Consider the following 144,179-nt stretch of genomic DNA (forward strand, 5'->3'; position numbering starts at 1 on the left):
CGGGAGGCGGTTTGCCTCCTTCTTCCGCTTCTGTACTGGTGGTGAGGACGCCTCCTCCTCTAGCCCATTGACTGGCAATGGAGAAATAACTGCTTCAAAGTAGGACATTGAAGAAGTGCTGCCCTTGTATGTGTCCTCCTCCTCTTCATCTTCCTGGGTGATGAAAAGGGCAGGGGATTACTGACCCTTTTATATCTATGGTCAGAGTTTTGTATTCTAATCCCAAAACATCAGTCTTTGTAAATGGACAAAAAGAATACGTGTGGTGGAGACTGGAGGTAAGGCTCATTTACAGAGCCAAGGCCACACACAAGGTAGCCAATATCGTCACACTATTTTGTGTATGCTTGGGTTTCATGTGCACAAGATAGATGTACATTTCTTAGCACATAACCAGGGTCAGACTGGGCCATACAATTGTCTTGGGCACCAATGAAAAAGTGGCCCACCGTTGCAAACGGCTATTCATTCCTTTTGTGACAGACTGTTTGAAAAGTACCAAAGGGGGAGTTTTTTTAATACAATGGGATGCAAATTGTGCATTTTAAAGTATATTTATTCACCAACACTGGTCAAAACTATTAGCCACATGAGGAAATAAGGGCTCCAGGCAGCAGTGATGAAGAAACAGTAATTTATTTCATTACAGCGACAGCGGCCTATGAGAGCCGAGTGCCAACATGGCTCTCTCCCTGCAGTCTCTCTTGTCTCTCATCCACATTCTTAGAATAACATTCTTTGAACTTAATGAGCTCATAGTGCAGCTCAATGTTTAACTAGGATCTGGTAATACATTTTTATGAACTTGTTTTAACTTACACTTACATCATAACACATCTCATCCCTTATGTGCATACAGCTGTTTACTCCACATAATAATCCTTAAACCAGCCGGGTTTGTTCTTGACTCTATTTGAATGTGTCTCTGCTGCAGACCTTGAATTGTTGTCATCCTTGGAGCACTTATCGATGACACTAGAGTCTCTGATACTGTTATTAGCAAATTCACCATTGTCATGTTCACCATTGTCATGTTTATCATGTGCATTGTCCTTCATGCATTCTGGACATTTCACAATTCTGGACATTGACCAACACTCCCCCCCTTCTACAATTACTACATTGTTTCTTACCGCAGATATTTTCTTGGGACCAATGTATTTGCTTTCTACACATTTGGGAGTGAATCTAGGGTTCTTTATGAGAATACAATCTCCCACTTTCCAGGTATTACTTTTGACACTCTTGTCCTCATCAAATCTTTCTTTGTACACATCCTGTGCTTCTTTGATGAGAGTCATAATTCTCTCGCGATCAATGTTGGAACTCTTGGCTAAGTCCATCCACCCTGGACATAGTTTTGTTCCAGGTTGTCTCCCTTTCAATGACATGAACGGAGATACATTTGTAACTGAGTGTGGTGTGGTTCAGTAGTTCCATATAATTTCTCTTACTACACCAAACCATCTTAGATTAGAAGCCATGGCCAATTGCAAACCACCCTTTATGAACCTATTGGTTCTCTCAACGAGGCCGTTGGCCCTTGGATTTTATAAAGCAATTCTAGTGTGTTTGATGCAAAATTTCTTCAAGAAAGTTAACATCCTTTCAGAACAGAATTGTACTCCGTTATCAGTGATTAATTCTGTCGGGAAACCCTCCCTGTAAAACACTTCCTCGAAGAATAACACCATCTCTGCAGTGGTTGCCTCACGCAAAGCCTTCCATTCAATCCATTTGGAATGGTAGTCTAATAACACAACAATGTATTTATACCCATTGTCAAGGTTTTGTAATGGTCCCATCAAACCAACTGCAACTTTTTGCCATGGTTCACTCGGTACTTTGACAGGATTTATTGGTACTTCTCTAACCATCTTGGTCTTGTCACTCTTACCACACTCTCTACAACCCCTAACACATTTCTCTGCATCGCTGTCAATCCCGGGCCACCAGAAATATTGCCGCAAATATCTCTTTGTTCCTCCCATGCCCAGGTGACCTTGATGTGCTATATTCACTAAATGAGATCTGACTCCACTGGGGGGTATTATCCTATTTCCTTTTCTAAGTTTACATCCGTCCTCAGACATACTTAATTTGTCCTTCACACCAAAACATCTGTCAAACTCTTTTCCCACAATATTCTTGTGAGGCCATCCTTCTCTGGTCCAAATCATAACTTGATTCAATATTAAATCCTCCTCACCAGCTCTTATCCACATCTCTTTATCAATGGCATCATGCTCAATTTCTGCAACGCTCACATCTTGAAATTCAGGTGCTCCCTCCAATTCACCATCACACACAGTTAATCTGAATAAACAATCTGGTACCACATTCTCCCTCCCGGGAATGTGACACACCTTGAAATTATAACCCAAGAGTACTACCATCCACCTCGAAACTCTTGGAGACCCTTTGGCCCACTCAGAACCGTTCATCAATTGAACCAAAGGCTTGTGATCTGATCTGACAATAAAAGGTCGACCCCATAGAAAGAACTTGAAGTGCGTGACTGCCCAAAATACTGCTAGTGCCTCTCTTTCAATGACCGAGTAATTTTTTTCTGCTCCTCTAAGTGGCCTGGATGCAAATGCAATTGTGTATTCAGTTTTACCTGAGTCAAACTGAGTCAAAACTGCTCCTAAACCAAGGGTACTAGCATCAACTGAAAGCAACGTTTTCCTGCCAAACATGAATCCACTTAAGGATGGGGCCTTGACTATACAATCTTTGATTTGCAAGAATGCTTCCTGACACTCTTTGGACCATGTGTACTTCACGTTCTTTTTTAGTAACTCCCTCAATGGAGATGAGATGGATGCAAAGCCATTCACAAATGTATGGTAATATTCCGCTAGTCCCATGAAAGAACGTAGTTGGTCCTTGTCTTGGGGCTGAGGAGTATTACTAATGCTTTCTATGAGTGACTTTTTGGGAGAAATACCTTCTTTTGAAACTTTGTGTCCCAGATACTCCACTTCCTCAACACTTATTTTACATTTGCTTCTTTGGACCGTTAACCCAGCCTCTTTCAGTCTGCATAGTACTGCCCTAAGTACTCTGTCATGCTCATGCTTATTACTTGCAAAAATCAGAATGTCATCTTGAAACACCGTAACATTTTCCAACCCTTTTAACACTTCCTCCATCACCTTTTGGAACACAGATGCGGCCGAGGCCAACCCAAATGGCATGCGATTGTATTTATAAGTGCCTTCAGGTGTGATAAAGGCAGTGAGATGTTGCGATTCTCGGGAAAGGGGAACTTGGTGATAGGCAGCAGAGAGATCAATGACAGAGAACAATTTGGGTTCGCCAAGAGTGGAGAGTGTCTCGGAAATGTTGGGTAGGGGATGTCTCTCCACCAGAATATTGTGATTAAGACTGCGCAAATCTACACACACTCTTAATTTACCATTATTTTTGGCCACTAAAACAATGGGGGACAACCACTCTGTGGCCTCAACAGGTTCAATGACACCCTTATCTACTAAGTTATTGAGTTCACTGCGTAGTTGCGCTCTCATGTTTAACGGCACATGTCTCACTTTATGAACAATAGGCTGAGATTCTTTCTTTAGTCTAATATGGTGTTCGAAGTTCTTGAGTCTGCCCAGACCTTCGGTGAAGACCTCTGGGAACTCTCTTGACCACATATCATCAATCTCGGCAATGGTGACAAGCTCAGTGGCGCTAGCTTGCACCCTGACTCTCAACTTCATTTGTTCCTCCCAACCTAAAAGGGAGGCTCCCTTTCTTGCAACCAAAATGTCAGCTATGCATTCTCCACCTCTGTATTGCACACTTGCAGTAAACTGTCCCAGCATCTCAATAGGGGATTCCGCATAGCCGCAGGGCCGAATTCTTGGTGGATCCAGCATTGATTCATCTTTTTTTAGAACATCTTTAAATGTCTCTTTAGAAATGATGGTCCATGGGGAACATGTGTCAACTTTCATGAGTATTTCTTGACCATCAATTACAAAAACATCTGTTGGACCTTTGCTGTCTCCTCCTCCAATGGTCGAAATCTCGAAGACATGTCTGGGGTTGTCTTGCGAGGAGTACACCTCCTGTATGTTGTAAGCTGAGTGAGCACCTTCTTCTTGGTTGTCTCTGGTTTCTAAGAGATTTATTGATGACCTCTTGCATACATTAGCAAAATGTCCTCTGGTCCTTCACTTGAAGCATTCAGCATTCCTTGCTGGGCACGATGGGTAATTCGGACCATGCTTGACACTGCCACATCTGGTACACTTCGCACCCCATGTTCCTTTCCTGCTTGTATTGATATTAAGTCTCTTCCTGTGATCAACTGCGCAAACAGCTTGGGTACTCTGTTTGTCAGACTTCAGTTCTTTGACATATTGTGAGGTTTGTTCTATGCTTCTGGCTAGGTCCACTGCTTCATCCAACTTCATGTCTTTTGCCAACAATCTCTCCTGTATCCTAATATTATTTGTGCACTTCACTAACTGATCTCTAATTAACGAGTCAGATAGATGTTCGAATTCACAGGAGTGGCTTAATGTTCTTAATGAGGCTATGTACGATTCCACGGATTCTGAGGACTCCTGCGTAAGCTGAAAGAACTTGTGCCTCTCGAATGTAACATTTTTCTTAGGCTCAAAATGATCCTTGAGTTGTTTAATCGCAAGGGCATATTCATCTGTGTCCTCCGCTTCACCAGCTTGTGCACTGCCTAACCCATCAAACACTGCACGGCCTTCCACACCAAGATTGTGAAGTAATAATGCCTTTTTGAGAGTTGAGCTGAATCTCTCTCCTCCCATTGCCACCAGGTAGTTTTCAAACATGTCTTTCCACCTGTCCCACCTAACTTGGGGGCGTCCAGGTTCATTCAAAAATGACATTGGCGGAGGTATTGAAGCTGCCACGTCTTAAGCGGTAAAAAGGTGGTAAAGAGTGGGCTTGCAGGATGCAACCAATAGACTCTGGATCAGTTCAAGTATGCCCAGTGGATGCACAGACTGAGCAGTGACAGTGCTGTGCTATGCAGACAAAGGGATCAGTCTTGTATGAGTACAATCCCTTGTGTATGATGTCACAATCCTCCTTACATCAGTCGTTACTGTTTCCTCATCACTGCTGCCTGGAGCCCTTATTTCCTCATTGGCGACGAGGATGGCTCTCAGCAGTGTCTCCCTACTCCTTTGAAGTCTCGTCATAGCGCGGCCTGCATTATTCCACACTCCCGTGCGACAGCGGACGCTGCAGGAAGGTCAGGAGGAGCGGAACAACAGGTCAGCAGGCGCGTCCCCTGGGGGACAATCTTGCCTTCCCCATTACTGTATTGACTCTGTCTCAGAGCAACAGTGTTTACTTTCAAGGATCCCATCCTCGTCGCCAATGAGGAAATAAGGGCTCCAGGCAGCAGTGATGAAGAAACAGTAAATTATTTCATTACAGCGACAGCGGCCTATGAGAGACGAGTGCCAACATGGCTCTCTCCCTGCAGTCTCTCTTGTCTCTCATCCACATTCTTAGAATAACATTCTTAGAACTTAATGAGCTCATAGTGCAGCTCAATGTTTAACTAGGATCTGGTAATACATTTTTATGAACTTGTTTTAACTTACACTTACATCATAACACCACATATTGAAGGAACTCATCAAACTGATCAATATTGGCCACGATAGTGGCGCACTTTCACCAAAAAGACTAGCCCACATCAGCATTTAGCATTTTTGGTTCGCCCATGAGTCTATTGCCCTATAGGCTAGTCCGAGCATGCACCCAACACGAATCGTGGTACGTGGCATGCGCGAGAAGGTAAAATGCACGGTTCATGTCACCCAGCGCAGCATGTGACAAAGGAACATGGGCACAAAAGAGAAACATACAGCTCATGTCACGAGGAGCGATGCGTGACATAATGAGCATGTGTGCAAAAGAGAAACCTTTGTTTCTCATGAAGCGAAACCGAATTGAGCGGTTGCATGCATGCGCATAGTAACTTTGCATGAAGCAAACTAAAGCAACATGCTTGCAAAAATCGAAGCAATAATAATCCCCATACTAAAGCCTGGTAAAGATGGGACAGATTGCGGGTCGTATAGACCTCTCTCTATGTTAAACGTAGACAGCAAAATACTGTCAGCTCTGCTTGCCAATAGACTACGCAGAGTGATTCCCCTTCTAATCCATCAGGACCAGACGGGCTACGTGCCCGGGCGTTCTATCACTGAAAACCTACGTAGATTACACCACATCATATATAGTACCGAGGGGAAATCCCAGAAATACGCCGTAGCATCACTTGACGCCACCAAGGCCTTCGATTCGGTTAGATGGGAATGGTTGTATGCCACCATGACCAGGATGGGGATCGGACCCGCCTTCCTTAAATGGACTCAATTGATCTACACCAATCCCACTGCCAGGGTGCGCACCAACAGGACTTATTCTGACAAATGGCGCCTTCACAGAGGCACACGACAGGGATGCCCCCTATCCCCCATGCTCTATATCATAGCTGCAGAGCCGGTGGCCGCATATCTCCGACAGGAATATGGCGACGGAGGCATTGAGCTAGATGGGGTGTCACATCTTATCTCCATGTATGCAGACGACATGCTGCTCTACCTACATGACCCCGAGCTCTGTCTGCCCTACATCCTGGAGACATTGGATTGCTTCCACACACACACAGGCATACAGATTAATAGGGATAAGTCCTGCCTCTACCCCCTCGCTGCACTGCATAGCGGGGAGTACGGATCCCTGCCTCCTCTAGACCTCCAGTGGCAAGTAACATCCTTTAAATACCTTGGCGTTACCATACACCATAACCCGAGCACCGAACACATTCTTAACACGGTTAGGGCAAAGGACGCTCTCGCAAAATCCATGGAATTTTGGGGGAAGCTCCCTCTCTCTGTAGCTGGGCGGGCGGGACTCCTCAAAATGGTAGCGCTTCCACGCCTACTACACTGCTTTACTAACGTCCCCTTCAACATCCCCCCCGCTTTTTTTAGAGACCTAAACAAGCTCTGTAGAGGATTCCTGTGGCAGGGGGGCAGGCACAGAGTGGCACTAGACATTCTCCAAAGACCCTATGAGAAGGGGGGATTGAAAGTCCCCAATTTCGAACTGTATTATCTGGCTAGTCAACTGAGGCACGTAACGCATTGGATGGCGGATGAAGCCACCACTGATACCCGACTCCTCCAACCGGCCCTGCCGCGATTGCTACTTCGAGACCTCCTTTGGGTCGAGAAAGGGGCCCTACAACATCACCCTTATCTAGCCAAACTTGGAACTCAGCTCTGGAGGCGAGCCTGCAAGGCAGTGGGGGTAACAGACCCATATTCCCCGCAGATCCCCATTGCGGCCGTCATGGTGAAAACTTCATGGGGTCATGTAGACACGCGCACTCAGTGGGAACCCTATGGGGTGGCGGTACTCGGAGACCTCACCCACGAACAGGAGCTCATGACGTTTACTGACCTCAGCGAGTCCACGGGCCTGCCCACGAGCCAGTTCTTGCTCCACAGAGCAGTAATGAAGGCCCTGATGAAGAGATGGCCGGAGGCCGTCAACCAACTCACGCAGAACGAAGCCATCGAATCATTACTGGACACTGCCGAAGGAGGCCATGAAACCTCCAGAATATATGAAGCCCTGCTGCAGAGCACGACAAAGGACACACTGAAATGCAAAAGCAGATGGGAGAGTGAAATGGGCCTCGAATTTGAGGACAAAGCATGGGAGGAAATAACCCATTACCATAAAAGAGTCTCCAGAAATGCTCGCCTCCAACTTATTCAATTGTACATCACCAACAGAGCCTACCTCACGCCCCAAGCCATATCAAAGTTCAAGGGAGCCACGATTCAGACTTGTCCCAAATGCCACGAGCCAGGGGCGGGTATGACCCACATGTTCTGGAGCTGCCCGATAGTCCAGAGGTTCTGGGCCCGAGTACAAGAAAAAGTAGCGACTGCTGAAATTGAGGTGATGATCCATGAACCAGCAGCCTGCATATTGGGGAGTTACAAGCGAAACAGCAAGAATAAGCCCCTAAACAGACTCACTGACTTGATATGCATAACAGCAAAAAGGCGCATAGCCATGGGTTGGAAGAGTGCAGGAGGGCCAAGCGAAGCCCTTTGGTGGGACGACCTCAAGAGATGGATAGCTGCTGAGACTGCGGCTTGGGAAACGGCGATCCAAACACAAAGGCTGGACTCCAGCGCAGACTTACTCCGATGGGTGGCGCTAACGGTGCCACTTCTCCACCCAGTAACGCAGGACGGCGCCTCGAACAGCACTGCCAGTCCCGGCCCGGCTCGTGCCTAAGGATATCTGAGGACTTCACTGCGGTCTCGGTGGGAGGGGGGTGGGACGGGAAGGTTGGGTACGTTAAGACATGTTGTTTTTGATCCACACATATTGCATTGTCTAACCACTGTTTATATGTGTTGAAAACCAATAAAGAAATTTTAAAAAAAAAATGCTTGCAAAAATCGATTCGGGCATCCAGCATAGCACAAAGCGAAAGCAGGACATCGGAAACATGCATGCGAAAGAGAATAGCGAAGCGATACAAGCCAAATGAAAGCCAGACTTTGCTTGGGCAGTGACAGAAAAGTCTGCATTTCGTCCAAAAGAAAGAAATGACCAGGCACTGCTCAAAAGCGAAATCCAAACTCGCATTACCTGTAAAATCTTGGAGTTCCACCGAACATTAAGCCATATTCCACAACGGGTGTGGAACATCAGAACACAGCGAAATCAAACAGAATGTGTGACATTCTAACGCCCACAAAGGGGATGCAAAATAATGTGCCTAGCCCTGCCCAGCAATAGCGTCTGCAGGTGACAGTCCTGTTTCCATGCTGATGCAGTGTTGTTTTGTCGATTTATCGGTTTAGCTCTTGTGGTAAACTAACACTGATTTAAAGGTCTGACAGTCACCTTCAACAGAAAGTTTATGGGCATGAGGGATCTTAATAGTTATATTCTGTTGGGTTTGTATTGCCTCAGCATGGCACCAGTGCCTTATAGGAGCGGTAGACCGCTGTAACATTTGAAGGAGTAAGTGGGCTAAAAGAGATTACAGGGTAAACAGGGGCAGTCACATAATATATGTTTTCTTTTACAACAGTAGAGTTAAAAATAAATGTGATTGGGGTGTGGCTAAGTGCCGGTGCTGATGGCTGCTTGATCCAGTGCTCCCGCTTCGGCGAGCATAAATATCTTTATATTGCTGTTTATAACGAAGTAAAACATTGCGGAAAACTTGCCTGCACTTCCTTGGGTGAACGTGAGAGGTGGCTTGTTTTGCAGTGCCTGAATCCCACCTAGAGGTGAGGACGAGGGAGTCATATAAAGTTGTGGGCACACCTGCAGCAGTGAGGTCACGTAACGCAGTTCCTGTCAGCTGATGCGGCAGACGCGAAGGAGACATACCACTGTGTATATGGAAGCGTGGTTTCTCCGCAACAAAGTTTAGTCAATGGGTTACATAGCACAGCATTACAAAAAAGGTACTTTTAACACACGGCTGTATGGAATGTCAATGAAAATTAAGAATTTAAGATGCTGATGCTTTTCACAACAGGTTACATAGTGGCTGGTCTGCTTTCTGGGCAAATGTATTATTACATTTCTGGAGCAAGCTATTAGACTATGGGCCTCATTACACGGAAGGCGGTAAGGGTTAACTGTCACCGGTAACTGTTAACCCTTACCGCCTTACTACGAGGTCCCTTTGCGGGTTGGTACTTTAACGCCTGCTTTTTAGTAGGCGTTAAAAACCAACCGGCAAAGGGACCAGGGTGCTAATTACGGTACCGCAATTTGCGGTTCCCCATTCCCATTATGCCCTATGGGGCAAAAATGGGAATGGGGAAGGGCAATGGGGCAAGGGGGAATTACCGCCCCGCCAACCTTGGAATAGGGCGGTAATTCCCCTTTCCTCCAAGGCGGTGCCGGTATTTTACCGGCATGGACCAAGGTGCTAACAGCACCTTGGTCCACCGCCTACCGTGTAATGAGGCCCTATGGCTTTTATGGGGCTTTCCACTCATTAATAAGGCACAGTATTTATGTGGCTTCCCCACCATTGATTGAATCTTGGGGCAGAATCTATGTGTTAATTTACTAACACAATTTATCAACAAGTTTTGAAGCTGTGGGCTATATGGTAATTCATATTCATCAACATGATGCACTATTTATGTGGCTTCCTTGCTACTGTCTGAATTTTGGGGCTGTATTTTTGCAGAAGTGTTTTACCGCAATCTCATAAGAAACTTCCAAGTTCCTGGCTCATATAGACCTTTTCTCTCAATAATAGGGCGCACTATTTTTGTGGTCTTCTCATCATTGACTGCATTTTGGAGCAGATATTCTATGCAAGTTTATGACCACAACTTCATTAAAAGCTACTAGGCGGCTTGCGTATACGACATTCGTCACTACATAATAAAACACAACTTTTTGATTGCACCCTCACTATTAACTGAATTTTGGATCAAAACTTTTGCGTACACTGAGTGCCAGTTTTCCTGCAAGGTATGGCTTCCAAGAAAGGGCAACCTAAGGATCTGCCCTTAAGTTCAACCAACAGTGACCCTAAAAGATAGAAAAGTGATTCCCCCACACTCAAGGATGACCTACAAGATCTGGTCATGCAAGCTATTCTAACAGAGATTAAAGCCCTTAAACCATGTATGGAGGCATCAACTGCCAAATTGAAAATGTTAGATTATAAATGGTCCACGTTCAAAGCAAGGATAAATGAAGTAGAAAGAAGAGTTAGCGATGCTGAAGATGTGACAGGAAGAGTGGCAATACTAGAAAACTCATTCAACTCTGTGCAGAAGCAAGCTGAACATTTGGAAAATAGGAATAGGAAGAACATTTTACAAATTGTGGGTCTTCCAGAGAATATTGAAAAAGACAATCCTATTCAATTCCTATATTACATGCTTCCTCTACTCCTGGATATTCCTACGCCCTTGCAGCTGAACATTCATAGTTCACATCGTGTTGGGTCAATAACATTGTCTTGAAATGCTCCAAGAACTCTAATCTTTGTCTTACTTGACTATACTCACGTCTTGCTCATCGTGGACAAAGCAAAGCAAAAAAGGCAACTTACATGGGAGGGCACCAAAATCTTTTTTTCTCAAGATGTATGTAATGCCACTGTGGCAAGAAAAAAAGAACTGTTAACGTTCAGGCCTGCTCTAAGGCAATTAATAGCTGGATATGGAATCATTCATACAGCCATTGTAAAGGTTACTCTCAATGGTCATACTTTCACCTTCCAAAATCCAATTGGTCTGCACAACTTCATTCAGAGCCAGAGAAGAAATGGATATATCCAGACTACCATTATGAACTTAAATGTGCAGCATGAAGTTTTAATTCTTTTGTGACGTCCTTGCTGGAGCGGGGTACTGGGTGAGCCCTTCGGGGTCCGGCTCGCCATCCCTACTATTCTTTGTTCCAATCCCAACATGGTTTGGAGTGGCCGTTTCCTCTTAGCCACGACAGTTTCCAACATTATCTGGTTTACTTTGAAATTACAGAATTCCATGTTCTTACGTTTGTCTTCCCTTCTTCCTTATGTTTCTCTCCCATTAGGCCTGTAATGCAACTGTTCAATGCTGTAACACCACTTCTTAAGCGGCTACTATTTATTTTGCCTCTCATAAAAGAATATGCCATTCTTTATTGTGATTTAAATTTGGGTGTACATTAGTACATTAGTCCCACTGTCATTTACGTCATTTAACATAACTTCATGGAATGTTAAAGGGTTGCATAATCCAATCAAAAGACAGAAAGTTCTTTCCCATCTTAATAGAGCTAAATCATGCATTACTTGCCTACAGAAGCGGCTAAACCTAAATATTCATGGGTGTTTTCTGGTGTGGCGAATGGGAAAGGAAATGGGTCATTACCCTCATCAACAAACATTTCCAGTGTAAGGTTATATCCACAGAATCAGATGATGTGGAAAGATGGGTTCTGCTTAATTCACTTATTGATTCTACTGAATATTCGATTTTAAATGTATATGGTCCTATAAATTCTGATCCCATTTTTTGGATTCAGTTAAGAAATCATATCCTCAGCTCCAGACCTAATAACCTCATTGTGTGTGGTGATTGTAACAAGATTATGTATCCCTTTCTCAATAGGAAATCAAATGTACATTTCAAAAAAACGAAATCCCACCTGCAATTTCCCAACTTCGCCTCCGAATTAGGCATTGCTGATGCATGGCGCTTAACTCATCCCTTTGACTTAGAATATACCTTTTTGTCCCACCCCCCCCTCACAAGGCAGTCTCAAGAATTGACTATGTCTTCATCTCAAAATCCCTTACTAATTGTCTGCTTGATGCCGAGATAGAATGTATAACTTAATCAGACCATGCACCTGTTCATGTTGAATTATCCAATCCACAGAATACAGTTAATCATAATAGATGGAGATTGTATTCAGCACTCCTGAAAGATGGACAATTTACTCCAGGAGCATCACACCAACTTTTTCTCAGTGTTAATACCTCCATTGTAAAAAACTGGGATTGCTATAAAGCCGTTCTCAGAGGGCATATCCTATGCCACACGGCTATTAAAAAGAAAAAGCTTAAAAAAGAAGTGGATGATATTCTTAAAACAATTAAATCTCTAGAATCTCAGTATGTACACTCTAAATCCACTTCAATTCTTCAAAAACTCACTAGACTCAGAATACAGTATAACCATATGGCTACACGTTACTCAAGTACTAATCTTCTAAAATACAAATCTAAAATGTATCACTTCTCTAATAAATCCAGTAAATGTTTGGCATCTTATCTTAAAATGGAAAGGGAAAAAGCTAAAGTTAAAGTTACTAAGGATCAGAACGGCAATAGACTCTTCTCTGATAAAGGAGTTACAAGCATTCTGAACTTTCTACCAAAAATTATATCCTTCTGAAACCTTTCCTCTCTTTCCCCCAGAAGCTAATTGTCTCCCAAGCTGTTTCTCTCCAGGTTGGGCTATTTTAACAGCCTCTTTCTAAATCTCCATGCCTCTACTCTCTGCCCTTCACAACTAATCCAGAACAGGACTGCAAGACTTGTCCTTGGTCTCAAGCCCTCGGATCATATCTCTCCATCTCTGAAATCCCTTCATTGGCTCCCAGTAGATGCAAGGATTACATTTGAAACCCTCTGCATTGTCCACAAGGCTTTCTTAGTCCTGAGTCCAAAATACCTTCAACTATCCCTCCGTAAATACCTCCCCTCTCGAGCTCTTTGCTCCTCTACCTCCAACTCCTTCAGGGTCAGTTGGTCAAAGAAACAAGCTGCTGGTAGATCTGTCTTCGGCTGGTGCCTCCCTTTGGAACAGCCTCCCTGCCACTCTGAAACTTGAGGAGAACCATCTCCGGTTCCGGAAGCACCTCATGACCTTCCTCTTTGCTTCTGCCTTTGCCCCCCTCTACCTGCTGATCTGCTTATCTCTTGGCACTGTGCACCTGACCACCCTCTGTCCTCCTGGCCCAGGTACCTGCTCACCCTGCCACCATCCTGCTTTGCCTCCGGGCCACCCCTTGTACTGGGGTCTGTATCTGTCCCCCACCCCCTTTCTTTTCTTTCTGCACTTATCAAACATACCCTGTCTGCTGTCTTAAACACAGCACTTGCCACTTTCTGGCTACACTAATTAATATCGTTTATTGCCTTTATTATTATTATTATTATTTTTGTATTTATTATTATTAATCTGTTTCTTCTGCTCCACACTTTCCACTTCTCCACCCTTCCATGCACTTTCCCCCTTTCACTTTCCCAAGCACTTGTGCATTCGCAATGTCACTGGGCCTAGTAAGATTGTTGTTTTATTCTCCCCTGTTCCCCTCCCTTGCCTTGTCATGCTCTGAAACAATTGTGTACGAGGGCAATAGAAATAAAATATCATATCATTTCATAACCCTGCCCAATGGTACCCATGCTCATGATTTTCTTAGACATATACACCACAACTCATATTCAAACACACATTTCCAGATGATAAATGCTCCCATTTCCCCCAGTGAAATAAGCAAAGCTATTAAAAACCTTAAAAAAGGCAAGGCTCCAGGCCCAGACGGCTTCCCGATAGACTTCTTTGCCCACTTCAATGATCTGTTAGTTCCCAAACGCAATCAACATTACACTTCGTTCATTGCTAACGGAAAAGATTTAGGAACCTTTCCAGAAGCAATGCTTATCGTGTTCCCTAAACCCAACAAAGATCCTGAAATATCCTAGAATAACAGACCTATTTCACTTATCAACACGGATTGTAACATTTCTGCCAAGATACTAGCTAATAGACTTATCCCATATCTTCCAAATTTAATATAAAATGAGCTGGTGGGCTACGTTAAAGAGCGATTATCCTCAGCCTTTATCAGACTCTTTATTGATATTCTTAACATCATCCAGAAATCTATGAATCCTTAAGAGGCAATAGCAATCGATGCTTGAAAAAACCTTTGATAGGGTTGAGTTGAATTACATGTTCGAGGCTCTTAAATGGCATGGGATTACTGACCCTTTTGTATCTATGGTCAAAGTTTTGTATTCTAATCCCAAAACATCAGTCTTTTTAAACAGACAAATGTCCTCTTTTTTCCCACTTCACAGAGGTACTCGCCAAGGTTGTCCCCTCTCCCAACTCCTATTTATTCTCGCGCTAGAACCCTTCCTCGAGGTGATGAGACAGGATGATAATAGAACTGGTATTTTTTATGATGGTATTCCAATTAAGACTGCTGCATATGCTGATGATGTATTACTGCTCCTCAATATAACAGACACGTGTTTGCATCATCTACTTCACATTATTGCAAAATTCTCTCTGGCATCAGTATACAAGCTGAATCTGGACAAGTCAGAGATTCTACCACTTAACATACATTGTACCAAAAATCATATATTTACTCTCTTGTATGAAATGGTGTTCTGCAGGTATTAAATACATAGGCATTCACATATCATCCTCTACAATATGGTGGGGTAGGCTAGAATCTGTCAAAATGATGATTTCCCCAATTATACTTTACTTTCTATACATGCTCCCAATCTCCTTTCCCGCTTCATTCTTTAAATCACTGGATTTCTGCATTATCAAGTTTATCTGGGGTAAAAAGAAACAAAGAATCTCCCTATGTAAACTTAAGAAGTCTCGAGCTGGTGGTGGAGTTGGCTTCCCTGATTTAAAAAAATATAATTTGGCATTTGTGTTACGAAGGTTTATTCCTATTGTTCCTAACATGCCCACTGGCTTGGTCAAGAGAGAGCGATGGTCTCTGTCACACCCCTACGTATTCACAACTCCTTCCTTGCCACGGAAGCCAAATGTAGTGCCCCCTCCCTCCTCGGTTGACACAGGCTCCTGATTGTAGAAACACAGGTACCCTGAGGCAGCCTAAGGGGGAAGAGGGCTAGGGAGGGATTATGAATAGGAAAGGGGTGTTTAGGGTAACCGGAAAAGGGGAAGTGGAACACATACAAACAAGCACAAAACCATACCAGGCTTGCCTCAATCTACCTACTGTCAGTATCCTTCTTAATTAGAATACTAACTCACCACACTGTATTTGCGATTCCTTCAAGATGCCACAAACATAAGCACATAAAGCATGAATGGAACATACACACGAATGGAACATAGCACTGAACACTTGTATACTCTTAGTCGTGGAGGCAGTACTTCTTGATTAGCAATGCGCCTCAAACGTAGGTTTCAACACACCACTCATGATACCTGAACTCACTGAACACATGGAACACGACTTTGAACAGGGTTAATGATTCAACATGAAATGAGACAAAATGCCACCACAAACAACATAGCATTACTACATGATATGCCTTGCCCCTTGTTTTCCCCCTGCCCAGTGTCTTCTCAGTCCTGAAACACTCATGTTGCCTTCACACGTGTATTTGTAATCACTGACCAAACAAATATGTGTGTTTCCCAAACACGCCGCACAGTTGTGCAATGTTCATAACAAAACGCTCACAAACATTTCAAATGATGACCAAACAAATATGTGCGTTTTCTAAACGCCCGCACGGTTGTGCAAGGTTCATAACAAGCGTTCACAAACGTAACAAATAACTCTGCCTGAAAATGCTGAGTCGCTAACACCAATTACATTCAATGTAAGCATTTATCAGAGGCCTGGCCGGGCTCAATGGTACCACGGCAGGCAGGAAATATCCTGCTTTTAACAGCATCCTGCCGTGAGCAGCTCCGCTCTTCCCAACGAGCTACAAGTTCACCGCCGGGCACGGAACTGAAAGAGATCACCGCTGGCCCTGATCCGCATACCAGAATCTCCACATGCTCTGACTGAACACCCTGCTTCCTCCAGCCCGTGTCAAACCATCAATCACCAGCAGGCAGCACAGGCCAGGGAAGTCCTTAAATAGCCGTTGGCTGCACCTGCTCTTCCAGCCAACTGCCAAGCAAAGGACCATGGGAAATGTAGTTTCCCAACCCCCTGCACACACAAGCCCTATAAACAGCGTTTCTTTACAGGCAACAGTCCCTTTTTTCCCCACAGTCTCCCCTCACACTCTCATAGATTGCCCTAACATTAAGGGAAATACTTAATATCTTACTTCTCCTCGTTTTAATATTTCTGTCATATATCTTCAAGCCTATTTATTGCCATCCATCACAAAAACATCTCAGTTTGTTTCACAATACATCTGGATGATTCCCCTGATAATGGTTAACAAATAATGATATGCTGGAGACCTTGGCTTTCTCTAGGTATTACATTTGTTGGACAACTCTTTTTTCAAGGTACTCCACTCACCTTTAGGGAGATGGTTACCAGATACCATATGACGATAACATTTATACAGCAATATTTAAGTTTGATTGATGCAATTATGGAAAATTATGATGTATTAATATGTAATCCCAATGTCTACCAGGTTGAAAGAAACAATACTTGTCTAACTCAAATTTGACAGCCTCCATATTTTATAAGACACAATTATTGGATTCAACTAATGAAAACCTGTGGAATTGTCTAGTGGCATGGAAGCAAGACTGCTCACTAACAGATTTTCAACTATTATGGCCATCTGTGTGGAAGAATTTATCTAAAGCTACAGTTTCAGCTAGCTTACTCCAAACCATGTACTTCTTTCATTATAGGGCTTTCGTCACCCCACTAATTCTCTTTAAGGGTGGACCTACACAAAAGGATAGTTGCTGAACTTGTCTTCATGCTCAAGGCTCCTTCAAACCTGTTGTCTTTGAATGTATCTATGTTAAGGTATTTTGGGAAAATGTATGGAAAACTCTCAAGCTTGTGCAACAAGATTTCTGTTTTAGCTTCCTTTTTATTGGTAGTACAATGATTCAATCAGCAATTGACAAAAATAAGTGCAAGTTGTTCGATCTTTTAATGGGGATAGCAATTCAAACCATCACCTCTGGAAATATTTTAAGTGTTTGCATGTTAAAATATGGTGGAACTCTGTGTGTAACATCTATAGAAAGGAAAAATGTAATGCTATGTCCCCTTCTTCACAGCTCAAACATGAATTGAAATGGCAGTTGTTCATATAATTTTTACATAACACAACTTCAAATCAATGGAAAGGTTAATACTCTGTTGTCACTGTATAATTTGGTATACACCTCTCCCTGCTTCCTCTTGTTCATGTTTGTCGTGTGCGTCTTTCGTCAGTTTAAGTTTAAGAAACATATTTTACACAACTATGAGTTTATCTTAAATTGCATGTTATGCATTAGGTTATAGAATGCATACATTACCATATGAGACTCTCTTATTGTTGTATCTACTCTAGATGATTGGTTTGTTATATCATCTGGCTGTAGCCCGCCTGCTCATTAACCTACCTCCCAGAGAACACATCAGCCCTACACTGGGAGTCCACCATTGGCTCCCTATTGGCTGACGCACTACATTTAAAGCAATGTTCATCACATACTGGGCAATCCACAACACAGGGCTGCAATTCCTTCAAAACAAAGTCACCCACTTCCACCCCTCAAGGACTTCCAGATCTACCACAGCATCTCTCCTAGTAGTCCCACAGTACAACTCCTCCAGACTGGGCGAATCTTCTTTCTACGTCCAAGTGCTGATCACCTGGAACTCCCTAAGCCTGCACTTTTGCAATATTGACAATCATCTGGTATACAGAAAGGGTCGCAAAACCTGGCTTTTCCATCCCTCTTCCACACCCTCCCCGACTCTACACTCTCGATAGGCACACAGAAATGTTGACCGAAACACAACAACACTCCCATCCATAAATTCCCCACAGATGCCAGCAGCATTCACAGTGGCACACCGTGACAAACTCTTCTTTCCCAAACACAACAAAACTCCTTGCCACCAATACCCCATGGATTCCAACAACTCTCGCAGAGGCACAACGTAGCAATCTATCATCCTCCTCAAACACAACAAAACTCCTACACACCAATACCACAAAGATGCCGGCAGTGCTCACAGAGGCACACCGTAGCAAACTATCATCCTCCTCAAGACAACAACACTCCTAGCCACCAATACCCCACAGATTCCAGCAGCCCTCTCAGAGGCAAACCATAGCAAACTATCATCCTCCTCAAACACAGCAACACTCCTACACACCAAAACCCCACAGATGCTGGCAGTGCTCACAACAGAGGAACACAGTAACAAACCATCATCCTCCCTCACTTCCGCCCTGCCATCCCTCTGGGCCCTCTTCCATTGCTCAAACTTTTGTTCCAGGGAGACCACAAACAGCGACCAACCAATCGCATCAGACCAAGAAAAATAACATTGCAGTTGAACTCCAGCCAAGCCTACGGTAGGTATACCATGCACCACGTTTGTGGACACGAGCCACAGGCACGGCCGCCCATCCATGCACTATAGACTACATTTATTGCTATAGCATTCCGGTCTAGCAGCACACATAGCCATCCACTTTGAAACCCCTGATGTACCTCAACACCTGCCATCAGTATACAGTGATAACCAACGAAAAATAAATTTGGTCTAGCTGGGCACACATTGAACCTTCAGTACTAGAACTCTATCCTAAACCACAAAGAGCACCCACCCTTATGCCTGACCACCGGGCTAACTGGAGCCTAGCCAGCCCACCTAAGTCCTAACCTGGCAGAAATGCACACCAACATCTTTAACTTAATCTAATAGAACCTCCTGCACATGGACTGCAGTCACTGAGGGTGTTGCAACCACAAAGCGCATTGAGGCCATACAAATGGGGAAAGGGCAGTATATACATTACAAATACAATACAATTGGCACCGCCAACAGTTTTTCCCTGTGTATAGGTATTAGGCATTTGCCAGGCACTGCTATTAGATGTGGAGGTCCTCAACCAGTTTCCAGCTGCTACCATCAAAGTTGAGTTAATATCATTATGGCAGTACCAGGCAAGTGCCTTTCCCATGCCTGAATAAAAGCCCAAACTGTTGCCATTTCCAATGCTTGTTTTATTTTATTTCTTGGTAGATAGATGATGGTAAGTGCAAAAGAAGGGGTGGGACAGGTGAGAAAGAGGGAGAGGCATTCCCTGTGCTACTACATCAGTAAGATACCTAAAACAGGTTTTAAAAGAAAAGACCTATATTGCTAAAGAATTTCCTTTTTTTAGAAAAAGCAAGTGTTTCTTTTTTTTTATTTTTAACTAGTCAGTCTACAGTTAGTTGGGCTTGATATCGGAAGGCCTAAAAATGTGCCATCTGCGACTACAAAGAAGCAAAAATGTTCTTCGCCATTACTTCAAGAATTGAAGAAAAATAGCAACAAAGTGAAAAACACAAACATTCAGCAAATAAGTGCCTTAGAATGGAAAACCATACAGAGTATGCCATTTTGGTTACAAATACCAGTGAACCTCGATGACTACATCAGGAAAGCTCCATAAATGGTCAACACACTGCAACAAGATGACTTCTGCCAGCCTAAGCATACAGCGTGGCGGAAAACCAAACAAAGAAAACAGACTATGCAAGTGCAAATCAAGACATTCCATTTCAAGACAAACACAGTGATTGCCACACTCCTAAACATACAGGGAAAGTCACCTGCCATTCCAAAGGTTACAGGCACATATAAGCACACAATCTATGCAGTTCCAATAAACAAGGGAATGCGATGCAACCACAAAAAATGGAGCTTTCACAAAGCCATGTGCTGACACCACTTCCTGGAATTACCATTTGAAGACTATAAATACATTCTAAATGTACAAGAAGGCTGCGTTCAACACACAAGGGCATGTCTCACACACGACTGTGATTAAGACAAAAGTGTTTGTGAATTCCCCAGTCAACAAATGCACATGTCCAGCAAACACAAAAGAGACATGGTAACATACTGTAGATATGCTGCCATATCCAGTCGACCCATTACTCGAGTTCTTTTAGAGTCCTAGCGATGTCCAACACCTGCCCATGACGGTGTACTCCTGATGGGTTTTCCAGATATCCCTCATTAATATTCATGAGGGAAAATGTGTATACATTTAGAATCATTGAATGCAAATATATATCTCATGTATATTAATGAGGGGCATCCTGAAAATCCAACATGTTTTCGACCCTTGATGCCTGTAGGAGGATAACCCTGATTCTAGACACATCATCTACTGGTCTTTTGACAACCAGGCTAGGGGCTCACAATACAGGTGGAACCCGTGCACATTGCAACTAAGCTTTCAGCCACAACCACCATGGCAGGCTCACAAGGAATGCTCTCTGAAAGACATACACACTTTTCATATCCCTCGCAGTTGCATCTGCCCTGTTTGAGCAAGCCTAGCAAACCAGGAGGGATTACCTGCCTGAACCATCCAAGTACACAGAATTATTGTCAGACAACACATTGGCTGTGCCATGTTAGCCAAGTCACCATTGAAACTATGCATCACCGGAAATGCTGCAAGGGATACAAAGCACTTTTATCTACCAATCAGCAAAGCGGCCCTTATAGGAGAAAACACCCTGGTGCATGGATACGCTCCACCACTGATGGGTCTGCCTGCAATGCCCAATCACACCCAAATGACCTGCATACTCGCACCAACCCTCCATCTACCCAACTATGTGTAGTCACACCACCTACCTGCAACACCAGCAACCAATCCCAATCACAAGTAGGGCAAAATACATGTCCCCAAACAGACAAATTCAGACCAGAAGGAGCAGAACCAGTCCATCCATGGCAGTAGTTAATGCAGGATGAAGAGACACTGAAAAGCCTTGAGGAAAATACACCACACCATATCCCAAATGGGCCAGAGGAAGCAGAGCAAGGTATACTATGTGTTTCTCGAACAACTATGGAGGGTGGCACCCTTATGACCCCCAACTGTGTTGCCAAAGACACCCAAAAAGTCACTGTGTCAGCTGTTCCAATTCAAACCACAGTAGACTGGACTAACTACACCCAAAACTGACACGGACAACAGCACCATAAAGGCCAGCCGACAAGCAACATCAGCGGTAACCTGTCTCATAGAGGGTCAGAAAAATGCTTAACTACAGTAAAGCGGAAATGCTGATACTGGCCAAAGAAGTATAACCACATGTGACATTGCTGTTTCATGGCAGTAAAATAAGGAGACAGCAACAGAACAAGGCCTGGGAACACATATTTAAGTGCTTTGTCATATAGACTCAGCTTGATAGCATTGTTATGTAATTGAATTTTTAAAATAACTTTATTTTAGTAATTTATTGAATTCTAAACTTTTTTCATTTATAACTTTATATCGATGATTAACCATAAAAATCAAAGACAAAAATCAACTTACAAGTTAAAATATGAATAAATTACAATTTATCCAAATTGATTCACAGTAGTTAGTTAACTAAATACAATCTTGCAGATATACACATATATTATGAAAATGTAACATTACATGTTAATTATAGCTAATTTTCATCGGAAATTGTTTTCTGTTAAAAATGACACGTCACATATATTGCATAAGTGCACAAGTGAGTTATATATATAGCAGTAGCACTGATCAGATACAATAGTGCTGGCCAAGGTTGCCCATAATTTAAATGTCTTAAAAGAGTTAAAAAAACAACTTAATCTCAATATTATTTGATGGGCAAAAAAGAGAAAATGTTTATTTGTTTACATTGCAATATCACAAAAACAGGCAAGAGAGTTATGCAATGCTATCTTTGAATCATTTATTAAGGTGTATAGAAGTATTCAAAAAGAACATGAACACAAATGGTTATTACAGTGCCATACCCACAGGTGCTATATAGTTCCTAGGTTATAGTTCTAACTAGACTTCTTGGTAGTGTAAAAAAAAAAAAAGACCAACATGTGTTTCGCAATATCGAGATTGCATATCTGTGCGTAAAGGAGATTTGATTCTTCAGGGTAAAACTCAAAGTAGGGGATTTCCTTCTTCAGGGCCAAATGTAATATAATATTGAATGTATTCTACTTAATAGATTCTAGTGTTTTGAGCAGCACATATGTGGTTGAAGGCTTAGTTTCCAAATTGTAATCATATTCTGCATTCATCTATCATAGTTTAGGCCTAATGATGGTTTTCTAAACAGAGAAACTATGCAGTATTTATATCTCAGAGAGGGGGTATTTGGTCACCCAACAATTTGAGTTGCAGGATAATAGTCATGCACTTCATACATTACAGTCCATGTGAGCTGACAGAACATTTTGCCATGCTCTTGCAATACTTTACATTTCTGTGAGATTGTGGAGAATCGTGTGTAGACTCCGTGTTTTCAGCATTTGCAATCCCTATAGGAGAAGGTATTTTTTCTGGACCTACACTATGTGCTGCCACTCTATCTATTTTTATTGTGTAACACCAAATCACGTCCAAATAGACCACCAGTGCAGAGACTACCCTTAGTTGAAACCTAATCTCCAGAGTTATAATCTTCAATAAAGTCAAGACCAAGCTCCCTATACATGCATAATTAAGCACATGGCATGGGAGAGAAAGTCATCTTTTGCTAAAAAGCATGTTGGTGCATAGTAGGACCACCGGATTCCTAGTAAAGCCAAAGGTTTCGGCTCCACACATATCTGCAGATTCGGATTTGACCTTTTAAACCCGGTAATATAAAGAATTGATTGCATTTTAAGGGGCTGGGCGAAGTTAGAACTCGCATGGATGGTTTGTCTTATGTGACTATTCTGCTTAGTAAAGTGCTTGACATAAGATAATCATACAGGAAATCATACGTCTAAATAGTCTTATTGTTACTTTTGAAATCTTGTCCTTCAATTTCATAAATCTGAACCTTAACAGAGAAGATCACGAGTGACGACTTGCTGCCATTGATTTTGGGACCTTTTCCAGTCATAGGGGGTCATTACGACCCTGGCGCTAAGTGGATAACGGCGCCGTAAAAGGCTGCGGTGCCGTTAACCACTTAGCGTCTTACTACGAGGTCCCTTTGCGGGACCTGACCTGAACGGCTGGTCTGGACCAGCCGTTAAAGTAGGGACCCGCAAAGGGATTTCGCAGGCAATTACGGTACCGCAATGTGCGGTACCATAATTGCCGCATTCCCCATTCCCATTGAGCCCTATGGGGCAAAAATGGGGAAGGGCCATGGGGAAATGGGGAAATACCACCCCGCCAACCTTGGAATGGGCTGGTATTTCCCCATTTCACCATGGCGGACTTGTTACAACACCGGCACCAACCATGGTGCTAATAGCGCCATGATTTAGCGCCGGTGTTGTAATGAGGGCCATATAGTCAGTATATTCGCTCACTAAAATCTGCAGCGATTTGTGAGTATGCGCTAAAAGTACACTCGCATCAGCATAACCAAAAATTGGTAGCTACAATCAAACCCTCAAATGCTCTGCCTTTCCCGATCTGAGTACACCATTTATAATGTCCCCATAGGCATGCTATGGGTGAGACGTAGTGCTGCTGGTATAGATGAAGCTCTGCTTAAAGAAATCATTCTATTACACACCAATACGTCTGTACAGGTAAGGTTGACAAGAGACAGACAATTCACAGTGGAGACCATGGTAAACTGAGTCCAAGGCTGCATTTAAATGCCAGGTCCTATGCACCTGGATACAGAAAGCTTAAGGATGCCTTTGAATGGGCAGGGTATTTTTCAGGCAAAGCTCGGCCAAGCTCATTTACCCCTGATGCCCTTTGCAGATGCTATGCTGCTGTTTGATGTTACCCCAATTGGCCTACATTGTTCACTTAACGAAGTATTGGGGGCGATCTGTCTTTTCTTCACATACATTCTGATAAATGGGATCTGTGCACATATTAAATAGCATTGGTGCTAATTTGAAGCCTTTAAGAAACCCCTTTAGTGACTGCAAAAGTCCTGGTAAACTGTCCATTCGTGCAGTATCTAATCAGGGCAGAATAATTTATATTTAGAGAAACTAAAATATTTAAAACAACCACAAGAAAGCGTTCGCCAAATAATGTGGTTGAAAGCCATGTTCTATCAACCAAATCAAAGGCTCTACTCAAATCCATGCACTCAACATACATAGGCTACTGTTAAGAGTGTACAGACTTAGCAAACTGGAGATACAGATTCAGCTCTATCTTAATTCCAGGAAGCATTGTAGAGCTGAAGATCAAAGTACAACAAGATGCACTTACACATCAAGCATTGCATGGTGAGGAAGAATACATTTATGTCCACAAACTAGTGCTCGTGCACAGCCCTCAAGCAAATACATGGAATGGGAAGACATTGTCACCTGCAGACTGACCCAAGAACAGTTCTCTGGAGTGGCACACACCAACACAGATTAATAGAGTAAGGAGCATCTCATGGCACCGCAAAGGGGTAGCATGTCAACAAAATGGAACGCTGAAACACGTGTATGGGGTTGCTGGTGGTACTCTTGTTCAGAGAGGAATTGCCATAGCATTTCGGTGCTGGACTGCCCATGTGGGTGGGACAAAGACTGATATGCAAATGGATATTTCCCATCTGTGAAAGGTACAGTGAGCAAAAATCAGATGGCTGCAAATGCTCAATATGGTTAACAACCACTGAACAGATTATCATGCCTTGTTCTTCCGAGAGAGGGGCGCCTGCTACCTTTGTTGAATTCTTTATAGGAACTTGGGGTTGGTCACCCTAGGTTACCTGGGGGCAACCAGACATGGACTCCCTGCTCACTGTGCTTAGAGAGGCTTAGCTTCACCTCACTGATGATGCCCAACAAGGCTGAAACACGTGTATGGGGTTGCTGGTGGTACTCTTGTTCAGAGAGGAATTGCCATAGCATTTCGGTGCTGGACTGCCCATGTGGGCGGGACAAAGACTGATATGCAAATGGGTATTTCCCATCTGTGAAAGGTACAGTGAGCAAAAAGCAGATGGCTGCAAACTCTCAATGTGGTCAACAATCACTGAACAGGTTATCATGCCTTGTTCTGAGAGAGGGGCGCCTGCTACCTTTGTTGAAAATGGAAGTGTGGTTGATAGATTTCAGTAGCGAGATACAGTGTTCATCGTGCACTTCATGAATCACTGTGGAAAACCCACCCTGCAAAGTCAATGCCGTCATTTTCCATTCTAAAGTCTGCTATGTTAGGTGAAGAGGAAGCTGTTATAGAGTTAACTAACGCATCGACATGGACAGGTACTGCAGATAGTGTTCTTCATGGAAACCCCTTACCATCATTTTACAAGCTGCAAATTACAGTCATAAACAAACAATAGCAAAGCCAATAGTTTTGGCGTGTGCAGTGGTTTATTGCATCTAAATATAGGAATGGTGGTGTGGAGTGGAGGTGTGGTGGTGTGTGTGGGATGGAGTGGAATGCTGTCAAGAAGTGGTGTAGAGGTGTGGTGGTGTGGAATGGTGTTGAGTGGTGGCAATATGGAGGGGTTGTGTGAAGATGTGTTAGTGGTGTGGTAGTGTGGAGTGCTTTGGTGTTGTTGCATGGGGGTGTAGACGTGTGGCGGTCTGGAGTGGTGGTGTGAAGTGGAGGTGAGATGGTGGTTTGAAGGTGGTGTGGTGGTTTGGTGGTATGTAGTGGAGAGTTTGGGTGGAGTGATGTGGTGGTGTGACTCATGTCTGTAAAAGATGAATTGTATGTGTTGACGACATTTACCCCAACTTACCAGTATTCTTAGATTTGCGTTTACTTATACATTAGTAGGCCAGTATTTCTACGAGGAGGCATTTTGCTTGATAGCTGCAGCTTAATGTCTACAATTATAATATTAGTAGAGTATACATAGAGACATACATGTCTCTATGTATTTCTTCCATGCTGGTGTATCCATCTTGCATGCATTCTCGCATAACTGAGATGATAGGAATGGTGCCAATTCAAAAAAAGGTTATCTGGAAATAGACTCTGTGAAAGAGCCACTGTTTGGTTTATATGTTCAGCAGAAGGGTTTTGGTTTCCTTTTCAAAACATCCAAACAACAAATGTTCTTTGCATGTTTAATATGGTGGTTTTATTTGTACCATTTCCTTGTCGCTTTGCGATGTAATGATAATAGATGAAAAACAGTGGCTGTGACATGTTTCATGCAAATTGGCACATTTCCAAGGATGGGGTGGTGTTTTAAAAACTTCCACAGCAATCTGTGTGGGATCAAAAATTGCCAATGTTATGTACCAGTGTGGCATCTAGGATGTTTGGTTTAGATTCTTGTATTCAAAGAGGGGTGTACCAAACTGTTATATATTGATCTGAGGATGTTTGTGTGAGATGGGGAGAATGTGCAATATGGAATGTAGCTCTGTAATATGGAAGGTTCCTTTCATCGTATGTTGATTTGTTATGTGGTAAAACGATTCAGTTGGAGATTGGGGACTGTGGTGTCCAGATGCTGGGGGCTGCTACCATTGATCCTATGCCAATAAAAGGATCTGAACTTACCTAAATGTGTACTGTGACTTCCTGATATTGGCGAGGAGTTGCCATACAGCTGCATCCCGGCATTTGCTGATCGACAGGGTGCACTTGTCGGATCTTCACGGTTTCCTGCATCAAATCCCACCCCGTGTAGTTGGCGTGCGTGGTCCTGAGAGGCCTCCTCAGATTACCAGTGTGAGCGGTATTTGCAGAGCCGAGAGGTGAGAGAACCAACGGAGAGCATGCACGCAGCGAAATCCTCCATGGCAACGGTGACCGCCAAAAGAGCATGACGCTCTGCCACTGTGACGCGTGTTGGAACAGGTTGCAGAGGCAATGACTACAAACCGCACAGAGCTGTTGCTACAGTGTTTACATTTTTAGAAAAAGGAAAATTGTGCGATTGTATTGATGATGGATCAGATGCAGACAGCATAGTTGTGCACTGCTGAGAAGTTAGAAAGCATCCCCTGTGCTATTGGGAAATTGGAGTGGTGTGTGTGTCGTGCATGGACGTTCTCAGCAGCAATGGCTGTGCAGAGTACGCCCGGACCTCCCATTTTTATGGCCTCCCCTGGTCCATGCAGAATAGAATGGGTGCAATGAAAACAACGTTTCCTACTCTATGTCAGAGCTGCGTGTGGGAATACCTTCACCACTGATTGAAAGGTTTCACTTTTAATGCATTTCATGGGGTACGAGGGTCAGCAAATAGTTGAAATGCTGCCCAACCTACCGGGTTGGGGTGAAAACAACTCAATGAATGAGTTAGAAATTGCCATACCGATGTGCACTTCAATCCAAAGACCAGCACAATCCTGGAGAGGTATAATGTTGGCATTTGTTTGCAGGAGAATGGGGAGATTGTTGAAGAGTATATCACTGCTCTGCATTATTTGGGTTTGGCTTGCAACTTTGCATGTACTTTAGACAAGCACATTAGGGACCAATTTATGATTCATTGTAATAATAATAGGATCCATGAAGAGTTGTAGTTAAAGGCTGACCCCAGTTTGGAGGAAGTAATAAACATTGCAAAAAGGCTCGTACATTTAATGGCTTGTGTGGCAAAGTTGACAACAGTTAAAAGCAAAGAGGTAGTGCCAGAAATATTAAAGATTGGTCCATATCAGAAAAGGAGAAAGAAGAGTAAGGGCAGCCTGACTTGCCAAAAAGGGTCTAATGAGACAAAGGGTGAGAGTTCAGGTCCAAAGGGAGCTAAGAGGGAAGAGCAGTTGTGTTTCCGTTGTGGGAGCAAGAATCAATTGGCTGTGGCACCGATTTGCCCAGGAAAAAAGTAAACTGTTCCAAGTGCAAAAGATGGCGACGTTTTGCTAATTGTTGCCAAAAGGGGCAATGTTTAAGAAAATAGTGTTTCATATATCTGCTGAAGGATATGAATCATCAGATGACGATAGTGAAGAAAACATCGACATGACATGACATGATGTGTGAGCCCAGAAGTGGAGATGGATGGAACGATGGAGAAATTTTTGCAACAGCAATCAGACCAGAGGGGTATAACATGGATAAAATAGAGCTATTTATTTATTTTAAATGTTTTTATTGGCATTTGTGTATTAGCAGTGATACATACATCAAACATTCCAGTGTCCGTTTTGTTTCATGTTGCAATTTAGATCCCTTTTATATTTAACAAAGAACAAAACAATCAACATAAACAGTCTTCACTTCAAGAGTAAACCTTCCATTCAAGCTCATTCCTTAAGGTGCAGATGTTCCGGGGCACAACCTGAAACCCCCAATTCCCTTTGACCTGGCGTCCCAACTAGACACCTTTCCATAGTGGATGTGCAAGCTCTCATGGGGGTTTGTCGTCTGAGGGATGGAACATGTCCCAGGTCAGCGTTTTCCAGGATTCATAGGTGGCACTAGTGTCCGCCTCCAATTTATCCACCATGTTGCCCCACACTCTTGTTTCCACCTCCACCCAGCGTTCAAATTCCTTATGCCAGTATGCATATTGCTGGCCTTTAGTTGATTTCCATTCCACTGCGATACATCTTTTGGCCAGTAAGCATGCCAGGTCCATACATTTTGTGACATGCTTGGACTTGCCATCTCTAGGATACGCACCTAGCAAACATTCCTTCGGGTTCCAGGCGTACCTTGCAATCCCTGCTCTTCTGCAAGCATTTTTTATCTGCTCCCAGAATCCCCATATGTGCACGCATTCAAAGAACATGTGCATTAGATCTGCTCCATCCACGCCACACCAGGGACACTTTGTTTGTGTAGTGCTGTTAAAGTTAGCCACCCTGTGTGGTGTCATGTAGGTGTGGTACAGTACGTTCAACAGAATTAATCTAAAGAGGGAGTTTCTAGACACTTTCCGTGGGTGTGATAATATGCGTTCCCATTCCTTTTCACCTACATCTTCCCCCAGATCTGCCTCCCAGCGTTCCTTCAGCACCATACTCTTAGGGTTGGGTATATCCACAAAGAGTGCATATATCCTAATTATCGGCTTCCATCCATCACCCAGGTTATGCATTAGGGCCAGCATGGGGGCTTATTGCTGGTTCTTCCGGCCAATCCACTCTCTTCCCTTTTGCAACCCCCTCACCTTTTGATACCACAAAAACTGCCCATGAAGCAGCCCCTCCCGTTTCATTCACGACCCAAACTCCCTCAATACCAACTCCTCATAGATATCTCCCCATGTGTATATACTCCAGTTGTCCCAGCATCTCATCACCACCAGATCCTCCCTGTTCCTGCAGATATCCGCAGCTATTGGGGTCTCAGATGACATGGGGCTTTTCAGTTTCAGCAGTGCCAGGGTCCTATGCCACAACCTGCGTCCCAGTGTTACCAACATAGGTGTGCTGCCCAGGCAGCTCAGATGCAACTACTGAATTTCTTTCAGGTGTGCTGGGGCTACCAGGCTGCCGAACGGACCAACTCAGATGTGACTTTGTCTGAGAGCCATCTGGTTACGTGGCTGCGCTGCGCCGTCAGGTCATACCTTTACAAATAGGGTAGCTGTGCCCCTCCGTCCTTGTGGGGAGGCAGAGTGTTGTAAGTGCGAATTTGTGACAGGCCGTGCCCCACAGGAATCCCTGTAACAGCACATCTAGCAAGCGGAAGAAGGAGGCCGTGATGTAGTAATGGACATTGTTAAAGAAGCACAAAAACCTTGGCAAATATATAGCTATTCTGCCCATCAGTGACAATGGTAGTTTGGACAAAATATCATGGATTTCCTTAAGCCCTTCACCACAGTTACTGTGTTACTCTCATGTATCCCCTCAGTGGTATGCCTTATGTGCACCCCCAAATACCGCAATAATCCCAGCTGCCAAGGTAGCCCCACTTCTGGTAGTTCCCCTATTTCCACTCCTCTAAGGCTAGCCAATGGGAATATACAGGACTTCTTTTTGCTGAAACAAATCCCGGACACCATTGCGTACCTATCCAGTACCTCCATTATCAATGGCACATTCTGGGATTGATTCTGCAAGTATAGCAACACATCATCTGCATACAGCGAAATCAAGTGACTTACCCCGCTCACCCTTATACCCGCCTCCAGATACTGCTTTTGCAAGTAAATCGCTATGGGCTCCAACCCTGATAATGGGCACCTCTGTCTTGTTCACCTTTGTATGTCCCAAACAGATCACACTAGCCTCCCAGATTTGACCCTCACCACCGGTGTGGTATATAAGCTCTGTACCCGTTTGATTAACCGCCTACCAAACCCAAACTCTTTCAATGCAGCAAGTAACCATTCCCAGTATATCGAATCATAAGCCTTTATCACATCAAGCAAGAGTATTGCACACTGCTCTTGGGAATCTCCAGTTTGTGCAACGACGTGTTGTAGCCAGCGTAGGTTCATAACTGTGCTGCGACCCGGGATGAAGCCATGTTGATTCCCATGTATCAAACCCCCGATCAACCTGCTGAGCCGCCCGCCAGAATGGTAGTCAAAATTTTCAAGTCATAGTTTAGCATTGCCAGAGGCCTATAGGAGTTGCATTCATCTGTGGGTTTCCCTGGCTTGGGTATCGGGACCACTAGTGTTTCTCTTATGCTCGCTAGGAGCACCCCCTTAGCATAAGCTTCCGTGTACACCTCATGCAACACCGGCATCACCACAGAGGTTTAGGCTTTATAGAACTTCGGGGGGAGTCCATCGCTGCCTGGGTACTTACAAGTAGCCAATGATTTGATCCCCTCAGCTATTTCCTCAGCCGTGATGTCCTATTCTACTGCCTCACACTGTGACGCGCCAGATTTGGTAGCCCTATTTCCTCCAGTTTGCCCAATACGTCCTCCTAAGGGACCAAAGTGTCATGTTTATATAGTTGGGAGTACAATTTGGTGAACATGTCATTAATTTCTTACTGAGTCCTATGTGTGGTGCTTCCCTCGTCCTTAAATTCTGTAGTTAGCTGTCTCGGGTGTTCCCTCTTACAGAGCCATGACAACAGCCTGCTCAGCTTGTCCCCCTCTGCATGCATCCTGGTGCTTTTAACCATGTAGTCAAATTTAGCTGATCTCCCCCAGGCTTCTTTACAGCTTCTCCTGGCTTCAGCCAGTTACAGCTCCCCCACCCAATGTCCCTGCTTTTGGTTCTTCATTTGACAGATTCCATCATCTAACTTCCCCAATTCCGCTCTAAGCGTTTTACGGATGCTGCCCACACTAGCAATGACCTCCCCTCTAACCACTATTTTCATTGCCTCCCACACTGTACTCCAATCCTGTACACTCCCCACATTTCTCTCTATTCTTCAAGTTTTCCTTTCATCCCATCCCTGAAAATCTGGTCCATGAGGGTGTCGATGGGCATGCGCCACAGCGGTATGGGAGGTCTCGGCCCCCTCATCTTCCACTCTAGCAAGAGCGGTGAGTGGTCCGATATAGCCCTACCAAGATATTGCGCCAACACTATTTCCGCCAACTGGGATCTGTCTACAAAAATAATAGGAATAGCACCTATCCGCAGGGTGAAGTTCCCTCCATGCATCTGCCAGATCTAGGTTTTGCAGTGCAGCGCCAAGCGTTAGAGGGTGCCGGACCTATGCTGTTCGGGAGTGGGAGAGATCTGTCTAGTCCTGGGTCTCTAACACAATTGAAGTCTCCTCCCCATATAAAACAACATTCTCGATGTAGTGCCATCTTTGCACATATCATATTGAGCTGTGATTGAATTCCATGGTTAGGAAAGTAGGAGTTGACTATACACACCTCCACATGTTCTATGTGGCCCCGTACAATTAGATATCTCCCATCCATGCCAGACTCCACTTCCTGCAACTGGAAAGGCACAGCAGCGTTTATCTACGTGAACACCCCACGAGCATACTTAAAGTATACCACCCCATGTCCCTGCCCCCCAGCGCTCTTTCACCTTCTCCAGCTCGCCTTCCGTAATAGTGCAATAGCCCCCTTTTTCCTGTTGAGGAAAGATTTAATGTGGTTTCTGCGCAAGTACGTGCCCATCCCTCTCACGTTCCACGTCAATACCTTAATATTAACCGCCATACTTGTTCACAGCACATCCCTCCCAGCATCCCAGGTCCACCACCCAGCCAGACACTGCCACCCCGTCCTCCCCCATCTGTCACCCTGGCCTCCTTGTTTTCCCCCTCACATCCGCCCTCCTAAATAGACATTCAGTTACCCGATTTCGTGAAGAACAAAAAAAGAGCAACCGAACAACAAATAGAACACAACATTTGCACCTAGTGGCTGGTTCCAACTCGCAGCGCTCAGACACCACTGCTCTGTAGTAGCCCATCCAGGCCAGTGTGTGCGAGAAAGTAGGTGTCAGCAACAGGCCAACACCAATATGTATACGGGGTAGTCCTTCAAACCCAATGCAGGTGGCTAAACATCGCCCCCGTCCAGGCTACAGACAGTTGCAACAGTTTCGTCCACCATCTATCCAACACATCCACCGGTGAATACAACTGTTCAATAGTGGGGAGCCCTAACTCCCTCAACCCTCTTGCGGTAACAGTCTTGTCACTTGGCAGGCTCTTCTCTGTCCAGGTTGTTATGTTCCATCCACATCATGGCCGTGGCCACGGACTCCAAAAAGATCACTCTACCTTTGTAAATCACCTTAAGTCTTGACGGATACATGAGCATATATTTAATGTTGAGTTGTCGTAGTTTGGCTTTGACCGGCACAAATCAATTTCTGTCTCTCTGGACTGCCGGTGTGTAATCCGGGTATATCGCAATGTTGGAGTTGTCCCTTTGTATTGACCCTTCTTCTCGTGAGAATTTCAGTATTACTTCTCTGTCCTGGAAGTTCAGGATCTTAGCTATCACTGGGTGGGGGTGAGACCCCGGCGGTAGTCTTTTCTGCAAGGACCGGTGTGCCCTTTCCACCATAAACCCTTGTGAGAGCTTGTCAGCCCATACTTCTTGCAGTAGAAAGTTCTCACCATATCTTGTGGGGTCCTGGGCCCTCCAGTCCCTCAGGAAGTCCCAGTAACCGGACATTGTTTCGCCGAGCGCGCCCTTCCGCGTCCTCGGCACGGAGTTCCAGCATAGCATTTCTTCTCTCAAGTTCCGTCACTCACACCTCCAAATCCTTTGTGTATTCACTGATTTCCTTCAGGGTTGTCTCCACAGCCATTACTCTCTCCGCCAGATTGCGTGCGTCCTGCCGTATCAACTGCATATTAGTTTTGACCTCAACTATCTTTGTTTCAAGAGACGACCTTAATGCTGCTATTGCTGCCAGTACTCGGTCATCCTAGTTGCCAGGTTCCGGCTTCCCCTCCGCCTTCTGCATCATTGCATTGCTTTGGGCTGATTCTTGGGCCTTGGCTGATCCCCCAAAAGAGTCCATGATTGTGTTCTTATTCTTCCCTTTGGTTGGGGACATGACACTGACTGCTGACGTGGGGGCAGGCTCTCAATGTCTGCCCAGCGCCTTAGTCATGTGCCGCTGCGCAGCGTATGCTCCTCTCTGTTCACTTCGCCAGTAAGATCTATGACCTCGGATGTTTGGGTGTGTCCCCTATATGTCAGACCACCACACTGTGCTGTTCGTGGATCTCCAAAGCGTTGCTTTTCCTTTACCACAGAGTTCTCCCAGTACGTACCTTGAAATGTCAATCTACTTGCACCCCCCGGCACACCAGGTTGAGGAGTGCCTGTTAGTGGTGCATACTCCACTCCAGGAGATGGGGTTCCTGTTTGCCCACTTTAGTCTTAGCATGCCCAGCTGGTGTTAACCGGGCTCTACCAGAGGCATGCTGCTTCGTTGCTGAACCCGAGCTTGCCCGCCTCACACCATGTGTTCTTTGCTAGGCCTTCACCCCGTGTGGAGCACAGCCGTGACAGCCACTCCAGAGTGAACTTGGTGCACAGGGCGGCTGTCTCCATGCACACCGCTCCGGTACCCCCAAACCGTCACTCCTTGTGTGTATATTGCTGCGCGGTGAGGCCAAACACACAAGATTTAGTAGCCCCAATGCAGATCTCTGGTTGCAGTCCAGAATGTGCACTCCCGGCACCACCAACCCCCATTGAAAGAGTCAAAAGAGGCACAGGTTGTTCGTTTGGCAGTGAACGAGTAGTTTAATCTGCTCACGATGTGTCACCATCAACGCCGCTTTGGTGCGTGGTGCGCTGGGTTTTGTCTCACCACCAGGTTCTTCCAAGGCAGCAGGGACATAACCCCCACTTTCAATCCCAGTAGGAACCTTCTCTGTGGTTGGCGTAATTGCCACGATTGCAGTCACTGCGACTTCACATACCTTTGTGCATGCCACCAGCCCTGTTGTGGACTTGTGGTCGCCGTCTTAAGGATTGTGCTTCTCCTACATGTATGGCTCTGGGTACATTACCACCTTGTCGGGGTGATTCTCCCGGGGCCGGCAGAGCCGTCCACAGGCCTCCGGCCTGGGGAGGCCCCAACTCCCCCCGTGTACCCAAAAGGAGTCTGAGACAAACACAAGAAGCAAGGTGGTTCTGCTGTTTACTATAACAACGGCAGGGATGGCTCTCGGATCGTACGTGTCCGATGAGACTCTCAATCTTAGTGGGGCTCGTAGGCCCTTTTTACGGCAGTATGACGCACTACTCGCGTCACCTGGGAAAGTTAGCACAAAACCTATCGCCACTCTGGATTGGTTCCCCGAGTGGTAGGGTTAGTATAGGTAACATATGGAAAGAAATATTAGTGGATGAGGATGGGTCAGGTGGTACACTTGGGTTGACCCTTGCAGTTGTTACTTTAGAATTGTTACATGGGGACCCTTGGTGATTGTTTAATGGTAATGGTGTCAGTAATAAGCCCCCCTAGATTCTGATTGGTTCTCCCGCGAGCCCCCAAGCCTGGGACCATCGTCGTTCCCAGCTCGCGGTGTACCTGTCATTAGCAACAATATGCAACTATGTGTTTGTGCAGGCAACGGACAGGTCTGCTCATGGCTTGTGAGCGGGTCTTTCCCATCGCTGTAGATGTCCATCTTGCCGCTTCGTTGTTGCAACCTGTGTCCCAGACTTTGGACCCTGATGACTTTCTGTATCGTGAGCTTGGCACTTTGTCAGTTCGGCTTGGTCATGTGTGGAGAGACCGTAGCTGGAGCAAAATTATGAGCATTAGATTTATATTTCATTTCTGTTGGCTTGGCATTTTACAGGTATAACCTTGGCGCTGGGCTTATGACATGCGGGTTGCAACATTGTGGCCTTGGCTGTGAGCTCTCACCGGGACTTGTTCTGCATGGTCAGCACTTGTACTCTTGTTCTGGGAGGATTTTCATTGCTAGGATCCTGCCTGGGCACTCTTGCTTGTGGTCTACTCGGGCCTAGTTCATGGGTGCCGGTACATAATCCATAGTATGGAGGTCGCGGGTTGACAGGGTGTCACAAGCAGCATTAGATATACCTGATGGTGTCGTCATAGGGGTGGGTTTCGGGAGAAGCGTCAGCAAGCATATACACAAGCTCTTCAGGCGTCTTGCATTTCTGCGGTGCTGTAAAAAGGCCTATGTGAAAAATAACAACGATGCACGTCAGTGAGTGTGTCAGTCACCTACGTAATAGCACTGTGTATGTTCTTAGTGTAGATTGGTGTGTGAGTGACCAGTGTGCATGATGGGACGTGTGTTCTTGGCAGTTGGCAGTTGGCCATAGAGAGGCTATGGCATCTCTAACGATGTGGATACTTGTGGCTGTTGCTCTAGTCGAGCTCATCCATGTCGCAGGCATCGGCTTGAGCCGGGCGGGCTGGTGCCGGGCGTGCTGGTGGGCATACTCATCTTATGTGTACGTTTCTGAACCAGGGTATTTTGTCATCTGGCAAGTAGACAAACTCGTCTCGTGAGGGGTGTCTGGGTCGTTATCCTCTAGGCCATGGTCTGGATGAGATTGGGGGAGGGTATTGTCCCATTCTCCCACGTCAGTCCCCCCTCTGGTTGATTTGTCAACCACAAACTCATCCTTTTCCTTATCTCCTTTCACTCTCAATACTTTAGTTATTCCTGCCAAGTGCCCATAATGGTTGACATGATCTTCAAATGATCAGTACATATACTGGGTTTGCAGTATACCCATCTTCCGATATAGCTCCTCGGGTTTCTTGGGTTCTCCACCTTCACAGATGGTGGATCCATGTGGTTGTCAAGAATCTGTTTGCGCAACCTCTCTCTTTCCTGTATTATCATGTCGGTGTGCTTGCCATCATCGGCCGGCAGTAAGGCGTGCATGCCGACCATCTCCATCATTTTGTCCGTTGTGCGTGCTTTTCTAGCTTTCCAGAACTTTATTACAATCAACACAGCTGCAGCTAATATTATACATCCTACTATTAGCTTCAGCCCATCTGACAGGCATGATGGCAACCATGACCATATGAACGAGAACCACCTGGCATCTTTCTTTACTCCTTTACTTTCTTCTACCATTTTGGAGTGCATCAGGGCCAGTTGTGATACTGCTTCAGTAAGTGTTCCATTGTCTGCGTCGTTAGCAAAGGTAAATGTGCAACATGATTGTCCTATTTTGGCACACACTCCCCCTTCCATCGCTGTGAGGAGGTCTAGCACAACCTGTTTTGTAGTGCTACCATTCTTACCACTCTTAGTTCTTCTTTTGTTGTGTTGAATCCATTTACTGTCGAATTTATTGTCATCATCAGCTCCCATCTGGTGATCTGTAACCATTTTGCATTTGCATATGCATGTAGTCCTGGGTGTATTGTGGATGAGAAGAACATTGCTGCTCTGCTGAATAGTCTGTGTTCTGGTGGGATTGAGGTGAGGGCTGTTTCTGAACTTCCCCACAGGTAGTTTCCTGTCAGTGGTTCCCCTTGTCTTTTCACTCTTGGCAAAACGTTATTGTTGTTATTCTTGTCTCCTTCTTGTGATTGTGCAGATCCTTTCCTCCTCCTGTTCCCTTCGTCCATCTTGGGGAAGTTGGCTATGTTGACATGTTGCTGAGGCACAACCAGGGATGGCACATTGATGTGTACCATAGTGCATATTCCATTCCATGATGGAGTCAAGGTATGGTACGCCTTATCGCCGCAGGCCCAATAGTGGTCCATTAGAACTGCTGTGCCAGCACCCACCTCAGGTATCTCTACCGTGCTTCCACAGTTGGTGTTGTATCCCACATCCACATCACCTTTGTGTTGATAGCACTGTGTGGGTGCAGTTAGTGGTAGTATGCTTATTGGATCTTCGTCCTTCTCCATCCACGTCAACATCGGTACATATTTACCCCACGTCGTCCAGCTCCTGTCATTGTGCTCTTTTATGGTGGTAATATTTTCTCTTGTTATCATGTTGCTCCCAACCACTCCTATTTCCCATTCATTGTTCATATATATTTTCCCAGTTATTGTTATTAGTGGTCTTTCCCAGCACCCTTGTTCACCAGCAACTTCAGTTGCATACCAATCGCACGGCAGGTATTCGAGCATTACTTTCTTTGTTTCTCCTTTGTCGGGGCCATCCATTATGTATCTGAAAGCTTCAGCATGTAGGCTTCTTTTATGGTAGCTCAAATATGTTTTGAGGAAATTGTTTTTGTATGGATATGTGTCCCTTGTTTTCCATTGAAGTGTCACCACCGTCCCTTGGAATTGTTCTTTTGTTTGGAATAGCGCCAAATATATCAGAAATTGCAGTGTTTTTGCTGGCACTTCAGTAGCTACAAATGTTCTTGATGCGCTCATAGCGTACAGGATCAACGAGCACACATAGCAGTTGTCCTCAGTTGTCTGCTTACCAATTTTGGTCATGTGCTGATACCACATGTTGTTCGAGACGTGTGCTGAATCTGTGAGATATGTGTCAATTCCCTTCTCGTCTCCATATGTGCTGCGTTTAACCCTATGTCCCTTACCTCTAGGGTTGGTTGTACCACCTGACATCATACCTGTTGCAGCTGTGGGGGGAGGTAAGTTAGTTTTGGGTGCAGCCATAATCTTTAAAGAATAGTTTTTCTGCCAGACAGAGGCAGCCAATAGACCAGTGATAACCAACACGCCTATGATCTTTATTACAGTAGCTAATCTCACTGGAATTTTTGCTCTTACCTCTGCTGCGGTCCTGCAGCTTATTCTTGTGATGATAAAGATGCCCGCCTGAAAATTCTGAAGGTATGCGTTATTTCGGTTAGTGTTTTTAGCTCTGCCTATCAGATAGTCGTTTAGTGCCCAGGCGAAAAGCTGTTCCCACGCTAATCTCAGTGACCTATCCCTCAGAGCTGGCAAGTGCTCGTGGAGATGGGGAACTGATTGTTCTATGGCCAACACAAACGTGGTGTAGTACACGCATATCCTTCTCCTTTTCAGATACTTTGGCCTCTTTATATGGTATACAAATTGGTGTGATAGGGCCTCAGGGGTGTTATCATCTGTGGGTAGCATTTACTTCTGGGCAGAACACGACCTTAGTTACTTCACCTTCTAAACAACACAGTAATATGCTGTACCTGCATGTGCGAGACAAAAAGAAAAAAGAACATACAAGTGTTTATATGTGTGTGTATCATTCAAGTTTTTTATACAATGTCCTTTATTCGGTGATGGCAGGTATGGGGTTGAGCGGGGCTGAGGTTTGTTTGCTTTGGGATCTCGTGACCATGGGGTGAGCTACGGGCGATTGTCCAAAGTCTATGGTGGTGTTTGTGGCTGGGGAGGGGTCAGGGGCAGTGTTACAGTCGTCCTTTTTTGCAGTTGCTGTGTCTTTATCTGTCGCTGGCGTTGCTCATGCTGTTGTTTTTACGGTGGCCCTGCCGTCAACGCTAGGGTGGGTCTGGCCTTTGTAGGGCTTGACGTCATGCAGATGATTCCAAGCTTGTTTGTCTTGTAATTTAACGGCTCTAGGAGCCACTGCTTCTACCAGGTGGGGCCCCGTAAATCTGGGGTTGTTCCACTCTTTTTGCTGCTCTAGTTGTTCATTTGTATCTTCTGGTTGGGTGATCTTCGACCCGCCCCGCGTGCGCTCGAGCTGTTGGGGGATAAAGGCAACACTAGTAATCAAGGAAGACACATATTGATACATTTCATCACCAAAGCCATTTGCAGTACTTTCATAATCTGTGAGGGCTCTTGATGTTGGTGTTAGTGGAAGGCGGATCTGGCGTCCAGTCACCACCTCGTGGGGAGTGAGGTGGTGATCAGAACCTGGCCTATTCCTCAGCTTAAATAGAGCCAAGGGAAGGCAGTACAACCAGCTTTTCTTAGTTGTCTGCTGTATTTTGGCTATCTCCTCCTTTAGCAGGCCATTCAGACGTTCACAGAGGCCGTTAGCCTGTGGAAGATATGCACATGCAAACTTGTGCTTGATGCCCAGCAGATCTGTGATGTGCTCAAACATTTTGTTTGCAAAGTGCGGGCCATTATCTGACCGCAGCACTTCGCAAACACCCCACCTGGGGAAGACCTCCCTCACTAAAAATGTAGCTGCTCAGAAAGCATCCACGTGTGAGCAGGGTCCAGCCTCAATCCACCTTGAAAATGGGCACACCACTACAATCATGTATCTTTGTCCTTGACATACGTTGATCATGTCAACGTAGTCAATATGTAAGTGTAGGAATGGTCCTTCCGGCCGGGGTATAGTACCTTTTATCACTTGCAGCGTGTGACCGGCTGTAAACTGTTGGCACGTTAGACAATTGCTGATAAAGTTTGCAACATGGGAATTTAACTCGGGACAGAACCATTCTTCTTTAATTTGTGCTGCAATCACTTCCTTCCCTCTATGTGCCGGATGGCGTAGCTGAGCCAGAGCTGTATTCAACAGTGCCAGTGGCATAACCACCTTTCCTGTATTATTTTGATGCCACAGTGCATCTGTGGGAGACATTGTACACCCTCTTTTTACCCATAGCTCCTTTTCTGCCATTGGTGCAGCTGCCTGCAACTCTATTATCTGGGTTACAGGGAGATGGGTGTACCCATCCTTCATCAACATCTGTCTTGCTATCAACCTCCCTCTGCCTCTCTCGGATTCTGCGGGGATCCACATTTCGCCAAAATATGCAGCATGTTTGGCATGTGCGTCTGCTGTTTCATTACCTTTCGAGATAGGGTCATCTCCATTAGTGTGGGCCTGACACTTAACCAAAGCTATTTTTTGAGGATCGTTAATTACTTCAATCAATTCAGCCAGTAAAAGGGAATTGTGCACCGGTGTGCCATCAGCTCTTCTAAATCCCCTTCTTTGCCATTTTATTAATCCTGAGTGCACCGTTGATGTTACATATGCACTGTCACAGTATATAGTCACTCTCTTGTCAAAGCTTTCTTTTAGTTGCAAAATCAGTGCTACCAATTCTGCTGCCTGAGCCGAATAATGCTGTGGTAGTTGGACACACTTCACTGGGACATACATCAAATCCTCCGTCATTCTAACCACTACTGCTCCCGTTCTCCTTATCCCATCACTCTGATCAATAGTTGATGAACCATCAATGTACATTATCTGACCCCCTTTTAGGGCATCCTCCTCAACCTTCCTTGTGCTGGAATACATTTCAATAGCCTGTGTGCAATCATGTATAAAGTCACCTTCCTCAACTACTTCTGCTATGAACCTAGCTGGGTTTACATTACTGAAACTTACAATTGTCAACTCCGGTATGGATAGGATGATCTCATAACCCGATGCCCTCTGTTTGGTCAGGGTGGACTTGGGCTTGTTCAAAATTGCGAACAGTGCATGTTCCACAAATAGTGTGGTGGGGCACCCCTTTGTTATTGATGATGATTTTTCCACTGCAAATGCTGCGGGTGCGAGACTCTGTTCGCAAGGGAAGTGACCTAACATTACAGGGTCCAAGTGGCCGCTGTAGAAAGCTATTGGCTTGTGGCCCATGCTTGTTTTCTGAGTCAGTACTGCCTTCATCACTGCTGAGTCGCAATGTGAAAAAATGAAAAATTGGTGCTCATAGTTTGGAGTGGCTAGCATGGGCGCAGTGGATATGGCGTGTTTCAACTCATCAAACGCCTCTTTCATTTCTCTTGTCCACCCCAACCTTTTGTCCTCTTTTTGTGCTTCTCTTAGTGCTTCGAGCAGGAGTCCTATGTATGAACTGTAATCAAAACCCATGCTCTGCAGTAGTTGCATAGGCCCAGGAACTGCTGCAGTTCCCACACTGTTTGTGGTTGTGGTGTGTTAGTTATTGCTTGTGCTCTCTGTGGGGCAATGTTTCTTCCATGCTGGGAAATGAGTTGGCCAATGTATAGTACCTGTTCCTGACAGTACTGTAACCTTTCCTTGTCCACCTTCTACCCCTTCTCAGCCAACACTGTCAGCATCTTTACTGAGTCTTCCCTGCACCTTTCTTCAGAGGTGCTGCAAATTATTATGTCATCAACATATTGCAGCACTATACTCTCCATTTCAATGTTTCCCAAATCCATCTGTATTACTCTGTTGAAGATGGAGGGTGACTCACAGTACCCTTGAGGCAACCTTGTGTGCTTCCATTTTGTGTTCCTGAATGTGAAGCTTGTGAGGTCTTGTGAATCTGGGAGGTATTGAGAAAAAGGCGTTTTTGAGGTCAATTACGGTAAACCCTGATGCCTCTGCTGGTATTCCACACAGTATTGTGGCTGGGTTTGCGGCTATGAGGTACTCTGCCTCTACAATGTAGTTCAAGGGCCTAAGGTCCTGGATGAAACGTAAAGACCCTCCCTTCGCTTTGCGCACCAGGGTACACGGCGTATTGCATGTTGATTCTGATGATACCAATATGCCATTGTTTATCAGGGCTGTTATTGTTTCGTATACGCCCTCATCTGCCTCTTTTGATAGTGGGTACTGCTTCACCCTAGGTAATATTGCTCCCTTTTTCAACTTTATTTTTACTCCTCCAATGCTCTTTATGCAGCCAACGTCGTATGGACTGGTGGTCCAGAGTGATGCTGGAACCTTTGCCATGTCTTCCTCATAAAATGGTATTGGGGTAGGGGCAGGTGCTTCTAGTGCCACTGCCATGTTTAGGGCCACTTGCTTGTATGTCACTCTTAACCAGATGTCAACACTCATCATAAACACCATCTCCCCTCCTTCTTTATCTTCTCAGAAGAGCTCCTCATCTGTTACCTGTGTGAGCCTGTACCCCTCAGCCAGTGCTATTACTGCTCTCCATGCCCTCCCCTCCCTGTCTTGGGCATGAACTGAGATGTAATCTGCAGTTGCCATAATGCTCTCAATGCTCACTGAAATCACCTTCCCCTCTGGTTCATTTGCTGGTGTCTCTGGCCTGAACAAATATGCTGCTGGCCTCCTCCAAATCTTGCCCTCAATCCCTGGCATCCATGCGAATGCCATGTCTGTTCCATATTGGAACATTTCTCGAGCTACTGGCTCAGCCCGAGCTACTGTTAGGCCACAGTAAGCTTGCAGTATTTGTCGTGCTGTGAGCATGTTTATTCCTGGTGTGGAGCAAATTATGCCATTCTCCGTGAAGGAGATTGTCATGTTTAACCTGCTCATTTAACCAAGATCTCTTTCCACTGCAGGGGCCTCCCGCTGGAACAGCCTTCCTACCTCCCTGAAACTTGAGGAGAACCACCTCCGGTTCCGGAAGCACCTCAAAACCTTCCTCTTTGCCTCAGCTTTCTCTCCCCCTCTCCCCTGCTAATACTACTGAAACTGCACTGAATCTGCAACTGGGCCATTCACCATTCTCGGCCCAGCCACTCTCCCCTGCACTGCCTCCACGGCAACCCCTGCACTACGGGACTGTGTCTGTATCCAAACAGCCCCCCTTCCCAGCACTTGTCTGCACTTACCTCGCACTTGCCACCAGCTGGCCCTTGTTATTTATCCTGTATGCTGTATGCTAATAACCCTGTACTGCACTTCCCCTCTCCCTTTCCCCCATGCACTTTTCCCTTCCCCTCTACCCTTGCACTTGCGCGATCTGAATGACACCTGGCCTAGTAAGATCGTTGTCTGTCTCCCCTTGTTCCCCCCCTGCCTCGTCGCGCCTTAAAACACTTGTGTATAGGCGCGTTACAAATGCCTTATCATATCATATCATATCATGTCCCTCCCAAGTCTGTTTACTGGCGACTCCTTCGAGTACAGGAGCGGGACAGACATGTCATTATCTCCTATAGATAAGGAGATGTTATTAGTAAAGGAAACCAACCCTCGAGCCCCAGAGAATCCTTGAGTGTGCATGGCCTCGCCTGACATCTTAAAATTACCCTCCCTAATGCAGGACCTAGTGGCCCCGGTGTCAACAAGAAAGGAACATTTTTTGTCACCTATGGCTACCTGTATGCATGGTTCCTCCGCACTATTAGGTGTTACCGATAGGATGGGACACATCTAGGACATCTGTGGGCTGTCCTATTGTGGGTACAGTGACTGGCCACCCCCTGTATAAGGGTTGTGCCCCAATATTGTCACCTTCCCCAATTGTGTCTGTTGTAGGGGTGCACCAGTTGTTGATACTGCATTGTCCTGTATCTGTGTGAGCTGCTGGACTGGTTGCACTTGATGTTGTTGTGTTGTTATCGCTTGTTGTTGTGGTAGTGCGTATGTTTGTGCCTGTGTTGCTTGTTGCTGTGGTGGTACGTACAGTTTTATCTGTTGCTACTGTGGCGAGGGTGTTTGCAATTGTATCTGCGGCTGCAGTTGTTGCAGTGGCACTTGTTGTTGTGGGGTGCACTGTTGTGTTCCTTGCTGTTGCTGGTATACTTGTTGCTCCCCCATATGCCCTTGTTGCCCCTGTTCCTCCCAAGCTGGTGGGGTGGGTCTCATCCTACATGTGCGCGACATGTGTCCCACCATTCCACAAACCCAACATGTTGGTGGTTCTCTTGCCTGTCATGGAAAGTTCCCTGTGTTATCCTGATACCCTTGTTGCCCGTTTGAGCAGTAGCCCCGGAACCCTCCCCCTTGTTGTGCATGCTGGCCATACCCTCTCCCTCTCATCACCCCCCCTTCCTCAGTAGCTGTTATAATATCCATTTCCCATTGGCATATATCCCCCCTGCGGTTGCCGTGTATGGTGGGGGTGGGGGCATTTGCTGTGTTATCATTTGTGCTGGCTGCTGAAGTTTTGCTACATGTTGTTGTGCCGTGCCTTGTGCAACTATGGCCTGAGCAGGTGCTGGTGTTGCTACCACGGGCGCTGTCAATAATGCTCCTTCCATGGCGTATTTGGATAGTTTTCTCTGTACCAATTTTGCCTCCTCTGCCTTCCTATCTTCCTCGTTTTGCTTCATCTTTTCCTGCCACATCCTACAGTGATGTACTATAGTTAGTTGTATTTCTGGCCAAGGCTTTACCTCCATCCCCACAATTTTCTTCAGCTGTCTCTGCACTGGTTCGGGGAGACCTTGTATGTGGTAGAAGATGGCTAGTGTTTTATCCCACGTTTCCCTAGTTTCCAAGCACCACTTCTCCTGAATCTCCTGGATGTAATCGACAGGATCTTCATTCTCACGCATTTTGCGTGACGTAATTGCACCTATGTCTGACATGTCTGGGTACTGGACCCTTAATGCCTGCCATAGTGCGTGCCTGCAGTTGGAAAATGGCGCCCCGTCATGTGACATGTCTGTTATTGTGACCCCTGGGAAGCCTGCCCTTTTCCAGATGTCATCTGCAGCATCCCCTAGTATTGATATTAGAAGCCCTTTCACATCCCCTACCGCTAGTCTTTGTCTTGCATTATGTTTCTCCATCTCATATATCAATTTCCCAGCTCCACCACTTAGAAATGGGAGCCTGCACTTTATGTTTTCTTTATCGGCATGCTTCCATGGGACGTATTGTGGTCTGACCCCTCCCCTTTCTAGAAGTGGCATTAAGTTCCCCTCCTTCAATTCCCCTAATGTTCGTGGGGCTATGTCAGTGTATTCGTCCTCTTCCTCCGTGTCATGTGATCCTATCATTATATCATTACAGTTATCTGTTCTGTTGTCCCCTTCACTCCTCCTCCCTCTTATGTTACCCTCATGTTTCACCGCAGGCGTGCTCGTCCTGTCCTCCTGTCTGCGCCCCGGGAGATCTCTAAGTCTGTCGACATATGGAGTGTGTGCAGGGGTGGGTGTCTGAGGGCGTGGTGTTGGTGTCACTGGTTGTGGCGCTCTCCCTGCTACTTCTCTTACCTGTTCTTCGCTCGTCTTTTCCCCGTCCCTTTTCCTGCATGCCCAGGGTGATTCACAATTTACTCGTGTAATGTACAGTTTGTCTAAGCTTTCCCTGTTGTCATCTCCTCCATTCCTTACCGAACATCCTTCCTCCTCGCTACAAAATTCATCAAGGAAAGACAATCTCCAGTCTGTTAGTTTTCCCCCCACTGTAACTGTCTTCAAATGGATCAAGTTTGCCTCCTTGCGTTCTCCTCCTTTAATGGTTGCCCCCGAGGTTGTAGGCACCTTTGAGTCCTGGTGAGTGTATGTTCTTACTTCATTCTCCATTCTCCTATCCCCCCTCTTGTTTCCCTCATTTCCCAATATTTCACCCCCTATTCCCTCTCTCCTTTTGCATAATTCTTCCATTACTTCGGCACTTACCTTCGCCAGTATCCTTTCGTCTTCTTCCCATCTTCCCCATTTTGCCCCTCCTCTTTTCAATATGCTCTCTATTACTTTACCTTCTTCATACTTCCGTGTGCTTTCAGACAATATTTTCTTTTTCCACATTTCCATTTCTTTTTCCTTTTCCTCCTCCTTCCTTTTCATTTCCTGCTGCTCCATACGTGACACTCTCTCTGCTATCGCTTTCCTTCTTTCCGCTTCTTTCTTTCTCTCCTCCAGTCTCTCCCTCATCCTCTCCTGCTCCTCCCTACTCTCCTTTCTTTCCTTCTTTCTCCCCCGTGTTTCTTGCACGTACTGTCTAATCAGGTCGTTTCGTACTTCTCTTAGTTCAGCCAACCTTTCCTCCAGCATCTCTTCCTCCACCTGTGACAGCCGTCCTTCCTCTGTGTTACTCACCTCAGTCCCTGTCAGTGTGTTTTCCATTCCCTCCTCTTTCGCTCTCCGCGCTGCATCCTCTTCTTCCTCTGTTAGTGTCCCTCAGAGTTTTAGGAGTACCTGTGCTGCTATCCACTCATCTGGTCCTATGCTTGCAACTAGTTCTCCACTTTTCTTCCCTCCCCCCGTACCGGCCTCTGTTGTGTTGAACTCTGGCACGCCCGTTGCTGCCGCCGCCCCCCCTCTGGTAGCTATCCTTAGGGGCGTAGGGTGGAGGGCTGTACGTGGGGTTTGACTACCCCTCAGCAGCTGTTAATTGTGGCATAGCGGCTTCTCTTAATTCCGTCACTGGGTAAAATCCTCCCTCATCTTTTTTTACTAGCTTTGCTAGAGGCATATCGTCTGTCCCTTCCTTCTCCATCTTTACTTCTGGTACTGCAACCGGTCCTCCTTCCTCCTTCGTGTCCTCCTCCATATGTGGGGCATTGCTGCTCGCCGTGATCATGTCCCCATCTTCTTCCTTCACCTCCTTACCCTCCTTTGTTTCTCCTCTGTTGCCCCTTCCATAGTAAACATCCCTGTTGCTCCTGACCTGGATCCCTGGAACATCCTCCACAAGTTGAATATCTCTACATGATGAGCTAATTTCTTCCCTTTGTATGTGTTATGTATGTACGTCAACAGCGAGTGTTGAACGTATGGGTCGAAGCTGCCGTTAGGCAGCCATGGTGTCGTCATTTTGTTGTCTGTTCCTTGTGTCCAATCTATACTATACTTGATATGTTTCTCCTTGTGGGGTGATAGTGTCTTACAGATGTGTTGGAGGGGGGTAGTTAGAGTGTTTCCCCACCCTCCGGATCCTGACCCGTGAGACATTGCTATGTTATATTTCAACTTCTTCAGTAACCACCTTCTTTACCTGGCCCCGTAATTCAGGACTTCCGACCGTCCGCTGAAAGGTAAGGCAGTGCAAATGTACAGTTCTTTTCCTCTATTTGTTTTTCCTCGTGTTTTTTTTTCTTTGATATCACTCGTATGCCCCCCTGCGGCCGCGGCACATGGAGCCCCCTTTGGCTGCGTGCCCTGTGTGACGTGCTAGTACAGTGCCCCACCTTTCCTCTCCCCTTTTCAAACCTCTCCCTCCCCTTTTCAACCACCTTGCTCACGTGACCGGCGTTCTCTGTGCACAGCCACCTTTCCCCTTTTTGCCCTCCCTGTATCGAGGGGTGCCGGCGTTCTCCGTGCGCGGCCTCCCCACCTCTTCTACGCCTCCACCTCCCCGATACTTATTCTCTGGCCACCCCTTTTATCAACATGGTGTGGCCGCGGTGTCCAATGTAAGCCCTACAGGTGACGTCACCAACTTCTTCAACCTACTACCAGTAATAACCTTTTATAACACTAGTGGAGCGTGCAATATGTTTTACTCTCTGTCCCCCTCAACTCCACAGATGTCCTCTCGCTTCGCCCGGAGCAAGGTATTCAACAAAAATTCTTATAATCGAACTGCACAAGCTGCGTCGCCTCGCGTGTGATACGCCCCTCGCCAGGGGAGCTTAACCAGCCAATTATCTTCCGCACTTGCCAACAATCTGGCTACCTCCTACGGGAAAACGTCATCTACCTAACGAGCTTCAACACTCAATTAGTAGGGATCCTCATCTACTCATTGATCTGAAACGCCAATTCATAGGAAAGCCACACCCCTTCCCAACAGGTGCTCACGATCTAGACAAATCAGTGCTTTCGAGCAACCGCACGTGTTGCCTTCTGGCTCCACCCACCCTGCTTCTTTGATGCGGTAGAAGAGGGCCCTCGTGCCTGTCCCGCTACCGCTCACTCGTCTGTCAACACTTGTTAATCAAATCTTTGCAACACACTGTAAAAACACATCCCGCTGCCCTTATTACAATTCCTCCCCCCTCCCTCACAAGGTCACATTGCTTGTTGGGTGTGTCATATTCACCAAGTTCCCTTGATGCGGGGCCGCTCGACTGCGTGCACCCCTCCAAGCGGCTCACCACCTTCCCTTGTCTGGACCACGTCTGGACACTCGCCAACCGCAGACGGGATACTTCTCAATCGGCTCCCGAGGGCCAATATCCGGATTGCGCTGTCCGGTCTTCTCGCAGTTCCGCAATGGTCCTGTAGTCCTCAAAGGGGGCAACGGCAGAGGGGGCCGCGCTGCCGGGTCACCTCGCTGTAAGGGCCTTGGAATGAAGTTCCCAGGAGATAGACCTCAAACAGATCTCAGTGTTGCCTCCAACTTGTCGGGGTGATTCTCCCGGGGGCCGGCAGAGCCGTCCACAGGCCTCCGGGCTGGGGAAGCCCCAACTCCCCCCGTGTACCCAAAAGGAGTATGAGACACACACAAGAAGCAAGGTGGTTCTGCTGTTTATTATAACAACGGCAGGGATGGGTCTCGGATCGTACGCGTCCGATGAGACTCTCAATCTTAGTGGGGCTCGCAGGCCCTTTTTACGGCAGTATGACGTGCTACTCACGTCACCGGGGAAAGTTAGCACAAAACCTATCGCCACTCTGGATTGGTTCCCCGAGTGGTAGGGTTAGTATAGGTAACATATGGAATGAAATATTAGTGGATGAGGATGGGTCAGGTGGTACACTTGGGTTGTCCCTTGCAGTTGTTACTTTAGAATTGTTACAGGGGGACCCTTGGTGATTGGTTAAGGGTAATGGCATCAGTAATAAGCCCCCCTGGATTCTGATTGGTTCTCCCGTGAGCCCCCAAGCCTGGGACCATCGTCATTTCCAGCTTGCGGTGTACCTGTCATTAGAAACAATGTGCAACTATGTGTTTGTGCAGGCAACGGACAGGTCTGCTCATGGCTTGTGAGCGGGTCTTTCCCATCGCTGTAGGTTTCCAGCTTGCCGCTTTGTTGTTGCAACCTGTGTTCCAGACGTGGGACCCTGGCGACTTTTTGACTCGTAAGCTTGGCACTTTGTCAGTTCGGCTTGGTCACGTGTGGAGAGACTGTAGCAGGGTGTCACAAGCAGCATTAGATATACATGATGGTGTCGCCATAGGGGTGGGCGGCAGGAGAAGCGTCAGCAAGCATATACACAAGCTCTTCTACGGTGCTGTAAAAAGGCCTATGTGAAAAATAACAACGATGCACGTTAGTGGGTGTGTCAGTCACCTATGTCATAGCACTGTGTATGTTCTTCTGTGTGTGAGTGACCAGTGTGCATGGTGGCACGTGTGTTCTTGGCAGTTGGTTATGTCGTTATGGCATCTCTAATGATGTGGATACTTCTGGCTGTTGTTCTAGTCGGGCTCATCCATGTCACAGGCGTCCGCTTGAGCCGGGCGTGCTGGTGCCGGGCGTGCTGGTGGGCATACTCCTCTTATGTTTAAGTTTCTGAACCAGGGTATTTTGTCATCTGGTAAGTAGACGAACTCGTCTCGTGGAGGGTGTCTCGGTTGTGATCCTCTAGGCCATGGTCTGGATGAGATTGGGGGGAGGGTATTGTCCCATTCTGCCACTTCAGCCTCCACGTACCTTTCAGTGCGAGCTCTCCCGCACCACTCTGTGGCCCCCGCTGATGTATGCTGGGGTTCCGTGCAGTCCGCTCACCTTGCCGTGCAGCCACCGATAGTCTGCTCTGGTTCTGGGCCTAGCAGCGCACTTGACCTCACGTGCTTGCCCCTCCAGATGCACTCCCGCTTTTGGTCGGAGAGTCACTCCGGCACTGTAGGTGCCACTGGTTCCTCGTTTTGCTGGCGTCTCCGTCTCCGCATTGCACGCAGGTTCTCCTTCAGTTCTCCGTCACTCCTTGCAGTGTTGGGGCTCCAGAGCAGCTCACATGTCCTTCGGCTCCCTACCGCATCTGCTCCTTACAGTTGCCCCTGCCCTTCGGGGTCCTGCTGATCACCAGGGCGCCAGGCAATGAGCCGCTCCTTCTGCAGTAATGCCGTTCACGGCCCCTCCTCTACCTCAGCTCCGAGTCGGAGCTCTGACCGCCATCTTTGTTTTCCAGCTTCCACACTTTCGGATGTTTGATCTCCTCGATAACCTCACCAATTTCACCCGGCAGGGCTTACAAAAGCTGGGGAAATTCTTCAGGTTAGCACAGTTCACTTCAGACCGCTGCATTACAGGATCAATGTAAGGTTCATGACGGGAGCTTAGCTTCTGCAGTGCCTTACTCCATTGGCTCAGGCCACGTCCCCATGGATAAAATAGAGTTATTATGTTGTCTTAGGAGGATAGCTCAGCAGCAACGTGCTCGCCTTGGAAGCAAGACGACAAAGAGCAACACAGGTTCAATCCTGGGATCCGTGCTTAGAAACCTCTGGGTATTAAGCGCGTTATATATAAACTCTCATATCATATCATTTTGTGGGATATTTGGAGTTTAAAAGGGAGGAAAGCTGTGGGAAAGATTTATGTGACTAAGAAGGGAGTGTCATTATTGGGATGGTGTGAGCAAAAGAGACCATAAATACGTTTAGATCCTAACACGTTTGAACAAGTTCTTCCTGTAGGACAGAATGATGTCACGAGAGATGTAGAGCTATCAAAGGGTGTTTGTACAAGGTGATGGGCAAATAAATGGAAATTAGGAGTTGTTGAGGAAGGAGAAGGAGTTTGTGTGGAACAGTAGATTTGAAAAATAGTTCCAAACAATAAAGAGTGAGATTGATATGGCAAAAGTGCTAGAACAGTTTAACACATGTAGAAAATCCGTCATAACGGTTGATGCTAGCGATGCAGGTTTAGGCTGTTTTGACACAGATAGTAAAGGAAGGTGAAGAAAAGGTAATCGCTCATGCCTCCAGAGTATTGCATGGCCCAGAAAAGAGATATTGGGTATTAGAGAAGGAAGCACTAGGTTGTCATTGGGCTGTGGACAATTTTCAGGATTTTGTGTGGGGTCAGAATTGCATATTGCGGAATGAATACAGACTGTTAAAGGCAATATTTGAGTCAAAGGTTTTGGATAAAGTGTCCTGTCCAGTTGCCAGTTGGGTAGCAATAATGCAGAGTCATGTTTTTTCAACATGGAATTAATTCCAGGATGAGAACATGCACTGGCAGACCAGACTAGATTGAGTGGTCAAGAAGAAAGGGTCAGAGAAGACACTTCAGAAATGGTGTATGTGATGCATGTTGGCCTCATTGGCACAGCCGAATTGGAAGTTGCTATGTAGGAAGAAATAAAAATATTGCTAGATGCTCACAGTGCGGAATCGGAACGGCCGGAAAAGTGTAGATTAAAGTGTGGGAGAGGGCTTATTAGGAAATGAGGGAGATGTTAAGCATGGTAGGAGGGTTATTGTACCAGTGGGATAGGATTGTGAATCCCACATCTTTGAGAGATAAGTTGATGGATATGGCTCATGTTGGGCACATAAGTGTGACCAGACCTAAGGCTGTGCTGAGAGAATGGTACTGGTTGCCTGGATTTGACAAAGTGATTGAGAGAAGGCTGGAGAATTGTGTTGGATGTGTGAAGGCAGGTAAGGGTGTAAAGGTGTGTGCACAACCTGTGATCAATGTGGAGATGCCAAAAGATAAAGATATAGACCATATCTTTTGGCGATTCACCCATCAAATGCCTGTCTTAGGTCTATAAAGGCTAGGTGCAGTTTTTCTTTCGCCCTCATTGCATTCAGCTTTAACATTGATAATATGAATAAGTTGTGATCTGTTCCAGTCCCCGTCGTGAAGCCGGTTTGTCCTGGGTCTATGATTTCTGCATTTTTTGCACGTTCTGAAAGATGTTTCAGCAAGATCAATGTATATAGTTTAACAATTACATCAATTACCGCTATTGGCCAATAGTTGGAAGGATCTTCTCTTTGGCTGGCCTTTTTTATAGATAGGGACTATTATGCTTGATCGCCAATTTGGTGGAATTTCCTTAGTTTCCTCAATTTGACGAAAGATCTTATTTATGAATATATGAATATTGCCCAACCGGCTGTTTTTTTTTTTTAGTTCCAGGTTTGTTAGGCCATCGGGTCCTGCTGCCACTGAATTCTTTAGTCTTTTTATCATGTTTTCTATTTGTACTTTTTCTATTTCTAAACTCCAATGATGTCTGCTCAATGTTCCTATCTCTTTTAAGACTATGTCAGTACTACCGAACCCTTTGGAATAATTAGCTATCCACTTTGCTTCTGTTACTCCGTTGTTTAGTCTACTTTGTTGATTCAGAGTCTGATTGTTTATCAATATCCACATATCTCTTGCGGTTGCTTTACCCATGGCTTTTACCATAAATTCTCCTTGTTCCGATCTCATTGGCTCCTGAATCCCTTCAACCAATTTTTATACTTTTGCTTCTTAAGCTTAATTTGCTTTATTCGTATAGGGCCGTTCTCACAGTTTTCTTTATTTGTGCAATTTCCTGTTTTAATTGCTTTTTTCTTTTAACTACCAACTCACTGTATTTGTGTTTAGGCTCTAGCAAAGGGAGCTTTGTTCCTGTTTTCTTTATTCGACATGTCGTTAGGAGTGACTTGTACGAGGTATCGTCTCTCTCGTCTTTTATTTGTTTACTAAGTTCAGCTGTTATTGTTGCAATTTCAATTTGTTTCAACCTGACTCGATTACCTCCATGATTTATCTCAAGTTGCTCATCAGATTCACTTCAGTCAAGTTATTTCCTACTCGTCCATGTTAGTTTTATGATATTATGGTCACTTACATGTTGGACAAGAACGTCTAGTTGTTTGACTTCATGTAGCTGTTGCTTCGATATCCGGATATAATCTATTGTCGTTTTTTGATTCCCATTTTGCCAGGTAGCTCTACCTGGCGTGTTTCCCGTAGTTTGCCTATTTAGCATAAATATATTGTGGGTGTTTGCCAACTGTACCCACTTGGCATCATTTGTGTCACCATTCATTAGTTGTTCAAGTCGTGATATGCCTTGCTTACTAAGGCACTTTATGTTTAGGTCTCCGCACACGGTAACTGTTGGATGAGTCTCCAGTATCTGTGCCGCTCTTATTATTTCAGTTATTGTACTTAATAGTTTTGTTGTATTTATTTTTGCCGGATTTCAATATATGTTTATTAACATTAAGTGTTTGTCGTTTGTTTGTATTAATGCCCATTGTACATAGGAGTTTGGATATCCATGGTCGATCACCTTTACTCTAGTTGATCTTTTTATCAAAATCATCAGACCTGCATATGGTCTTCTGTTTACTCCTTTTAATGCCGGGTTAAATAGAACTTTGTGACTCTCACACGTTGGAATTTCCAGCATCCACGTTTCTTGTAGACAAATTGTTATGGGGGTCACCAAGTTCCTATTTTGTTGATTCATTAAATGACTGAAGCCTCCAGTGTTCCAGGAGAAGTGTCTATTTTCCTCTCGATCTTCCTCTTTTGTTTGTTAATCCCTATCTGATTTAGCCAGAGCTTTTGCTACCCATGACCATTCTTTTTCTCTTTTTTAATGTTTTGGAGTGGCAATCGAGTGGGTATGGCCTTTGATCTCTTTTCCTCTTTTACTGAATGTCACTTTTATTGGATATCTTTTTATTAGGTCCATGTTCTTTTTTTGTCACACTTATTTTCTATTTTCGTGGCTCCTTTTATTTTCGTCAACTGATGCAATTTATCTTTTTGTATGTCTTCTTCCATTACATCTGGGTCACCTACTGCATAGCCTAGACGTTTTATCTCTGAGTTTCCCCTCAGTGTTTGCTTTTTCCACTTGGTGATTGCAGATGAGGAATCATTTTGTCCATTCTTTCTTCATCCATATATTCAACAATTAAAATGTCCTTTGATGAAATATGCCTTAGAATTGTTGTTTTATTCAGAATTTGTATGACATTATTACAGTTTAAGTTGTTGTTGCTCCTTTCTTTTTGTATACTCTCAATTTTCACTTTTGATGATTTCGCCATGTTGTCTGTCCTTCGCTTGTTATCATTTGTTTTGAATTGATCATCTTTCAGTCTTTCTGCTGGACCCTTTGCATTCCACCTAGATGGCTTTGGAGTGGTCTCTTTTCTTATTTTGTTTCGCTCGTTCTCTTTTTTATTACCATCTTTTCATTTTTGTGACATGGTCCAAAAGTAGGCTTTTTCAGTAAAATTTTCCCTAGATATTTTCGGTTCTTCACTGTCTCAGATTGATACACTTGTTTCTCCTTTTCAACCTCTGATTGTACGTAATCCACCTCTATATCTTCCTTATCTGACCTTGATTCATTTATCCCTTTATAATAGGATGCATCATCAATCAGTTTGTGTGACTCATTTAGCTCGTCTTCATCTCTGACTGTCTCACTTTCTTCTATTGTTGACTTTGTTTATTCCTCTTCTCGTCTCACTCTTTCTTTTCTTTCCTTTTGTTTCCTTGGTTCTTTGTGTTGATTACTCTTGGCCAAATGTTCTCGAGGAGGCGTTTGAAGATTTTGTAAACATGCTCAGGAACCATGGACTTTCTTTTTCGGTAGATTTTTTTTTTCTTTTTTTTTTCTTTTGTTGTTTCTTCTCTTAAGCTTTTACTTCTTTGCAGTGTGTCCATTATCTTTTCTTGATCTTGGTGTTTCTTTTTATAATTTTCTCCTTGACCTTGAAAAACCGGGTATAGATCTTCTTTGTTGCTTCACTCTTCTTTCTCGTTCATTATGCGTTGGCTGTTGTTCTTCAGCGTGTTTTTTCTTGGTATGTTATGTTCCTTTATATTTTCTCTCTGCACCCCCTCCTTGTGCGGGTCTATCCCACTTCTATGACTTCCAATGGTTCCTTGATTATTCCTCTCTCCTGTTTGTTTTTGGCTTTTTTTTTATTTATGTTCTAATTCCACTTGCTCCTTTTGAAATTGTTGGACAAAGATGTTCACTATCGTCGGTCCCACAATTTTTGATTTGGTTTGACTTAGACTTTGGTATTTTTGTTTCCCTCGTCTGTGAGTCATCATCTACCTCTTCATCGTAACAGCCCAATTTCTCCATGTGACAATTACATACTATGTTGTTATTCATCTTGCTTGCTTCTTTATCCTTTTGTTCAAGTTGTTTCCTCATCCATTTTATGGAGTCCATTAGAGGAATCATGATGAGATTTTCTTCCCCTTGGTCACTGCTGGCCAGATCGCTTAATCTCTGTTGCCCATCTGGGATTTGAACTAAAGATCTTCCGGCGCCAGGACCATTGAGATCTCTCAATTTGTCACTTTTTGCCACTTCCCCAAACAATTCTCTCCCCGAACACTCTGGCTGCTTCGTTGCAGGCTGTTCGCTAAAGGAGTCTAACTCCAGCATCTCCAGATCGGTTATGTCCATTCTACTGTGTTGATCTGTGAGTCTACGAATGTCCTGGCCAGCCCAGACTCTCGGCATGGTAAGCTTTTCTCTCATCACTTTCACAAGCATTCAGAAGACTTACTTGTTCTGCCGGAGTCTGTATTGAAGCGCGAGTGGCCTGCTGGCTGGCCTTTGCTCTACGGTAGTTGACTGTAAGATCAGCTGTAACCGCTTCCACTTAGACGTTGTCTTCACTACGGGGGTTCGCTCTCGTACTTGGACGGCAGGCCGTGTCCATACTGACCGTCACTCCATTCACTACTGGACTATGACTGGAGTAAGACTGAACTCCTGCTCGAACTCACATGCCGCGCTGGCGCCTGTGTAGACTATACATGGGAGGTCTCGTAGAGTTAAAAGAGCAGTCTCACAATTGCTGAAAACACGGGTCTGACTTCACAAAAGGTCCTTACAACTCAATCACTGGAGTAAGACTGAACTCCTGCCCAAACTAATTGCAATTTAGCACTTGTGAATCTGTTTTTTTCTGGTTTGTATGATTTAAATCAGGATGTTACATTGATTAAAATGAATAAAGAGAAATACATGACACCTGGCAGCACATTTAAAAGCGTACTTTAATGTGTTTTAGAAATGTGTGTTTTTCAAGTTTGGAACATGATTTATTAAATAAAACAACCATTTGGAATCAGCTGAATACTTGACAAACCATTTGGTATTCCACCAAATACGCTAATTTGGTCCGTTCCTACTTTCAAACATAAGGACACAGTATGCATGCAGCCTTAAAAACATACCTGATTTAAGTGAAACACAATTTTCATTTATGTATATATTACTGCTAGGGGATGGAGGGTGGTTATCTGGAATGGGCCACCATGTGTGTGTAACACAGGCACAGTTAAGTGATACAACTCCATCGCCTTTTGTGGGACCATGGTCAGAGACAAGGCTATACTCTCAAGAGGGGTGTTAGTGTGATCCAGTAGCAACCCAAACAGCAAATTACAACAGTAAAAAAATAAAAATAATGTCCAATCAAGGTTCTATAACAATATGCATGCTTTAATTAAACATAGCATCTGCAAAAATAACTACATAGAAACGCACTGCACAAAACCCACTCCAGAGGAAAGAACACAGAATATGCAAAGATAGTGAGAATCCACTCTCTGGGTAGAGAATAAGGAGTTGAAAGGCAAGTAATAACCACAATGTTCACAAAAGGAAATGTGCTTAAGTGCAAAAAGGGATTTAAGTGATGTAATCAATCTCTAGAACACAAAGAAGGACCAAGGGGGAAGCTATTGATCAATAATACCTTCTGCAGTGCTTAGTAGTTCGATGATGGTGAACAAGGCTTCTCTGTATTATTCCTGTGGTTAAAAACAGGCTTGAATGTGTTGGTCGCGTTCTTCCAGATGGGGAGCTGATGTTGTGCTGGGGTCGAGCTGAAGTTTGTTCAAGAGGTGCAGAGTTTGTGGGCCACCAAAGTAGTTCAACAGTTGGCGTGACAGTGAAGATGTTGCTGACTGTATGCGCAGTTCTACACCAGGGGTCTGATGTAGCGTTGAAGGTCGCAGTTTGATGAGGCCACTGGGGTCCTTTCAACTGGCCATGAAGATTGGCAGCAAAGATGCTAGTGGTTGGACCCTTAGTAGAGCTGTAAGAATAGTGGGACATTGCTCACACATGAATTGATTACTATCAGATGTAATCGTAAGTTCTACAAAAGTAATTGAATATTGTTGATGCTGTGGGACAACTTTGACTCTTCAATTGAAGTAGAGTCGGAATACTACTGAGACATTGTTCTCAAATTCATAAATTACCACCATGATGGAATTGGATGCTTCTTCGGGAAAGAAATACATTTGTTGAAGCCATTTAGTAGCATTCCTTTTGTAGGAATTTTGTGATTTTTAGTGAATTTCTATGCTTATTGTTAATTCTTTTTTTCCTTTTGCTTTGTTTGTTGATATTAATTATCATTGTTGGATTTTGTTTAACCATGATGTTCTTCCTTTTTTTTTATATGTGTAAATCTGAGTTTGTAAAAAATGGACATGTTTTGTAATAAATTGTGAAAATTACTTTTGTGTTCATTGTTAGGTTTTATGTCCAATGAAGTTGATAAATTGAAAAAATGGTTAAGCTAAATGTATAACTTTTAGTTTACATGTATGTGATGTTACATTGAGCAAATAGTGTAGATCAGGACACCATCTGAGAAAAGTGATTAGAACATCCAGTTAGGAGTGATGCGTTATTGTCCATTCTCGTCTTTTCTTTTTGGAGTAAGTGAGGTTGCAGGTAATTCATAAACCACATTATCTCTAGACCATTTCCTGTGGGGACAATTTTTGCTGGTTCTTTGAAGTGGTTGGAAGAGTGACTCTGGGTGCCTTCAGTAATTGTGGATCATGGTGGCCATCAGGGTCAGTTCGGCAGTCGAAGATACTAGTGACTGGATGCACAGTTCGAGTTGGGTGGCTACGGTACAGCGTTCGAAGGTTGCGGGTCGTATGATCTGCCAGGAACTGGTTGACTGTTGACTGACGGTTGATGAAGATCGGTAACGAAGATGCTGGCGATCCAAAAAGTGGTTAGAACATGGTGGGTGCAAAGAAGAACTTCAAGTTCAAGCTGGGGAAGCAACACGAACAGCTGACATGGTGCAGATGTGAAGTGGTTTGAGAGTGCAGAACGGCAGCTGAAAGATAAGTAGAGTGCCAAAGCTCTAGGTGGTCCTGTTGGTTCGAACAGGATCGAATGGCTCGAATCACATCTCGCAGCGATTCAAAGGTGAAAACACAGGTATCATGGCCATCGTGATTCTCAGGTTGCTGTGAGTCCTGTTGCAGGGACTCAAGGATAAGATTTGTCCTTGTTCCTGGGCTTCCAGTCTGGGGAAGGCTATAACATGTTTTCAGAGTTCCTTCAACAAGTTGAGGTCCTGGGCAGCAGTGTGGGTGGCAGAGATGCAAGTCTTGCTACAGCAACAGGTCACTTCAATGTGCCCTAGGTGCGGTTAGGGAGCAGAGCATTCCTCACCCTTGGACACTCAGTCTTCACTTCAGGCGGAAGGCTTTGAAAAGTCTATTGTCCCAACAGAGGTTCAATAGATTCTTCCTTAGGTGTTTGTTCCAAAGAGTGGGAGACACCTTCTTTTAAAGGCAATAGTCTATAGGTGATTGGGCAAAAGGAAGCCTGCTTTAAGGGTCCAATCCCTTCTCTTGGAACACGTGGAGATCTCTGACACTGGGAGGGTGTTATCTGACCTCACAAAGGATCAAGGAGAGGCAATCCTGAGGGCTACAGTCTTGCCGGGAACAGGAGAGACAACCTGGCTGTGAGGAATACACATAACTCTTCCACAGCTCAAAGGGCAGACATAGGTGTGATATCAAAATGATGTGACATGGATAATCATGAGAGATGCCAGCCACTGTACCTCAAATTCAGTTATGGCTTACATGTAAAGTTTAATGTGTCTCCAGAAAAGCAACTCTCATAGTTATGTGGTTTTTGGAATAGGGGTGCATATCTTAAATGCAGCCCTTGTGCCGCAGTGACTTGGCTGTCACAGCAGCTGTCAAATAGGCACACATGTTCCCTGAACCTGCTCTGTGCCACTGGAGAGCAGGCGCTGCAGCCCAGGATACTGATCAAGCAGGGCACAGATGTACACTATACATTTGGCATGTAGCTTATGAAAGAGAGATGTGATTAGAAGATGTCCCTTCTCGAGACAGAATTACCATTATCATCTTATTAATTCAATAAAAATAAAAACAGCCAGGGTTTCTACGCCCTCGCCAGATGGGAATCTGTCACATGGTGCCTTTACAGCGCTGAGATAAGACGAGCAAGACGCCCCACCAAACAATATTCAACTTCTACGGTTGCTTACAAAAGCAATGTGTTGATACATTGGGGCTGGTGTTGCCAATCCTTGCTCGAGTTTTGGGAATGTCTGTTAAGGTTTCCATTGAGTAATGGCCCGTTACTTGATGTAATAATACCCGTAGCATATAGCAATGTACACAATAGATTATATTAACAGTCATTCGTCTGCCAGCAAGAATGCATTGTACTGGCCGTGGCAGACGTCGATTTGCATAGACTGCGATCCCAATACTACCCTACCCCGGCCCAAGCATGTCCACATAAATCCATAATTAGCATGGTTGATTGAGTGGTGCATGCATGAATACACTCAATCCGTCGCACATGAAACCTGTAGCAGACTGGAGGAAAACACACACATAACCCTTTTGTGTGAATTTGGCCACCAGGGCATAACGGGATTCGTTCTGATTGATTGGCAACTTTAGAGAAGCGCCATTTGAAAAGCATGCAGTATTTTATAATTGAATGTCTCTCTCTCCCTGTCACGCCCCACCCAATAGTCTCGTATGATCAGTTTCCGTCTAGAGGGCTGCTCTACGGGCCTGCCCAGCTGATTCTGCCTGTGTGATGTGAAGCCTGTTACTCTCTGGCCGAATTAAAATCAGTCACGGGGTGCAGGGCGTTCTCATCCGACCCAACCGCTTGGCCACAGTTCAATAGTCGGTTCTCATTCAGGAAGAGCCGTGCAGCAGTTAAGAGCTCAGACAGGCAGTAACTCACCCCCATGGCAGACAACAGCACTAACAGGTGAAAAACAACATGTCGTCCATGGCATCGCAGAATGTGCTATCCATCAGATGGGAGTGCATGGCAACAGAGTTACATGAAACATTGCTGCAGTTTTGTGACTGGCAAAAAATGTGTTATTTGTTGGTACTTTCCTTTATTAAGTTTCTACTCTCTTACTTTTCGCATCTTGCGGATAAGAATGAAAAGTAATTTCTTTTAAATCTGAAAAGGTCACAGAGCAACACATTTTTGGAATCCTGTGAAAGAGCGGGCATAGCTATCAAAAATGTAAAGCTGATGGTGATGCAGAAAAACTATACCTGTCACATGCCGCACTTGTGCACTTTTTTTGATAAAATTGACGCTAGGGACAACATCATCTGGCATATAAAAATGGTAGGCACTGAAAAGAAACACGTTTATTTTTATGTTGATCAATTCAAATTGATTCAAAGGCTGAACAAAGTGCATGTAATGATTACCAGTACTTCATGTGAGCACTGGAAAGAGAGGTGGCCAAGATGGGGAAGAGCTCCTAATCCCCAACCCTGTTTTCATGCCAGTAGTCAGAGGTCGAAGTGGGCAGGAACTAAAGGGTACACTGCTCCTCTACTTTTCGGTAAAGCTGGCCATTGTTCCCTTACTTTTTGCCACCCGGAGCACCATCCATGGACATCAAGAAAGGGAACAGTTTTTGCTTCTCCCACAACGAGGATTTGAACCTGAGCCCCACCAATGTCACTCTAGTGTCTTATCTTGCTGGGATATCTCACAGGTGCCGGTTTGGCGTCTTTTGTTTGACACAGGTAGTATAAGTGGCAACGCGCTCGTCAGATGCAGAGCCATACACGTTTGAGTCCCGGATCTGTCCGGTATTAAGTGTTATAAATAACCAATTATAAAAATTATAATTATTACCTGCTCTGGACATAATCCCATTCTCGAGCCACCGCCTAGCCCTGCTCAATTGAAGAAAACAAATGCTGAAATGCTGATCACTATGGTGCGTGCATTGATCAGAGTTTGTTCTCTTCAATTAAGCGTTAATAACCCGAAATTGCTGCAGGCACTGCTGTGTGTGCATGTGCCGGCAATGGGTGGGGTGGAAGGTGTCTAAATTCCTAGGCACGTCCCTTCAGAGGTGCAAAAGGTGGGTGATTGGAAAGAGGAGGGTGTGTAAAGCTGCATGTTGTGGGGAACAATGAAAGTAATGGTGGTCATTTTCGTTCAATGTGTTTCTTCCAGTGTTGATAATACATTTTTCAAACACAATGTTGCGGGATGGAGTTGAGGAAGGGCAGTATGGGGTTTGTATTGAGGGGGTTAGGGTGGGTACGGGTCAGTTGAAGGCGTCAGCTGGGAGGCATAGAGGAACATGGTTCCACTACTATGTTGTGTACATTTCGAGCACTGCATGCTTGGCTCCCAAAGCATAGGGGACCGGTATGGAGCCATTGTGAAGATACTGGCCGATGCTGTTGAGGTGCAACCTTCAAAATGGCGGAGAGGCTTGTTGAGCCCTCAGCCACTGCAGTAGCTTGGAAGAGGTGAATGCAATCAGGACCTCTCCAGCTCGTTGGTCGCTGCAAACAAATGTACTTAGTATGCCTCCTCCGGCCCTCTGCCTTTTGGACAGCATACATGTACCAGAATGCATCTGCTGGTTTATCCCAAAACCCGGAATGGAACAAGAAATTAGATTGGTCCAAACCTGCAGTGGAAAAGCAAGTAAATTAATGCAGAGGCAGTTTGCAGGTTTTAATTATGCAGGTATGCCATACACTGAGTGTCTGAATGTGTGCATGTAGCGGTGCTGGGCGGCAGTTGAGTAGGATTGTGACAAATATATAGCCGTCAATTCACTAAACACTTTAAATACAACATTAAAAAAATGAGAGCAGCAATACATGATGACAATTTGTGTGAGTTCAAAATACAGTGCCAGAAATAATCCAAATCCACAGTCAATTCATTATTAATATTTACATAAAAGTTCATGTCTTAACAGTGCTACAGGAATACACTCAATCATTACATGTTTTAGACTTTTGATACATTGATTACTGTGTCTAGAGAGTCTCTCAGACCTGGGTAGCACAGATCTTGCCCCAACAGCTTCTTTAGTTAAAACCATACTCTTAAAATGCCAGCTCTAAAAAACAAGAAGGAGGTTTAAAAATATAGTCAGGTAACATATTAAAACCTCAAACATAAAAATTAAAATGATCCGATACCCGACATCCCAGTCATTTTAAAGGATTTTCCATCCAATATTGTTCAAACTATTTCTTTTGTACTTTACAGGGTGTAATAGTTAAATCCTCATTTGATAGCCCCAGTTTAGTTAATAGGTCATTGCATCCGCAACCCATTTCAACAGCACCGTACACTTACTTGTTGAAATTGAGGCAAAAGCTAAAAGCACCCATTCCTTGCCATCTCCACTTTCAGGCGATGATGCCAGTGACTGCCTCTGGATTCCTGCAGGCCCTGTTAAAAGGAAGATGTAAGCATTGCTGATGCATACGTTTATTATAACAGAACTGCTGTTGGTACTTTGAGCCCACACAGCAGCACATATCCCGGCAGTATTCAAAGCCAACATTTTGGGATGAGTTAAACCAAAAGCATTGATTATTAGTTTAGCTGTCAGTGATGTAGTAACACTGTGCATGCCATAATGCAATGGCAGATAGGAACTATTACTGTATACCCTGTTTTGTAAAATGCCTAAACCTCATAGTAAAGGACTACCTGAAACAAACAGTGGATGCCAAATCAACAGCCATTTGTCGCAAAATATGGCAATTTCTGTAAAAGTTCAGAAGTTGCTGACAAGATTGACAACTGCAAATGGCCCTTCACAGCTTGGCCTCATTCAAGATGTTTCTACATAATGGAATTTAACCCAATATTTTCTTCAACACCTATTTAAACATCACAAAACTTTCAACAAACGTGTGCAATGCAATGGCAACTGGGTCTCGTGGAATGGCTCATCCAGCGCTATTTGAATATGCTACACAACCTGTCAGCAATGAAAGCACAAGCATCAGTGGTCTGATCCCTCTAGTTCATATGCTCAAAGACCAGATCAAGATCATTGGCCAGGAAATTATGGAAGAGGAGGATTTTAAAGCTCTGGGTTTGACCAATTGTATAAGCCAGTGCTTAAAAACAAATATCTAGGTAAACGTTCTTGGCTCTGGCTAGTTCATCTGTGCCACAATTGTAGACCTTTCTACATATTTCTATTTTATGATTTTTTCACATCCTGTTATGCCAAGATACAAGACATGGATCAAGAAATTAATTGCTGCACAGGCAGAGCTTTAAGTGGGCCGGGACCAGCCAGGGCCGGGCCCCAGCAAGCTCTGAAATCTCATTTTGAGGTGGGGCCGTGCCGGGGCCCACTAATCCGCCCTGGCAGCCCTGGCTACTACACGAAAAGGCTTTTTTTCTAAAGCCTGAAACTCTCGCTCGTGTGCGAAATCTTCAGGCTTCAGAAAAAAATGCCATAATGGTGTCGCCGCACCTGCGAGGCAGCTCTTCAAGCAAGAAATACCTGTGGGTCGGCGCCACCATTATGGAGAAAACGTGAGGCCACTGGAAGCAGAGGCCTTGTTTTCTAAATCCTGAAGCTCCCGCGCATTTGCCGGAGTGTCAGTCTTCAGGAAACGGCCTCTGCTTGCAGTGGCCTCACCCTTTCAGCCTTAATGGTGACGCTGCCCCTTCCCAGCTGGCGAGGGGCAGAGCCACCATTAAGGCTGAATAGGCGAGGTGCCGTCCCCTGCCAGGCAAGCATTCTCTACAAAAGGCTGCCTGGCAGGGGTGCCAGTGGCCCATTGAGCTGGGGCTCGTTGAGGGGGCGTGGCCTAATGCGCCAGCAGGCGACACCCACCGTTAGGCCACGCCCCCTTGATGAGCCCCGGCTCATTTTGTAGTGCCACTTAAGGCACTGGGCACAAGAGAGGGAGAGGGAGAGGGCTCACTTGCAACTTCCTAGGAAAAGAAACTGGAGAAATGCCATTTTCTTGCACCTCCAAACGGAGCAATCCCAAAGGAACAGCCACCAACATACCCAGTTGCCACCAGACTCCCAGGACAATGGTTATGAAAGGGCTCTCCAGCGTCTCCTCCATCGGTTTCCAGTGAGAATAGCAGCACAGGTTCAAGTCTTTCTTTTTCTTCCACAGTAGCTTGCTAAAATGAGTCCAATATGGAGAACAATGTTTGGAAAGGGACAGCCAAGTTTGGATTCAAGCCACAGCCAACAGAACAATTGTCTGTATGAAAAAAGACAGCTGAGTAAATGCATGGGTAGTTTCTCGCAGATAAGGCCTCATTACAAATTGGGCGGTGCTTGTTTAATGTGGCAGTATTATCGTATACCGCCGCATTACTGCACCCCCCAACTATGAGTTGGGGCAGCAAGATCGAGGATTCAACTCCAGCTATGAGCTGGAGGTAAATTCGCCAAATTTCCACCCATTCCATTGAAAATGCGCCATTGAACAACAAACTGCACTACCACCACCACTTGTAATCCAGCAGTAATACTGCCGGACGACGGGGCTGTAAGGGTAATACAGTTTGGTGGTATCTGGGCAAATTTACCACCCTGATACCACCAAACTCGTAATAATGAGCTGTTCAAAATCATGACAAGTCTCTGCTTTAATGGCACATCAGCTAAATGGAGTAGTGGCCAGCACCAAGCAGGCTGGCAATGGAATACCTGGTGTACCTTGCCGACAGTGTCAACTCTGAACATGTTTTCAGTGCTGTAGGGGCCAACATCAGAGACAGAAGGACCTGTCTGTCAGCCAAAAATGTGGAAAACCTGATGATGCTAAAGATGAACCAGTACTACCACACATTTATTCTGTTCCAGTAGATGAGAATTTGGAGCCACCAGGTCTTGGTGACTATGTTCCTGCTCCTGCTGACTCCAATGATCATGCAGAGGATGGCACCATGATCCACCAATGCTACTTGGCTCTGTTGCAGCACTCTGTACCAGAGAGATTAAAGTTTGGCAAATATGGTAGACATTTTCAACATCTATAGAGATTCAGCCCAGATGTGTGAGATATTCTATCTGCAAAAATCTCTTAGCTGTTAGACATAGATAATTAACTTTTTAGGAAAAGCTTGATCCATGCATGGGAGGCAATACAGACATTGACCTTGTCTGTAATGCAGAAACCTATATCAATGCTAATATAAGCATTAAGCCCTGAATAACTTCCTCCCTGTATCTGCAAACTCATTTCCTGCTCGTTCACCCTCTTGCTTCACCCTTGTTCATGCTATTCTTCTCCACAGACTATGATGTGGTGACAACATGCAGGGGTCCACTATGCCTCAGACAAGGATTCAGTGCTCTGAACCTATCATGGGGATGATTGGACGCAGTATAAATGCATAGTAACACAACATACCCCATATCACACAGCACGGCAAGAACAGAAGGACAACACCATGAGGCTGAGTGTATGTCCACGTGGAAGGCAAGATCCTTTTCAAAGGAAGACAAACACTCAAGATACACTTTCAGCTGGAATGCTATAGTAGATAATTTATCTCTATATTTTTGATTTGTTTTATTTTCTGATTGCCTACTGTATTTCACTGCAAAGTGTGTACGTAATGTAATGTTCTGAGTGACATTGTGCGGAAATGGATATACAGTGTAAGTAATAACCTAAATAATGAAACATATCAGCCTTTAAGAGTGTTGAAGAAGAAACCAGCCCACAGAACTACTATAGCTCAGTAACTCACATGACGTAGCCCCTACATCACCCATACATTCTGCCACTGTGCACTCTGCCACAGTGGCATCCGTTAAGTGGCACCAGTGAGTCGAACTACATATTACCACAAATTCCTTAAAGTGGTCCTGTCAGGAAAGATTGTCTGTTTGCTGCTATCCTCTCATAGACTGAATTGGGAGATCCTATCATTTGGCTACTTGAAAGATTAAAGGAATATCGAGGCTTAATACCACATGATAGAAATACTCCAGTCACGAGTACTAAGGTATAAGTACACATTATTTTAGCAGAACAGCTCTCTGGCTCTCAACACCCCACAATGTGTGCAAGCAGACACCATGAGATGAGAGAGTGCTGGACATTTCAAACACATGAGTATTTATACATGTCTCTCACAATCCTGGACACATCGTCCAGCCCCTCTTCGTGTAACACATTAACCTAGGGTACATTGGACACAAAGGTAACAGTCCTTATTTCATTTACTTATATTTGTCTACCATTTGTTCTTAAGTTTAAAGTCAGCTTAGTTTCAAGGAGCGAAAACAAAGATTTCTGCAAAAGCACATGTTCAGCTATACATCATTCTGTTTCACTATTTGAACGGGGAAGACACTGTTGGTACAGATGGCATCTAAATTACTGATTAGCACGGCTTTTGTTTAACTCCAGGGTTTCCTTACTGCAGGACAAACAATCCACCCTAGAAGCTTCAGCATGTTTATCTACGTTGACACAGTACAAAGTTCATTTTGCTCTGCTGGAGCCGAAAACACGATTTCTCACATGGTGCAGAAAGCAGGAGTTAATGAAAATGACGGATAACTTAAAATGGTGGCTCAGTCAGCCTATTTCAGGTTAATTCCAATGCGATTTACAATGCGATGCGAATGTGCTTAGGCCAATGTTTACTATCAGACGGTATTCAGCCAAAATATACTTTTACAAACCCTCCTTTTGGCCTAAGCCAAGAGCATTACTCAAACATTAGCATCATCCGAAAACCATGTATCACCGTCAGAACATCCTGACTCGCTATTGTCAAAAACATTGATCGCCATTAACTCCTTTATAGCAATGTCCTGCATTACCAAGGCATTAGTAATCTTTACGGGCATATGTGTCTTAAGTTCTAGTTTTCGCAACCGCTTGTGCACAACTTCCCCATATCATAGAACAAATGACAGGAACACACTGTATGCAACAGCAGTTAAACAGTACAATGCCAAGGATTTATTTTAGCAGAACAGCTGTCTGGCTTTCAACACCCCGCAATGTGTGCAAGCAGACACCGTGAGATGAGAGAGTGCTGGACATTTCAAAAACATGAGTATTAATACATTTCTCCCACAATCCTGGACACATCGTCTAGCCCCTCTTTGTGTAACACATTAACCTAGGGTACATAGCCTTTCCACAAAACTAATGCATGTTAAAACATTCTTGAATAGCTGGTTGTTTTCTGTTAAACACTTCATATGTTTTTCAAACATTGGACACAAAGGTAACAGTCCTTATTTCATTTACTTATATTTGTCTACCATTTGTTCTTAAGTTTAAAGTCAGCTTAGTTTCATGGAGCAAAAACAAAGATTTCTGCAAAAGCACATGTTCAGCTATTCGTCATTCTGTTTCGCTATTTGAACGGGGAAGACACTGTTGGTACAGATGGCATCTAAATTAGCACTAGCAATCCACCTTAACAGGAGTTAATCAAAATGGCGGCGCAGTCAGCCTATTTCAGGTTCATTCCAATGTGATTTACAGATCGATGCGAATGTGCTTAGGCCAATGTTTACTATTTAGTATTAGAACTGCAAAGATTTTCCAGCCCCAATTGTAACAATTCCCAGAACCATGGGCCAATATCCCAGTTTCCCTCTTGAACATGTATTTCAGTACTTAAGGTGTGCAATTTCTTAATTGCCTTAAATATGGTGTGGGAGAAATAAGGTACAAAAACACAACACGCAGATCCCACCATTTTGCACACCCCACCATGCTCAGCTAGAATGATGTCTAGCAACATCCTATTTTGAAGAGCCACTAATCTAATAGCCTTTTGCTCTAGTGTCATGTTGTATAGGATGTCAGTGGTTTCATTGATAGTTTTCTCTAAAACCCTCACCAATTTTCTAATATCTTGGGAGTTTATTATCTGTCCCCAAAACGGCACAAAGGATTTAGCAGCATCACCCAGAATCTGTGAGGGAGTGTCGCCATCCTCATCCTGCCTGGATCGAGTTCTACGAACTTCAGCAGTGGTGGCAACATATACGCCTAGTAATAGTACACCTAAATAACAAGTACCCTCCCAATCTCTTGGCAACCAAGGATATGCCTCATTACCGCAAACAAAGTAAACAGGATCTCCTACATTTAGAGGTCTATCTTCACTAGTTAGCACAGCAACGTTTGTACATCCCTCAAATGTATCCATTGGTTGGGAACCCTCTCTTTGTATGCAAAATGGAACAGAGTTTGGACTATGGTTACCAGTATAGGAAGGAGGCACGGCATCCCTATTACCTATGGGAGCCATTTTAAAGGCAATCATTGACTGGAAAAGTCTGAAAAGTCTATCAGAAGGCCTAATAGAAGCACCATTTAGCTTGCTCCTGTTTGCAAACAGAGAACATCCTAAATGTGCTAAAACTCATTTTTCAAACTCAGTGAGATTAGTCCCATCAAAATATCCCAAAGAATAATGCCCTAAGTGAATCATAACATGCAGTAGTTTTTGTGTTTTGTATTTATTTTTGTTTATATAGCGCTTTACACCTAAGCGCTGCACACTTTAACAACAGGATACATACAGCAAAAAAATTATAACAGTAACAGTAGAAGCAATTTACAATTGAGAATCAGATCAACAAAACAATACGTAGAGCAATTAAATGGGGGAGAGAAGGAGAATAGTACAGTAGAACTGAGAGGGAGGGGAGGGGAAGAGGGGGAGGAGGGAAACGGATGGGGTTAAGGGTGAGAATGGGGGGGGAGATGATCAAGTAGATAAGGCAAGGAGGGAGGGGAGCAGGAAGGGGGAGGGTTTCATGGTGGGGAATGGAGAAGGAGAGATTTGAGGGAAGTTCGGAATGAGGAAAAGGTGGAAATAGAGTGGAGTGAGAGAGGTCAGGAGTTCCAGTGTAGGGGGGCTAGGAGATGGAAGGAGCGGAAACGGGATGTGGCACAAGGGAAAGGAGGAACAGTGAGAAGGAAGTGGTCGGCAGAGCAAAGGGAGCGGGAGGGAGTGTAGAACAAGAGGAGGGAGGAGAGATAAGGGGGAGCAAGACCTTGGAGAGATTTAAAGACTAGGCAGAGATTTTGAAATGTAAGATGGGAGTGAAAGGGAAGCCAGCCAAGGGAGGAAAGGGAAGCAGAGATGGAGTCACGGGAGAGAGGAGACAGAGGGTGCGGACAGCAGGGTGGTAGATAGATTTATGGGGGCGAGATGAGAAGTAGGAAGTCCAAAGAGTAAGGAGGAGCAATAGAAGAGGTGAGAGAAGATAAGGGAGGAGATTAAGAGTTTAGTAGCATGGAAAGTGAGAGAGGGGTGGACTTTGTGAATATTAAAGAGGTGGAAGCGACAGGCGTGAGAAGTGAGAGAGATGTGATGGGAAAAGGTGAGAGAGGAGTCAAAGTGAATGCCTAGGTTGCGAGCATGGTCAGAGATGGGGAGATTAGAAGGGGGAAAGTGAATGAAAGGAGGAGGAGAGGGGGGGAAGAGAGTTGGAGGGGAAGAAAACTACTTCAGTTTTATCAGTGTTGAGGGAAAGGAAGCGAGAAGACATCCAATTTTTTTATAGCAGGAAGCCAGGAGGAGAGTTTAAAGTGGAGGTTAGTAGAGAAGGAAGAGAAGGAGAGGAAGAGTTGAGTATCATCTGCTTAGAAATGGTGGGAAATGCCAAATGAGGGGATAACTGGGGCAAGGAGGGAGGTATAGAATGAGAAAAGGAAAGGGCCAAGAACCGAACCTTAGGGTACTCTGTATTCCAAAAGGTGGGTAGGAGAGGAGCGGCCTTCCCAGGAAACAGTAAAAGAGTGGGAGGAGAGGTAAGAGGAAAGCCAGTTAAGAACAGAGCCTTCAAATCCAAAGGAAGAAAGAGTGTTGAGAAGAAGGGGGTGATCGACAGTGTCAAAGGCAGTAGCGAGGTCTAGAAGAATAAGGACAGAGGATTGCTTAGGATGTTGAGCTGAGAAGGGGGAGTTAGGATGTAAATGAGGGCAGTTTCAGGAGAGTGTTTAGGATGGAAGCCAGATTGAGAGGGAGGAAGGAGAGAGAGATTAGTGACAAAGGCTGAGAGTTGCGAGTAGGCGAGGCGCTCGAGAAGTTTAGAGAGGAATGGGAGAAGTGAGATAGGACAGAAGTTGGAGGTGAGCAGGGGGTCAGCAGAGGGTTTCTTCAGAATAGGAATGATAGTGGCATGTTTGAAAGCACAGGTGAAGATAGCAGAGGAGAGGCAGGTGTTGAAGAATGAAATTAAGTAGGGAATAAGAAGAGGGTAGATCTTAGGTATAAGGATGGAAGGGAAAAGGTCAGTAGGAGCAGATGAGAGGTGGGCTTTGGAGAGGAGGATGGACACGTCAGAAGGGGAGACAGGGGAGACGTCAGTCATGCAGGTAGAGGGGCAGAAGGGAGAAGAGGGAGTGGGGAGTAAGAGGAGCAATTGATTTTTTGCCGACGGGCAAGGATCTTGGAAGAGAAGAAGTTTGCAAAGTCGGAGGGAGAAAGGGTATAAGAGGTTAAGGGATGGGGGGTGGGAGGAGAGAGAAGATGAGAGAGGGTTTGGAAGATGCAGCGAGGGTGGGAGGCTTGGGTTTGGAGAAGGTTAGAGTAGTAGGATCGTTTTGCTGAGGAGAGGCAAGAGTTATAAAGAGAGTGGTAAGAGATATATGAGGTTTGGTTGGAAAGCGAAGGAGATTTGAGCCAGAGTCTCTCAAGACGTTGGAGAAGACTCCGCATGGAGAGATGTTGAGGAGAGAGCCAAGGTTGAGAGGGTTTCCGGGTTGGACAGAAGAAGGAAAGGGGGTGAAGTAGATCAAGAGAGGAGGAGATAGAAGAGGAGAGAGTAGAAAGTGCATCATTGGCTGATAGTGAGGAGAAATCTTGGAGAGAGGGGAGAGAATAAGAGCAATTGTCGAGAAAAAGGGAGGGATCAAAGTTGCAAAGGTCGCGTCGTGAAAAGATGGAAGGAGAAGGCTTGGGAGAAGAAGGCCTGGTAAGGGGAGTAAGAGAGAAGGAGAGTAAAGCATGATCGGAGAGATGGATTGGAAGTGTGGAGACAGTGGAAGAGGGGTAGGATGAGTTGAAGATAAGGTCAAGAGTGGAGCCAGAGGAGTGAGTAGGAGAGGAAGGAAGAGGGGAAAGGAGGTAGGAGTCAAGGATGGAAAAAAGGGGAGAGGAGTGAGGGGGGAATGGAGGTGAAGATTAAAGTCACCAAGTACAGTAAGAGGAGAGGGAGAGATGAGAGAAAGGAGATGATCAAAGTCATCATAGAAGGAAGAAAGAGGGCCAGGGGGTGAATAAATGATTAGAAAGGAGATGGGGTGAGGAGAGGAAAAGGATTTGTAAAGAAATTCGAAGGAAGGGAGAGAAGGAAGAGATGGAGGGGAGGAAGAGGGAATATATTTAGGATGGAAGAGGAGGCCAATACCTCCGCCACGGCCAGAAGGGCATGAGATATGAGAAAAGGAGGAGGAAGAGGTGGAGAGGGAAGCAGGGACAGTGGTATTTTGAGGAGGGATACAAGTTTCAGTTAGACATAGGAAATGAAGGTTGAGACGAAAGAACTTGTCTAAGACTGCTGCAGTCTTATTGCAGAGGTATCTGGCGTTCCAGAGAGCAATGTTCATGAGGCTGGAGGGTTGAACAGAGGGGGGTAGAGAAGATTAGGGCAGAGAGAGCGGGTATGTGAAGAACGGGTAGAGTGGAGGACGGGATTAGGGAAGGGAATGGACATGAGGAGGAAGGAGAGGCTGAGTAGGAGAGGAAGGGGAAGGCGGGGTAAGGGAAGGAGGTGAGGGGAGGGGTGATGAGGGCAGAGCGAAAGGAGGGAGTTAGAGGGAGAGGATGTATATACCAGCCCAATCCCTTTTCCCCATGTTGTGGCAGATGTGATCATATCCAACATTTGGTCTTATTCAGAATGGCATGGATTGCGTTCATGATCATCAAGAGGGTGTTGTTATGTTACCCCCTGTATGTTGGAGGTCTTGAGGATAAAGAGTGTGCGAAAAGCACGTATGGTGGAGACACAGTGGAGACACTTGCAGTTGGCAATAAAACATCAAGCGAATGTGTACTTTCCAGATACCAAAAGTAGAGTGTCAATGCAATTATAATACAAGCTATTATTGTGATCAGTATCCATTTGGTCCTCGGGGAATGACCCTCGATGGGAGGACTCATTATCAGCAAAACGATCAAGATCCTTTTTTAGTGTGAGTGGGCCCTAAAATAGGCATAGTTTCTCAGCGTCCGTTAAGAAGTCTCACTGTAAGGCTTTTTTAGTTCATCCGTGGGTGGCACTTGACCACGTGGCCTATCTTGATTGAAGGTATCTTTGCTGGTTCCTGCCTCTTATTGTATGCAGCAGAGGAATGACGAGGGACTGGCTCAGCTGTGGTTTCTTGTGGGTTTCTAGTGGGCACAGAATCCTATCTGTACTTTCCTATTCTATTTACATTAATATAATGTCAGCAGGCCCTAAATCTAAATCCTGTTCCGTGTTCGCAGATCGTACCTTGACACACCAGGTGCGGAATGGTCAGTGAACAAAGCGTTGTTGTTTCCTGAAGAAGATGAAAGAAGATCGATCAACGGTGAAGAAGAAAATGAAGAAGCAGCAATCTCCGCAGGCCCCGTGGGCTCAGGAAGGACTTTCATGACACCCTGGTTTTCGATCAAAGCAGGATGTTTCTTTCCGGTCACTCGTACTGTAGTTTGTGTAGCCAAAAGGATCTGATTTGGTGCAAGGCAGATGCCCCTCTCGTACTTTAAAACCAGGATCCATCTCACCAGGTCAGAGTCGATGACCTGGACCCTCCTATTTTACAGGGAAGGCTGCTCGTACATGTTGGTGAATAAAACGCAAGTTTTGAGTAAACTGATCACAATAGTCAGACAAGAGCGGGTACTCAATTTCTTTCAACTGGTTGGGCCTCGGTGCATTCCATACATTGGCTGGTCTCTCTATGACAATCTCATAGGGGGAGAGCCCTGTCTTTGATTGTGTGGTCGTCCGCATTGATCGCAAGGCTATCGGCAAAGCGTCAGGCCATTTCAGATTGCTGTGCGCACACACCTTAGCAATTTTGTTTTTTAGAATTCCGTAATGGCATTTCACAAGGCCGGCATTCTCAGCATGTCTGACGAGTGGAACCATTTATCAATCTGTAAACCCGCACATACTTGCAGGATGAAAGTAGTGATGAAATGTGGCCCATTATCGGACTAAATTACTCTCGGCAAGCCAAACCTAGGGAAATATTCCTTAAGCATGGTCTTTGCCGTTGACATTGCTGTGGCATCTCTCAGTGAGAAAGCCTCAAACCATTTGCTAAAGGCACAGATCACAACTAGGACATATTTATAGTATTGGCGAGGTTCCATCTCAACAGAATCAAAATGGATCACTCGGTGCTGCAGGAATCAGAGCCCGCCCCTCCTCAAATTGGGTTCTAGTGGCATGTAAAGCCTGAGCGTGTTTAGGGCGAGTGGATTCTCTACCTGGCTATTTGGCGTTTGCTGGTGCCGACAGCCTCTATTTTGTAGCGGAGAGCGACACAGCCAAAGCCCCACCCCCTCCAGGAAGTGTGAGCTAAAAGGAGCCCCCAGCCGCCCTTGCGGCGTAAAGCCTGAGCGTGTTAAGGGCGAGTGGACTCTTTACCTGGCTGTTTGGCTGTTTGCTGGTTTGCTGGGACACTGGTTTTGACACCCAAACCAAACAGAAGATAAACACTGCGCCTTAAACTACACACAGTTTTGACTCTCAGAGGAGCTGCACGACGCATGAAAATGGGCCGGCTGACGAGTGAACCCTTGGACTCAGGGGCCGAGGCGGTGGTGAAAACACGGCTTCAGGTAAGACAGAGGCTAGCCTCTCACCCTGCCCTACTGACGCCTGCATCACCTTCTAAGCCCATGAAAAGTGAACTAATGCCACCCCTAATCAATCAAGACTTCCATTTACAAAAAGATAGACCCCTCCAGGAGACTATGGAGACTGGTCAAACTCCATCCCCTCCTCTGGGACCAACAAATACACCAACTCCACCTAGGTCTCCCGAGAAGGGGCAGGCAGTGAAAGAGTGGGCAGATTTGGGGGACTCACCCCAAAAATCCAAACAGGACATGGTAGACCCCTGTGTGGGCGATGATGCACAACCCCCCACACAGCCTCTGTCTCCAGAGGTAATACCCAGGGAACCGGGTACAGGCAACATACTCAAAACACCAGAAAGGTGCTCGAAATTCCCGAGGGAGAAAGAAGGTCTCCTCCTGCAATGTCAGCCGCTGGCCAACGACACGGAACAGGATTGTAGTAAGACCTCTGAAGAGATTGTTTCTGTCGCTCTCACAGAGATAATAGATTTGTCACACAAGGAAAACTCCAATCTAAACTGGAGGGGGGGGAGCACAGAACTCAGAGACTATCCGATTTAAAAATGATGAACTTGGAAAAAAGGATCATGCTGCTCCCACTCCCTCGATGAGCCCAGGTGCACTAGGGCCGATAATAGAACTGCTGAAAATAGACAAAGTTACGGCCACTTTAATTTCACTAGCCATGGCAAATGCGGGAGAAAACCCCCCACCAGAGGCTCATACACCAAACCTGGAGATGGCATCTGAAAGTGAGAAAACCACTATTAGTTCATTAAAAAAAAGCCAGAGCTAATGTCGAACCAAATGACATTGCGGATACTCATACACCAAACCCCCCTTAAAGTCCTCAGAAAACACTAGGTGTTGGTAGCTCACCAACCTCCACTTTTAAGGAATTTAAACATCAGAGGAGTCAGCATTCTGAAAAGGAAGTTTATGAAAGTCGAACAGGAGAGATTAGTGAATTGGAGTTAATGACGTGGCAGGGTGAGGCCTTCAGGGGAGACATGGACAAATCATCTCAGACTCTGGACTTAACCAAAATCAAAATGCCAAGAAATCCCCAGACAACGGATACACTGTGGACCCCAAGAACTGAAAACAAGTCAGGGGGCCTGCTGGGTTCTCCAAATGTCGAGGCCCCAAAGGAGCGAAAGACCAGAGGAAAAGAAAAACAAAGTAGCTCTGCCTTGGCAGAGAAGCATTTTCAGGACATATCAAATCTAACTGGTAAAATTACATCAGAACAGAAGTCTATCCTTCATCAAAGAAGAAATAGCTGACCTCGACGTGGGGCACTATTTTGAAGGGGCTAGTCAAAGCAGTTATGGCCAAAAGGAAAGGGACACACATCCCCCTATGAACAAATCTAACAATAAGATAAGCAAGGAGATAAATCAGGGACAAAGAGAGAAACTGGAAGCAAGGATTGATGAATACTCCCTGGAAAAAATAAGTGAGTTGTATACTAATGGGAGTATGGACGATTTTGTGCACACTCAGAATGTGGCAATGGCGGCCTTAAATATTACAATGGCTCCATTCCTCAAGCTCTATGAGAACATCTATGAATCCCTGCAAACGTTCATTCAGTAAACTCTAAAACAAGGGAACAGATAACCGAAATTGAAGGAGCGATGAAAAGACTAGAGCTGCGAATGGATAAGGAAGCGGATAAATCAAATAAGTGGCAAGATCACCTAAGAGACTTAGCACGTTGCGACTCCAATGATAAACAACTCCTGATGGAGGCGGTACTAGAAGGGCACAAGTGGCTACGAATCATCTGTCAACAAAACACTCCCAAATGTCCTTCGATTGGGGAACCTAGTGGAGAAAGAGGGGAAAAGGAAGAACGGAATGACCCAAGCTCGGTTCAACCAGAAAAGAAAATCCGAGACAAAATAGAGGGGGACCCTTGATACTAGGAAGGGGTCTTGATAAAACCAAAGTAAAGCAAGACGGCAAAGAAGTTCTACCCACTGACCTCCCTCAAATGGCCTTGCAGGAAGTGGGCCACGGCGAAAACGATAAGTCAAGTTACGCAATTTTTTGCAAAGTACAAAAGGAGAATAAGAACTCATTAGTAACTGTCTTGAAGGCGCCATCAAAACATTTGCAAGACAAATTGCAAAAGAAGCCCAAAAATCAAATCACTAGCGGAAGGAATGTGGCTTAAGAGCCTTCTTAAGAAACATAAAAATACCTGGAAGGGAAGAGCAAAGCCACCCAGCAAAGAAGCCAAGGCTGGAAATGAAGATATGCAATTCATCAAACAAAAAGGAAATCCCCAAGAGTCTGGTCTACATTGAAATTGAAAGTTAATTGGAGTCAGATGGATATTTGAGTGATTTAATTGAACTGATAGAAGAAAAGAACAAGGACGAAAACTGGCAAAACACCAGCCAGTCAGATTGGCAAGCGATCGCTAAGCAGCTGCACCATTATGAAATGGAAAAAGAGAGAAAAGGAGATGAAAAATGAAAACAGTCCAAGAGGGGCGAAAAAAAGGCAGAAGACACAAGGCACCAGGAACTCAGAAATCAATCTTGTAGTGGGAAAACGAAAAAAGAAACAGAACGAAAAAGACTGGCCTTTTGGAAATGCTTAGAAGAAAGACGAGAAAAAAGACCCCAATCAGTGGGATCAGCTCGAGGGAGGATCATGAGAAATAAGCTGAGCCAGCAAAGCAATGAGAAAAAGCAAAGGACAGAAGAAAATCTGATGGAATCTGCTGGAGAGAAAAAGGGCACACACAGATCTTACAAACTCAAATTGGAGAGAGTATGAAAAGACTCTAAGAAGATAATCCTCAACAGGAAAAACTTGATGACTATCTAACACAACGTACATCATTTAGAAAGATCTCATCGGACGACATCTTGATAGTCAAATTTCCTGACAAAAAGAGGCCAGATGTGATAATAGTCCATCTCCGATCACAAAGAACAAAAGATATAATGCTAAGATTAAAGGGAAAGCTGGCAGATGCCGGCTTCAGGTTAACAGATGTGGAGCCAGTTGAAGTTAGCCACAGAAAGGAAATTCGGAGTTGCTTAATACATGAAAGCCATAAACCAAGATCGGAAGTGCTTAATGCAGAATCCCAAAGAAAATCCCACAAAAACCCAGTAAGAGAGCATTCCAAAATCAGGCCCTTGGAAAGGAACAAGGAAGAAAGGATTCTAAGGCACTAACACAAGGAAGTGGAAATCAAAGACTGAAACAAGGAGTGCATGAATTAAAACCATAAAAAAAGAAACAATAGCCTAATATTGAGGCAGTAAGGGGAAAACCCCTACTGGCCTCATGGACACCAGGGGCTTCAACCATCTTTACTCTGGAGACATCGCTTTTTTGGGGAAATACAAAATAATCGGCCTACAGGAATCTTGTAAAAGATTAATTCCTCTATGTGAGGGCTATGACGTCTACATGAATCTGCAAAGAAAGGGCAGCTGGGCCGACCACGTGCTGGACTGCTGACGCTAGTAAAAGGCGACAGTGACCTTCAAGTACTGAGTCATTACATCCCAAACCCGTACGTCCAGATTCTAAAGATCAAGAAAAGGACCAAATCCCAGGACATCGGACTCTTGTTAATTAACACCTATTGGAGCCAAACTGATTGTGAAAATGAAACATATTTATGAGACATCACAGACGCAATAGATGAATCCATGATAGAAGATAAAAATCAACTCATCATTATATGTGGAGATTTGAATTTAAAGCTGCTTGATAAGGATGGAAAATGAAAACCAAACCTGCAACTGGAAATGAAAAACGATGGACAGAAGAAATGGAAATACGAGAGATGAAAATCTTAAATGGGCAGACAAAAGGAGACCTCGAAGGAACAATTACATGGTCAAACAACACATGCAGCGCAGTCCTAGATTACTGTTTCGCAGCTGGAAACACCCAACGGTGGATCAACACATTCAGAGTTAAGAAACAGAAGGCTAGTGACCATGCCCTATTAGAGACTGAATTTAACTGGGAGTCTAGCGGCGCAATAAATTGTGCCCTCCCCCCACTGGAAGTTACATGGGGAATAAACCGGCTCAGAATAAAACCTCAAGCATTCGCTAAATTAGTGGATGGTTTCAATAGCCAGGTAAAAAGAAATCTACAAGAAGTAGAATACAAATGGCTACTAAAGGAGTACGTAGTAAACTGTGACGGAAACAAAAATCGATCCATCACAAGGAAACATGCGTACAATGTTGACCTAGTGACCAGGAGAAAGACCCATCGTGCCGAACTAGAAGCATTAAACAAAGCTCTGTGCCTAACAAAAAAGAACTGATGCAGAAATGCAAACAATCCTATAAAAACTGGCTGATTTCATCGAAGGCCTGGAGAGCTCAATGTGACGCTAGGAAGATGCTAGCAGCAATTCAAACGCCAAATGCGCACAGCCTTTATGAGATCATTAATAAAGCCGACAACTTCCAACCGGCCCTAACCATTTCCCAAGTCCCAAAAGATCTATAGGTCAAGCACTATACAACCTTGTTCCAGCAGACGTCAGCAGTAGAAACAAACATACATCCAAGGAGAAAAACATCATGGCACATAGAATGTGATTATGATGACATTTTGGGGAGAATAAAGAAGTTAATCTCTTCAAGAGCAGCCGGGCCGGATGGCATATCAAACCATATGCTCAACGAAAATGGGGAAGCCTGGGCCAATTTCATCTTGCAGCTTTGCAATCAAATAAAGATGACGTGAACCATCCCATTGTCATGGAAAGAGGCATTGATTGTCCCAATATACAAAAAAGGGGACCGTGGAGACCCTAGGAACTACAGACCTATAGCTCTCCTGGACTCAATTGGAAAATGTTTTGCCTTCATCCTTTTGAGGGACTTAAAAAAATGGGCTATAAAGGAGGGTCTTTTGGACAAACACCAAACAGCCTTTGTATGTGGAGTTGGTACCTCCTTGAACTTATTCATTTTGAATACATTAAAGCTGTGGGCCCTGGAAACAAAAACAAATGTGTACCTGGGCTTTATCGACCTAGAGCAAGCTTTCAACGGAGTTAGTAGAGACATTCTCTGGGAAAAATTAAAGAACTGGAACTGCCCAGAAGACCTGATGGAAGCTATTGAAGAATTGTATACAGACACTTCAATTCAAATAATAACTACGTAAGGATGTGCCATCACTGAAAAGTTCCCGACATTTAAAGGAATCAAACAAGGCTGTGATCTGGCACCCTTCCTCTTCATTCTATACTTGGCGGACATGGCCGAGTTCCAGAGAAAGATCAGAGCCTTTCCACCTACAATTGTAGGTGATGAGTTGTCCTGGATCTTATATGCGGACAAAGTGGTCTTCATTGACCAAACGGCCATAGGTCTTCAGCGACGTATCACAGAGTTCAAGAACTACTTAGACAGAAATCAAATGAAGATAAACATAAAGAAATCAGTTATCTTAATAATGAAGTTGGCTCAAGGACACCAATCGGAAAAAAAGAAATTTGCATGGTCAATGATAACCAAAAACTGGACTTTGTAGACTCCACGATCTACCTAAGGACAAGAATAAATAAAAATGTAAACGAACAAGGCCAATATACTCTTATCAGAGAAAAACTAATAAAGCTGACAAATCAAGGGCAAGCTCTCCATCGAAGATGTGGGACATATTCAATGATGCCAGCTTTGACCTTTTTCAAGCAGAAAGTGGTGGCGGTTTTGACTTATGGAGCAGAGTGCCTGCTAAATTTGCGATGGGAAACCTGGGACATAGTCGAAGCCTTTTTCTGGCGGAAAATTCTAAGACTCCTGAACTGCTTGTCCATTTCAACAATAAGGCATGAACTCAGACTCCAGTCTATGAGATCTACAGCCCTGTGGAAAACCATGTCTTTTTATAGGAAATGTATTCTGGGCACGCCACCTCCTCCATTTGAGATCCAGGCAAAAACAATGTTGGGGAAGTGAGACCAAAATCTCCAACTCTGAAAAACGAAATGTCAGGAGATCCTGTTGCACTACAACATCAAAGGAGAGACATTAAGAACAAACCCTGATAAGGCAAAGAAAATCTTGCGAGAAAACGACTCAGAGGAAACGAGTACACTAAAACAAGCGAACAAATTGTGTCACAATATTATTTGGGAGCGTAAGGCAGTGAATGATCCACCACCATATTTGAGGAATTTTCCATCCCCCCGCCTCAGGGATCTGCTGATGCGGTGTAGGTTAAACATCCTGCCAACTAAAGAATTCAACTCCAAAGAAAACAGATGACACATATAGAGGCCGGATGCCGACATTGTGGAAATGCCGACATAGTAGAAACAACCAGGGACTTGCTATTGTCTTGTCCAAAACTTTTAGCTCAAAGGAGCAAGTGCCTGGGGAACTACGTCTGTTTAATTAATTTGAACACAGAGGAGGAATATTGGGAAAGGTTGCCAAAAGTGGAAAAAATTGGAAGAACAATGGATGCTCTCAATTTCATAGACCAAGTCTTACTGCTGAACATTCAGTAAACTGCGGCAGTCTCATTCCAAAACTTACATGGAAGGACTGGGGTATTAGACTTTAAAGCAGAGCGTGGCCCCCAACATGGTGCCTGGGATTTGTTGTCTGTTATGTCCAGAGGCTGGAAGTTATGTTAAAGGTTTACATTTTTATTTAACCAATAAAACATGTAAATACAAAAAAAATGGATCACCTCAAAAGGCATGGAGGGGGGACCAAAACTGCCCTTTGGTGTCGGTGTTACATTCCCAATGTTATGTTGCAAGCATATCATGCAACTCTAGACCAGACGTTCAGCAGTTTTCTGGATATTAGTGTTATACCAGATGGGATCTACCTTTTGGCAAATCTTTTTGGCACGTATGTGTGTTGGGCCATGATATATGGTGACCATAGCAATGACATATGCATTGGGTAGCATCCATCTTTGCTTCTCATTATCCATTCAACAACCCTATCATCTAGACACACTGGAACCTCAGCCCACTGTTTGATTTCTTCTGGAGTAGTTTCAGCCTGAATTTCTTTTATACAGCTAATCCCTTTGTCCATCATACAAGTATCAGTAACCCATTTTATTGGATCGAACACGTACATCTTTCAGTGCAAATCAATAGCAGTCTGTTTGGCTATTCTTTTAGCAAAAGCGTTCCCTTTTCCTACGTTGTCCGTAACTTTCTGATGTGCGGCACACTTCATTATTGCTAGTTGCACAGGAAGCGCAAGTTCTGACAGCAACCAGACTATCAGAGTGCCATGTTGAATTTTTGTTCCATTTGAGGTCAAGAATCCTCTCTCAGCCCATAGTCGACCAAAATTATGAACCACCCCAAATGCGTACTGACTATCTGTATATATATATTTACACTAATCCCTTTGGAAATTTCACAAGTTTTGGTTAGCGCAATAATCTCTGCAGCCTGCGCAGAATTATGCGGAATTCGTTTAGTCTCCACAATAGTGCTTAACGTGGTAATTGCATAAGCAGCGGCGGATGTATAATCCGGAAGCCATCACAGAATAGCTCCCCTTGCGATTCTTTATGGGTGTATCAATTAAATCAATTCTGACCTTTGTTTCTTGTTCTGTAATAAAGAGGCAATCATGTGACATTTCATCACTGCAATGCTTCTCTTGTGGAGAAGGCAATAGTTCAGCCGGATGCAATTATCAGGATTAGTCAGGCGAGTACAAAGGCAGCGAATATGGCAAGGGAAATGTGCACTAAATCACACAGTGAATAGCCTTGAATTAAACTACGTGCACACAGGAACCACGACTCATGTATGCTAAAACCCAGGAGTGCAAATAGAGTGTGACAACAAAACCAATATATGAAAAGGGATGTGGGGTAAGCACCTGACCGCGAGGAAAGTCGGCAAGTGCCTTACCCCCAATTGCTGTTACAGGTACTGACAGCGCTAAACCCACGTAGAGGGCAAGCAATGACAGGATCTGTGAACTAACACTCTTGATGGTATTAAATAAGGAAACTAAAAAACAGTACTCACGAGGACGAGAAAACCCTCTTGAATGTCAGCAAGCCCACGAACCCTGTTGATCAAACTGGGACCCAGAAAGGCTATAACAGCAATGGGAGGATAACTAAATACCTAAATTGAAATAGTGATTACAGAATAGTGAGGAACACATAGGCATTCACACAGGAGCTAGCTACAACAGCACACCACACCTAATAATCAAATGGGAAATAAATGCAGAAGTGCAATGGAAAACATGGAAAGGATCCCAATAGAAAGTAAGGATCAGGAGCAGGGAAAAACGAAATTACCAAGGCAAACGTCCCCCACTCCTCCAAGTAAAAGACAGAAAGCTAATCTAAGAGGAAGGCTAAGGCATAAAGGTTTACAGCAGCAAAGGACAAAGTCAAAGAAATATAGAACACAGACAAACTGGGCTGCTTCTAAAAGGGGAAAGCACTGAGAAATGCTGCCTGCAAACAGAGGAAGACAGAAAGGGAATCTAGGGAGCAGAAATCAATTTAGCACATGAATCCGAAATCCAGGGCGGAGGAACAAGAAACAGGAACTAGGAACTAGGCACAAAAGCTACTAACAAGGAACAAGGGACTAGTCACAACAGGAACACTGCAACGATGACCAGCGCTGGACAGAAGTAAACTGAGGCTTTTAAAGCTGCTTAACGAGCACACCCATCAGGTGTGCCGCCTGCTGCACCTGCAGCCACAGGTGTTGCCTATCCTCCACCCAACCTTGTCCTGCAAGGGAGGAGGTGAAGCAGTGAGCCAGGCATTCTGGGAAGCATAGTCATTTGATCAAAGTAGCATGCTGGCTGCCAAAAACCTGCAAAACCTGGAATGGATCCGGAAGGGAAGTAACTTGGAAAATAAGGTTTTAGCGCTCCCAATTCATCACAGCACTGTAGCATAAGGTTCAGAGGAAAAATCCAGTAGGGAATAAACCCAAAATCATGCCCCCAAGTGGTGGGAACGGAAGCGAAGGGAGCGAGTCGTGACAGCAATGAACAACATCTCTTAATTTGGATATGGGGAGCAAATAGAATCAGCTTGTATCTTGTGAATCGGGTTGATGTGAGATGTTGCGTCTGCGTTCAGTTTAATAGAACGTCTACGGAGTGGGGTACCATCACGGTTAAAGAATGACCTAAAACCATACCCTCACTTTGTTTTACGGATGCAGCAGCAGCCGCTATAAGCTCTCAAACATCTTGGCAAAGCGCATGCAACAGGGTCTAACTTGGAAGAAAAATAGCCGCACCGCCTATTCTTGCCAACATGTTCCTGTGTGAAAACAGCCAAAGCACATCCATCACGTTTATTCACATACAAAACAAAGCCTTTTTCGTAATTTGGTGTGCCCAAAACTGGTGCTGAACACAGCACAGCCTTAAGCAAATCAAAAGCGTTCTGGCAAACCATGTTCCACTGTAAAGGAAAAGAAATGCCCTTTGTTGTCAGTCTCAACATAGGTTTTATCAACAAAGAAACATTCTGGATCCACTGTCTACAATATGAGGCCATACCTATTAAAGCTCTGACCTCTTGCTGTGTATTTGGAACAGACATATCATAGATGCTTTGAATCCATTCAGGTGTCAGTCTTTTACCCTCCTTCCACAGGAGAAAGTCCAAATAGGCAACCTCCTGTCGACAATGCTGAAACTTCTTCAACAAAGCCTTATGCCCATGCTCTGCTAAATGAACAAGCAGCAACACTGTGCCCTCTTTGCAAGCAACTTCAGAATCGGCAGCTAGAAGTAGATCATCAACATATTGCAACATTTTGCAAGTGGAAGGTAACTCAAGCATATCAAGCCGTTCTTGCAACGCTCTACTATAGATGCTTTGACTCTCAGTGTACCCTTGCGGCACACAAGTGAATGTGGATGAGCGTCCCCATAGGGTGAATGCGAACAAATATCTGCTACCAACATGCACAGGGATACTAAAGAAATAATTTTTCAAATCCACAACACAAAAATGTGTAGCCGTGGCTGGAATCATAGTCAGAATTGTGGTAACATCAGGCGCAATCGGAAACTGTGGAGAAACAATCTTATTAATTGCGCGCAAATCAATAATAAATCGAAAAGGAATCGCATTATCCCCTTTCTTGTAAACTGGTAAAATCGGACTATTACACACACTTCGTGCAATTTCCTCAATTACACATCGGTGTACGAAATCAGAAATAATACTCTTCAAAGCCTGTTCAACTTCAACTGAAATCTTATACTGCAGAATACACAGAAATGTAACACCTGGTTTCAACACAATTTTAACGGGTTAAATTTGTAAAATTCCAACGTCATCATCATTAACTGCCCATAAACATGTCGGAATCTTATTCAATTCAATTGGTAAAGGCATAGACAAAAATTGTGGAACAGAACTTTGTTGGGGCGAAATCGTTAAGTAAACTCCATCTGGAGAACAGTAAATCACAGCATTCAATTCCTTTAATGAATTCAATCCCAACAAATTTTTGCCAACATTTTTCGTCAATAGAAATGGACAAGAATCAGCAAATGGTCCCAGTGAAATTGGTACCGGCAGAGAGACTGGACTAACCACTGGCATACCAGAGAACCCTAGAGAAATGTTACTCTGCCCTGACAGTGCAATATCTGGAACCTGTGAATGATCAATAGAACACTTCTGTGCTCCTGTATCAATCAAAAAGAGATGCTCCCTATTCCCCACCTTCATTTCAACGTATGGCCCTTTCTGATTGACAGAATAGGTATCGGTTCCAGACCCTGCTTCGGGCTATCCTAATGGAACAGTATATCGTCAAATCCAAAATCCTCAGTAAAAAAGGCATTCGAAGGATTATCAAAAATATTCCCACTAGTAACATTCTGTTGCTGATTATCTTGTGATGGTGTCTGTTGATTCTGTGCAAACTGACTTCACCAGGACCCCCTATTCCAGGATGGCCTCTGGATCGTTTACCCATTGCAAAAGAAAAAGAGACATGTATTGCTACCTGTCTGTCCACAGTGCACTCCAATGGGAGGGACATCCCCCCAAATCAAATTCAATCGTTATTTAATTAAAGTAAACAGTCTAATTCACAATTTAAAACAAAATAACACACAAAGTGTAATCTCAAATTGGTCAATGAATAAATCAAAAACGAATTCCACAGTCCATTTGTTTAAAAAGGAAAAACAAAATTTTTACTAGTCTTTTTTCGATTTCAAAAAGGGAAAACATATGTCATTAGTATTTCTCAATGTATACGCATAAATACAATCCATTTAGACAAAATAATGTCAAGTAAATTCCTCATTCACATAATTAATGAAGAAAAGGCGAAGAACGCTGGCACATACTCCAAGACACTTCTTTCTGAGAGTCTTATGAGCATGAAGTTCGGTATCAAATTCAATATGTAAAGAACCGGTGTAATCGGATATTTATTATTCAAGAATCTATGAGTTTTCTCTGAGATTTTACCCATATGTTCAGCTTCCTCCAGGGTTTCCTCAATTAAAGACATAATCTGGTTCGTGGGATTAAAGAATATTTCTTGATATGTTTCCGTATTAACTAATTGTCTTTCAATCTCCTCCAGATAATCACTTTTATCCATTAACACCAGTGCTCCCCCTTTGTCTGCTGGTTTTAAAAATTATTTCCTGGTAGTCCAAGAGTTTTTTCAAGGTTTGTCTTTCACCCTTGTTGAAATTGCCATATCCGGCACTTTTGAACTGGAGTTTCGAGAGATCCTTAAGAATCGATTTTTCAAATGTTGATAAAACATGGTTCTGAATCGGTGGATTGAATTGACTCTTAGGACTGAGTTCCAAATCTATACCAGCCACGTCTTGTTCCTGATCTTCCATGAGATCATCAAAAAATATCTTTAGTTTCATTTTTCTTAGAAACCTAAAGAAATCAATTTTTTATTTCAAACGTGTACTGTTGCTCTGAGGCACAAAGGACAGTCCCTTCTGTAGCAACTTCAGTTCATGATTGGTCAAAGTGTAAGATGATATGTTGATCACTAAGTTTTTTTCTCGGTCTTTTTCCTCTGCGTGTTTCTTCACTCATGAAACAGGTTTGGAAGCAGTGGAATGGATGTTACTGAGAACAAGGGATTGTAAAGCAGATCGGGTGTTCGTCTTGACCCTTCTGAAAATCGTACTGATGAATAACTTCTTTAAGTTTGGGGAACGTTACTTCCTTCAAATCTCAGGAACTAGCATGGGTGCGGCAATGGCCCCCTGCTATGCCAATATTTTCATGTACTTTTTAGAACATGAACATGTATTAACTTCCCCAACATGGTCACGACATCTGGCAATATACACAAGGTACATTGATGATATCTTTGGTATTTGGACTGGCTCTGATGAGGAACTTCAGCAATTTTTTGACATGATGAACAATATGAATCCACGGATTAAATGTACCACATCTACCAGTCAATTTAAAATTCATTTCTTAGATGTCGAAATCTATGTGAAGAATGGACAACTAGAAACACGTATCTTTTAAAAAAAAACTGATAGAAACAGTTTGCTTTTGGCAACTAGTTTTCATCCCAAGAGAACACTGGACAGTGTTCCATTGAGCCAATTCTTAAGATACAAAAGGAACATCTCAGAGACCAGTGAATATACAAGACAATCATTGACCATGGAAAACAAATTTATTGAAAGGGGATATAATAGAACTCTGATCACTGAAGTAAAGGAGAAAGTAAGTCGAATTGAGAGGAATACCTTGTTGACACCCAAACCCCCTAAGGATCAAGAGAAATTAGTGTATGTAACAACATACTCAACACAGAGCAACAGGATCAAAAGAATCATTCACAAACATTGGCACATGTTGAGTATGGACCCGAAACTCCAACAGCTGTTTACAGATACTCCGACATTTGCGTACAGGAACAATAGATCGCTACGGGGCAGTCTGGTGAGAGCAGACATCAGCACAACAAGAACCACAGCAACTACTTACAAGGGCACAGTCCCATGCTTAAATTGTCAACACTGCAGCAATGTGTTAAAAGGGAATAACATCAGACATCCACACACAGGAAAAAACATCATATTGAAACACTCATGCACATGTGACTCGGCAAACGTGATTTATGGCTTGAAATGTCCATGTGGCTTGTTTTATGTAGGCATGACCACTAGAAAAGCAAAAGTGAGATGGTCAGAGCATAAATCAAACATTAGAATTAAGAATCTGAAATCTCATGTAGCCCTGCATTTTTTAGAGGCCAGACATTCAATAGCACAAATTAAATTTGTAATACTGGAACAGGTTAAGCCTAAACCCAGAGGAGGTGACACGACAAGAACACTTCAACAAAGAGAAATGTGGTGGATTGAGGAACTTGACTGCCTTAGCCCTAGAGGAATGAATGTGGATTTTGACCTAATGTGCTACGTATGAAATGTTTTGATAAGTACTTCTGATAAGAACACTTCAACAAAGAGAAATGTGGTGGATTGAGGAACTTGACTGCCTTAGCCCTAGAGGAATGAATGTGGATTTTGACCTAATGTGCTATGTATGAAATGTTTTGATAAGTACTTCTGATGATTACCTTGGCAAATATGGGGATTGGGGCTTGAACCTGAGGCCCCGGTATTAAGACTTAGTGGTACCCAGCTCTAAGTAACCATGAAACAGAATGTGAACATCTATGCTAACATGATGGCAGAATGGTAGTGATTGTGAACGTTTATGGTTTACATGACGGCAGGATGGTGGAAGATATGTCATTCTTTGAGGTTGCTTTTGAACATTAAAGTATCTACCATTGGTTCCACGACACATGTATCGCAGTTGGGCAGACATGGGGACCGGAGCAGACTAGTTCTGCGTGCTCCCCTTACAGCAGGACAGGGATACACTTCAACTCTTCTATCCCCAAGTATAGTGCTGATAACGTTTCATTAATTTTTTTATCCGTAAAATGTCACCTGTATATTGGCTCACTGGTCCATTTGATGGATCGGGTGTCTTTGACAACTCCAGCTCGAGTCTCTTGAATTAATACGCAGCGCGAGGCCTCCTATCCGCAGTCATTATATGAACAGAGCTATGCTCCGGTTGTTTTACAGGATCATGCTTGACCAGGTGAACTACGGGCGCCGAAGCGCAGGGGCGGCATCCAATGCCTATCCCCTTTGCGCTTACACTAAAACTATTGAAAATTTCTGGACGATCGAGTAATACAGTGAGGCGACATGCGCAAAAGAGTAGCGCCTGATAGGTTGTATCGTCACTACTCGGCACGTAGAAACAGACATTAAGCCCCAGGACACGGATGTACTGTAGCACGCATGCGTGGGAGATCAGTAGTCGGCACTGAGTGCTCACACTGCTGTCACCACGCATGCTTAATGAGATCGGTCTGAGATCGAACCGCAGTACATGGTTGTACTGTTATGCGCATGCCAGGAAGAACAGCAGTCGGCACTAGGTGCCGACTCGGCTCTCCTTACGCATGCTCCATGAGTCTCCACGGGGGTATAAAATAGATTCCTCGAGTACCGGAGAAGTGAGATGCACTCCCTCGCCGGACTCAATGAATTACGACGGATACACCGGACTAAGGGGTAAGGATGGACTCAAAGGTTGAGTAAATTGACCTGTTTGAGTAAGAAAGGTTGAATTTGGGATGCTTGACTCCTAGAACAGTTGGTTTTTACCAACTCAGTTAGGCTAATTTTATGGCTAGTGGTTATTTTGTAGTTTTAAGGTTTTTTCAACGGTCTTAGGGACCAGTATGTTAGGGAGGCTTTGCATACATTTATAATTCTTGGCTATTTTTCACTTAATATTGTAGAAATTTACTGAATGGAAGAGGTTACAAACAATTCCATTGTTGTTTGTTTTTTTCTTAGAACAAACTTTTTTCTTTGAAGTGGACCCGCCTTGGGAGGGCATTGGCGTTACCCATTCGGGTTATCCTGTGATCGTCTGCAGTGGCAGTGCAGCACCCACAGTTGAGTTGGTTACTAAGTTTAGGAGCATAGACCCCGCCTCAGAGTTTACGAGGTTAGTTTTGGAATTGTTTTGTATAAGTTTCTTAAGCTCTATCAAATTGACCTTTTTTCATACAAATGCTATGTGGATTTTGCCCTAATGGAGGGATTTTTCATTTTACCATTCACCATAGGTTTTACAATTGAGAATGAACATATGTCCTGGAACCATTGGTATCTGCTGCCCTGAAGATGGACTGATTTACAGTCCGAAACGCGTCGGCTAAGAAACTCTATTTAATTGGTACCTTTTGGGATTGATAAACTGCAAATTGCTGGATTTGGGCGTTGATGGACATTTGGAAAAAGGGCCGGGGAGTGTCTGGTCCACACAATATTGCTCCTTTGTAGGGAGAATTTGATACCGAACTTGATGCTCATAAGACTCTCAGAAAGAAGTGTCTTGGAGTATGTGCCAGCGTTCTTCGTCTTTTCTTCATTAATTATGTGAATGAGGAATTTACTTGACATTATTTTGTCTAAATGGATTGTATTTATGCGTATACATTGAGAAATACTAATGACATATGTTTTCCCTTTTTGAAATCGAAAAAAGACTAGTAAATAAATGTTGTTTTTCCTTTTTAAACAAATGGACTGTTGAATTCGTTTTTGATTTATTCATTGACCAATTTGAGATTACACTTTGTGTGTTATTTTGTTTTAAATTGTGAATTAGACTGTTTACTTTAATTAAATAACGATTGAATTTGATTTGGGGGGATGTCCCTCCCATTGGAGTGCACTGTGGACAGACAGGTAGCAATACATGTCTCTTTTTCTTTTCTTGTTCCTCAGTCCCGAGTGGCCCCGTGACATAAGCCACAGTGCACCTGAAGCCTCACTTTAAACCCAAACCACTATTGTCCAAACTTAGTTAGACGAAACCATTGAAAATACCCTGACATAAATCTTTAGTGCCTCCTTTCCTAGCCCTCTATCGTTTACCCATTGCACCATATGTTCTGATTGATCTCTGCTGAATGATTGGACATTGTGCTCATCAATGATGCTCCTGTCTACAATATGCACACTGGTTCATATGTACACGACCCAGTTGTGCACCACCCTGTGGTGTAAATGGACCTGTGAACTGCAGATTCCCACCTCTGGCTCCTCTAGCTATTTATTGCAATAATACCCTAGTTTTCAGATCTCCCTTCTTCTTTTCCACCTTCTCCTTCTCTGTATTAATCCTATTTTCATAGTACTGAGCCCCGTGTAACACTTCAGATTGTGATTTCGCTTGCCATGCACTCTCCGACGTCATGATCTGTGATTGGATTTCAGGCAATAATCCATGCACAAACAGAGTTTCACAAGATCTTGGCTATGTTGGCCTGGTCTAACATGGCAACATCTTCCTTGTATTGTTGAAATTCTGTTTGCTCACAAAGGTTTTGCAAAGGTCGCGTCTCACTGGGTTAGTGGTTTAGCCAAGAGAAGACCACATATAAACGTTTAGAACAAGAAGGAAAACCCTGCATGAGACTTCACCCAGTTTTTCAAAACATGGTTTAATATGTAAATGCCCTTTCAGATGACACGTGTTTCGGTCCCCTTTAGGACCTTCTTCAAATCAGGGCTGATTAAGTATATAACTGAAAATCTTTTAAATATATTTCAACATTAACAAAACATGGTATGTTCATTCACATAATTACAAAAGAAATGCCCGTGATATAATGATATATGTTTTGTTGACAGAAAATCATAATTAATAAGTCAAAAAACCAAAGTGCCAGACAAAAATAAGGTTGGGGATAGGGAAGGATAAGGGGGGGTCAAGAGATAGACAGAAACACCTTAATTAGTCAGTGCTGTATATATTGTCACATTCTTATTCCAAATATAAGAGTAAATGTTTCTGTTTTACCTTGATTTCACCTAATGCCCCTTATTGGGTTAAGCAGACAGTATCCACTCCAATCAACAAACAGCCTCTTCATGGCTCTGTACTTAAGTCTTGACCACTAAAATCCAAAAATACTTGCTCAAATCTGGTAAAATACTCAGTTGCAACCTCTGACTTCAATTGCATACAAGCTGTAAGCTTATCCCATATGATTCTTTTTTCAGGAACCAGAGTTTTCAATTTAGTCACTATTCTATCTGGCAACATCAGTATCACCTGTGGCGGTTTCTCACCGGCATTCCTTTCACCATCAACTCGCACTAAGGCATCCCATGTATCACCCATCCCTGCCTGATCGTCTGCAGTTCTAACCTGTTTCCACAAATTAGCAGGGAGGAAACAACAAATCTATATCACCCAGCGTGAAAACTGATGAATGCAAAACAGTTTCAATTTCTTTATAAAATCCGGTTGGATTCTTCCTAATATCTGTTATTGATTGCCTAATGGTATTCACTTCCTGTCTAGAAAATGGAACATGGACAAACTGTGAAACATAATGTGATTCAATAGTAGTGGCAGGTGTTCCTACTGCAACATTAGCTGGAATCTCTACTTTTGGAACAAATGTCGGAGTAACCTCCCTCATTGGCAATTGTAAAGTAGGCAAATCTGAACATCTATTAAGCAACAAGGCTAAATCAAGTGACAAAGTAGTCAAAGCAGTATCGGGCGACAATGCTCTTTTTTAAATAATTATCAAATCTGCGGGACAACATTCCTTTCTCTTCATAAATTCATCTTGTAGATACTCTACCATCACCTGTAACACTTTTCTTTTGTTTTGACGGAGCATACTTACTAAAGGTGTCATGCACTTCAATGGGAGAAATTGAAACATCCGAAATCCATCTAAGAGCGTCTCTTGTGCAAAAGCACATTTCTTCACTCATTGGTTTCAATGGAGGAAGAAATTGCTTCTGACCATATGAAGCTTGCCGTTCATTACCATCGATTTCATTTTCTTGTAATCGATCTAGCTCCCTTTTAAACTCAAATACCTTCTCTATATGCTCATATACTTTCTCCACAGTGTCCCTTGAGCGGGCAAGGACATTAAAATCTCTAAACCCCTGTGGGACATTCATGTCTGTTAAATCACTCCATATATGAACTAAATACGTTCCCATCCGTTCTATCAAAATATTCTGTTCAGGAATACCACCTTGGTCAGAAATCGCAAGTAAAACAGCCGATTCATCACCCTCTTCTATGTACTTTTTAGCCCATGTATACAATTCTCTCTTTCTGCCTTTAGGTACTGTGCCACAATTCTTGGATCAGCTCCCGCCACTTCAACCACTACAGGTGGAGCAGAACCACCTGGCAAAGAGCCACTAGATAGCGGAGGCAATACCACTGGTGGTGCAGACGGAGCTATGGGGACGGCAACTGTTAGCAAGGGTGGAGGTGCAGAAGGGGGAACAACAACGGGAGGAAGAGGAACAACAATGGGAAGAGGAGGAACACCAATTGGAGGAGGCACATAAGGAGGTGGTGCAGTTGAAACAGTTCTACGTTCATTCAATAATTTATTAAGTAACTCATCTGATGTATGAAAATACTGAGAGGGATATATCTTTTGCAGATCTAGTTGAAAAGCCCTATCCATACTTCTAATGGATTCTGACTGTACCTGCTGATCATGCAACAATGCTTTCTCAGCATTCGTCATGTGTCTACGTGCATGCTTTTCTCTACTTCTGAGTTACTGCATAGCTTCCTTCCTCCAATCTCTCACTGCATCAAATGCTGCAGGCCTAGCCTTTTTTTTCTCAACAATACAGATTCTAAATGCTCTAGGCGGGCAATTTCAAAACTACCATAGACTGGCCCCTGACATTTGGAAACATGTCTGGTCTGTCTGTGCAAATTTCATTAAATATTATAGATCCTAGGCCATACTTACAATACATAAAATAAGCCGGCGACCCATCGGGTGGTGCCGGTTGGCCTTGTTTCAAAGATTGCCTCTCTCTGTGGAATAATGCCCTGAAACAGGATGACAATTTCCCAGGCATACCAAATCACTGTCTTTACCTGGCATCATTTGTATCTGCAAAAACAAAACTGCAACCAATATCAGGAATTTTAAGAATCGGGGCACGACTCACCTGATTTCAAATTTCAAAGGGGTCCAATCAGATTACAAATCCTTGTGGCTGGCATTTTTCGCAAAACAGCCCTCGATACGGGGACCTTCGTCGTGATGTCCTACTAAACGCTGTTCACCGTCCAGGGATCGGGCATGCAGTACTGTAGAGGAATCGCATCTTACTTTGCAGGGGCCCCGTCACTCTCCGATCCCAGTCGGGCAGCCTCGTCTTCGTCTACTGATGTGACATCAATCCTGAGGGTCGCTATTCGGGTGCCATCTGAAAGATTAAAAGAATATCGAGGCTTAATACCACATAATAGAAATACGGCAGTCACAAGTACTAAGGTACAAGTACACTTTATTTTAGCAGAACAGCTGTCTGGCTCCCAACACCCCACAATGTGTGCAAGCAGACACTGTGAGATGAGAGAGTGCGGGACATTTAAAAAACATGAGTATTTATACATTTCTCTCACAATCCTGGACACATCGTCCAGCCCCTCTTTGTGTAACACATTAACGTAGGGTACATAGCCTTTCCACGAAACTAAAACATGTTAAAACATTCTTGAATAGCTGGTTGTCTTCTGTTCAACACTTCATATGTTTTTCAAACATTGGACACAAAGGTAACAGTCCTTATTTCATATACTTATATTTGTCTACCATTTGTTCTTAAGTTTAAAGGCAGCTTAGTTTCAAGGAGCGAAAACAATGATTTCTGCAAAAGCACATGTTCAGCTATTCATCATTCTGTTTCGCTATTTGAACGGGGAAGACACTGTTGGTACAGCTGGCATCTAAATTACTGATTAGCACGGCACTTATTTAACTCCAAGGTTTCCTTATTGCAGGACAAACAATCCACCTTAGCAGCTTTAGCATGTTTATCTACGTTGACACAGTACAAAATTCATTTTGCTCTGCTGGAGCCGAAAACACAATTTCTAACATGGGACAGAAAGCACGAGTTAATCAAAATGGCAGATAACTTAAAATGGCGGCATAGTCAGCCTATTTCAGGTTCATTCCAATGCGATTTATTGTGCGATGCGAATGTGCTTAGGCCAGTGTTTACTATCAGATGGTATTCATGCAAAATATACTTTTAAATATTGTCTGCATCCAGACCTGACTTTTAGGTACGTGAGTAAATTCCCTTTTCTTTCCTTTCCTTGCTTTTTGCTCTGTTTTTATTGAGGAACTGATCAGTCGCTCGGACTATCAGTACTGGGAGACCCTGTCTCCCTTTGTGGAATTCTTGTTACTTTTAAACCACACACACATTACTTTAACGTGAAGTGTGGTTGGGGCACTTTATGTCCCTATAACATTTTCTTTTGTAACATTGTTGTTACTGACACAATGTGTCCAGGATGGGCTGGTGGCAGTGGACATGTTTGTACTGTTCACTTTTTACTTGTGCCTTTTTGCATTTTACCACATTTTGCCATTTAGGGTACCATATACTTCAAAATAGCCCCTTGTTCTTTGGCCATTCTGGGCCTCATCACGACTTGGGCGGTAACGGTAACACTATTAGCGCGGGCGGTTTTAGCCCTACCACCAAACTCCCTGGCACTAATAGCGCTGGATCATGGGTTTGGTGGTAATGTAAGTCCCCATTCCCCACTGAGCCCATTCGGGAATGCCCCATTCCCCATTGGGCTCAATGGGGAATCTTCGCGCTAATACCGCTGGCAGATTTCCCGCCGGCGGTAATAGCGCAAATTTTCAGCGGATTTCCCCCCAGCTCAGAGCTGGGGCGAAATCCGCCGAAGCCCTGATTCGGCGGACCCTTAAATCCGGCGGTAATAGCGCTACCGCCGGATTTAAGGGTTACCGCCGAAGTCGTGATGAGGCCCTCTGTCTGGATCCAGTACACATCCAAGCCAAAGTGTACCTGTTGGTGGGCAGATGTAGTGGCTAGAAGCTGTCCTTGATTGGGCAGCCCCCTCCAGGTTAAATGGTACAGGACCTTACCATTGGAGGACTTGAGTGTGACTCTAGTCCAAATCCGGATAAAAGGAGGACTCCTGCAGCCATTCAGCAGATCATTGTTGGAGCCATGACCCCACAAAGAGGTACAGCCCAATGATGTTCTGAGGACGATTGTTGCAGCCAACCAGTATTGTCCCTAGCTAAGACCTAATGAAGCCCTGCTCCTCTCTCCTGATCTCCAGAAGGCCCTGGTTAGTGCTTACGAGCCCTGGACTGTTGGGAATAACCTGTCCAGATCCCTGTTCAACGATGCATGCATGCTGAGCCTTCACAAGTATCCTTGAACCACTTGGTGGACTGACCAGATCTCTCATAGAATACCTTGCTGCTCTAGTTGCAATTCTGAGTTCAGGCTTGGAACTCTTCATATCTTCATCTTGTGGAACATCCGTGCCTTTTCAGCCTTCCTGACTGTATAAAAAGTAATGACGAGCATGCTACTTTGTCCTCGCCATGAGGATCACTGGTCACTGTCCAACCATGGTGACTCCCACTGAAGCCCAACTTCTTTGTGTCATGGAGGGGTGGGATATATTTGGCCCAAAAAGAAGGAAACTGCATTTAGCCACGTTGGGCCTAAACATTGCAGGACATTGATAACATGCCAAGATGAATGCCAAACTGAAAAGGCAGTATCTCATTTGCATCTGCCACATATCATAATGCTGTTTCAAATAAAGAGAAATCCATTTACTGATTGGGCCTTGCATGCGATTGATAAAGCCAAAAATAAATATTCTACACGGAAAGCATAACATTTGCAAACACAGAGACACATGGAGTTAAAATTTCCCTTGCCAAAAGGAACATATCATGATGAGAAAATGAACAAGTGACAGCATGATGCAATATATTATAACGCCTCACATGAAGAGTAAATGTAGTAGAATGGAAAGCAAGTATTTCTGTTATTCAGAGGACAGAGGGCTTGTGCGAGTGTAAAGACTTCTCCTGCAAGTTAAAAACAGTGAACTTCCCCCATCACATGCTCTGCTCAGGTTCTCCATCTGAAAGACAATTGCTTTGAAGTGTCATGGCCAGAGAGAAGAGCAGTATTTATGCATGACAGAGAAATGTATTGGTGTGCAGGGTCAACAGAAAAACTGCCATTAGATGGGTTGAACTCTTGAAAGAAAATATGTATTTAAATTCGATCTGTGGTGAGCTCAGAGATACTTATCACAGGGTTGTTCCTGGGGGAGGGAATTTTTCCTGAGCATGGAGGTGGGGCCATCTGCTATGCTCTTTCTTCAAGATAAGCAGAGCCATGGCCTGATCTTTGTCCTTACAAGAATGCTAATGGAATTTATGGCAGGAACACTAACAGCGGAAGCCGGTGGACGGACTACTTATTAAGGTTTGAAGAGATGTAATGTGAAAAAAGAAATATGCATGTTATTATTTTACCATAGAGTTGTATTAAGTATCATATTTTATTGGTTTTCTCAGAAACTGTAAGTCAGAAAAAAAGAACTCAATCATCATTTTAAACCTTATCCAAAAGCCAGTTTGTCGACCTTGGGAACTCTAGCTACAACCTAAAATGTGTTCATAGCTCCCAAGAAAATGTCCCGAAGCCGGACACCAGGGTGGTGGTAGCTTATTAAATTAGATATCAGCCTAGAAAAGGGTTGATAACTATTACAATATTTGTATAAACTGCAATAAATTGCTCTTCGCACCTGCAATCACCTGCCAAGATGGGAGTTTGTTCACTACAAGTGGCATGATTATAGTATCCCAAAATATATATGTTGTTAGGTTAATGTGTAAAATGAAGGAAGTTGTCATGTAGGGACTTTTTAGGTGAAAAATTGAAAATTGGGAAATGAAAACTGCAGTGGGAGGATTCATCCTTCTCATCATTTCAACTATATCCCTCCCGGGGCCTATCCACAAAGAGAGAGTGGGCATTGGGGGTGGAGAGGACCGTAGGGGTACAATTAAAATTCAGGGCTAATAGGATATCAACTTCTAATTTTAATATTTTAGAGGTGTGGATTTGATGTTAAAAAGTGGATGCACAACCCAGAGAAGGGAGAGCTGCCTAAAAATCATCTGGGTGAAACTATTGAAAAAACACTGCAGACTTAAGATTGCCTGGGAGAGAGCAATTGGGAAAGACTAAAGAGGCTAGGATCTTTGCAAGGAGAGCAAAATAGTGGGATGAATGATGACGGCTATCCATGTCTGAAGTCCCCGACCAGATTCCTGTGCTTCCCCAAGAGAGGGTCCTGAAACTCTGATGTTTTTCCTGAGCACCAAACCCAAAAATGCAATGTAATTAGTTTGTCCAACAGAACCAAGTGTGGGGATTTGTTTGATTTAATAGCTTCCCTTTGGTTAATGGGTCAGGGTATAATTCAATTGATTCCCCATAGCTAAATAACACGGGTAATTTGGTTAACATTCAAAATTAACAAAACTCACTCCCAGTTTGAATAACAAATATAGTCTGTTAATGTTATCGGGTACACCTATTTTCCTTGTCAGCACCAGAATTTCCCAAAGGGGAGGTGTGTCCTTGTCTAAAACAAAATTCCTGACTGTCACCATTCCTCAGACCTTGCCTTTGAGCAGAGGGGTGCTGAATGTAACTGAATGTCTGGGTTTTTGGTGCTGGGTAGGGGAGTGCTTTGCTAAATGAAACAAATTGTAGGTTGTAATTTAAAAATGCATGCTCTCTCCTGAGAGTGAGAAAGGGACCCTGATAGAAGGGAAATTTGCATTCCTTCAGGGTGAAGAAGGAAGAAGGGTTTTCTCAATCCAAAATAGTATAAAACGTCTGTTATGCTTTCAAAACTGCTAGCATTTTCAAGTGTACATGGAAATTAAACATACAAAGCAGTGCATGTGTCAAATTACTTTTGAAAACAGAAAAAAGGTTGCAGTTGGTTTCAATCTAAACCTTATCAAGGAATGCTAATGCTGATGACCTTGTAATGTTCCATGGTATGGTTTAATTTTGACATTCAGGGGTGTTTGTGGGACAGGGTATTAAACTGTTTATTTGGCCCGTGTTCCATATACATGAGACCCAAAAGTGAAATCCCAAAAAGGGAGTTTTTGTATTGAAGCTTTTTTTGTGCCACAGAGAAGGTGGTGTGTGTAGTCATTTGGTGCAAATATTTATTGAACCTATTATTTTATAAATATATATTCTTTCTCTACCTCGATCTTTGTGGCTCTATATGAGTCATAGACAGAGCTAGGCTGAATCTAGTCATGAATGATATATTGTTTGGCACTTTAACTGGGGGGGTGAATTCCCTACGTGAAGGGTATCCTCTAAAAGTACTGTTACAGAGGTCTCCCGAAGTTGCCTGCTCTGTGGAGGTCTTCATCCTGTCATGCCAAGTGTGTCCAGCTGTCCAGTCCCCAGCACCATCTCGTTCAAATATGATACCGCTCTCAAACAGCAACAGCCAACTAAAGCTTCCTTTTCTACCCAATTTTCCTTCTTTCTGTCTCTGCCTATAAATGAACATGTATGTAGGTTGCTCTCTGCCCAATGCACATCTAAATTCTAAAACAGAGTAAATATTACACAAAGGGATTTTCTGTGATAATACAAATGATCATGAGGGCAGCAACTAGAAATGATCGAAACATTGGTTTTGGCCACCTTTGGAGTGATTCTAGCATTATTGAAAACGAAATTAAAAATGACCCTACGGTGCCCCTTAATGATTGAGCTTTGGTACATTTATTAACTTCTAATACAATAGGGGAAAGGACTAGAACTTATTTGAGCTTAAACAATGATTGGTGTATGTAATGAACCCTACTTAACCTGGATCAAAAACAAGTTTATAGAATTACATTTATACATTTTAATTTAGATATCCTTCCCAATTCAGTCCTAAGTGGGCCAGTGGAATTTCTATATACTGGCCACATTCTTGTAATCTTATCAAAACCATTGTTCACTTCCAGTTTTTTTGCCCTATTTGTTCTACATCGCAATCAAAATGTCTTAAACCGCTCTTAAAGAAACAAGAGATTAGACAGGTAGACGAGGCAATGAAACCTCCTAATTGACTTCTTAAATTATGGAACACAAAATAATCAGCATTAGAGTTAGCCACATTTCTTTTTGCAGCTTGGTTATTGGGGAATTACTTTTACATTAATCTGAATTGTAGATTTTGTCTATCCTTTTCGATTTATTTTTCTTCTTATTTATTTTTTGAGGCAATCCTAGGCTGAGATACTGTAATGTATTAAAGTACAATAAAATGCTGTGTGTTTACACATTGTGTATTGTGTAGTGTTAGATTGTAAATGACTGTGATTTTATATTTCTATTTCTTGTTTTGCATTGCTCTGTTTATATTTGGATGTCTTATCCCCGAATAAAGTTGTTATTGTTATCGCTATAGAGATATTAAATGCACATGCCCAAAAAGCCCGAGCTGGAAATGAAAATGAAATGCTCCAGCTTTCAAATATCAACAGATACACGTCCTCCCTCTCTGGGAGATTGCCAGCGTCAGCTGAAGAGCTCCAGCAGGCTTCCTTATAAATAAATATTGAAGCAAATCTGCCTGCCTGAACTCGTTTACCCGAATCTCTTAAAAGTTTGGGAAGTTCTGTTATATGTTTGGCAGAATGTATTAAAATAAAAAAAAATGATGGTGCATGTGTTGTTGATTGAACTCCAGTCCCTACGAAACTAGTGCTGGTCTAGAGACATATGAGCTCTGTATGTATGGTGAGCATGCTAAGAGCAGCCTTGGTCCTCAAAGTAGCAGCTGCATAGTGTATTTCAAATATAATTCATGAGACACATTACACAGGTACATAAAACACAATCAATTAAATACCTGAACAAAATTCTTCACTACACCAAAACAATAAACATTCCAGACATTTCGAGTTACAAACGATACTGCTCACATTGATAGCCTCTTTCATTCTTGCGCTCAAGAAAATCTTTTCAGTTCATGAAGTCAGCATGGCCACGAAGTCTGACAAAGGACCCAATCTCATGGCCTGTTGGAACATTTCATGAAAATGTACTCGAAATCCTCTGCCCCAAGGTTTGAACCAACAGTTGTTCTATTACAGGTGCACACCCCCTGACAGCACAAAAAAGTGTCCTTCCATGTTTGGACGCTTCATAAGAGCCTGCATGCAGCATTTACCTGCTGCCACTCAAATCTCATGGGATGCCCCGTTGCTGAAAACCAGGGAAAAAATGAAACAATATTCCATCACCCGCCATCAAGCAGGATGCTCCGACATCAGCGCAGGTGATACCATGTTACTGGGGCAAGTGCCAACTCACAAGGCCATTGCCGCAATTGATCCATGTTATCCCAATGTCCCTCATGTGAAAGGAACAATGGTTGCAGCCAGAAGCTCAGACAAGGAAACTCTTTGCACTCCCATGAGTTTGCACTGGGTCTTGGCCCATCACAAAGGGCCAAAAGGAGTACATTTGAATATGCACTTCTATGATGAGGTCATTCAAAAGCCCTTTGCGGATATAGCGAACCTTTTTGGGGGGCAAAGGATGAGATGTGCTGGCACATTTTTTTATTTTTTATTTTATTTTATTGTTGCATATTTAATCAAAGAATTTGATTTTTACAACATCTTGCTCTTTGTTTCTTTAGTCGTGTTTAGTCTCTTTGGTTTAAATCTTACATTTCTGGCTATTTTGAGTGGTATTGAGGAGAAGAAGGTCGTCCCAGTAGGTAAGAAAGTCTTAATTTTCGTTTCGTTTCAAGGCAAGTTTTTCGATTAGGGTGTGAAGGATCTTGAATGTCGCTACTTGCCAAGACGTGCGATCACCACTAATCATCCTTTTCCACCATGTTTCTTCGTCAGTTACTGCTGAATGTTGGCAGATGTATTTCATGTAGGGATGTCAAGTATCCGTCAAACTTGGGCAAAACAGTAAAAGATGGCGAATAGTCTCTTTCTCTTTGCCACAGAATCTGCAGATGTTAGTCAGAGATTGATTTCTTATATGATGAATTTCATTGGTGTCTAAAAGGTTTAGTCTTGCTCTCATTATGAGGTTGCGTGCCACTCTGCTTGGAAGTTTTTTGATATAGTTCTGGAGGTCATCTCGTTTCTTCCATAACGGGTGCAAGTGAGAGACGAGCTTGTATTCGGACGCTACATCTAGGGTGTGGATCCAGTCTATCTCTTATTTTTTTTTGGTTATTCTTGTGGGGTTATTGATCAGATCATCTTTTGTGCATTCGATGGATTTCAGTAGGGCTTGATTTTCTTCTTTCCATTGGTTTAGCATTGTGCAGCTTCCCCCTAGGATTTCTTTGAGCACCAGATCGTGGAGGAAGGAGCAGTTAGGTAGAATACATTTCCTGTAGAGCATCAGTGTGTTGCAGTCCACCGTGCCTTGCAGGGAAAGCAGACTGAGTTCTCGGCGTATCAGTGTGATTGGAGTTGAATCTGGTAGGCCGAGAGTCGTCCTCCAGAAGTAAGCTTCTAGTTTAGGCCAGAGAGTCTTAGGTAGGCATGGCATAGCTTCTGCTCCATATGTTACAATGGGAACCGCCTTTTGTTTTTAGAAGTTCAGTAGTGGGATGGTGGAAAATTTGCCAAATATTCTATCTATTGCTTTGCCTTTTGTTGCTAGGCTTCGAACTTTGTCAAACAGAGATTCTTGCATAGCCGTGTCTTTTGCTGAGTTATCCAGTATTACGCCCAGATATTTGAAGTTCTTTACTCTTTCAATTTTGGTTTTTTCTAGGAACCAGTTTGACTTGTCCTGGGTTTTGGCTGTGCGCTCCATCACCATGATTTTAGTTTTATCGATGTCGATTTCTAGATTGTTCTCATTGCAGAATAGTTGTAGATTGGTGAGTTGGCGTTGAAGGCCTATGGGCGTCAAATCTAGTAGGATAAGGTCGTCCGCGTATAGCAATCTGCTGATGCTCGTTTGTGCTATTTTTGGTGGAAAGGATCTGATCAGAGCTTCAGAGTGTTGATAATCTCCCATGTAAGCGATGAAGAGGGCCGGTGCCAACGGACAGCCCTGTTTCACTCCTCTTTTTGTGTTGATTCGAGTAGATAGACTGCCTTGCTGATTTAGTCTCACTTTAATGTTGGTATCCGTATGAAGTGCTTTGATCGGATTTAGGATGTTGCTTGGACAGCACCAGGTAGATAATTTCTGCCAGAGCCTGGTGCGGTCGACTCTATCGAAGGCTTTAGAGAAGTCTATGAAGGCTGTATACACATTTGGGTGGCCGTCTTTTACTTTGTTTTTTAAGATGGCTAAGAGAAAGAAGTTGATCGCGGTTCCTAGTGGTTTTTTTAAACCAGCTTGGAAGTTGTCATTACATGGGGCACGTGAGGCCCAAGATTGGAATTTTTTCAAGAGAAGAGAGCCAAAGACTTTCCCTATAGGGTCCAGTAAAGCAATAGGTCGATAGTTTGTGGGATCTTGTTTGTCACCTTTTTTGTAAATCGGGACCACTATTGAGGACAGCCATGTTGGGGGAATCGATTGTACAGCCACGCATCGTGTGAACACAATTCTTATAAATTTAGCCCATTCGACAGGATGTGATTTTAGGTCGAAATTGGTGATGCCATCGGGGCCAGGGGCTCGAGATTTATTCCGTTTTCTGATGATGTCGCAGATGTCATCTAGGTCCAGCTTTGACCAGGCATCGGCTTGGTTCAAGGGTTTCGGGTCAGTCGTCGATGATTGTAGAAGCACATATTCTGATGGAGTGTCTGCAGCTCGAAGAGTGATCTAAAGTGAGAAGCCCAGGTGGCTTCATCGATGGAGTTCATAATTTCTGGACCAGTGGTTGAAGATGTTTTGTTCAATAGTGACCAGAATTCTTTCGAGTTGTTGGAGCAGATGGATTTCAGAATGGTTTCGGCATCTTGTTGTTGTAATGTCCATCTGTGTCTTCTCACCCAAGATTTGTATTCTCTCGTTATTTCTTTAATAGCTATTGCTCTTTTGGTCATGGGGAGTGTTGCTGCAGATCTTTTTGCTTTCCTGAAGGCGCGGCGTTTTAGGACCAGGAGTTTGTCATATGAATGAGTTGGTGTTTGAAGATTTTTGTTAAGATTGCCTTTCTGCGTTTTATATGAGATCAGCAAAGGGGCATAGTCTGTACCCTCGAGTTTGGGTATGTTGGTTGAATTTGTGTACTGATTTGTAAGTTCTCATACTTTGCGCTGTGAGGCGCAGTCTGTTTCTTTGGTTATTTTGTTCCAGTCCGACCTCCATCTTATCCTGGTTGGTGTGCAATGATTTCCATGTAGTTATCAGGATATTGTGATCGCTAGATGTAGTTTGATGGACGTCAAAGGAGCTTGTTAAGGATAGAATAGGTTCAGACACAAAGTTATATATCAATAGTTGACGCCGATTTGTTGTTCGCCCATGTTGGAGGACGGGTATTGCTTTTGTATACTGTGTCCAGGTTGTGAAGATGTCTTGAGTTCATCAATTTGATCCACGATTCGCCTTGTCGTTCGCTCAGTGTTTTGTCTTTGGCAGAATTCTGGTTGCAGAGGGCGTTTTTGTCGCCACATATTATGATGTGGTAGGTATTATGGGTGGTTATCAACAGTGGTTTCAATAAGGGCCAGAAAGTTTTTTTGATCAATTGCAGCGGGGCTCCAATAGACGTTTAATACTGCCACGGGAATCGTCTGTTGAAATGCCTCGTTAGGAGAGGAGCGTTTCCATGTTAGCAGTAATGCGAGTAATGAGTAGTTTGAGACGATGATGTCTGTTATTGCCAAGCCACTGCTGATACGGCATGCGGTAAGCAGGCCCGAGGATGGTCGACCAACTGGGCGTTTTGATGCCGGACCCAGACGGAGGTCAAAGCCGTCAAGTGATGGAGTTTTGGTCAGCCAAGTTTCCTGGAAGCACCACAAATCGGCTGATCCCAGATTGACATCACTGGGTGAGGTTAGATGTTTAAATCCTCTAGTGTTCCATGATCCAAGTTTAAGATCACGAGGTGCGCTCTTTTGTGTATTCGTCGAGTCTCGAATATTGGCCCTGTCCATGAGTTGCTACTTCGATCGATGTGTTGCCAGTGCCATAGGGAGCCATGCCCAAAAGCTGATGAAGTTGAATTTTTGGTTTTGGTGTTGGAGGTAGGTCTTGTACTGTATGGATGGTTTTGGTGAGGTTCCTGTGCTGGTCATGTTGTTCTTTGCGGAAGGCTATTTTTGCTTCCAGGTTTTCTTTGATAGCGTTGTCTGGTCTGGCTGAAGTTCGAATAGATTGAGGTGAAGCTTGGGTCTGACTCGATGGTAGCACATTTGAGTCTTGATGTGCAGTCACTGAGGTATTTCGATACGAGTGTCTACGTTCATATGAGCTGACATTTGTATTGTGTTTAGGTCTTGAATGATGAGCGTTTTCGCTGTTATTTTGCAACTTTTTCAGTGTGAGTTCAGTATTTTTGGAACTTGAGTGTTCAGAGGTATTTCTCTGTTGTGACAGATGGTACCCCAGGCTTCGAAAGTCTCTTTCACGGTCTAACAATTTGTTTTTAATCTGTCTTGAGGTAAAATGAAGGTAGCACATTGCTCTTCCGTGGTAGTGGCTTGGTTCAACAATCCTCAAATCGTCTGATATAATTTGAGTCAGCTTTAGAATAAGATGCATCAAGGTCAAGACTCCTCTTCTATTTAGTGTGACTTCATCTCTGTTGTCTTTCGTTTGTTCTATCTTAAGGATCCATTTCTCCGTCAGGTTTCCAGATTTAGTAGAATTGTATTGTGTATTTGTTGTGGAGTATTGGTGTCGAGTAGGATAGGCGGTGGTTTGTCTTGAACTGTTTCTTTGTTTACGATTTCTTCGTGATGATTCGGGCGAGTATTTTGCAGTAATCGCTCGATCAGGTTCATCTGAGCGCTCTCGTTGGGTACTGTTGTATCTTTCTGTTCTTAATTTTCGTTTTTTTTGGTCGTCCTTCATGCTGATGAATCTGGGTCGCATATTGGTTTTATTTGATTCTGTTTTTTGTTTGTTAACTCCCAAGCGTTCGATCTTCTGTCGACGTTCTTCCAGGGTTAAGAAGATCGGTGAGTATTCTAATTCTTTGGGGTTAGTGTTAGTCGTTGGATCCTTGATTTGCGAATCCAATTTAGAAGGGCTGGTATTGTCTTCTTGTGGATGAGATGAAGAGCCCATACCGGGTGTTGTGTCCGAGTGCTCTGTAAGATTCATCAGGTCAGAACTTAACAGGAAGTCCTCAGATGTTATCGGTGAGCTCCTGGTGGCTTGGTTTGTGAGTGAGGGCTAAGGGCTCGTTGGGTCATCAATCTATTGGGATAATTTATTTTGAGAAGTCTGTTGTCTCATAGGTATTACATCAGGTTTAGGACCCAGGTTGGAGGGTTTTTTTTTTGGAAGAGGAGTTTTCTTAGCAGAATCTGCGGCAGAAGGATTGTTTGGGTTTTTGGGTCTAGTTGAGTCAAAGATTGAATAGGGTTGCTCCATTGGGTCTTTTGCTGCTTTACTTTTGTTTTCTACGTCGTCGATTACTAGGACGATATTGGTGTTTGATCCATTTGTAGGTTGGGATAGGAGCTGTTGGGTTTTTTAGGGGATCAAAATCGTTTTTTCAGCTGCAATGTTTTTGTGTGGATTTCCAGCTGTGAGATCAATGAGTGGTGCAGGAGTGTTAGGTTGGATAGCTGATCCATTTGCTGATGATCGTTTTTCTAAAAGGTTCAAGGTCGATTCTATTGTCTGGAGGCGTTCGTTTATGTCAGCTAAGTTTGTGCATGACATTTGTTTTGTGTCTTTTTGAGCTGTAACATGGCCTTCAAGAAAAATGAGTTTCGCATGTGTGGGATGTATTTACCCATGCATCCGAGCCCTACCTCAAAACTGTGCAGTACTGACATGGAAAACATCATGATGGCCAGAGCTTCCCAGAAAATGCACAGGGAAATGCATGAAGAATAGGCTGCCACTCATTTTTGCCGATGTTATGGGCACAGAAGGACACTGCCTAAAACCACCATTGGACTACCCACACAGTAGTCTGAAACCATTGGGAATGGCAATGCTGATTGCCAAAAGCAAACCCATAACTGTGGAGAATTCATTTTCTTAAATCCCAAAAAGGGGTGCAGTACCAGTACTCACTACTATCCAAAAGCCGGCGTTTTAAAACCACCAGATTTTACTTTTTTGTAGAAAACTGAATAAATGAACCCAAAACAGGCCAAAGAAAGACTTACTGAGAGGTGGATCCAATGTAAAGTTATATTCTGAAGTGACTTGAAGGTTTATAACAAGACTGGCTGAGCTGTGGATTTCAGCAGTTTAAGTAAATTTGGACTGAAAGACATTAAAAATCTCAATGTTTAAGAGAAATGAGTGACCTACTTTTGAGTGTCACATAGGTTGCAATTGTTTAAATGTCATAGTTTTAAACTTAGAATCAGCATTCTAGCTGCATATGTGAAATTGTTAGTTTATTTGAATGCAGAAACTGGGGAACAGAAATGACATGTAGCTAAAAACTGGCTTAAAGAGATTCCAATTTGCCTGGCAACTACCCCCATCAGGAGTGAAACTTGAGTCACAGCTGTGTTCCCAGGCCTAGCTGCCCTTTTGCTGCTCACACCAAAAGGGATATGACACTTCCCTGATTGAATTACCTGGGCTCTGCAGGAAATTTAACAAAGCCCTGTCTTGACTCAGGCAAATGTTTTATGGCGGGAGTCGTAAATGGAGATTTCTCCTGGAAGCAAAGGGGAGGGGCACTGCCTGTGAGAGCAAGCTGGCTTGGCAGAACTGGAAAAACCAGAAATTCAACCTTGTGCTGGAGGAAAACCACACCCCTTTGGGGCCAGAACATAACTCTAAAAAGATGAATAACTCATAGTACGGACTTGTGAAAATTATTTAAATGATACCATAATTCTTGTGATTTTTCTGCCCACGTTTTAAGACGTGCTAGGACCCGGTGGTATGTTCAGGGGGGTTTTAGCGGAAAAGAGGATATTACTCAAAATGTGTGCATGTGAAAAATCTGACACTTCATCAACTAATGTCCATACTCCTTGCGCACATATGTGTAAATTTGGGTTAATGTACGGTATTGCAAACCAGTTAAAAAGTGCAAAATATTGCCATTTCTGAATGCAAGCTCCCAGGAAGAGCAGAGTTTGAACAGCGGATACCTCCTGTGATATGTGAGGGGTGCGTGTAATTTTAAAACAATATGTACCTCTGCAAATATGTATTTGGTTCAAATCTAGATTTGTGTGTAAGTTGACAGGAGGAGTGGACTTTCTGCAGGCCGTAAAATGACATCACTCTGACACAACTTAGCTTCCCCAATCAGGGGAGAAATGAAAGCTTGGCCAATGATAAGTGGAGAGGGGCTGGCTAGTGATGCTGCTCACACACACCCATTTTAAAAACACATAAAAGCAGAGAGACAGGACAGATAGGGACTTTCAAATCCATTTGCAGCTGGAAGCTCTGCGGGAAAATCCATACCTTGCCTCCATCAAACCTCCAGAGAGCCAAACTAGAGACTTCAATCTATCCAGAACCAGAGACCCAGACCAGACCAGCAGAGTAGAGCTGACCTGTTATCAGAACCAGAGAGAGCTGACCCAGATCACTGTGAAGTGCAGAGACCAGAGGCGAGTCTAAAACCTGACCAGATTCGTGGCGTGGCCCATTTCATTCAAGAATATAGTGTGAGTACCTAGAAAACTGTGCAGAACCAATCTCTTAGTTAAAATAATATAATTCAATCCTATTTTAATCTAAGTAGAACTGTCTCTTAACTGCCACCTGTCATTTGTAAAGCTGTCACTTGTCATTTTCTAGTTGCAAGCTGCACTTGTCTTTTTGAACTTTAAAATTTCAAATCTGAAAAACGACCTTTATTTAATCGCTCATATCTCCGTGACCGTTTGTGCTAGAGACTTGCAGTAACTTTCATCTGGAAGCTGAGATCCTAGGCTTTCCTAGGACCCCAAAACGATAGTGATAGTCCTTGTAGTTCCTCTGTAATCGCGCTCGGCGCATTCGCAAATTTAGCCGCGATTTGACATTTTACCGCGATTTGCAAATTTCTCCACGTGTGAAAACAGCAGTTTGTTTTTGCTTTCATTTGCCAAAAATTCGTTTAACCTAGCAATTACTCATAGATCCTTGCTAAAGTGAGCCTGGACTAATATTAACTTGATTTCACTCACCCTGAACCTCCTAGAGGGAATTAAAAGCATTTTAACATATTTTAACTCCATTGCCAGCACATATAAAAGCATTTTGCCTGTGTTTTAAACTTCTGTAGTCTAAGTTGCTGGGGTGAACTGAATCACATTTAATTGCATTTCTGAGAACTGTGTGCCTTCCTTCCATTTCCTTGCATTGCATAAAAGGGGGGGTGAATTGTACAAGAAAGTGATTACATTGTTTTTGCTGAAATCCTATCAAGTTATTTTCTTTACTGCATTTCATTCCACATTGCATCCATTTGAAACCATAAAAGTATTGTTGCTATCTTATCCATTTCATGTCATACTCCTTAGTGATTATCAAGAAGTGTGCTAGTGCCAGATTCTCCGTTGTTAATCTTTATCATATCAGATTAAGTGTGATATTCAATTATTAATTTATTATAAAGTGTGATAGATATATATTGCTTTACTTCTCAAATAAACCTTTTAATTTGCAAAACAGAACTACTTCTTGGCTCAGTGGGGTCAGGGGGATTCTGAGAGAGGGGTGTTATATAGGGGCAGTCATCCAGAACGCATGAACTGGACATAAAGATATATCAATAAGGGTTTTCATTCAGTATTCTAGACTAGGCGTTGACTTGGCTGTAGTGCTGAATTGAATCCTCTTACAAATTGGGGGCTCGTGCCGGACGTTTGGGTTAGATCTACCATTTGTGCAGATTAATACAGCGTGCCAGCTGACCAGATACACATATCCGGTCGGATCACCACGCTGTGTTACGCTGTAAAGCACTCCTCATAGGAACGCTCTAAGAAAAAGGTCTGTTTTGCAAAAATAAAATACTAATTTCTGTAAGTCAGGACAGAGACCAATCTCTAGAATGACGACCTTAGTAGACATGAAAATAGCCAGAGAGCACCTCTTACATAAACTATTTGTGAGAAGTGAATGGACTGAACAGGGCCAGGATGCCTGGTTGCAGGCCATCACGCGACAGGTCACTGAAACAGGGTCAGACCTATGGAGAGATCAGGGTCCATTACATGTGGCCCTGAGTGAACTATATATGGCTCCTAAAGCCAAAGATGAACACAATAAGATTGCCAGGGTAGCGGCATATTTATATTTACATATGGGAGCCATGCAGGACAAATGTGCTGAAGGCCAAGATCTGGCGAGTAGGCAACTGCTGGCATTACAGAAGGCCCAATCTGAGCTGGACTCTTCTGAGCAGAGGCTGCTCAGGAGGCAGGAGTCAGAAAATGATAGTAGGCAATATATCATTAAAATAAAAGAGGATATGGGCATCCTACAACAGGAAAAGACAGACCAGGATACCAGATTTCTGGCCCTCCAGAAGGAGCACCAAGACAGTTTGGACTCCTTACTGCAGAGCCAGAAAAAGTTGGAGCAACAGATCAATTTCAACAGGGCATGCGCGGAGCAGGTAGTCACCCTGCAAAGCCAGCTAGATAGAGAGAAAAAGGAGAGCAATAAACTGATTCTGAAAGACCTGGATACCCAGGCAGAGTTTGATGAGGAGCGCCAAAAAGCTGGTGCCTTTCAACGACAGAGGGACGACCTGGCAGCACAGATGCAGGATCTCAGTCAGGAAAGAGACACTTTAGGCCAGGAAGTCTGCCACTTAAAAAAGGAAATTGAAGAAAATCAACTGGCCCTCCAGGGGCTGGGTGACCTCCAAAAAGAAAACCAGAACTTGGTAGAGCACACCAGAAGGGTGGAAGATGCTCTGGCAAGAAAGGAGCAGGCCAGTAGGGATGGGACTCAGGAGGTAAACCTCCTGCAGCAAAGACTGGCCCAGTTCTCCAGGACCAACCAGGAAGCACAGAGGGAAAATGAGGCCCTCTGTCAACACAATGATAGGCTCCAACAACAGGTAGCGATGCAGGAGAGACTGATAGAGTCTAGTAAGGCCTTGACTGAGGAACTGAAAGCACAAATGCAGGCTCTTGCATTGCAACAGGGAGCAGGGGCGGATAGAGATGAGGTCCGCTGGGAAAGAGAGACTCCTGACCATAACCTCAGGAGCCCTAACACCAGGGGCCTTCATCTCTCCCAGTCCCTGGACTCTACCACCCCCATGTCCCCTGGCGCACATGAGCACAGGGCCACAGGGATGGCAGATTACTATCCAGCTAAAAGTATGGGGCTCATAGGCCAGTACCACTCAGGAATGGAGGGGTGGGCATCCGGGTATGGGCACCCAAGTACAGTACAGTTCAGTGGGGAACCCCAGGAGAGTAGGCCCCTTAAGGGCATCCTGAAAACCTCTGCCCAGTTAGGTCAGTGGAGGGGGTACCCATCAAATCCTGGCAGCAAGGAGGAATCTGAAGACTCCTCTGAACTGCGCAGGACACAGGAGACCAGGTCCCCACATTCTGTCAGCCATTCCCAGGCTCGCAGAATCCGGGAAATCCTGGAAGAGCAGACAGGAACCTCTGGGAGCAGTGCCTCTGAGTCAGAGGATGAATGGACAAGGGTTACCCGAACCAAAAAGGCCAATAAGGCAAAAAGGGCCTTGCTTAAGGACCCCTTAAAGCAGATTAAGGCGATCAGGAGCGTCATCACGCCTTACCATAAGAACGCTAAGTATTCTGTTTGGGAGCACTTAGAGTTGTTTGAGCAAATGATGGAGACTTTCCATTTGAAGGACAGCCAAAGCTGTATTCAATATGTAAAGTGGACCTTCTCCCCGGAATACTCCAGTTTCTTTGCGGGGCTGGAGGACCAAAATCATTTAAGATGGTCCACCTATAAGGCGGCCATCTTGAAACACTTTTCTGTTCACAGAAATCCTCAAGAGGCTCGCAAGGCAGCCTACAATTTGCAATGTGGGGAGGATCAGGCCCCACAAGAATTTGTGCAAGAACTGAAAAGTACTTTTGCGCAGACCACCAGAAGGGTGCGCACAGACAGTAGAGAATTCATCAATACATTTTTTCATGCCTTGCCCAAATACATAATGACCCAGCTCGTGAGGGATTTTCACGAGAAAAGATCTTTAGACTGGGTCATTGAACAGGCTACCCGGATCTATGAGGTGCAGAAACCGGTAGATAGCAAAAGTAATGCCCAGAAAAACCCCAAAGCCAACAGCACCCCTGCTGCTGCCAAGGTGGCAGAGGTAAAGGTCACCCCCGTTTTGGATTTGGAGATGGGGGGGCCTAAAAACCTACCTGCACCTAATAATGCTAGGCCCAGAAGGTCCTCGGGCCAGTCACAGACAGGGAGCCAGGGAGGCAGCCCCACAAATGGGGTCCCTCGCTCTCCTGATTATGTAAGCCCCCGTTACAAGGGAAACAGACCCATCCTGGGTTATGTGTGGACTCCTCCAGCCCAAGGGGGGAGATCCAGCCAAGAACCTAACCCAGGGAACTTTCCTCCTAACTTCCCACCGGAGGGCAGAAATTCTCAGAATCCTGGGCAGAACTTTTTCCCCAGGTATCCACCCAATTTCCAGCCCCAAAATCCTCCACCCTTCTTTCCCCAATTCCCTGAGCCCAGACAACCTAATCCGGGAGAGGGGAGGCCAAGGGTGGAGGGGTACCCAAATCTTCCCAACCAGGGGTACTACCAAAGAAGGGATAGCTACCCTTCCCAGGATCAGCCCAGGGGAGAAAACAGGGCCCCGTATCAGCCTGAGCGGGTTTCCCAGTTAGAGCGCCAGGTTCAAAACATGGCGCAGGATCTGTGTCACATACTGAGGGCTCAGCAGAACCCTCAGATCGGCATGCCGGCGCAGAACGCACCCAACTCTGGACCTGGTGCCCCAGAACAATGACGGGGGCAGCACCCCGATAACTCACCGGTTCCCAGGGAGGAGGCACAAAGGGAAGGGGGGTGTAAAGCCTTGGAGGAAGCTTCCTTCCTCACTTGTAAACAGCCCCTGGAAACCCAGGAACCGGAAACAAAATCTCTTGCCCCTGAAAGACTGCCTCCTAAGGAGCAGAGGGGGGGTAGGAGAAACAAAAGACCCAAACAGACTCAGTTTGAAGAGGAGGTACAGATCTTCCAATTTGAGGGAGAGGGATCCTCAGAGGATCCTGGGAAAAGGATCTTCTCCTTCAGAGAGGGGGGAACTCCTCCCAAAGAAAAATGGGTCCCTAGGGATGCAAATCCAGACTGGGGAGATGTGGAGACTGAGCTACCGCCGCCCACCATCTCATCCCAGAACCAACAGCAGGAAAATCCCCTGGTTCAAACCCATCCTGGTGACTGCCTCCAAAAAGGGGGGGGCGGCCCAGAACCAGAGCCAGCGGAACCCACAATGGCTCTGATCTCCAGTTGCCAATTTTTTCTTTCAGATTCCCAAGGCTCTCCACAGAATTCTGCCCAAATTTCTTCTCTTGCAATGTCCAAAACCAGAAAATTAGCCCACCAGTTGTCCAAAAATGTACATTATCTGTGCCCCCTTGAGGAGAAGGAGGGAAGATACTATGCCCCGGTACAAGTACAGGGGCAGGGTACAATTTCAGCGCTGGTGGACACGGGATCTCAAGCTACCCTTCTTTCCAGAAGGGCCTTTGATGAACTGAATGCAGGAAGGGGAGAGAATTACCAAATTCCTCTCACCTCACTTCCTGGACAACTCCAGAACTTTGACGGGAAGGAAATTCCCGTTGAGGGGACGGTAGATTTGGACATAAAAATTGGGCGACATAAGTTGAAACACCCGGTCATAGTTGTGACCCCAGAGGGCACCCCTTGTTTACTAGGGAATGACCTCCTGAGAAGGTTGTCACCCCTAATAGATTGCGTAAACAAGGTCCTCTGGACCCAGACGAGCCGACCAATAAAATTAAAACAGAGTGTCAACCATGTTAGTTTAAACGGCACATGCCACATGGTTGAACACAAATCTGACCAAGTAGAATTTCACTTCCAGAATAGCCAAATTCCAGACGTGACAGTAATAGCAGTAGGACAACAGACTGGTGATGGGGGGTCCTCTCTATTTCTGAAAATCAACCTTCCTTCCATTCTAAAGTGGTACTCCACGCTGGAAGGAAACACTCTGAGATTCTTTACTAATCCACAATCAGAAACTCCCACTCCTATAGTCCAGAAAGATGTGAAATCAGCTCAGAGCCTGGCTGATATTCAGCAAATTGGAGAGCAGTTGTTCATCCCTGTTCAGTTAAATGATGGGAAGGACTCTGTTCTCGCTCGAGTGTGCATGAACAATGGTAAGAGCTTCATCAGCGAAGCCATGTTCCGCCAACTCCCAAAAGACCCAGCCGTTCCCACATTCAAACTGATAGACAAATGGGACATCGACCTGGAAGCACCTAATTCCAAACATCTCCTGCCAAGCAGGTGTATGCTCAAAATCTCCATTGGCAACAAGAGCATAGTCCACAATTGTTGGGTCGTGCGAGACGTCCCTGCCGCCTTTTACTTAGGCAGTGACATTCTCAATCGCTTTGCCATTAGTTTGGACCTAATAAACTTCAAAGCTTGGTCCCGATTAGCGGATAATCCCATGGGCTTTGATGATCCAGAAAAAGCATTTAGGTCAGCTCAATTGCTACCTTATGCAGTTGAAATTCAGGTTAAAGAGGAAGTCACCATCCCAGAAAGGACCCGACAATTCTCCCTGGAAGTGAAAGTTAAAAGGGGACAACATTTGAAAAACCCTGATGCTTACATACATCTAAATGCTTCTCTCCAACAGCAAGGGTTGGGGGTAAACCCAACTCCATTAGTCAACATAGAACATGACACCATTCCAATAGAGGTGGATAACAGCGACTTAAAGAGTATTACTCTAGCCGCAGGCACCATTATTGGAATGGCGGTTGATGACCGACATTTCTACATTGATCTTGGAAATGAACTGTTAGGACCAATCCCCAAGGACTGTTTTGACAGTGACAGGGATGACAATACAACACCAGACAGGGTTTTTACCCGGCATGGGGGGAACTTCCTGGTGTACACTTCCTGCCCTTATGATAAGGAAGATGTGACTTGTGACTTCAGGAGGGATGAGGTGATTTTCCAGGTCCATGAGGGCTGCCTTTCCCACCTGAAGCCTCCGGTCCAAATCAGCACTCTGACCAGGGACTTCTCCACCCAGCTGGAGGAGGCCGCGGAGATAGCCAAACCAGAAGTCTTTCCAGGCTTCAGGCAGATGGTGGAAGAGAGAGTCAACCTAGCTGATGCCTGTGTGACTCTGGAACAGAAGCAAAAGTTGAAACAAGTTTTCTTGGATTTCCAAGATCTCTTTGCGGTAGACTCATATGACTGTGGTCGCACCGACATCCACACAACAACAATCCCCACGGACCCTGGCATGACTCCTGTGTTTGTGAAGCAATATCGCTTGCCTCTCGCATCAATGGAGTCCCTTACTGAAATAATTAGGAACCTTGAGTCCAGGGGAATAATCCGTCCAGTCCACAGCACCTTCAATAACCCGGTGCTGGGAATATTGAAGCCGAACGGCCAGTGGAGACTCTGTGCTGACCTTAGGGAGCTCAACAAACGGGTCCATACTTCCCGATGGCCTCTGCCCTACATTGACCAAGGGCTGGCCCAGATCCAGGGGTCAAAGGTATTCACTGCAATAGACCTGACCAATGGATACTGGACCGTGCCTGTCAGCAGGGAGGACCAATACAAACTGGCTTTTACCTTTGGAGGCCAGCAGTATACATGGACCCGGACTCCCTTCGGATACCTTAACTCCGGTAATGAGTTCAATATTTTCCTACATAAGGCCATGCCCGACCTGGGTGCGAGGGGTAACCTGGCTTATGTAGATGATGTCCTCATCAAAAGTTCATCTGTGGAGGAACACATAGCGGAGATCCGTTATGTTCTGACGCAGTTGAGGGCCGCTGGAGCAAAACTTTCCTTTCAGAAAGCACAGTGGTGTAGAACCCGTGTTAATTTCTTGGGGCATGAGATTACTCCTCAGGGTCTCTGTCCCCTGGAAAAGAAAGTGGAAGCACTTCAGAAACTGAAAGACCCCACAACTCTGCGGGAACTAAGGAGCCTCCTTGGACTGACTAATTACAGCAGAAAGTTCATTGAGGGCTACGCAGAGATCACCAGACCCCTGATTCATCTCCTGAAGGGGGGGGTCAAGTGGGAATGGGGTCCAGAACAAGCCGAGGCAGTAAGACAACTCAAGAGAAGCCTCTCACAAGCGCCTTGCCTAGCTTACCCTGTCAGAAACAAGGAGTTCTTCCTGGAGACGGGGTTCTCTAATACGTGCTTGACGGCAGTATTATACCAAAAGCATGACAAGGTCAATAAAGTAATCTCCTATGCGAGCAAAACTTTATCCTCTGTGGAGGAAAAATTCAACGATTGTGAGAAGGCACTCCTGGCAACGGTGTGGGCATTGAATAATTACCGCCCGTTTATCCAGGGGGAACACATCATAGTGGAGACTCCACACCAGCCTCTGCAATATCTCCAAAGTGACAGAATCCGGGCCGGAAATGTGAGTAGTTCCAGAATTACTTCCTGGATTCTGTCAATGCAAGGCTTTCCTGTGGAGGTCAGATATGGCCAAAACAAGAAGAGTCACCTCGCGCAAGGTCTGGCTGACTTGCATGATTGTGCCAGAGAAAACTGTCTCGAGGACGAAAGTCTAAAAGTCAAGGACAACACGGAGGCATACCTTAATTCCCCACACAAAGTCTTTGAAGAAGACAAGTGTGAGGGAATGCCCACTGTGTATGTGGATGGATGCTCTTACCATGTTGACAACAACGGGGAGAAAGAACTGGTGGCCGGCGTAGGGAATGCATGGGTGAATGAGTCCCCAGAACCCTCCGCTGGATACAAAATTGGTCCCCGAAGTAGTCAGGTGGCAGAATTGATGGCTGTGCATCAGGCCATCCTCACTGCTGTCCAGCATCAACTCCGCGAACTGGTCATAATCACAGATTCGGATTATGTACGGAACGGGTTCGTGGAGCACCTGGTTAATTGGAAAACCAGAGGCATGTTATGTGCTAATAACAAACCCTTGAAACATGGGAAGTTGATCCAAAACATTGATGATCTGGTCTCCTCGAATGAGATGACCATCTATTGGAAAAAGATCAAGGGTCATTCCAAAGTAGAGGGACCAGACAAAACTGGAAATGACTTAGCTGATCAGCTGGCCAAAACCGGGGCCATCCAAAGGAATCTAATTGAGATCGAGTCCCTTTTGGGGGAAATCCAGGTCACTGCTATCACTATGTCCCAGACAAATGCTCACCACGACCTTTCAATTGCCCAATGGAGTAAGGAGACCCCTGATGCTGATTTGATTACCGCTCAGAAGGGGGATCCAATTATTGGTAAATTTTACCAGCACCTTGAGGACCCTGAGAACTTTCCCCTGACGGATACCGATTACATTGGGAAAGAGGACCTAAGAGTGTTGATGAAGTGTCCAAAAATGTTCCGAATCCAAGACGGTTTGCTGGTAAGGAAATCCAAAGCTGGCCACGATCAGTGGGTGGTTCCTACCTCATTCCGAAGCCTGATGTTAAGTCACGCCCATGATGCGGCCACCGCCGGTCATAGGGGGTTTCACACAACATTGGAAATCTTAAGAGAGGTTGCATACTGGCCACACATGGGGCAGGACCTCGACCAATACTTGAAGGGGTGTCTTGTGTGTGCACAATTTCAGCCATCATCCCTCACGCACCGTGCGCCTCTCCAAAAAAGGGGGATGACACTGCCATGGTCAGATTTACAAATCGACTTTGTAGGCCCTGTGATTCGCTCTGCTAGGGGGAATAAGTACATGTTGACTGTGACATGCTTGTTTACCAAGTGGGTGGAATGTCTCCCAGCCCCAAACTGCAAGGCAGAAACGGCAGCTGCCTTGATGATTAACCACATCTTTTCCCGTTTTGGTCTACCTCAAAGGATTGAGTCAGACAGAGGTAGCCACTTCACCAGTGAAGTAATGACAAAGATGTGGGAGATACTGGGGGTCAAGAGAAAGCTGCATATTGCTTATAGACCAGCTTCTTCTGGGGCAGTAGAGAGATATAACCGGACAATTGTGAGCATCTTAAAAAAGTTTGTGGCAGATTCTGGGCCAAGTTGGGATATCCGATTACCTCTGGTCCTAATGGCCATCAGATCTACCCCTTCATCTGCAACCAAAATGTCACCATTCGAGTTGATGACTGGGCGCAAGATGGTGCTTCCGCAGCATTTGCTCTACAGGACCCAAGAGCAGACACTGATAAATGCCTCCACAACTCATGAGTATGTGGAGAATTTAAGGAAACACCTTCAACATGCTTTTGCTTATGCTCAGCGGAATCTAGAAAGATCGGCTGATTGCATGAAGACCCATTATGACCTGAAAACTTCCAGGAAGGAATATCAGGTGGGAGACCGGGTCTATCTATACAACTTCCAAAGAAACCAGGCAAAACAGCGGAAATTCTTGCCTACATAGAAGGGACCCTTTGAGATCATCGACAAGATCTCCCCTGTGGCCTACAAAATCCACATCCCCAAAGGTCCTTTGGCAGAGGGGGAAGACAAGTGGGTCCACATAAACCAGTTGAAATGTTGCCATCCCAGGCACGCTCTGCAACAACTGGAGGAATCCTCTGGAATCCTAGCGGGTACTGTCTCAGACTAATTCAGTTCCAATCATAAAACATACCACATCTAGACTCTAAAATACTGTGATTTGCATGAAACTGTTTGTTAGTTATACTGTTTTTTTTTTTTTTTTCAAAATAAGAATGTAATGTTTGGTTATGATGAAATGCATATGCTGCCCCACTATCTCAACAGTGGTGGAAAAACGTCTATGAATAGGTATTGCCGCTCTTCCTTTGTCGTCCTAGGAGAAAGAAAACCTTGAGACGGGCCAAGGAGGACGATCCGGAGACCGGGAGCAGAGACGCAACGGGCCCGGGGTACGGCCCAATATTCCCATCAGGACCGGCGAGGAGAACCGATCGATCCGACCGGATGGAGAAAAAGATGCTGAACTGTGCCATCTATTGGAAGAAGATGAGGAAACATCCCAGGTCTTGCGAGTCCCATCAGTGAAACCGAATGGCCATCGCAAGAGGGGGGCTTGTGGGATGTATTTACCCATGCATCCGAGCCCTACCTCAAAACTGTGCAGTACTGACATGGAAAACATCATGATGGCCAGAGCTTCCCAGAAAATGCACAGGGAAATGCATGAAGAATAGGCTGCCACTCATTTTTGCCGATGTTATGGGCACAGAAGGACACTGCCTAAAACCACCATTGGACTACCCACACAGTAGTCTGAAACCATTGGGAATGGCAATGCTGATTGCCAAAAGCAAACCCATAACTGTGGAGAATTCATTTTCTTAAATCCCAAAAAGGGGTGCAGTACCAGTACTCACCACTATCCAAAAGCCGGCGTTTTAAAACCACCAGATTTTACTTTTTTGTAGAAAACTGAATAAATGAACCCAAAACAGGCCAAAGAAAGACTTACTGAGAGGTGGATCCAATGTAAAGTTATATTCTGAAGTGACTTGAAGGTTTATAACAAGACTGGCTGAGCTGTGGATTTCAGCAGTTTAAGTAAATTTGGACTGAAAGACATTAAAAATCTCAATGTTTAAGAGAAATGAGTGACCTACTTTTGAGTGTCACATAGGTTGCAATTGTTTAAATGTCATAGTTTTAAACTTAGAATCAGCATTCTAGCTGCATATGTGAAATTGTTAGTTTATTTGAATGCAGAAACTGGGGAACAGAAATGACATGTAGCTAAAAACTGGCTTAAAGAGATTCCAATTTGCCTGGCAACTACCCCCATCAGGAGTGAAACTTGAGTCACAGCTGTGTTCCCAGGCCTAGCTGCCCTTTTGCTGCTCACACCAAAAGGGATATGACACTTCCCTGATTGAATTACCTGGGCTCTGCAGGAAATTGAACAAAGCCCTGTCTTGACTCAGGCAAATGTTTTATGGCGGGAGTCGTAAATGGAGATTTCTCCTGGAAGCAAAGGGGAGGGGCACTGCCTGTGAGAGCAAGCTGGCTTGGCAGAACTGGAAAAACCAGAAATTCAACCTTGTGCTGGAGGAAAACCACACCCCTTTGGGGCCAGAACATAACTCTAAAAAGATGAATAACTCATAGTACGGACTTGTGAAAATTATTTAAATGATACCATAATTCTTGTGATTTTTCTGCCCACGTTTTAAGACGTGCTAGGACCCGGTGGTATGTTCAGGGGGGTTTTAGCGGAAAAGAGGATATTACTCAAAATGTGTGCATGTGAAAAATCTGACACTTCATCAACTAATGTCCATACTCCTTGCGCACATATGTGTAAATTTGGGTTAATGTACGGTATTGCAAACCAGTTAAAAAGTGCAAAATATTGCCATTTCTGAATGCAAGCTCCCAGGAAGAGCAGAGTTTGAACAGCGGATACCTCCTGTGATATGTGAGGGGTGCGTGTAATTTTAAAACAATATGTACCTCTGCAAATATGTATTTGGTTCAAATCTAGATTTGTGTGTAAGTTGACAGGAGGAGTGGACTTTCTGCAGGCTGTAAAATGACATCACTCTGACACAACTTAGCTTCCCCAATCAGGGGAGAAATGAAAGCTTGGCCAATGATAAGTGGAGAGGGGCTGGCTAGTGATGCTGCTCACACACACCCATTTTAAAAACACCTAAAAGCAGAGAGACAGGACAGATAGGGACTTTCAAATCCATTTGCAGCTGGAAGCTCTGCGGGAAAATCCATACCTTGCCTCCATCAAACCTCCAGAGAGCCAAACTAGAGACTTCAATCTATCCAGAACCAGAGACCCAGACCAGTCCAGCAGAGTAGAGCTGACCTGTTAGCAGAACCAGAGAGAGCTGACCCAGATCACTGTGAAGTGCAGAGACCAGAGGCGAGTCTAAAACCTGACCAGATCCGTGGCGTGGCCCATTTCATTCAAGAATATAGTGTGAGTACCTAGAAAACTGTGCAGAACCAATCTCTTAGTTAAAATAATATAATTCAATCCTATTTTAATCTAAGTAGAACTGTCTCTTAACTGTCACCTGTCATTTGTAAAGCTGTCACTTGTCATTTTCTAGTTGCAAGCTGCACTTGTCTTTTTGAACTTTAAAATTTCAAATCTGAAAAACGACCTTTATTTAATCGCTCATATCTCCGTGACCGTTTGTGCTAGTAACTTTCATCTGGAAGCTGAGATCCTAGGCTTTCTTAGGACCCCAAAACGATAGTGATAGTCCTTGTAGTTCCTCTGTAATCGCGCTCGGCGCATTCGCAAATTTAGCCGCGATTTGACATTTTACCGCGATTTGCAAATTTCTCCACGTGTGAAAACAGCAGTTTGTTTTTGCTTTCATTTGCCAAAAATTCGTTTAACCTACCAATTACTCATAGATCCTTGCTACAGTGAGCCTGGACTAATATTAACTTGATTTCACTCACCCTGAACCTCCTAGACGGAATTAAAAGCATTTTAACATATTTTCACTCCATTGCCAGCACATATAAAAGCATTTTGCCTGTGTTTTAAACTTCTGTAGTCTAAGTTGCTGGGGTGAACTGAATCACATTTAATTGCATTTCTGAGAACTGTGTGCCTTCCTTCCATTTCCTTGCATTGCATAAAAGGGGGGGGTGAATTGTACAAGAAAGTGATTACATTGTTTTTGCTGAAATCCTATCAAGTTATTTTCTTTACTGCATTTCATTCCACATTGCATCCATTTGAAACCATAAAAGTATTGTTGCTATCTTATCCATTTCATGTCAACTCCTTAGTGATTATCAAGAAGTGTGCTAGTGCCAGATTCTCCGTTGTTAATCTTTATCATATCAGATTAAGTGTGATATTCAATTATTAATTTATTATAAAGTGTGATAGATATATATTGCTTTACTTCTCAAATAAACCTTTTAATTTGCAAAACAGAACTACTTCTTGGCTCAGTGGGGTCAGGGGGATTCTGAGAGAGGGGTGTTATATAGGGGTAGTCATCCAGAACGCATGAACTGGACATAAAGATATATCAATAAGGGTTTTCATTCAGTATTCTAGACTAGGTGTTGACTTGGCTGTAGTGCTGAATTGAATCCTCTTACACATGAATCATGGCTTGGAGTACTGTTTGCTCCTTTAGTGTGTCGTGTAATGATTCGTAAAGCTTGGTTAAGGGAACTAAGGCAATTGTTAGTGCTGACATATATGAAAGTAAATCCGGTTTCTTTGAAGGTGTTTCATTAGTAGCTGCAGAGTATTTTCTGCTTGGCCCATGTGTAAGAGTGGAGGGGATGTAGAAGCTCAATCTGTCGTAGCATGGATCGTATTCATGATATGATTTCCTTTTGTCTCTAGATTCCTGGGGCGGTCGATTTGTGTGACCGGTTTTGTTGGATTCTCTTTGCTCTTCTATCTCCTGTTGATTTAGAATTCGCTGTTCAGTTGGTGAGGTAAGTGATGAAGCTATTATGTCCTGTGAAGCATGGAAAAGTAGTGATGACATTGGAGGAGAGGATGGGACGGCGGTTTGTTTCTTGTTCTGTACAGCAATTGAAGCGATCTCAGGCTCGTAGCTTGTTGTAGCTTGTTTGTTAATGGGATTGGGGGGGGGTGATCAGTGGAGGTGGTGAAGGGTTTGGGGTATGAGATGAGAGTGGAATTTGGCTGAAGATAAAGTTGTCGGGAATCACTGTGCTGACTGTTTTATCTGGTATAGAACTGGTTTCCAAGTTGGTAGGTAGAGGGGCATTCTTTTCTGTGGGGGGTAGCTTGATTTTTGAGGGGATTGGTGTGATCTTTTCGTTTTCATAAATTTTCCTGTGCTTAATGAGTGGTTGTAGGTCATGCCCTGTGTCCAGTAGTTTGGCGTCCGTAAGCTCGCATAATGTGCCTGTGCAGCTCCCCCCGGTTTGCTTATTTTTCTGAAAGAACTTTGTCAACGTCGATAATGGAGAAAGTTTTGTTCTTGTATTTTTCTCATTTGTGATTCTGCCTTTGGGTATGCTTACTTTCATGTCTGTGGTATTTTTTTGTGCTTTTGCATTATTTTGAGAGAGAGTATTGTCTTTAAAGTGTCTTTTTCTTTTCCTTTTAGACGTCGTTTGTACTTGGCGCAGACATTTTTTTAAGTTTGTTGTGCTTGTTTTATTGTTTTCTGTAGGTTTCACCTATGGGAGGCGTGGCGCAGGACCCTCAAAGGTGTCAGAGAGCTCCTGCTCCGATGACGTCGCGGGGAGGGCGTGCAGCCAATGCTTCATGGCAGCAGCGGGCACGAGCCGGGGCGCGTCCCTCCTTTACTCGCACAATTCTTGCGGCTCCGTGCCCTCACCCTCCGCATGGACGAGGGCGAGGACTGTGCGAGGGGCTGCGGGTGCGTTGCAGGCCACTGGCTCCGCGGCAGCCTGACGTGGTTTCGGGTCTCCGGCTGCCTCCTCTGCCGGGCCCAGCGACGTCTCCACGCCAGGGCAGGCGGAGGGGCCCAATGAGGTTAGAGGGATCTGCGGATTCTCCCCTACTAACTGCAGGGACCAGGGAGCGGACCCAGACCCGCGAGAGGTCTGCTCCTCGACTGCAGACACAGCACCCCCTTTGGGGTAGGCCGGTAAGCGAGCGGGGAGAGACATAGTGGGTGGGATCGTGTTTGTTGGTCTGGAAATAGTGTCCATGTTTGTTTGCTGAGAATGAATGAAAGGTGTCTCAGGCTCCACAGTTGGTTTCAAAGGGGGATCAGTTGAGGGCTGAGAGCCATTTGATATAGGCCATAGGCTTTTACTTGAAGTCCGTGTGGGTGGTTTGACAACTTTTTTTCCCACTTTGTTTCCAACAGTTTTTGCGGGTTTGGTAGTGGGGGCTGAGGAACTTGGTGAGTTTTGAGCTTCTTCTTGGAGGAGTTTGTCAAGGTGTGGACGAGGGCGCAAACTTTTTAGGCGCCCATTTTCTTCCTCTAAAGGAGTCTGTGGGGAGGCCGTCAGTCCAGTCATGCCAGCCATGACTGCAGGACTGCCACTCTCTGCCACTCCGCGTCCGCTCCGCGGTAGCTCCAAGTCTTTATGGTGGATAGGTAGAGCTCCTCCTTCAGGTAAGGGTGGACAGGGAAAGCAGACCAATACAGAAGTAGACTGCAGGACTCCCACTCTCCGCCACTAGCGCATTTTATCATTTGTCTAAAAAAATAGTTTTTGGGGTTTCTTGCTGCTGTAGAAAAGAAAAGAGGGAAGGCATAATTCTTGCCTCACTGCTGTTAGCACAATCACAACTTTCCGTTTTCATTTCCAGTAAGCAATCGGTATTATCACTTACCACATGTTATAAGTCAATGGGGCTGATTCAGAAAAGCGTTGTTCAATGAGAAAATCCCGTTGAAACACGCTTTGGGAATCATGCCTGATATGTCAATTTGAGAAATGTGATTGTTTTCCCTTTCTGCGTACAAAATCATCTGCAACTTTTGAATATTAAAAAAAAACACTTAAAAGGCCATTTTAAAATCCATGCGAATTGCTGATGGGGTTGACAGAAGACAATATTCCACGGGATGTTTTTGTTGTTCTTTTTCTTCATTTTTATAATCTTCTTTTTTTTGCAATCCCATTATTTTAATAAATGGAACACGTATTACTCCAGCAAGGCAAATGCACGAAACAGACCCAGCAAATAACAGTTTTGGGAGCGGCAGAGGACTGCAGGCTCCGCGAGCCAAGTTTTCTGTCCAAACTCTGACAGCCCTTCGGGATTTACTGCTGTTAATAGGCGAACGTCCGTTTGAAAATCATGCCGGGCTTCTTGGATGCAGACAGCATTTGGGAGAATATAATAATGTGTTTTGTGATGTATTGGCTTTGATTGACTTGCGAGAGTTTATGGTTTTAATGCCGTGTCTTTTCTTTGTTCACCAGGCAAATTGTTTTGGATCATTTCGCGCGCAGAGCTTTGACACAGAGAGGCGTGCAGATGTCCTGCGCCATGTTTCTGAAACACTACCTTAATGATTTACAGTGCAAAAAAGAGACGTTGACGTACGCGGGGACGGCCGCTGACAAGCGTGCAAGTAATTAGGCCATACTGTACCTACATTCGCCACAGCATGTGAAAAGGCTGTTTTGCCTCTCACAGAAGGACGGCCAAACGATCTTGGAATGTACTTATCGTACATCTAAGCTCTGTGAGCATGATGTATGGAGGTACAGGGCGGGAGAGAGAGAGACAAATTAGAAATTCGGTTGCGTGACGCTGGTAAACGTTAAGCTGCAGAAAGGAAAGTAGATGTTAGTCGTGGATATATTCGTTTTTAATCACTAGTCATGCAATTAGGTCACATTTAATTATTTCTCATGTTTGTTCTTTTTTTAAAAATGTTTGTTTTGTTGCTTCAGTTAACCTGAAGTGTGCTATATATTTGCAACACCTCTGAAAAGTCTAAACATGTTAAACTGCATCTGAAACTATTGTCAGTGCTGAGAGCACAACTTCCCCGAGCTGTGTTCTAGTACAAATTGTCTGGAGAATCTCTCCAACTCAGTTCGAAAAAAATTAAAAAAAAGCTTTTGTCTATTTCTCACCATTCCCCTTAGTTTCTGGAGTGTCCCATAAATACGCCTGCAACCTAAAATCACCCAATTCGGGTTCGAAAAAGTTTATCTGAGGTTCGAGCACATGGCCTCGAGGGGGACAATTGGCTGAAGTTCTTTGGTAGTCTCGTGCAGTTTACAGAGAGGCAGGACGTCTTTGCTAAAAGCAAGCTTAGGACATGTGGCGAAGTGTTAATACATTGGAGTATATTTAGAGCAGTAAAATAGAACGAAAGGCAGAGAGAGGTAGTGAGTACCTGGGACCCCAACCAGAGATAGGTTTAGTGTTGGTTTCGCCTGTGCAACGCAGTGTGACACATTCAGTGATTTGATCCTGGAAAACAACACAAGTGACAACACAAGAGATTCATGGAGGTGGGTGACAGAGCAGTCAGTGTCTGTACCTTGATGTGAGTGACTGAGACAAATGCCCCTCGGGTAACATCTGAGAGGAAGAGCAGGAGGATTGGGAAATCCCTGAGGGCAGCTTGTTGGAGAGACACGCTCACCTAATTTTGCTGGGAGGGAGTAGTTGACATTCAGGGAGGCGGGTGACACGGCAGTAAGCGCCCATCTCACAAAGCGAGTGGACGAGTTATGTGTGTGCCCTCCAGTGACACCTGGAAGGAGGAGAACAAGGAGCTGGGAAACCCTTAGGACAGACTGGGGGAGAGAAATGCTCAACTGGTGTGGCTAGGAGGGAGCAACTGAGATGTGGTTGGGTGGGTGACACAACAGATCTGACTCTTGGCATGACTGAATGAGAGACCTGCCATTGTGGGACACCTAGGATGAGAAGAGGATCAGTAATCCATCATGACAGCTTGTGGCAGAGGCACACACACATGCCTGATTTTGCTGGGAGGTAACAGCTGAGATTCTGTTAGGAGGGTGTCACACCAGCCAGTGTCCATCCCCGTGAAGTGAATGGACAGCACACGTGCCATCTGGTGACACCTGGAATGGAGGAGGAGTGGGAGGACCCTAGATCCCTGAGGGCAGCTTGTGCTAGAGACAGGCTCAGCCGAATTTGTTGAAAGGGAGCAGTTGGGATTTGTGGGGGGCCAGGAATGACACAGGTCGGTGTCAAAACAAGCCAAAACCAAGGGGAGAAATAATGCTTGTATTTTTTCCACTCCAGCAGCAGCACTTGTTGTGTGCACCAGAAAGGCCAGAATAGCACATGGTCAATTGAAGTATCATCCATCTCACATTCAACACCGCAATCACAAGTTGCTCTGCAGCACCTTTACCAGTACAAGTTAATGCGCAGTTATTGCACAATGACAATCCAAAGAAACCATCAAATGAGGTTGCACATTCACAGGGTAATTCATAGAATTTCGCAGAAAAGTGTCGCAAGCGGCTGGCGCAGAGTGTCCGCGTGCGATTGTCTGTGCCAGGCACGTGCGCTAAAACCGATTTCCGCGCACAGCGTATTCATGGATTTTAGGCTCCCAAACCAGCCGTGGCGCAGAGTATCGCAGCGACCCTGCAGCAGCGCCAGTAACGCACCCAAGAACGCCCTTGCGCAAGGAAAAGCCATCAAAATCGCTAAATCATCGCAAAGGGCTGCGCTAACCCTGGTCCAGTTTACAGGGCTGCCAAACAAGGAACGCAAAGCGGGTAACGTTCATATCAGGGGTACGCGGGAAGTTTTACACGCGATTAGCCAGGGTACGTGTATTACAGGGGTACGCGGGAAGTTTAACACGCGATTGGCCAGGGTACGTGTATTAGAGGGGTACGCGTGAAGTTTTACACGCGATTAGCCAGGGCACGTGTATTACAGGGGTACGCGGGAATTATCACACGCGATTTTGCTGGGTAGGTGTATTACAGGGGTACACGGGAAGTTTTACACGCGATTTGGCTGGGTACGTGTATTACAGGGGTGCGCTGGAATTATCACACGCGATTTGGCCAGGTACGTGTATTACAGGGGTGCGCGGGAATTATCACACGCGATTTGGCTGGGTACGTGTATTACAGGGGTGCGCGGGAATTATCACACGCGATTTGGCTGGGTACGTGTATTACAGGGGTGCGTGGGAAGTTACACACGCGATTAGGCTGGGTGGGTCCTCACAGGTGTTCCCTGTACACCCTCCACGGCCCCTGCAGGCAGCCCACAAAACAGGGGACTACCCTGCACACCTGCTCATGTCCCCCTGCACCCCCACCCCCCAGCCACCAGGGGCAGCCTCCACCAGGCCCCCACTCATGTCTCCCACCACCCCCACCCCCCAGCCACCAGGGTCACCCTCCACCAGGCCCCCATTCATGTCTCCCACCACCCCCACACCCCAGCAGTGCAGGGTCACCCTCCACCAGGCCCCCACTCATGTCACCCACCACCCCCACACCCCAGCAGTGCAGGGTCACCCTCCACCAGGCCCCCACTCATGTCACCCACCACCCCCACCCCCCAGCCACCAGGGGCACCCTCCACCAGGCCCCCACTCATGTCTCCCACCACCCCCAAACCCCAGCAGTGCAGGGTCACCCTCCACCAGGCCCCCACTCATGTCACCCACCACCCCCACCCCCCAGCCACCAGGGGCACCCTCCACCAGGCCCCCACTCATGTCTCCCACCACCCCACCGCCCAGCCACCAGGGGCAGCCTCCACCAGGCCCCCACTCATGTCTCCCACCACCCCCACCCCCCAGCCACCAGGGGCAGCCTCCACCAGGCCCCCACTCATGTCTCCCACCACCCCCACCCCCAGCAGTGCAGGGGCAGCCTCCACCAGGCCCCCACCCATGTCTCCCACCACCCCCACCCCGCAGCAGTGCAGGGGCAGCCCCCACCAGGCCCCCACTCATGTCCCCTATCACCCCCACCCCCCCAGTCACCAGGGGCAGCCCCCACCAGGCCCCCACTCATGTCTCCCACCACCCCCAAACCCCAGCAGTGCAGGGTCACCCTCCACCAGGCCCCCACTCATGTCTCCCACCACCCCACCCCCCAGCCACCAGGGGCAGCCTCCACCAGGCCCCCACTCATGTCACCCACCACCCCCACCCCCCAGCCACCAGGGGCACCCTCCACCAGGCCCCCACTCATGTCTCCCACCACCCCCACCCCCAGCAACCAGGGGCAGCCTCCACCAGCCCCCCACTCATGTCTCCCACCACCCCCAACCCCAGTAGTGCAGGGGCAGCCTCCACCAGGCCCCCGCCCATGTCTCCCACCACCCCCACCCCGCAGCAGTGCAGGGGCAGCCCCCACCAGGCCCCCACTCATGTCCCCTATCACCCCCACCCCCCCAGTCACCAGGGGCAGCCCCCACCAGGCCCCCACTCATGTCTCCCACCACCCCCAAACCCCAGCAGTGCAGGGTCACCCTCCACCAGGCCCCAACTCATGTCACCCACCACCCCCACCCCCCAGCCACCAGGGGCACCCTCCACCAGGCCCCCACTCATGTCTCCCACCACCCCCACCCCCCAGCCACCAGGGTCACCCTCCACCAGGCCCCCACCCATGTCTCCCACCACCCCCACCCCCCAGCAGTGCAGGGGCAGCCCCCACCAGGCCCCCACTCATGTCCCCTATCACCCCCACCCCCCCATTCACCAGGGGCAGCCCCACCAGGCCCCCACTCATGTCCCCTATCACCCCCACCCCCCCAGTCACCAGGGGCAGCCCCCACCAGGCCCCCACTCATGTCTCCCACCACCCCCAAACCCCAGCAGTGCAGGGTCACCCTCCACCAGGCCCCCACTCATGTCACCCACCACCCCCACCCCCCAGCCACCAGGGGCACCCTCCACCAGGCCCCCACTCATGTCTCCCACCACCCCCACCCCCCAGCCACCAGGGTCACCCTCCACCAGGCCCCCACTCATGTCTCCCACCACCCCCACACCCCAGCAGTGCAGGGTCACCCTCCACCAGGCCCCCACTCATGTCACCCACCACCCCCACACCCCAGCAGTGCAGGGCAGCCCCCACCAGGCCCCCACTCATGTCACCCACCACCCCCACCCCCCAGCCACCAGGGGCACCCTCCACCAGGCCCCCACTCATGTCTCCCACCACCCCCAAACCCCAGCAGTGCAGGGGCAGCCCCCACCAGGCCCCCACTCATGTCACCCACCACCCCCACCCCCCAGCCACCAGGGGCACCCTCCACCAGGCCCCCACTCATGTCTCCCACCACCCCCAAACCCCAGCAGTGCAGGGGCAGCCCCCACCAGGCCCCCACTCATGTCACCCACCACCCCCACCCCCCAGCCACCAGGGCAGCCTCCACCAGGCCCCCACTCATGTCTCCCACCACCCCCACCCCCCAGCCACCAGGGGCAGCCTCCACCAGGCCCCCACTCATGTCTCCCACCACCCCACCCCCCAGCAGTGCAGGGGCAGCCTCCACCAGGCCCCCACCCATGTCTCCCACCACCCCCACCCCCCAGCCACCAGGGGCAGCCTCCACCAGGCCCCCACTCATGTCTCCCACCACCCCCACCCCCCAGCCACCAGGGGCAGCCTTCACCAGGCCCCCACTCATGTCCCCCACCACCCCCACCCCCCAGCAGTGCAGGGGCAACCTCCACCAGGCCCCCACCCATGTCTCCCACCACCCCCACCCCGCAGCAGTGCAGGGGCAGCCCCCACCAGGCCCCCACTCATGTCCCCTATCACCCCCCCCCAGTCACCAGGGGCAGCCCACACCAGGCCCCCACTCATGTCTCCCACCACCCCCAAACCCCAGCAGTGCAGGGTCACCCTCCACCAGGCCCCCACTCATGTCACCCACCACCCCCACCCCCCAGCCACCAGGGGCACCCTCTACCAGGCCCCCACTCATGTCTCCCACCACCCCCACCCCCCAGCCACCAGGGTCACCCTCCACCAGGCCCCCACCCATGTCTCCCACCGCCCCCACCCCCCAGCAGTGCAGGGGCAGCCCCCACCAGGCCCCCACTCATGTCCCCTATCACCCCCACCCCCCCATTCACCAGGGGCAGCCCCCACCAGGCCCCCACTCATGTCCCCTATCACCCCCACCCCCCAGTCACCAGGGGCAGCCCCCACCAGGCCCCCACTCATGTCTCCCACCACCCCCAAACCCCAGCAGTGCAGGGTCACCCTCCACCAGGCCCCCACTCATGTCACCCACCACCCCCACCCCCCAGCCACCAGGGGCACCCTCCACCAGGCCCCCACTCATGTCTCCCACCACCCCCATCCCCCAGCCACCAGGGGCAGCCTCCACCAGGCCCCCACTCATGTCTCCCACCACCCCCACCCCCCAGCAGTGCAGGGGCAGCCTCCACCAGGCCCCCACCCATGTCTCCCACCACGCCCCACCCCCCAGCCACCAGGGGCAGCCTCCACCAGGCCCCCACTCATGTCTCCCACCACCCCCACCCCCCAGCCACCAGGGGCAGCCTCCACCAGGCCCCCACTCATGTCTCCCACCACCCCCACCCCCCAGCAGTGCAGGGGCAGCCTCCACCAGGCCCCCACCCATGTCTCCCACCACCCCCACCCTGCAGCAGTGCAGGGGCAGCCCCCACCAGGCCCCCACTCATGTCCCCTATCACCCCCACCCCCCCAGTCACCAGGGGCAGCCCCCACCAGGCCCCCACTCATGTCTCCCACCACCCCCAAACCCCAGCAGTGCAGGGTCACCCTCCACCAGGCCCCCACTCATGTCACCCACCACCCCCACCCCCCAGCCACCAGGGGCACCCTCCACCAGGCCCCCACTCATGTCTCCCACCACCTCCACCCCCCAGCCACCAGGGTCACCCTCCACCAGGCCCCCACCCATGTCTCCCACCACCCCCACCCCCCAGCAGTGCAGGGGCAGCCCCCACCAGGCCCCCACTCATGTCCACTATCACCCCCACCCCCCCATTCACCAGGGGCAGCCCCCACCAGGCCCCCACTCATGTCCCCTATCACCCCCACCCCCCCAGTCACCAGGGGCAGCCCCCACCAGGCCCCCACTCATGTCACCCACCACCCCCACCCCCCAGCCACCAGGGGCACCCTCCACCAGGCCCCCACTCATGTCTCCCACCACCCCCAAACCCCAGCAGTGCAGGGGCAGCCCCCACCAGGTCCCCACTCATGTCACCCACCACCCCCACCCCCCAGCCACCAGGGGCAGCCTCCACCAGGCCCCCACTCATGTCTCCCACCACCCCCACCCCCCAGCAGTGCAGGGTCACCCTCCACCAGGCCCCCACTCATGTCCCCTATCACCCCCACCCCCCAGCCACCAGGGGCAGCCTCCACCAGGCCCCCACCCATGTCTCCCACCACCCCCACCCCCCAGCAGTGCAGGGGCAGCCCCCACCAGGCCCCAACTCATGTCTCCCACCACCCCCACCCCCCAGCAGTGCAGGGTCACCCTCCACCAGGCCCCCACTCATGTCCCCTATCACCCCCACCCCCCAGCCACCAGGGGCAGCCTCCACCAGGCCCCCACCCATGTCTCCCACCACCCCCACCCCCCAGCAGTGCAGGGGCAGCCCCCACCAGGCCCCCACTCATGTCCCCTATCACCCCCACCCCCCAGCCACCAGGGGCAGCCTCCACCAGGCCCCCACCCATGTCTCCCACCACCCCCACCCCCCAGCAGTGCAGGGGCAGCAGGCAGTCAGGCAGCAGCAGGTGGGAGCGTGCTCGGGCTCTGGGGGGCAGTAGTTCGGCCTTCCAGGCAGGAGCGTGGTATTCCGTGTGCGTACGCGTGGCCAGCTTGGTAGGGAGTGATTTTGCACGTGAAAATCCTGCACGTCAGCGTGAAAACTGAGGAAAGGCCCTCAGCGCGTAAGCGCGTCTGTGACGTGACCCGCACAGGTGTTTCCCACACAGCACGTGATGACAGAGCACACGTGGAAAGACTGCATGTCAGAGTGTAATTGCGTGTGATTGGTGGAAATGGCCCTACACGCAGAAGTGACAAAGCGTGTGATTGGTGGAAATGGCCCTACACGCAGAAGTGACAAAGCGTGTGATTGGTGGAAATGGCCCTACACGCAGAAGTGACAAAGCGTGTAATTGGTGGAAATGGCCCTACACGCAGAAGTGACAAAGCATGGAATAGGTGGAAATGGCCCTAGCGCGTACACGCCGCGTAAGTGACGCTGGACGTGTGGGCCTGTATAAAAGGTACGTGTAGAACACGTTTTCCTTGTACGTGCTTTTCGTGGAGAGCGAGTGGGTGAATTCTGTACTTCTTGTCGTTTCACACGCGATTTACTTCACAGCGTTTCAAGTTCGTATTCCCTGTTACCGCTGACAGCTTTTTCTCTTTTTTCTCTTTTACTGGTTTACCTGGGCCTGTTCCCTCAAACAGTGTTCCCTTCTACTGTTGTCCTGTCTCCTCAGACAGCGAACAAATCTTCTTTTGGCGGGGGTGTTGCCAACCAAACGTGCTCCTTTTACATGCTCGTTTACCAGGCAGACGGTGAGTCACGCACGTATCTAACATCTGTGCTTGCCCCGTGTGTAGCCTACCCCTTCAGAGGTCATTCTAGGCTGCGTGTGACACGCATACGTTCATTCTTGTGTTACTGGGTGCCACAGCGTAGTGCAGGTTTTTCTTTCTGCACACGTGGTCTAGGAGGGGTTGCGTGCACGTCATCTCCCTTTTTTGGGCCTCCTGTGCGTTGCTTGACCCGTCATCTTTCCCCAGGGGTTACATTCAGCCTTGCTAGAGCACTAGGGTACAATTACCATCTGGTACCCAACCCCTTTGACCCCCAATTGCCCAGGACAATAGTCTACATCCACTCCCATACGCACATTAACATCAGTGCCATGGCTGGGAGGCGAGGATTCCGTAAGGGTGGCAAAGGTGGAAGAGCCACAAGTGGTGGCCGTGGTGGATCCGGTAGGGGACGTGGTCGTAACTTGCAGGGTGAGCATGTCCCCCCATGTGTGGAGGACCAGTCACGGGCACCCACAATCCCCCCCCTGCCCCCCCTCCCATTGAGGCTGATGTGGCTGACACCATCCATGCTCAGCCCTTGTTGGACCAGCCCATTGTGGCACCAGACCTGGCTGACTCCATGGCTGACTTCCAGGTCAGCAGGGCTACGACACGTGCGCTGGTGCACGTTGATGCCATCATGCCACGTGGATCTGGGGCAGCAAGGTCATCTGCTGCACCAAGGAGGCAGGGCGGAGAGGCTGCAGGGGCAGCTGCGGCTCCATCCACCCCAGCCCTCACACACCCAGCCAGGACAGTGTTGGTCCTAGTCCATGCTGCTGACATTCCCCCTGACACCATCACACTAGAGCCAATGCCTGCACCAACTCCCATGCTGAGTGTGCAATCCCACACTCCTGATACAGAGTCCACCAGGGCTCCTGCCCCTAGTGTCCAGAGCGGCGCAGGACACTCAGGATCACCACCACCTTCCAAGCGGAAGAGGAAGAGTGCTCGTCCGGCACAGGCTGATGCCCCAGACACGGCTACACAATCCGGCCCGTCCAGGAAGCCCAGCTTCATGGATGACGAACTGAATGCACTTGTCGAGTATGTGTCCGGACATGACAACGAGATGGTCATTGTTGCAGGATCCAAGACCACACCTGCACAACGCCAGGCACACTGGCAGACCGTTGCGGACATCGTAAGTGCCCTTGGAATCGTGAGGCGCACAGCCAATGATTGCTATACGCGCTGGAATGACCTAAAGCGCAGGGCAAAGAGTAAGCTGGCCTCAAGTCATGCCGCAACTCTAGTGACTGGAGGTGGGTCTCCAGTAGTAGACATGGAACTCACTCCACATGAGTCAGTCGCTGGGACCTACGTCACGGAGGAACAGATCCAAGGCGTGGGAGATCTGGCTGATTACGAGGCATTGTCCGGTGAGTGCACATGCATGTGTGTGTCATCCATGTGCATGGTGTGTGTGTGAGGGCTTCTGTTCGGGTGCCAGGTGAGAGTGTGTGCGCCTGAGTCGTATGGGTCAGCCATGTGCTTCATGCAATCCTTCCTGCGCAGCTGCATTTGGCCATAGCAGTATCCCTTCTGCCAACAGTAGACATCTAGCACAACTGCACGCCAGTTGCCCTTGAAGTGTCACCTTGACACAACATATTTGCTTCTTTTTCACTGTTCATTCAGTCAGTTTGTTTGCATTCCACCACTTTCACTAGGCATGTCGCTGTCCACTAGTCACATGTCTGACATGGGTATGGTAAAGTGGAGTGACTTTGTTACCTGGATATCATTTTTACACACATGTCCCTGTGCAATTTGACCATTTCAGACTGACAGCTCCAGGTGAAAAATCTGACCTGTTAGAATTAGAAAAGCAATTACATGCGGGAACTGGACTGAATGAATAGGTGCTGCCCTCCTCTCTATCTTCACTCAATAGCAATGGTACATGCCATCTGTGTGATGGCATGTGTGTTTCACCTGCCAATCACAGGCCAATGTGTGATGCCACTGCCAGGCAGCATGCAGAAAATGTGTTCATCTTCCATCTTGGTGTCATCAGTGTGTGCCATTTGCCTGCACTTCATACACAGTGAGGGTGCATGCATGGGAGGGTTTTAGTCATGTGGGACATGTGTCAATCAAGTACTGGTTCTCTTGCTTCTCAGCCCTCAATGTGTGCCATGGTGCTAATGCCTGTTTCCATTTCTTTGTTTTCATGTCTTTGCAGGGGAAGACGCACCTGATACTGCTGGGGTTGTGGAGATGGTGCAGACCCAGGAGGTGTCCCAGGGCCGACCAACCACCAGTGAGGGATGTGGTGTGGTGGTAGGGGAGAACCCACAAGTGCTGCAGGTCGTGCTCTCAAGGGGTGTCTCTGGCTGCACCTCCCCCGAGCTGTACTCAGGTGTTGATTCGGATGAGACCTACGTGCCGTTGCAGGTGAGTGTTCCAGGGAGGGATTCTGTTCTGTCTCACCCACCTGCACCAGGGTCAGTACCCTCCATGGGGATGTCAGTGTTGGCAGCTACGCCTTCGGTGGTTACGGATGCAGGGTCACACTCCGCGACATCTGATCCTGTTCCTGGGCCAGCAGATCAGAGGCGGAATGCAGTCCTGCAGCCTCAGGCAGTGCCGGCACAGCAAGGCGCAGTTCGCCTTGCCCCAGACAGGTGTGGTACCCGCCGACGTGGTGGCCGTACGCCACCCGGCAATACCGCATGGGAGCAATCCATTTACGGTATGGCTACCCAACAGGCTGCATCATCCGAGATGATGGCTCAGGCCATGGATAGGGTGGCCACTTCCATTGTCCCCCCAGAAAGGCTGATGGAGCGACTAGAGCAGGCAACCGACTCCATCTGCCAGTCACACAGGGAGGACATGTTGGGGTCCAACAGGGACAGGCGGGCGGCACTGGCGACTCTGCAGGAGGCCATCTCCATTGAGTCCCAGGGCCACAGGGAAGCCCTGAGGCAGGAGCTCCTTCACCTCAGGACGACTCTTGTTGAGCTTGAGGCTTCAACACACCAAAGGACAGAACAGCAGCTGGAGCGTCTCACCCGTACGCTCTCAGCTGAGATGCAGGCAACGAGGGCGGAGGTCCGGGCATCCCGTGAGTTGTTGCATGGGGACCTCCGCACACTCATCCTCCAGAACCAGACCTACCACACCCGCATGCTTGCAGCCATGGAGGAGCAGACTAGGGCCTTGCGTGGGCTGCCTCCCATAGTGCAACCACCTCCGGATGCAGCTGCACAGGGTGATAATAGCGACAGCAGTGATACTCCCACAATAGGGTAGCCGTGTGGGCCATGAGCCCATGGAGGTGTTTTATCTTCCCAGGATCCACGCAGGTGGGTTCTGGTGTGCATCCTGTCCTCGGACCTCCTGGGTGGCCTCCCCAACCCCCCCGGGCCCATCAATGGCCATTTTTGATTGTTTCTTATTTTTATTTTTATTTTGATTTCTTTTATTCCCAATTTTTTTGGGACGATCTGTTGGCTTCCGTGGTTCCTGTGGGCATACGCTGCATTGTGGCTGGGCACATGCAGGCTTGTAATGTATTTGGTTCAGATGCTTGGGTTTGAGTCACACACACCCCTCCTGCTTCCCGTTTCCATGGGCTTGCAAAGGGTGTGCCCAAGTGACAGTGAATTACACAGTGACGTTGGACTCCCATGAGCTGTGTGGGCAGTCTGTAGTCAATACTGTGTATACATTCCTAGTGCATATTGCTGTTGTGTTGTACACTGCATGTTGCATTGATGTGTAACTCTTCTTCTGTGTCTACCTCCCAATTTGCAGGTCCCTTCCTCATGTCCACACAAGGACCTCTAGTCTGGAGATGGGGTCCATGTTGGCAGCAGTGCACCTACAACTCTACATGGCGCCAACACTGCACAGTTGGTAGTGGTGGGAGTGCAGGCATTTCCAGGTGGTGAGACTACTAATATGTAACATTTGTGATGTCATGTTAATGGTACTACGTGCTCAAGTATGTTGTTGGTCCGGCATTGCTGTGAGCATTTCAGGTGTTGCAGGTTTCTAATAGTGCCACTGTACATAGTGAGACTGATGTCATGTTGTGGGGATTACTTTGTTTACCTGCAATTAGCATGACATGGCACAGTGTGTCGTGTGGCGGTGCTGGGGTTGGGTTGGCTGACATGGCACTGTCCTCTTGTTGCATTTTGCAAGTGGGTATTCATTTTAGCTGCTTCAATGTGTAACTTCACAAAACTGCATTGGTGGTGTCTGTGTGGGTAGGGATGCACACATTGTGACACTTCCAGGTGAACAATCTCAGGCTGACATGGTATTCCCGGTTCATTCTCCAGACATTCCGGATCAGTGTCAGGTTGAGTCATCATTGATTGTCAGATGGAATGTGCCAGGGCAGTGTGCACTCCACAGGGGTGTGATTTCTATGTGAAGTAATTAGCCACTAGCTGTGTACGGGCTGCCTCCCCCCGTGCCTTTTCCCCTCCCATGCGCAGCGGCTGTGCATGTGGTTGGGGATGTGGGGCCACCACCATGTCCACGGTCAGGCCCCGGCGTGTTGCAACGTTGTGCAGGACACATGCTGCCACTATGATCCTGCACACTACTGGGGGAGCGTATAACAGCTGCCCGCCAGAACGGTCAAGGGAGCGAAAGCGTGACTTTAGCACTCCGAATGTGCGCTCCACTATGCCCCTGGTTGTAATGTGGGCTGTGTTATATCTTACCTGGGGTGGCGTGGTGGGGTTCCGAATTGGCGTCATCATGTGGGGGCTGAGAGGGTAGGCACTGTCCCCTGTGGAGGTGGTGATTGGTATCATTGGTGGGGTTGTGACCTTGCTCAGTATCCAACATGCATGCATGTGCAGTGGCATACATACTCACCAAGCAGCCATGTATCGCCATGCCGCCCAGCTTCTAGGTCCCGGCTTAGGGTGGACATTCGGTAAATGAAGCTGTCGTGGGTGGAGCCGGGATAGTTGGCATATACTGAGGTGATGATTCCCTTGGCATTACATGCTACCTGCACGTTGATGGAATGCCAGTGCTTGCGGTTCCTATAGATGTGCTCAGATGCCCTGGGGGGACGTAGAGCCACATGGGTGCAGTCGATGGCACCTAGCACTTTGGGGAATCGTGCCACAGCGTAAAAATCCAGGGCGGCAGCATGCCTTTCTGCAGGTGTTCTGGGCAGGTATATGTGCCTGCGGACTGATGGCCGTGCAGTGATGATGTTCAAGACCTGGTGTAGGCAGCGTGACTGGGTGGCCTGTGACACCCCACCCACTATGGCACTTGTCTGCTGAAATGATCCAGTGGCTAAGAAGTGCAGTACATTGAGGACCTTCTCCAGGGGGCTGAGTGCTTGGGAGCACAGGGTGGGTGATGTGAGGTCATCCTCCCACTCACTCACCAGGTCCAGTATGATGTGTGGTGAAAACCTGTACCTCCCATACACCTTGTCATCAGGCATCCCGAAAAAGCTGGTTCTGGGTGTGAATATTCTGGCCCTGACTATCCTCCTCCTCCTCCTTTGGTAGCCCACTGCCACTGCTGCTAGGAACAGTATGTTCATCCTGGCGTATGAGCTTGTTATTGTTAAAGTTCGCAAATGTATGCTTTGCGCGTGTTCTAGGCGAGCGTGTGACCCGCGCACTCCTGGAATCCAGTTCCCAGTCCAATAGCGTGTGGAAATTCACACGCACCACGGGATACAGCGTGTGAGCCGCGCACCCCTGGAATCCAGTTCCCAGTCCAATAGCGTGTGGAAATTCACACGCACCACGGGATACAGCGTGTGACCCGCGCACCCCTGGAATCCAGTTCCCAGTCCAATAGCGTGTGGAAATTCACACGCACCACGGGATACAGGTTCGCTGACGTACTTGCGTGTGTAAGTGCCCGCGCACCCATTAAATACACGTACATAGGCCAATCGCGTGTACGCGCACTTTTGTCCAATTACAAGCGATGACACTCTGACGTGCAGTATCTCCACGTGTGCCCCGTCATCGCGTGCTGAGTGGGGAACACCCATGCGGGTCACGTCACAGACGCGCTTACGCGCTGAGGGACTCAGGTCCAATAGAATCGCGTATGCGTGCTGACGCGCTTACGCGCTAAGGGCCTTTCCTCGGATTTCACGCTGACGTGCAGGATTTTCACGTGCCAAATCACTCCGTATCAAGCTGGCCACGCGAAAACACACGGAAGACCACGCTCCTGCCCAGAAGGCCGAGTTACTGCCCCCCAGTGCCCCGAGCAGCCTCCCACGTGCCATCTGCTGCTGCCTGCCTGCCTGCCTGCCTGCTGCCACCGTGCCCTGCCATTTGGTGCCTGCACATCAGCCATCTGCAGGGGTCCAGTTGCTGTGTCCACCCCTGCTGGAACTGAAGACTCCCGACTGGGATTACATCGCTCCACAACCCAGCCCCAGGACCCAGTTGCCCACCCACACCTGCCTCTGGGGTTGCCATGTCGGGCACTTCCACATCTGGCACCAGTGGCAACCCCAGGCCAGAGGGGCACCAGCTTCACTGTCACCGAAGTTGGTGTCCTGGTGGAGCATGTCCTGGGGCAGTATGATGCCCTCTTTGGATCGTCCCGCGCCAGCAAGGAAGGACGGCAGAGGATCTGGGCCGACTGTGTGGTTGCCATCAACGCGGAGGGGGTGGCAACCCGCGACGTCCTGAAGATCAAGAAGCGCTGGGAGGACTTGAGGTCCAGGACCCTTGTGAAGGCCCGGCGCCTCGTGGAGGGGGGCCGGGGCCGCATGAGTTCCATCCAGATGAGGGTCCTGGAACGCGTACGCCCAGCGCTCCACGCCCAGATCCTTGAGAGGGAGGCCCGTCTGGAGTTGAGCGGTAAGTGTCCATGCATTACTGTGTGAGACAGGGCATGTTGCGGTGTGCTGGTTCTATGATACTTGCCTGTATGTGTGCCATAGGCCATGTATGCATGTATGTGTGCAGGGACATCATGGTAATGCATGTGCGACCAGTGATGTGTGATGCACATGGTTGTTGCATGTGTTGAAATGCCGCATGGGGAGCCCTATGCAGATTTTGAACATGAGAGCATGCCAGTCTCTGTACCTGGACATGGGTGGGGGTGAGGGATGGGTGCTGATGCCAGGTACATATATGGTAGCCATGTCTGTGTGCCTGACCTGCGTGTCTGTGACTTGTGCATGCCATGGATGCATGACACATGTGTGTGACAATGCACAGATTCAGTAAAGCAGCCAAATTACCCTTGTATCCACTGTGTTTGGTGTGTTTGGGGCCAGATGGATGTGACTGAGGTGAAGTGTGTGCATGTGATAGGCATGAGCCATGATGCATGTGAGTTACATATCATTGAATGTTTCAAGAGTCCATTGGACATGCATGGAAATGTCCATGGCATGCACCATGCCTGTTACTGTGTGTGTTTTGCCTGGACTGACCCATGTGTTGTGGAGGGACATGATGGAAGTGTACTTTGACAGTGGTGCTCATCTGCTATTGCTTCCTGTCTAGGGGACCATTGTACAGTGCCCTGATGCTTGTGTTCTTTGTCTCCCTCTACGCAGCGGCTAGTGAAGAAGAGGGCGGAGACGGCGCTGTGGAGCAAGGCGGCGGGGATGCCCCCACGGCTGCAGCGGAAGGGGTGGGTGAGCCCCCACAGGGGCCTGCTACGGTGGGAGACGGTGAGGAGCCATCCAGGTTGGTGGTTTGCACAGAGGAGGAGGAGGCCGCCACTGGGGCACACATGGGGCCTGGTGGGGGCATCCCTGCTGGTGCAAGTGGTGCAGTCCAGGGCCAGGGGCAGGAGGCAGCACAGGTCACCGTGGAGGGGCCTGTGCATGTCGCTGTCCCTGACCCTGTGAGTGCACCACCATGCACCAGCAGGGATGCCCCGTCCCAGGCCTGTCCGCAGGTAGAGGGGATGTCCATGTCACCTGACTCCCCTCCACCTGCGGACGTGGGAACCCCTGGCCGTGCGGAGAAGGTCCTGATTGGGGTCGCGATGCGCACGGCTGTGATTCGTAATGCCATGCGTGCTTCCCGGGAGGAGCACGCACGTCATCACGAAGTGCACCGTGCCGACGTGGCCCAATTGGGATCGGCCATGTTCGGGGGTTTCCTGCATGTGTTGGCCAATGTGGCGGCCCTCTCCTCCTCTGTGCAGGCTATCCACCAGTCGTTCTCCTTGCCGTCTTCCAGCCCAGATGCCACCAGGGCCCCCTGTGGACCTGCCCCGACCAATGCAGCCAGCTCGGTGGGGATCCCATCCCTGCCACAGTCGGGAGTCAGAGATCCAGCAGGGGTGGACACCAGAGCAACTGGACCCCAGCAGATGGAGGATGTGACGGCATCATCGGGCAGGGCACGTGCACGACGGCGTCGGTGGTTTCCATCAGCCTGGATGCCGTCGTGCTGGCACAGGCAGTTGCGTCGGAGGCAGCAGCAGGCTCAACGTGGGAGGCATCATGGCTTGGGGCCATCAACATCAGGGGTGCAGGCATCGGCCGGAGGGCAGGAGAACCCTGGAATGGGAGTGGCTTCCGTGTGGGAGCGGTTGTGCCAGCGGATAGGTGCGGAGCGGCAGCGGGCAGAGGAGGAACGGCTCACGATGGTCAGGGCGGAGGACTCCATGCGGAGGGCGCTGAGGCGGGCTGAGTGCCTCGAGGGTCTTCGCAGGGAGTTTGAGCTTGACACTGCGTTATCCCTGCGGGACCTCGGGGCCAGGGAACATGCCCGCCTCCAAGCCATTGACCAGGAGTTCGATGATGCCCTGGCCCATGACAACAACCAGTGAGCCGTCCGAATAGCCCGCTGCCTTTGTATATAGTTGTATAGTTAGGGTTAGGTTTCCTTAGTTTTTTTTAAATTTTTTTGGTTGCGATTGGACAATGCACCACTTTTTTGTATATAGTTCAGTTTTTAGTTAGTAGTCATAGTTAGGTTTAATTTGGTTGGGCTCATGGACCCAGGATGATCTTCTTCATGGTTCTTCATTGGCTTATTTTATTTTTTCAGATTATTTTCTTGGACATTCATCTTGTTTTGTTTGATTTGCTTTGTGTTTTTTCTTATTTCTTTTCCATTCTACTTGCTCTTCAATACATATTATTTTTTTAATCTTCAATGTGTCGTATCATCTCATTGCTTTCAGGCATGTCATGTTGGGTGTTTTGTCATTCACTTGCAGCAATTGTGTGTGACAGACATGTGTTCAATTGCATTATTTAAATTGGGGGTGTAACATGTAATTGCCTTTGATATGTGGGTGGGTGTGATAGTTGGTTGGGCCTTTTGGCAGGGGAGGATGGGCATTACGGACATGATTGGGGAATGTTGGGACCCAGGTGCAGGGGGGCATGGATTGGACATGGGTGGGGGCCTGCTGGCAGGTGCCCCACAGTGCTGGAGGGGTGGGGGTGGTGGGAGACATGAGTGGGGGCCTGGTGGAGGCTGACCCTGGTGGCTGGGGGGTGGGGGTGGTGGGAGACATGAGTGGGGGCCTGGTGGAGGGTGCCCCTGGTGGCTGGGGTGTGGGGGTGGTGGGAGACATGAGTGGGGGCCTGGTGGAGGGTGCCCCTGGTGGCTGGGGGGTGGGGGTGGTGGGTGACATGAGTGGGGGCCTGGTGGAGGGTGACCCTGCACTGCTGGGGTGTGGGGGTGGTGGGTGACATGAGTGGGGGCCTGGTGGAGGGTGACCCTGCACTGCTGGGGTTTGGGGGTGGTGGGAGACATGAGTGGGGGCCTGGTGGAGGGTGCCCCTGGTGGCTGGGGGTGGTGGGAGACATGAGTGGGGGCCTGGTGGAGGGTGACCCTGCACTGCTGGGGTTTGGGGGTGGTGGGAGACATGAGTGGGGGCCTGGTGGAGGGTGCCCCTGGTGGCTGGGGGGTGGGGGTGGTGGGTGACATGAGTGGGGGCCTGGTGGAGGGTGACCCTGCACTGCTGGGGTTTGGGGGTGGTGGGAGACATGAGTGGGGGCCTGGTGGAGGCTGCCCCTGGTGGCTGGGGGATGGGGGTGCAGGGAGAAATGAGTGGGGGCCTGGTGGAGGCTGCCTCTGGTGGCTGGGGGGTGGGGGTGGTGGGAGACATGAGTTGGACATGGGTGGGGGCCTGCTGGCAGGTGCCCCACAGTGCTGGGGGGTGGGGGTGGTGGGGGACATGAGTTGGACATGGGTGGGGGCCTGCTGGCAGGTGCCCCACAGTGCTGGGGGGTGGGGGTGCAAGGGGACATGAGTTGGTGTTCATTAGTTCAAGGAGACATGTGCCTTTGCTGGGGGGCATGCCCATGGTGGGTGGGCTGCCTGCGGGACATGACCAGGGATGCAGGGTAGTCCCCTGGGGTGTGGGCTGCCTGCCGTGGAGGGTGTACAGGGTACACCTGGGAGGACCCACACTGTCAAATCACATGTGGAACTTCCCGCGCACCCCTGATATACACGCGCCCAGGCTATTCGCGTGTGGAACTTCCCGCGCACCCCTGAAATACACGCGCCCAGGCTATTCGCGTGTGGAACTTCCCGCGCACCCCTGAAATACACGCGCCCAGGCTATTCGCGTGTGGAACTTCCCGCGCACCCCTGAAATACACGCGCCCAGGCTATTCGCGTGTGGAACTTCCCGCGCACCCCTGAAATACACGCGCCCCCAGGCTATTCGCGTGTGGAACTTCCCGCGCACCCCTGAAATACACGCGGCCAGGCTATTCGCGTGTGGAACTTCCCGCGCACCCCTGAAATACACGCGCCCAGGCTATTCGCGTGTGGAACTTCCCGCGCACCCCTGGAATACACGCGCCCAGGCTATTCGCGTGTGGAACTTCCCGCGCACCCCTGAAATACACGCGCCCAGGCTATTCGCGTGTGGAACTTCCCGCGCACCCCTGAAATACACGCGCCCCCAGGCTATTCGCGTGTGGAACTTCCCGCGCACCCCTGAAATACACGCGCCCAGGCTATTCGCGTGTGGAACTTCCCGCGCACCCCTGAAATACACGCGCCCCCAGGCTATTCGCGTGTGGAACTTCCCGCGCACCCCTGAAATACACGCGCCCAGGCTATTCGCGTGTGGAACTTCCCGCGCACCCCTGGAATACACGCGCCCAGGCTATTCGCGTGTGGAACTTCCCGCGCACCCCTGAAATACACGCGCCCAGGCTATTCGCGTGTGGAACTTCCCGCGCACCCCTGAAATACACGCGCCCAGGCTATTCGCGTGTGGAACTTCCCGCGCACCCCTGAAATACACGCGCCCAGGCTATTTGCGTGTGGAACTTCCCGCGCACCCCTGGAATACACGCGCCCAGGCTATTCGCGTGTGGAACTTCCCGCGCACCCCTGAAATACACGCGCCCAGGCTATTCGCGTGTGGAACTTCCCGCGCACCCCTGAAATACACGCGCCCCCAGGCTATTCGCGTGTGGAACTTCCCGCGCACCCCTGAAATACACGCGCCCAGGCTATTCGCGTGTGGAACTTCCCGCGCACCCCTGAAATACACGCGCCCAGGCTATTCGCGTGTGGAACTTCCCGCGCACCCCTTTTATACACGTAGCCCGCTCCCCCAGGCCCGATCGCGTGAGGAACTTCACGCGAACCCCTGTAATACATGTAGCCCGCTCCCCCAGGCCCGATCGCGTGTGAAACTTCACGCGAACCCTTGATATACACGTAGCACGCTCCCCCAGGCCCGATTGGGTGAGGAACTTCACGCGAACCCCTGTAATACACGTAGCCCGCTCCCCCAGACCCGATCGCGTGTGAAACTTCACGCGAACCCCTGAAATACACGTAGCCCGCTCCCCCAGGCCCGATCGCGTGAATGACTTCACGCGAACCCCTGTGATGC

Source organism: Ambystoma mexicanum, chromosome 7q (assembly GCF_040938575.1).
Source record: "Ambystoma mexicanum isolate Mex_15411 chromosome 7q, UKY_AmexF1_1, whole genome shotgun sequence".
In the NCBI taxonomy this organism is placed as follows: Eukaryota; Metazoa; Chordata; class Amphibia; order Caudata; family Ambystomatidae; genus Ambystoma; species Ambystoma mexicanum.